The 144,179-nt window shown below is 32.2% G+C and overlaps 11 protein-coding genes across 29 annotated transcripts in view; 7 read left to right on the top strand and 4 right to left on the bottom strand.

The window, feature by feature from the left end:
- The window catches only part of LOC108459842 (kirola-like), a 1,829-nt gene extending 681 nt beyond the window's left edge, over positions 1-1,148 (top strand). Inside the window, exon 2 of the mRNA XM_017759235.2 lies at positions 777-1,148. Coding sequence (XP_017614724.1) covers positions 777-1,042 — 266 coding nt within the window. The 3' untranslated portion in view covers positions 1,043-1,148. The remainder of the gene's footprint in view (positions 1-776) is intronic.
- Positions 1,149-1,772: 624 nt separating this feature from the next.
- Positions 1,773-3,802, top strand: LOC108458663 (MLP-like protein 165). The gene is made up of 2 exons (XM_053026532.1): positions 1,773-2,158; positions 3,322-3,802. Exons 1-2 carry the CDS (start codon positions 1,966-1,968, stop codon positions 3,507-3,509), a joined length of 381 nt encoding a protein of 126 aa, XP_052882492.1. The 5' UTR covers positions 1,773-1,965; the 3' UTR covers positions 3,510-3,802.
- A 20,192-nt stretch (positions 3,803-23,994) lies between these two features.
- LOC108458056 (uncharacterized) lies at positions 23,995-26,711 on the top strand. Of its 2 annotated transcripts, none has more exons than XM_017757295.2 (4): positions 23,995-24,507; positions 25,757-25,840; positions 25,921-26,010; positions 26,370-26,711. In XM_017757295.2, exons 1-4 carry the CDS (start codon positions 24,115-24,117, stop codon positions 26,628-26,630), a joined length of 828 nt encoding a protein of 275 aa, XP_017612784.1. In that variant the 5' UTR covers positions 23,995-24,114; the 3' UTR covers positions 26,631-26,711. The 2 variants fall into 2 exon arrangements, with proteins under 2 accessions (XP_017612784.1, XP_052882493.1); XM_053026533.1 differs by having other exon boundaries at positions 24,172-24,412.
- A 16,735-nt stretch (positions 26,712-43,446) lies between these two features.
- Positions 43,447-45,822, top strand: LOC108458311 (FAD synthetase 2, chloroplastic). Of its 6 annotated transcripts, none has more exons than XR_008281284.1 (7): positions 43,447-43,840; positions 44,018-44,070; positions 44,164-44,299; positions 44,407-44,582; positions 44,694-45,502; positions 45,563-45,632; positions 45,729-45,822. XR_008281284.1 is itself a non-coding variant. In XM_017757661.2 (5 exons), the coding sequence occupies exons 1-5, from the start codon at positions 43,602-43,604 to the stop codon at positions 45,209-45,211; spliced, it is 1,122 nt and encodes a 373-aa protein (XP_017613150.1). In that variant the 5' UTR covers positions 43,447-43,601; the 3' UTR covers positions 45,212-45,822. The 6 variants fall into 6 exon arrangements, 1 of the variants encoding a protein (XP_017613150.1); XR_008281285.1 differs by having other exon boundaries at positions 45,574-45,632; XR_008281283.1 differs by having other exon boundaries at positions 44,694-45,632.
- Positions 45,823-48,569: 2,747 nt separating this feature from the next.
- LOC108458242 (uncharacterized) lies at positions 48,570-52,513 on the top strand. Of its 2 annotated transcripts, none has more exons than XM_053026534.1 (6): positions 48,570-48,790; positions 49,581-49,692; positions 49,881-50,766; positions 50,881-50,986; positions 51,589-51,794; positions 52,021-52,513. In XM_053026534.1, the coding sequence occupies exons 3-6, from the start codon at positions 50,030-50,032 to the stop codon at positions 52,286-52,288; spliced, it is 1,317 nt and encodes a 438-aa protein (XP_052882494.1). In that variant the 5' UTR covers positions 48,570-48,790; positions 49,581-49,692; positions 49,881-50,029; the 3' UTR covers positions 52,289-52,513. The 2 variants fall into 2 exon arrangements, with proteins under 2 accessions (XP_052882494.1, XP_052882495.1); XM_053026535.1 differs by having other exon boundaries at positions 48,755-48,790; positions 49,584-49,692.
- A 1,748-nt stretch (positions 52,514-54,261) lies between these two features.
- On the bottom strand, positions 54,262-58,425 carry LOC108457734 (transcription factor SRM1-like). 12 transcript variants are annotated; one of them, XM_053026536.1, is made up of 4 exons: positions 58,154-58,421; positions 57,089-57,195; positions 56,512-56,922; positions 54,262-55,120 (listed from the first exon to the last, which is right to left on the bottom strand). In XM_053026536.1, exons 3-4 carry the CDS (start codon positions 56,886-56,888, stop codon positions 54,634-54,636), a joined length of 864 nt encoding a protein of 287 aa, XP_052882496.1. In that variant the 5' UTR covers positions 56,889-56,922; positions 57,089-57,195; positions 58,154-58,421; the 3' UTR covers positions 54,262-54,633. The 12 variants fall into 12 exon arrangements, with proteins under 12 accessions (XP_052882496.1, XP_017612322.2, XP_017612326.2 ...); XM_017756833.2 differs by lacking the exon at positions 58,154-58,421 and adding an exon at positions 57,803-58,050; XM_017756837.2 differs by lacking the exon at positions 58,154-58,421 and adding an exon at positions 57,689-57,808.
- A 3,091-nt stretch (positions 58,426-61,516) lies between these two features.
- On the bottom strand, positions 61,517-66,237 carry LOC108458070 (mitochondrial import receptor subunit TOM40-1). Its single transcript, XM_017757311.2, has 11 exons — positions 65,902-66,237; positions 65,045-65,126; positions 64,833-64,932; positions 64,626-64,721; positions 64,463-64,513; positions 64,153-64,218; positions 63,696-63,797; positions 63,024-63,092; positions 62,863-62,946; positions 62,063-62,158; positions 61,517-61,869 (listed from the first exon to the last, which is right to left on the bottom strand). The coding sequence occupies exons 1-11, from the start codon at positions 66,041-66,043 to the stop codon at positions 61,816-61,818; spliced, it is 942 nt and encodes a 313-aa protein (XP_017612800.1). The 5' UTR covers positions 66,044-66,237; the 3' UTR covers positions 61,517-61,815.
- Positions 66,238-68,559: 2,322 nt separating this feature from the next.
- Positions 68,560-74,306, top strand: LOC108457816 (probable protein arginine N-methyltransferase 6). The gene is made up of 13 exons (XM_017756967.2): positions 68,560-69,036; positions 69,518-69,583; positions 69,861-69,929; positions 70,364-70,399; positions 70,698-70,763; positions 71,867-71,935; positions 72,085-72,162; positions 72,366-72,444; positions 72,595-72,689; positions 72,970-73,054; positions 73,275-73,480; positions 73,721-73,839; positions 73,933-74,306. The coding sequence occupies exons 1-13, from the start codon at positions 68,764-68,766 to the stop codon at positions 73,973-73,975; spliced, it is 1,284 nt and encodes a 427-aa protein (XP_017612456.1). The 5' UTR covers positions 68,560-68,763; the 3' UTR covers positions 73,976-74,306.
- Positions 74,307-78,410: 4,104 nt separating this feature from the next.
- On the top strand, positions 78,411-80,080 carry LOC108457815 (protein ASPARTIC PROTEASE IN GUARD CELL 2-like). The gene has a single exon (XM_017756966.2). The coding sequence runs from the start codon at positions 78,556-78,558 to the stop codon at positions 80,008-80,010; it is 1,455 nt and encodes a 484-aa protein (XP_017612455.1). The 5' UTR covers positions 78,411-78,555; the 3' UTR covers positions 80,011-80,080.
- Positions 80,081-83,702: 3,622 nt separating this feature from the next.
- On the bottom strand, positions 83,703-91,188 carry LOC108460682 (helicase-like transcription factor CHR28). Its single transcript, XM_017760271.2, is given in 12 exon segments — positions 83,703-84,092; positions 84,095-84,137; positions 84,424-84,633; positions 84,800-85,390; positions 85,823-86,080; positions 86,820-86,950; positions 87,292-88,192; positions 88,307-88,384; positions 88,514-88,585; positions 89,027-89,646; positions 89,743-89,951; positions 90,871-91,188. Coding segments are annotated over 11 exon segments (3,177 nt in total). The 5' UTR covers positions 89,882-89,951; positions 90,871-91,188; the 3' UTR covers positions 83,703-83,958.
- Positions 91,189-100,523: 9,335 nt separating this feature from the next.
- LOC108458308 (receptor kinase-like protein Xa21) lies at positions 100,524-102,834 on the bottom strand. Its single transcript, XM_017757657.2, has one exon. It carries the CDS (start codon positions 102,506-102,508, stop codon positions 100,739-100,741), a length of 1,770 nt encoding a protein of 589 aa, XP_017613146.1. The 5' UTR covers positions 102,509-102,834; the 3' UTR covers positions 100,524-100,738.
- Between the last annotated feature and the right edge of the window lie 41,345 nt (positions 102,835-144,179).

The raw sequence follows: 144,179 nt of genomic DNA on the forward strand, positions 1-144,179 counted from the left end.
GATTCGAGTTGGGTAAGACCATGAAATGAGGTGCAAAACTCTCTTAATGCGATTTTCCCTATCCACAATACTTGAACCTAAAACCTTATTTAAGAGGTGTTTGATTCCTTACCACTCAATCCAAACGAACTGGTTATGTTAGTTATATGGATTAATTAACATATTATATTAAAAAAAATACCATTAGTTGTTTAACGATTTTTTTTTTTTTTTTTGGAGCTGAATTGCAAAGGAAAGAAAATCAATTTTCATTTCATATTTTAAACAGCAAATATTAACTCTATTAAAATTTATACTTATTTGATTTTTTTAATAGTACACCTCTAAAATTGACCCATTTAATAGTAGAATAACCAACTTGAACCAACCATTATAATAGAGGGATCTGGAAAGTACTTTCACTTTTTTTTAAGGTAAGCTATAGTAGAAGTTACCCAACTATAAGCTTCTTCTTTTTTTTTCCTTTTTTGGTCACGCAACTATAAAATGTTACAAAATAGTTATACAATTATGGGGTTTTTTTCTTTTTTTGTCACGTAACTATGGAAAGTTACAAAATGATCATTCAACTGTTCAATTTTATTTTTTTTTATCACCAGCTAGATAACGTAAAGATGAAAATACCCAAAAATCCAAGATAATGGGTGATCAAGAAAGACAATTAAATACTCGAGTAACGTTTTTGTATCTTTCCATAATTGAGCGAAAAAAAAATCATAATTGACTGAGTATTAATGGATTTTTTTAATTAATGCTAATGTTAACCACTCTTACAGGTAAGCTTGAGACTTGTAAGGAAATGATGGAAAAGGTGGATGATAAAGATAGGACTGTCGTTTACAAATTGGTGGAAGGTGAAATCATGAAAGCTTTCAAAAGCTGGAACTCCATCCTCAACGTGATGCCGATGGGGGAGGGAAGTTTGTTGAAATGGACTATGGAATTTGAAAAGCAAAATGATGATGTCCCTGATCCTGTCAAGTATGGCGAGTTTTTAACTACCTGGGCTAAGAATGTCGATACTTACCTTCTCAATGTCTAATTAAATAATTAAGGAAACGACATATATCAATAATTTGATCATATATCTCGTTCTTAAATAAATTATATGAATTATCATAATAAAAATATATTTAAATATTTTATAATAGCTGATTAAGTATTAATTTAATTGGTATCGTTATGATTATAACAATAAAAAAAATGTAATTAAGCATATTTATAAAAGTACAAGCATGTATCTTATTGTCAATGTTTAGGATGAAAATTAATGTAATCTTTGCTTTATGTATGAAAGAACATGCTTCTCTTATGTTATATGATAATTTCGTGGTAGCCACAAAAATAAATAAATATGTGCTCTCTTTTTTTCTTGTTATAAAAATTATGTTTTGTTACTATTTTTTTTACAGAAATTATTATTAATGTTTCAATATTTTAAAATTTATATAACTTAATTGTAGATGTTAATGGTTGTTTTAAGGCTGCTTCTCATATATATTTTTAAGGAAAGTAATATTTTACTATTTAAGAAAAAAGAAAACAATCAAAAAATTTTAACGATCGTTAATTGATAGTACAATTATTAGCGTAATGCTTGACGAGAAAATATTTTTCAATTCGCTGCTCAACATAATCTGACATGACACATAAACATCTTTAATCCGAATAAAATTCCCATGGTTTTCCATCCTCCCATTCAAATTATAGTATACACTAGAATTAAAAGAAAACAAATATTGAAGTTCCTTCGGTAAAAGTTGAAAGGAATTATAAAAGGATATAAAGCTGAGGCTATTTTTCTCCGATGTTCATCGAGCCATCATCATCATGTCACTTGTTGATGCAGCAGCATCAAACCAGTCCTGTATATAAGGCAACCTCTCTAAGCACAACAATCACCACCACCAACCCCAAGTTTGATATAAGTTAGTGGGTTTCTTCTTAGTTTCCTAGAAGTTAAGCATGGACCAAATTAAGAGGATGGAGTGCCAAGTCGAGATCAAGTCCTCAGCTGATAAGTTCTTTGAAGCCTACCAGACCAAAGCCCAGCTTATGCCAAAAATGGCCAATCAAGTCGTTAGAGATGAAAAACTTGTTGAGGGTAGTGACTGGGATTCTGAGGGTTCGGTCAGACAATGGTTTTTTGTTGCCGGAGGTAAGCTTATCTACACAACTACGTAAAACCATGGTTATCAAGATCGGACTAGACCAATTATTCGATTGATTAGATTAAGAATTAACTGGCGTATTAATCTAGAGTAGGCTTTAGATCAATTGACTTGCAGTTCAATCGATTTTCAATATTTTTTTATTTTTATAAATTTTTAATAATTTATTTAATTGAATTATTTGGACCGGTGAATCAATTACGTTAGTTGTTCGACCACTATTCCGATTATAAAAACCTTGCATAAAACCCCTTTCCATCACATTATTAAATATTTATGTTAGTCTCTCTTCTCTTTTCGTTTCTTTCCTTTTTCTTTTTTCTTTTTTCTTTTTTCTTTTTTTTTTGAGATTTTTCAAAATGTGATAGTCATTTTGAACCCCGACTAAAATTTGCATTCAAGTTGGGTAAGACCTTTAAATGAGTTGGAAAAATTTCTTAATGTAGTTTTCCTTTCCACAAGATTTGAACCTGAAACCTTATTTAAGAGGCCTTTAGTTCCTTATACTCAACCCAACATTAGTTGGTTATGTTAATTATATGGATTGATTAACATATTATGTTCAAAAAATTCCATTAGTTGTTTAAACTAAATAGTTTTTAGTTCTATAAATGGATTTTTTTTTATTTGGAGTTGAATTCCAAAGGAAAGAGAATCAATTTTCATTTCATATTTTAAACCATACATATTAACTCTATTAAAATTTATATTTATTTGATTTTTTTACTAGTAAAACTCTAAAATTGACCCATTTAATAGTACTTTCACTTTTTTTAAGGTAAGTTAGAGTAGAAGTCACCAACTATAAACGGTTACAAAATAGTCATCCAACTATGGTTATATTTCTTTTTTGGTTCACCAACTATGAAAAGTTACAAAATGGTCATTCAATTATTCAATTTTATTTTTTGTCACCATCTAGATAACGTAAAGATGAAAACACCTAAAAATCCAAGATAATTGAGTGACAAAAAAAAACAAAATTAAATATTTGAATGACGATTTTATATCTTTTTATAATTGGACGACCAAAAAAATCATAATTGAGTAAATATTAATGTAATTTTTAAATTAATGCTAATGTTCATCACTCTTACATATAAAAAGGTGGATGATAAAGATTGGACTATTCTTTACAAATTGGTGGAAGGTGAAATCATGAAAGCTTTCAAAAGCTGGAAGTCCATCTTCAACGTGATGCTGACGGGGGAGGGAAGCTTGGTGAAATGGACTACGGAATTTGAAAAGCAAAATGACGATGTTCCTGATCCTGTCAGGTACGGTGAGTTTTTAACTACATGGACTAAAAACGTCGATACTTACCTTCTCAATAACTAATTAAATAATTAAGGAAACAACAGACATTAATAATTTGATCATATGTTTCGTTCTTAAATAAATTATATGAATAATCATAATAAAAAAGTATTTGAATATTTTATAATAATTAATTAAGTATTAACTTAATTAATATCGTTATATTTAAAACAATAAAAAGATGTAAATTCAAGCGTGTTTATAAAACGCATGCTTTATACATGTATATTATTGCCAATGTTTAGGATGAAAATTAATGTAACATTTGCCTTGTATATGAAAGCACATGCTTTCTTATGTTATATGATAGTTTCGTGGTAAACACATAGAAATTATTATTCTTATTAATGTTTTAATTTTTTTTTTAACAATCCCATTATAAGTTCTGATCATATATGCTTTTTTTTAATATAATGCCTAGAACTACTTATAGCCTCTCCCAACCCATAAATAGGAGGATAATACGCTTCAGCGTACTCAAACTCTTATCTTCTTACATTGACAACAATACATATATTAATTGAACAAAGGCTCAATCAACAATGTTTCAATGTTTTAAATTTTATATAACTAGATGTTAATGGTTGTTTTAAGGTTGCTTCTCACATTTATTTTAAGGAAAAATAATATTTTATTAAAAGTAAATCGTTCAAGAAAAAATAGAAGAAAAAACCGTACGAAACAAAAAAAAATAGCTAAATCCAAGTCAATAAGTTTATTCAATACATCATGTCTTAAGATAATTTCTCATATTTTATCACAAATTTTTCATTTTTTATATTATTTTTATTTTTATTTGTAAACTTTTAAGAGGAATTAATAGAATGATAAATTTTAACTTTAATTTATCAATACATTGATATCAATTGTCTTATTGAGGAAATATCGTTATAACGATTGGGTAACAATGATAATAAATTTTAAAATAATACGAAAAAAATTAAAATAATAACTATTTTTACTATTTATATTAAATTATCCTTGGAATAATTTTTTTAACTCTATATAAAACTTTTCTTAAAAATTTATATAAAATTAAAATACGAGAAACCCCTGATCCATTTTTTCCCTCAACTCATTTATTAGTAAAATTTAATTTCTCTATTTTTTAAAATTTTAAAATTCAAATTCAACTATTAATACTATTAAAATTATCTTATTAAATTCAGGTTTATTATAATATCATTTTTTTAGTTATATGAATACCAGCATTTTCTTATTTTAAAATATCATACCGAAAAATTAACAAAATAATAATAATATTAAAAATTGGACCTAAATTTTAAAATCTAAAATAAAGAGACAAATTCCTTAAAATAAAAGTACATCAACTAAATCCAAATTTGTGAAGCCTATAAGTATTTATTACATATTTTAGGCTAAATTAGCCATATATGCTAAAAAAAAATTATTGGCCAAATAGTTTGGGTTTTTTAAAATTTTAGGAAATAGATTGTTTTTTGATAGAGTGTGTGAAAGGGTGTCCATTTGAGCGTGCTTTATGGTAAGAAAGCACACCCAACTTGTTGTGATTTCTCTTCAAGTCACATTTTCTTTTTACTTTTTTAATATAATTAAGTTTTTTGTCAGATGGTTAAATGCTAGTAGTTTTATATTTGAATCTCAAGTTCGATTCCTCTCCTATTGACATTTGTATTTTTTATTTCATGTAATTATATGAATTATCATAATAAAAATGAACTTAAATATTTTATAATAGTCGATTAAGCTTTAACTTAGTTAGCATTTTTATAATCGCAATAATACAGAGAATGTAAGTTCAAATGTGTTTATGAAAACACATTTTATGCATGTCTGATTCTTAATGTTTAGAATGATAATTAATGTAAGAACATATGCTTTGTGTATGGAAGCACATGCTTGTCTTTTGTTATAAAAGACAAACAAATAAACAAAAATATTTATTAAATTTGAAAAGTGAGATGATTTTAAATATTGAAGTCAAAACTTGACTCGTATTTTAAATCAATCTAATTTTTTTGTCCAATTTTTTTAAAAAAAATTAATATTTTTATCAAACTCTCCTAAATATCAAATAAACCTTTAAGCTTTAACAAATGATCAAATTAGATCTTTATATCACCATATTGGAATAAGATTCCCTATGGTTTAGTCATCCACTCATTTCCTATTGTAGCGACGCAAAATTTTTTTAGCTTGGTCGCTAATTATGGCGATTTAGTGAAAACTTGAAAACTGAAGTTTGATTTTGAAATAAAAAGGGAGTCGCCATCGATCTTTTTTTTTAGGTAAGATCGGATACCTAATAAATCATCTTTTTGAAAAGAAAATTTATTCTCGAACAAAAATAAAGGCTAAATTTAGGTCTACGTGAAAATCAGAGTAAAGTAGGGTTCGGGAGTTGGTTACGCACGAGGAAGGTATTAGCACCCTCGCAACGCCCAAAATTGGTATCTTGTAAAACACGTGTTGTCTTAATTTTCAAAAATACGAGTTCGATATAGCATTTAGTCGTGATCCAATTGAAAAGACGAGAAATTTTAGTTTTTCGGTTTTTAGAAGGGTGTTCCGTCTTTAACACGAGCCGACAAATTTTGTAGCACCCCAAACCCGGCCCAGAAGTTATGGTCGGATCCGGCATGCCACATCAAAAACGTTAAAAAAAATTTCCATTCTAAGTCCAGAAAATCGTACTTGATGTTCAAAAGATTAATTCATTAAGGGTTAAAGTGAATGGAAGTCATGCACCGGTAGGAAACCGGAAAAGAGGTGGTGAGTCCATCGGATTGCTTAATACCAAGCTCCTTCGGATCCAATCCTAGACATGCATACCGCCATTGCCACACCTTAACGTCATGGATATTTCTAGAAACCGATTTGATTAAGTCATTTTTAGGAAAAGTGATTAATTTTGGAAAATACTTTCATTGCGGAAGCTTTGCTTGTTGTCGTGTTATTTTGAAATCAACTGTTGTTTTTGAAAACGTGCCTAAAGCTATCCAATTTCAATGATTAAAATAAGTATTACCTATCTTAGTAATACATATTAAAACCATCAAAAATAATTAAGCGGCCTTATTACATTTAAAACCCAAAACTTCAAACGTAAATAAAAGGATGTCCAGTTCACGGAAGAAAATCAAACTTTCGAGCGGGTGGCCACTCTAAATACCCTCACAGCTCCAAGCCCACTATGGTTGGGGATTTCCTGCGTGGATGAAAATAAAAGGGGTGAGTTTGGGGAAACTCAGTGTGTAAGGAAAACCCATTCAAAGCCCAAGTCAGCTCAAGCCTATTGGGCCTAAGCCCATTCAGTGTGCAGTGGTCTTGGGCGAGCCCTTTTCAGATTACAATAAACCGGGCCTTAGCCCCTTATTCAGATAACTGTATGGCCCATAGGCCCATTTCAAAATACATGCAACATCAATAACATATGCAAGCCCATTTGGGGAGACTACTCAACCCACCAACCACTACACTCCACCCGTACCAGCCATACACTCCATGTGGGGATAGCTCAACCCACCCAGCCCAACACTCCACGATTCTTGACCTTTAGCACTTTCGATTAACGATAAATTGAGGCAAGGCTCTCGAGACGTAGACAAGCCACTTTCAGTACTTCCTCCGTCAATATCCCGGTCCATGCATCAAATAATAACAACATGGCATGCGATAAATAACAACGATCAAACATGCATTTAGGTCAATTTAACCCTAGGGGTATTTTGGTAATTTATCTACTAGGGTAAAAGCGTAAATTTTCCACTTTTAAAGGTATTTCAGTAATTTATCTATTTTAGGGTTTTCATGCATATTCCTACCTTTCACGTACTAACAAAATCACGCATCGAGGGTTCTTACGAATTGGGCCGTTGGCCCATCATTCCAATTTTGGCCCATTAAGCCCAAAAATATCGAGGCACGAAATCATGCACTTTGCGGTCCAAACATTGCAGCTTACCAAAAACATTAATCGATTTACCTCACGAGCATTCGACACTCATAAATCTACAAAATACCGATTTTCGGTATTTGACTTTTCGACTTTTGCCGATCTAGACTAAGAAAGAGGGTGTTAGTTACACACACTTTTGCGACGATATCTTGTGAGATCCACACACGAACCGCCTACAATTGGATTACTAACACGTTAATCTAACTATTCAAATACAAACCACGTATTAACCCCTTACAATATTCGGCCAACCACACCTACAGATCATAGTAAGCTTATAAGAAATCAATAAGCAACTCTTTAACAAATTTTTGTCAATGTTTACCACATAATCATAATTTCACTGCAAGCTGTCTTCCTGAGCAACAGTCACTAAATCATTTATAACTGGAGATACAAAACTCCAAATCAAGTGCCGTTAATTTTCCCTGAAAATAGACTCATATATCTTCTATCCATAAAATTTTCAGAATTTTTGGTTTAGCCAATCAATACCAGATTTTTCTCAAAGTTTCCCATGTTTCACTGTTTGACTAATCTGACCACACTTCATTACGAATCAAATTTCTCATTGTACAGAATTCAAAATATGTTTTCATTTATTCCATTTGAAACTAGACTCATTAAGCTTTAATTACATAATTTATTCAGCTTCTAATTCATCTCCCACAATTTATGGTGATTTTCCAAAGTCACGTTACTGCTACTGTCCCAAGCAGATTTATTACCAAATCACTCTTTCACACATACCTTGCATGCATGTTATTTAAACATGTATATCACCAATCAATCATCACATATCTATGATTTTACTTAAGTATAATCTCCATTTCATCATTTTAAAGCACAACATATTAGCTGATTTTTCCCTTTAACATCTAAGGCACATGCATGCTCATTTGTTTGGCTCAACTTCACCTATCTTCCATTTTTCGTCAAAAGAACATGAAATAACAACCATTTCCTTCATTTTAATTCATGACTAAATGCTCACAACACAACTAAAAACCAAAATATGCTTCAAGAGTTAAGGTAGAATCAAGAAGAACTCATGAACCTCAAAATAGAAGCAAGGTACCAAGAACTTACCTTCAATTTTCCTCCTCCTAATGACCGAATACTCAAGAGCTTTCTCCTCTCCTTTCTCTTCTCTAACTTTCAGCTATGATGAACAAAGATGGACAAAACTTTGTTCTTTTCACCCCTTTTTCTTTTAATAAAACTTCATATTTCATCCATTTAATTCTTTAATACAAAAGACATGAAATTCTTATCATGAAACATTTACCTAACCCATTATCATGAAACATTTACCTAACCCATTATCATGGAACATTTACCTAACCTATTATCAATTTGTATCAATTTGTACCATAAATTATGGATATCAAGTGCACATTTTGTCTACAACAACATGATGGCTGGCCACTTCATGTAAAATGAGAGGTTTGTCATGCAAATCCTCCTATTTTGCACTCCTATTTATTTGGCCACTTCAATTTAGCCTATAGCATTTTCAAACATTTTCACATAGGTCCTATTTCATAATTTCACTCCCTTTTTCTTATGGAACAAAAATTAACTAAAATTATCGGGTTCTATCTTAAGCTTGGGCCTTCTAGAGGCCCACTAACATAATTAAACCTATGCCAACATTCACAGAATTCCCGAAATTTTGGGCGTTACAAATTTCATCCAACATAGCGATGAAATATATGGCTTAATATTAAATCGGTACATTGCCTTATTTATTAAAATTAATTAGAAAACAAGAATATGATTTTCGAAGTAATGCAAAGCAATATTGATAAAAATAGATAAATGAAAGAGCTAGAAATATATTGAAGCAAATAATAAATGTGACAATGATATTACAAACAATAAAAATGTATGCGATATTAAACGTAATACGAGAATTAAACATGAAAAGGAAAGCAGTGAATGTATATACGTAATAATGATATTAAGAATATGTACGTAATATATATATAAATAGCAATAGTATTAGAAATATACTATACATAATATTCACAATATATACATGATATATATAAAAGCGCTATTAAAAGGTGTATATATATACATAATATATAAAATGCATTATTTAAAGATACATATACACAATATATATAAAATGTTAAAATAATGCTAAAAGACAACTCTTAATATTACTACATAACTACATACCTATATGTTAAAGATATATACACAAAATAGAACACATACTAACATTGATAAGAACATATACAATATATATTAGGAATACTACTAACATAGGAAATATATTTATATACTAATAATAATAATAATAAAAGGATGTATGTACACCAAATAATATATAATATTAAAATAATATAATAAATGGCAATAGTGGAAATAAGTATAATAATGAATAATACGAAAATAATACTATATAAAATATATATATACGTATAATAAAATATATGTACTAAGAATAAAACTAAATATAAATAAAATAATGATATATACATAATATATATAGAAACATATACGTGTATATATATATATATATATTAGAAATGATAATAATAATAAATAAATAAAACTATTAACATACTACATAAATATATGTACATATATTAACATTGAGTGAATATCAATACTAGTACCAATAATGTGGATAATGAATATAATAATAGTAATAAATAATATATATATATATATACTTATAATAGTAAAAACGAAATATTTAAAAATATAACTAGATATACAATGATAATAATAATGATAATATTAAAAGTATGTACATAATAGTGTTAAGAATACCTACATGATATAGTTATTAAAATATATACATACTATAATAAAATATATGAATAATATGATAAAAATATGTAATATAGAGTATAATATATATATTAAAAGAATATATATGACATACGAATATATTAACAAAGACAATAATATCAAAACTATTAATAATACTATAATATATATAGGTATTAAGTAAAAAATAATAGCAATGAAATGCTATACATGAATATATATTCATATCGTGTATAATAAAATGTATACTACTACATATAATAATAATAATAATAATAATAATAATAATAATAATACGAGATTATAATTAATAATAATAGTAAATATCGAAAATAATAATGAGTAATTTGAGAGTAAAACAGCAAACTAACACGAAATTTAGGGGCGAATTCGAAATAAAAAGCAAGAAAAAGGCTTATTTGAACACGCGCGCAACAGTGGGGGGCCAAAAATGCAATTTTCCGAACTATTTTAAAACGCACAACAGCAAAGGGACTAAATCGAATCACACAGCAACTTTCAGGTCCAAATTAAAGTAAATTAAAACTTGATTGTAAATTAATAAAAAAAGCGGAAGGGCTAAATGCGCAATTAGCCCTTCCGTTAAAAACTGTGGACCCTAGGCGGATGGGTGGTCGGATCGGGTAGAGGCTTAAACGACGTCGTTTTGGGGCTTAAGTACAGCCTCCAAAAAGACGTCTGTAGCACCCCAAACCCAGCCCAGAAGTTATGGTCGGATCCGGCATGCCACATCAAAAACATAAAAAAAAAATTCCATTCTAAGTCCAGAAAATCGTACTTGATGTTCAAAAGATTAATTCATTAAAGGTTAAAGTGAATAGAAGTCATGCACCGGTAGGAAACCGGAAAAGAGGTGGTGAGTCCATCGATTTGCTTAAGTACCAAGCTCCTTCGGATCCAATCCTAGACATGCATAACGCCATTGCCACACCTTAACGTCATGGATATTTCTAGGAAACCGATTTGATTAAGTCATTTTTAGGAAAAGTGATTAATTTTGGAAAATACTTTCATTGCGGAAGCTTTGCTTGTTGTCGTGTTATTTTGAAATCAATTGTTTTTTTTTTTTTTTGAAAACGCGCCTTAAAGCTATCCAATTTCAACAGTTAAAATAGGTAATACCTATCTTAGTAATACATATTAAAACCATCAAAAATAATTAAGCGGCCTTATTACATTTAAAAACCCAAACCTCAACGTAAATAATAGGATGTCCAGTTCACCAGAAGAAAACCAAACTTTCAGAACGGGTGGCCACTCCGAATTCCCTCACAGCTCCAAGCCCACTATGGTTGGGGATTTCCTACGTGGATGAAAATAAAAGGGGTGAGTTTGGGGAAACTCAGTGTATAAGGAAAACCCATTCAAAGCCCAAGTCAGCTCAAGCCTATTGGGCCTAAGCCCATTCAGTAGCAGATGGTCTTGGACCGAGCCCTTTTCAGATTACAATAAATTGGGCCTTAGCCCTTATTCAGATAATGATATGGCCCATAGGCCCATTTCAAAATACATGCAACATCAATAACATATGCAAGCCCATTTGGGGAGACTACTCAACCCACCAATCACTATACTCCACCCGTACCAGCCCTACACTCCATGTGGGGAATAGCTCAACCCACCTAGCCCAACACTCCACGATTCTTGACTTTTTTGCTCGATTAACGATAAATTGAGGCAAAACCTCCGAAGACGTGGACAAGCCACTTTCGATACTTCCTCCGTCAATATTCCAATCCCATGCATCAGATAATAACAATATGGCATGCAGATAAATAACAACGATCAAACATGCATTTAAGTCAATTTAACCTAGGGGTATTTGGTAATTTATCTCCTAGGGGTAAAATGTAAATTTTCCACTTTTAAAGGTATTTCATAATTTATCTATTTTAGGGTTTTCATGCATATTCCTACCTTTCACGTACTACGAATCACGCATCGAGGGTTCTTACGAATTGGGCCGTTGGCCCATCATTCCAATTTTGGCCCATTAAGCTCAAAAATATCGAGGCACGAAATCATGCACTTTGCAGTCCATACATTGCAGCTTAACAAAAACATTAATCGATTTACCTCACAGTATTCTTTTCGTAAATCTACAAAATACCGGGTTTCGGCATTTGATTTTCAACTTTTGCCGATCTAGACTAAGAAAGAGGGTGTTAGTTACACTTGTTTTGCGACGATATCTTGTGAGATCCACACACGAACCGCCTACAATTGGATTACTAACACGTTAATCTAACTATTCAAATACAAACCACGTATTAACCCCTTACAATATTCGGCCAACCACACCTACAGATCATAGTAAGCTTATAAGAAAACAATAAGCAACTCATTAACAAATTTTTGTCAATGTTTACCACATAATCATAATTTCACTGCAAGTTGTCTTCCTGAGCAACAGTCACTAAATCATTTATAATTGGAGCTACGGAACTCCAAATCAAGTTCCGTTAATTTTCATTGAAAATAGACTCATATATCTTCTATCCATAAAATTTTCAGAATTTTTGGTTTAGCCAATCAATACCAGATTTTTCTCAAAGTTTCCCATGTTTCACTGTTTGACTAATCTGACCACTCTTCATTACGAATCAAATTTCTCATTGTACAGAATTCAAAATATGTTCTCGTTTATTCCATTTGAAACTAGACTCATTAAGCTTTAATTACATAATTTATTCAGCTTCTAACTCATCTTTCACAATTTATGGTGATTTTCCAAAATCATGTTACTGCTGCTGTCCCAAGCAGATTTATTACCAAATCACTCTTTCACACCTAACTTGCATGCTTGTTATTTAAACATGTATATCACCAATCAATCATCACATATCTATGATTTTACTTAAGTATAATCTTCATTTCATCATTTTAAAGCACAACATGTTAGCTGATTTTTCCCTTTAACATCTAAGGCACATGCATGCTCATTTGTTTGGGTCAACTTCACCTATCTTCCATTTTTCATCAAAAGAACATGAAACAACAACCATTTCCTTCATTTTAATTCATGACTAAATGCTCACAACACAACTAAAAACCAAAATATGCTTCAAGAGTTAAGGTAGAATCAAGAAGAACTCATGAGCATCAAGATAGAAGTAAACTACCATGAACTTACCTTCAATTTTCTTCCCCAAGTGACCGAACATTCAAGAGCTTTCTCCTCTCCTTTTCTCTTCTCTAACTTTAGGCTATGATGAACAAAGATGGACAAAACTTTGTTCTTTTCACCCCTTTTTCTTTTAATAAAATTTCATATTTCATCCATTTAATTCTTTAATACAAAAGACATGAAATGCCCATCATGGAACATTTACCTAAACCATTATCATGGAACATTTACCTAACCCATTATCAATTTGTACCATGAATTATGGATATCAAGTGCTCATATTGTCTACAACAACATGATGGCTAGCCACTTCATGTAAAATGGGAGGTTTGTCATGCAAATCCTCCTATTTTGCACTCCTATTTATTTGGCCATTTCAATTTAGCCTATAGCATTTTCAAACATTTTCACATAGGTCCTATTTCATAATTTCACTCACAAATGACAAAATTAAAGCATGAAATTTTGCCAACATTCACAGAATTCCTAAAAATTGGGGCGTTACAACTCTACCCTCCTTAAAGAAATTTCGTCCTCGAAATTTACCTGATCCAACTAGTTGAGGGTATTATTGACGCATAGTCTCTTCCTTCTCAAGTAGCTTCTTCCTTCCATGATTACGTAAAGTACTTTCACTAACGGAATGATTTCCTTCGAGAACCTTAACATCTCGAGCCAATATTTGCAGGCTCCTCCTCAAAGGTCAAATCGGTCTAAACTTCAATTTTTGCAACTGGCGGGACATGGCGAGGTCAAGACGATAATGCCTTAACATGGAGCGTGAAAACATCGTGAATCCTTTCAACTCTGGAGGCAATTCAAGCGATAAGCCACTTGGGCCTACTCGCGAAACCCGATAAGGCCCAATGAACCGCGGACTCAACTTGCCCTTCTTACGAACCTTAATATCTTCTTCCAAGGAGAAACCTTTAAGAAGACCATATCACCTATTGAGTACTCAATCTCCTTACGCTTCAAATCGCATACGACTTTTGCCTATCGATGCTTCTTTAACCGGTCCCTAATTATTCGAACTTATCCTCGATGATCGCTACCAACTCGGTCCAAGAATTTGTCGCTCTCCTAGTTCGGTCCAACAACTAGGTGTACGACACCTTCGTCCATCTGATGCTTTATACGGTGCCATTCGAATACTAAATGCAGTAGCTGTTATTGCATAAATTCTTCCAACGGCAAGTAATCTTCCCAACTACCCCAAAAGTCAATCACGTATCCCCTCAACATGTCCTCCAGAATCTGAATAACCCTCTCTGACTGACCATCAGATTGGGGATGGAAAGTCGTACTAAAATTCAATCGCGTCCCCAACGCCTATTGCAACCTTTGCCAAAACCTGAAATGTAAATCTGGGATCCCGATCAGAAATAATTGAAACTAGGACTCCGTGAAGTCGCACAATCTCTGCCACATACAACTTGGCTAACTTTTAAAGTGAAAAGTCATTACGAACAGGTATGAAATGGGCTGATTTGGTCAACCTATCCACAATCACCCACACCGAGTCTTTCTTTGATGGTGTCAAAGGCAGCCCACTTACAAAGTCCATGGTTACCCTCTCCCACTTCCAAAGTGGTATCTTCACTGACTGTAACAGTCCAGAGGGTAATTGATGCTCAGCTTTCACTTGCTAGCATGTCAGACATTTCCCTACAAACTCCGTTGCTTCTCGTTTAAGTCCAGGCCACCAGTACAATTCTCGTAAGTCGTGATACAACTTGTTCCCTCCAGGCTGCATGGCACAAAGTCCTCCATGAGCTTCCTTCAATATTATCGCCTCAAATCGAGTCCTTGAACACAAATTCTTCCTCGAAACACGAACTCCTTCGCCATTTAACCCAAACTCGAAGTTTCCCTTCCTTAACTTGTTGAAAACGAGCGACCAAAGACTCATCGTTCAACCGCTTTCCTTAATCTGATCCACCGGGTTGGTCTTACTTGCAATTCACCAACAAAGCGCCATCATCATGAGACTCAAAGCGAGCAAACATTGCCCAGTTAGATACGGTTCTACAACTTAAAGCATCGGCTACCACATTAGCCTTGCACAGGTGATACTCGATCGAGCAGTCATAATCCTTAAGCAACTCAATCCATCTCCTTTGCCTAAGGTTCAGCTCATACGAGTCAACAAATACTTAAGACTCTTGTGGTCCGTGTATATAATACACCTTTCTCCGTACAAGTAATGTCTCCAAATCTTAAGTGCAAATATCATTCTTTGCCAACTCTAAATCATGAGTCGATAGTTCCTTCGTGAGGTTTAAGCTATCGTGATGCATATGCAACCACCTTACCCTCCCTGCATTAACACGGCCCAAACCCACGTGTGATGCGTCCGCATACAGTAAAATCCTTCCCAGACTCATTTGAATCAACACAGTACTTGATCGAACTTTCTTCAACTTCTCAAAAGCTTCCTGCTGCTTCTCAGTCCATACAAACGGTACTCCTTTCCTTATGAGTTTTGTCAGAGGTGCTGCCATCATAGAAAAACCTTCCACAAAACTTCTGTAGTATCCTGCCAGTCCTAGGAAACTCCGTATTTCTGACACTGACCTAGGCGGCTTCCATTCCAAAATCGCTTCAATTTTTCGAGAGTCCACTTTAATCCCCTCAGCAGAGACCACATGTCCTAAGAAAGTTACCTCCCTCAACCAAAATTCACACTTGCTAAACTTCACAAAGAGTTCATTCTCCCTTAATACTTACAGCACTATACGGAGATGCTCATCATGTTTCGTTTTAGTTTCAGAATATACCAGGATATCGTCAATAAAGGCGACTATGAATTGATCTAAAATGGTTGGAACACATGATTCATCGGATCCATAAATCTTTGCAGAGGCGTTCGTTAGTCCAAATGGCATAACCAAAAACTCGTAATGACCATACCGAGTCACGAATGTCGTCTTTTGGATATCGCCTCCTTGAACCTTATCGATGATATCCGGATCGAAAGTCGATCTTGGAAAATACAGAAGCTCCTCTAAGCTGGTCGAATAGATCGTCAATCCTTGGCAGTGGATACTTATTCTTAATCGTTAGTTTGTTCAACTGGCGATAATCAATGCACATCCGCATCGTACCATCCTTCTTTTTCACGAATAGTACCAGTGCTCCCCATGGAGACACGCTTGGCCTAATGAAGTCCCTGTCCAACAACTTTTGAATTTGAGCCTTTAACTCCACTAACTCCTTCAGTGCCATACTATACGGTGCGATGGACACAGGCGCCATTCCAGGCAACAAGTCTATTCCAAACTCAACTTCTCGATTCGGAGGCAATCTTGGAAGCTCATCCGGAAAAATATCTTGGAACTCCTTTACGGTCCTAACCTTATCCACTGTCAGTCCCTCCTCTTCCGACTGACTTACAAATACCAATTAGGCCTCACAACCTTTCCGAATCCACTTTTCGGCTCTTAATGCCGACACCACATTGGACAAATAATTCCTTCTCTCACCTATCATCATAACCTCCTCATCCTTTGTAGTTCTTAACACCATTCGTTTAAAAGCACAATCCAGAGTCGCCTTATGCTTAACAAGCCAATCCATTCCCAGAATAAGGTCAAACTCTCCGAACGGTAACTCTATCAGATCTCCAGGAAAAACCTTGCCTTGAGTTTCTAAGGGTACATTCCTATACAGTTTGTCTACCCTAACCGAGTGACCCAAGAGACTTAGTACAGATACCCCACTCACAATCTCCTCAGAGCAGTCCAAGTCATCCATAATCCGTTCTGTGGCCTCCAACCAATATTCTGCCACATTCGGGGCTATACCAGACACGCCATTAAAGATCTCCGCTCCGTTAGCCCGAAGTCGTTCAAAAATAGATCCCCGAACTCCATTGTCCGTACTTGCCCCAGCAACCCTTTCCAGGACACGAAGCATTGCCTGTGATAGGGCATCATCCTCGGCACCGCGGTCATGAGACTCTACCTCTATTGCCAGTGGTACCGGTGCATCCACCGCCGGCATATGTCTCGAAGACGAAGATCTCGCTCAAGCACTTCCTCGGACCCGTCTACGGCCTCTTGTACTCATATCGTATTATCTTAATTACTAATTTTTATGCATCAATTAATATTCCAGTGTTTATTACAGATGTTTTATGAATCGACGATAGTTCGAGTTTGTTTTCGCAGAATCAAGTCTAGCTACGTTTCAATCTCTTATCAGATTTTCCTATGGTTTCAGTATCATCCTATCTAGTATGTCCTAGTAGGGTTTCAGTACAGACAGATAATTCAGGAAAATATTCAGAAAAATTTAGAATACTTACAGACTTGGTAGGAGATTGAATGCCACCTTCTAAAGATCTAAATTTTGAAAATCAAGTTTTTCGCATTCTTTATAAAATTTTCCCTTTCAAAAACCTTTGTTTTGTAAACCCATTCCACACCGAGTTGTTGTGGCGGGCTCGATACCACTAAATGTAGCACCCCAAACCGGCCCGAAGTTATGGCGGATCCAAGATGCCACATCAAAACGTAAAAAAATTCCATTCTAAGTCCGTAAAATCGTACTTGATGTTCAAAAGATTAATTCATTAAAGGTTAAAGTGAATAGAAGGCATGCACCGGTAGGAAACCGGAAAGAGGTGGTGAGTCCATCGGATCGCTTAAGTACCAAGCTCCTTCGGATCCAATCCTGACATGCATACCGCCATTACCACACCTTAACGTCATGGATATTTCTAGAAACCAATTTGATTAAGTCATTTTTAGGAAAAGTGATTAATTTTGGAAAATACTTTCATTGCGGAAGCTTTGCTTATTGTCGTGTTATTTTGAAATCAATTGTTTTTTTTTTTTTTTGAACACGCGCCCTAAAGCTATCCAATTTCAACAGTTAAAATAAGTATTACCTATCTTAGTAATACATATTAAAACCATCAAAAATAATTAAGCGGCCTTATTACATTTAAAAGCTCAAAAACTTCAAACGTAAATAAAAGGATATCCAGTTCACCAGAAGAAAATCAAACTTTCAGAACGGGTGGCCACTCCGAATTCCCTCACAACTCCAAGCCCACTATGGTTGGGGATTTCCTGCGTGGATGAAAATAAAAGGGATGAGTTTGGGGAAACTCAGTGTGTAAGGAAAACTCATCCAAAGCCCAAGTCAGCTCAAGCCTATTGGGCCTAAGCCTATTCAGTAGCAAAGTCTTGGACGAGCCCTTTCAGATTACAATAAAGCGGGCCTTAGCCCTTATTCAGATAATGATATGGCCCCTAGGCCTATTTCAAAATACATGCAACATCAATAACATATGCAAGCCCATTTGGGGAGATTACTCAACCCACCAACCACTACACTCCACCCGTACCAACCATGCACTCCATGTGGGATAGCTCAACCCACCCAAACCTAACACTCCACGATTCGACATTGCTTTGCTTCGATTATCGATAAATTGAGGCAAAGCCTCCAAGACGTGGACAAGCCACTTTCAGTACTTCCTCCGTCAATATCCCAATCCCATGCATCGAGATAATAACAACATGGCATGCGATAAATAACAACGATCAAACATGCATTTAAGTTAATTTAATCTTAGGGGTATTTGGTAATTTATCTCCTAGGGTAAAACTATAAATTTTCCACTTTTAAAGGTATTTCAGTAATTTATCTATTTTAGGGTTTTCATGCATATTCCTACCTTTCACGTACTACGAATCACGCATCGAGGGTCTTATCAATTGGGCCGTTGGCCCATCATTCAATTTTGGCCCATTAAGCCCAAAAATATCGACGCAAATCATGCACTTTGCGGTCCAAACATTACAACTTAACAAAACATTAATCGATTTACCTCACGAGCATTCGCACACTCGCAAATCTACAAAATACCGGTTTTCGGCATTTCGGATTTTCGACTTTTGCCAATCTAGACTAAGAAAGAGGGTGTTAGTTACACACTTGTTTGCGACGATATGCTGACGAGATCCACACACGAACCGCCTACAATTGGATTACTAACACGTTAATCTAACTATTCAAATACAGACTACCTATTAACCCCTTACAATATTCGGCCAACCACACCTACAGATCATAGTAAGCTTATAAGAAAACAATAAGCAACTCATTAACAAATTTTTGTCAATGTTTACCACATAATCATAATTTCACTGCAAGCTGTCTTCCTGAGCAACAGTCACTAAATCATTTATAACTGGAGCTACAAAACTCCAAATCAAGTTCCGTTAATTTTCCTTGAAAATAGACTCATATATCTTCTATCCATAACATTTTTAGAATTTTTGGTTTAGCCAATCAATACCAGATTTTTCTCAAAGTTTCCCATGTTTCACTGTTTGACTAATCTGACCACTCTTCATTACGAATCAAATTTCTCATTGTACAGAATTCAAAATATGTTCTCGTTTATTCCATTTGAAACTAGACTCATTAAGCTTTAATTACATAATTTATTCAGCTTCTAACTCATCTTTCACAATTTATGGTGATTTTCCAAAATCACGTTACTGCTGCTGTCCCAAGCAGATTTATTACCAAATCACTCTTTCACACCTAACTTGCATGCTTGTTATTTAAACATGTATATCACCAATCAATCATCACATATCTATGATTTTACTTAAGTATAATATCCATTTCATCATCTTAAAGCACAACATGCTAGCTGATTTTTCCCTTTAACATCTAAGGCACATGCATGCTCATTTGTTTGGCTCAACTTCACCTATCTTCCATTTTTCATCAAAAGAACATGAAACAACAACCATTTCCTTCATTTTAATTCATGACTAAATGCTCACAACACAACTAAAAACCAAAATATGCTTCAAGAGTTAAGGTAGAATCAAGAAGAACTCATGAACATCAAGATAGAAGCAAACTACCATGAACTTACCTTCAATTTTCTTCCCCAAGTGACCGAACATTCAAGAGCTTTCTCCTCTCCTTTTCTCTTCTCTAACTTTAGGCTATGATGAACAAAGATGGACAAAACTTTGTTCTTTTCACCCCTTTTTCTTTTAATAAAATTTCATATTTCATCCATTTAATTCTTTAATACAAAAGACATGAAATGCCCATCATAGAACATTTACCTAAACCATTATCATGGAACATTTACCTAACCCATTATCATGGAATATTTACCTAATCCATTATCATGGAACATTTACCTAACTCATTATCATGGAATATTTACCTAATCCATTATCATGGAACATTTACCTAACCCATTATCAATTTGTACCATGAATTATGGATATCAAGTGCTCATATTGTCTACAACAACATGATGGCTAGCCACTTCATGTAAAATGGGAGGTTTGTCATGCAAATCCTCCTATTTTTCACTCCTATTTATTTGGCCATTTCAATTTAGCCTATAGCATTTTCAAACATTTTCACATAGGTCCTATTTCATAATTTCACTCACAAATGACAAAATCAAAGCATGAAATTTTGCCAACATTTACAGAATTCCCGAAAATTGGGGCGTTACAACGTCGTTTCGGAGGGCTATAAATAGGTCTATTTTCAGAAAAAAAATCATTTGTGAGGGGAAAAAAGAAAAAAAAGAAAGAGAAGAAGAGAGAAAAAAAGAGAGGAGGGAGAAGGGAAGGATTCCGGCCAGCGGTCGGTCACCGTCCGGTCATCGGACCGTCGTTTAACCTGCTCACTCTAGTACAGTGGTAGGAAATGCAAAAGGTCGATTTTTTGTTTTTTTGTTATATTTTTTTGTATTATATCTTTGTATATTTGGTGTCTTTTTAATAAATGTGTATGCAAAAACGAACCTAAAACAGTAACTAAAATAATAGAATCACCTTAGACTTTTCTCACTTTTGAATCTTCAATCTTTGGTATTCGGTTTGCTTGGATGTTGTTCTTGTATTCAAATGCTGATTGGATTGCTTATTTTTGCTCTGGAATCGAATATTTTTCTTATTTCTTTTTGTTTTTTTTAAACTGCCGAACCCTTTTTACAATTTTTGATTCGGGTTTTATAACCCTTTTTTCTCTATTTTCCTATTGTTTCTGTCTTGTCTGCCTTACTGATTGCAGGGGATGGGCATGGGAGGTGACCGGTGGTGCAGGGAATGGTGCTGGTGTCAGAAGGCAGGTAGGCAAGTAGGGAGGCTAATTCGGCGCTGAATGCTAGGGTTAGGTATTTTCTGTTTTGGGTTTGAGGTTTCAAGTGGGTTTGGGTAGTTGGGCTGATGGTTCTAAATGTATTTGGGCTGAGGGTGGGTTAGATGGTTTAAGGGGTTTAATGTATTGGGTTTATTTGTTGGGTCAAAATTGGGTAAGTTAGTTGTAATGTATTTGGCTGATGGGTTATTTTGTTTTGGGTTTTATTGGTTTAATGTAAATGGGTAATGAGTAAAATTAGGCTATAACACCTATATTAGTGTCTCTTTCAAATTTGAAGCTTTTAATAGAAAGTTAACAAGTAATCGAGCTTCTAAAATTTATTTCCTTATTGTAGACGCAAAGACTCAAACATAGGACAAGAAGATATACAGAAGCTTAACTCACGTACCATTCTAGAGATAGGTTTTATACATTCTATTAATTTAGTCTTATTCTTAAAATTTAAAATTAAAAAACTTATTAAAAATAAAAATTATTTAAAATTTTATTTTTGATAATAACACATAAGATTTTATAAAATACATACAAATTTATAAATAAATGAATACCCAACTTTCTCTCTGTCTAACATGAAATTATCTATTGAAATAATAATTTGATAAATAAAATAATTTTTAAAACCCCACAAAACTTAAAAGTATATTCAAATTTCCTTTTTCAATTTTATTTTATAAATATTAATTTAGTTGTTATGCCTTTAGTCTTGTTCATTAGTACTCGCCAAATTTGTTGAGTGTTGGGAATCCCCTTTGCCAACAATCACTGACACCAATAATCCTTACGCTGGACCCATTTATTTTCACATCTTCCTTTGTTGCGCCATCTAATTAGGAATTAGTTGTGGAGTTGTCAACATAGCCTTCCACCTACTTGGCCTCTAAAACTTCATCCTCGCTTATATATCCCTAATTTTGCCGCATCCTCAAACTCAACATACTCTCTAGGCAACAAACTAAAGACTTCGATTCTTATCCTTTTCAACCTCATGCTATAGTTTTTGACCCAACATGAATATGTTGGTCATTAATGTTGAAAAAAGAAAAAGTTGCTTAAGTTTTCTTCATGGTTTATTTCCTTAATTTGTTTTATTTATAAAATTATTATTTTAATAAATAAATGTCATTTTAGAAAATGAGAAAATTAGTTATTTATTTATAAATATTTTATAACTTTATATGTATTTTATTAAAAAATTTAAATATAGTTTTGTTTTTAAAGTTTATTAAAAATTTAATTTCTAAAAATCAATATTAAATTGATAGGATGTGTAAAGTTCTTGGTTGCATTTATCAACTTTTTAATAATTAAGATTAAATTTATAAAATCTCTAAATATTGGAGGGATAATTTTATTATTATACCAATAAAAAAATCAAATCAACATTCCATTTGAGATTTAATGGAAATAAACTAATAGTTGAATCACTATTTATAAAATTTACCCACAGTTTTTCCAAAGATAAAACAGTTGTCGTTTAATTTTCAGTAACCCTAAAATCCCAAAGCTTCTCTTCTTCTAACACAGTGACATCACTAATTTAAACAACAGTAAACTACACCACCAGTCACCTATTTTTTTTTTCACTCAACTATCAACTTTTTTTATTTGTTCATCTAACTAATCGAGATTTCTGTTGGTCCCTTTCTATTAAGTGTCGTTGATGGGTGGGTGAATTGGCTGTTAAAAAATTGATATAATAACATATTTAACCCTTAATTTTTATATATTATATTAAATTAATCATAATTTTTAAAATAATCCTAAAAATTTAAAAATAATTTCAATTTGATCCTCAAAATTTACCTTTCTTTTTCGACTTGTCCCACCGCCACTATCATTGTTGCCTCCACCTCTAGTTTCACCTTTCTCCTGTTTGGTTTATACAGAGTTTGGTGGAGCCTCGCCCCATTTGGGGACAGAGTTGCATAAACAGTAAATTAATAACAATATTAATATCTCAGCAATTAGAAGATTGCAATTGATTGTTAATTTATTGCCCAGTTGTAAGAAACAACCTTTTTCCAATTTTCTTTATTTATTATAAAGCATGGTCATCTTCATAATCAGTTGCCCCACTTGGAGGAGGAGGTGGATGGTAGTGGTGTGGGGGAAGCGAAAGAGGAAGGTAAGTTTTGAGGATCAAATTGAGATTATTTATAAATTTTGAAGGTTAATTTTTTAAAATTATGACTAAATTGACATAAAATGTAAAAATTGAGGGATAAATTTATTCTTATATTAATTTTTCAATTGCCATGTTACTCTCCTGTCAATCGCACTTAACGGAAATGGACAAAAGAGAACAATCTCGATTAGTTGAGTGACCAAATTTAATAAATTGATAGTTAGGTGACCAAAAGAGAAAAGGGGTAATAGTTGGGTAACCAAATTAAAAAAATTGGTAATTGGGTGACCAAAAAGGAAAAGGACAATAGTTGGCTGACCTGTGTTGCAGTTTACCCTTTAAATCAAAATTTCCCACAAGCTAGGTCACTTTTTTATGAAACGAAACCCTAGATCACAACCGTAACACATGATCAAAATTTCCCAATTCGATTGAAAGCCCCGAAACCCTAACAGTTTTTGCAATGATTAGAAGAATACTCCCTTCAATATCCTCAGTTTCTTCTCATTTCCTCAAGACCAAACCCATCTGCAGCCCATCACCACTCCACCATTTCCATTCCCTGCAATCTCTCCAATGTTCCAACCCCATTAGCAAAAATGGGTCATTATGGTTTCAGGGTATTAGGTCTTATAGTCTTTTGAGCTTGAATGATCTGAAAGACAATGTTCCCAGAAAACAGAAGACGAGGAAAGGGAGAGGGATTGGGTCTGGTAAAGGAAAAACGGCTGGGAGAGGACATAAAGGACAGAAAGCTAGAGGTAATGGCAAGTTGGGATTTGAAGGAGGGCAGACCCCTATGCGGCGGCGTTTGCCTAAACGCGGCTTTAAGAACCCTTTCAGCCTCACTTTTCAAGTACCATTTTTCTTTATTTTTTCTTAGATATTTTGTAAATCTGAAGGGATACTTTTCTTTCTAGAAGTTTTCTTTCGTTGCCTTTATATGAATTATATGTTGAATTAATGTCTCCTTTCTCATGGCTTATGTATTATGTTTATTTGATACTGAAAATATGCAATTTCAAATATACATGTATATATGTAAATGTTGGAATTTCCTATATGGATGGTAACTAGTGAATTTGTAAGTGAAATGCAAGTTCTTGCCGTAGTCCATTTTTGTGGGGAGAAAGTATTAAGAGTAGAAAACATGCGCATTATTATGGTTGTTCCTTGCTACAGTGTTTCTCTTGACTTGTGTATTATGTTTATTTGAAGAAAGGGAATTGTATGTAAATGTTGAAGTTTGCTAATTGGTTGGTAACTAGTGCATTTGTGAGTGAAATGCTAGTTCTTGCTTTCTCCTTTGGGGGAATGAATTAAGAGTAGAAAACATGGCACATTATCATGGTTGTTCCTTGCTACACTTTTCTACTTGGCCAAAAGATGAAAATGAATCAGCTAGACCAGGATTTCTACACACTTTATCAATCCGCACCTCAATGCGATTGCATGTTGAGCTTATTTTACTCATAAGTTAGAAAGGAAGGAGAATCATTTTCTCATAGTTTTCACATTTTGAGGTTTGATCTATCATTGCTGCTGGATATTGGGATATGTATTTTGATTCTCCTATAACCATCTTACAAGCTGATGTTTCTTTGGGTTATTTGTCACTTTTAAAAAAGTTTTCTTTTCTTTTTTAATCCTTTGTGCAAACTCATATATAGAGGTCCAACATATTTGAAGTTCTAAAGGGAAATGTGCTATTGTACTGTTGCCAGTTGATATCTCCAATATGGTATCATGTGAGATGGAAATTTATGTATTGATTATCTTGAATGCTTGTAGTCAGCTTTTCCGTGGTGATGTTCATATTCCATTTCTTTTAGTCCATTGAGGTTTCTATCTTGTTTAGCTACTTTAACACTACTTTTTAAAGGAATAAATAAGTTAGAATTTCCGTTCTGTACTTTTTTGGCATTGAGAATTAATTCTTGTGTTGATGTTCATGACATCGAGAAAATTTGAGTACTAATTTTTTTTTTACTTCTTGTAAGGTTAGCATATTCGTTCAAATATTTTGGTTGTAGTTGTATTTCATTTTTTATTTGAGCTTTTTCTCTTCACTTGTTAAATTACTTGTACATTCGTTTTTCCGGCAGCCGGTAGGATTGGGAAAAATTGCCAAGCTTATAAATGCTGGGAAGATAGATTCTCATGAATTGATCACGATGAAGACACTCAAGGTAGAGTTAACTCTTGCTCTGATATTCGAAGTTAAATCACCTTTTAAGCGTAATTCACACTAATTATTGCTGTTACATAGGATGCTGGGGCCATCGGGAAACAGATAGAGGATGGAGTAAGGTTGATGGGTCGTGGTGCTGAACAGATCAAATGGCCAATTCATCTCGAGGTAAAAGATTTGACTTAAATCGTTCATGTTACACTGCTGACTTGTCATTTCTTCTTCTTAGCCCTTTTTGAATTAACTTATGTTGGTTTAGAATAATTAAAAGAACCACACATCATCTAATGTATTTATTAATTCTACTTGCACGATATCTTTTATAGGTTTTACTTTCAGATAGATCAATCACGCTTATAGACTTCTAATTTTTTACTAGTGTTTTCCGGGTGCTAGTTAAATATGTTCTGTGATGTTGAATTGAGTGAACCTTTAGATTCCGTGCGTCGATTCATTATGCATGTGTTTCCTTTTCTTAATTGATTGGAACCGGGAAAAGGAGTCGATCTGACTGTTGAAATTTACAGGTGTCAAGGGTGACTGTTAGAGCAAAGGAAGCAGTCGAAGCTGCGGGTGGATCTGTGAGGAGAGTTCATTATAACAAATTAGGGTTGAGAGCTTTGCTCAAACCTGAGTGGTTTGAAAAGAAGGGCAGGTTGTTGCCAAAACCAGCCAGGCCTCCTCCGAAATTGAAGGATAAAGTTGACAGCATTGGCCGCCTTCCTTCTCCAACAAAACCTATCCCGTTTTTCACTGAAGAGGAGGCATCTGCCTCTCCTGCTTTGTAGACAGATGCTTTGTTTGTTGGTTGAACAGCAAGATTGATATTCATAATGAGTTATTTTGCAATCAGATTTTGTTTTCTCGGACTCATAGTGTTGCGGATTTTCCGTGTTTTGGAGGAAACTAATCAATACATGCAATCCCTTTCCATGTCAAGAAAATAAGTAAAAAAAATTCTTTGCACTCGGTTTGATCCACATCAATCTTTGATTTGTGTTTCGCACTTGATTCAAAACCTGGAAAACACAAGTTCATCTCGATGATTCTTATCCATTTGAATCTGGCTGCCTGATCTCTCTTCTTGTGATCGAACTTGGTGGTTACATCCGGTGCAAGAGACGATGAACTTGTGAATGGAATTTCATCTGTGAGAAAAGGTAATGCCATTAACACTTATCTTTGTTCTGTGAAAAATTCTAATGTAGCTGAAATTACAAGGCGTATTGCAGCATCACAAGCAAAATTCACAACTTAAAGAACAGAATATGAAAATATAAAGAATAATCATGAATCTCGAAAAGATTAATATTTATAGATCATAAAATAGAGAATACATTGATCATACAAAATAATCTATATATATTTATATTATATGTATATACTTTCTAGTCTTACAATTATACTAACCGATTGGAGGATATTATACACTTACGAACATTTGCATCAATTATTACAACTACAATGATGTCGTAACAGGTTCAATCGATTCTACTATTATTTCAATTGGTAATAAAATCTGTAAATTATAGAAATTAAATTAAATATTTAAATTCTATACAATTGATTTTATATCGATTCAATCTTCTTTTAATTTTTTAATATCATTGTTGAGCCTAATTTCTGCCCGGGCCCAATCAAAACCAGCCCAAATTAAACCACCCATTAAACCGACCACTAACTCTATCACCCTACTAAACCATCTACTACCTCCATCACCCCCACACCCTACTAAACCATCCACTACCTCCATTACCCCCACTAACTCTATCACCCTATTTGTTATAAGTTGTAAAATTTGGCTATAAAAGCCATGGAAAAAATTATTGTAAGGAGGAGGAATTTTTTTTTAGAGAATACACATACGAAATCAAAGAGAATACAAATTAGATTTTTAAGATAACTTTTTATATTATTCAATTTTGTTTACTTTGGCGTTCACATTTTTTCTTTACACAAACGAAAGAAGGGAAAGAGAGGAGTTTACCTCGATTTTATTTCCTTTTCGATTTGGCCCCAAAGTTTTCATTTTAATTCAATTTAACCCTTTTTATTTTTATTATTTTACTGTTAAATTAGTTAATTTGAGCTTTATTCTCATTATTTTTATATTTGTTTTTATTATTTTCTATTAATTTAATTAATTTGAGTTATGTTTCATATTATTATATTATTTATTTATTTATTATATATTTATTATGTAAATATATATATTTTTTAAGCGAAGTTAATTATTTTAAATATAAATTTCTATTATACATAGACTTATTATATTATTTTTTTATACCATTGTTTATTATCGGTTACCTTTTTATATCAAATTATTATTATTTACTATTTCTCACTATTACTAATTTAACATTGTTATTCCAATTTTTTTACTATTATCCCCATATTTAATGTTATCGTCAACATATTTTTTGTTATTATCATCATGTTTTTAATATTATTATTAATACTATTAGCACAATGTTTATTACATTATTGTATTTATTATTCTTGTTGTTTTATTAATTATTTCTATTAATTACTATTATTATTATTTTTATTATTTATATATGGTTAGCATTATTCTCATATTATTATTTTCATGTTGTCTATTATCATCATTTTTTAAAAAATCTATGTCCTTAATTCATTTATCCATTGATCTTCTCTCAAAATTTTTCAAAATAAAGACAATGTTTGGTATTTAAAGAATTTGAAGAATCGTGCCCTAACGTACTGGGTTTCGCTTTCTTTTTTTGTCTTGAATATTTGAATATCCTCTTACCAGTTCACTCTCAAAATTTTTCAAAATAAAGGCAATGTTTGGTATTTAAAGAATTCGAAGAATCGTGCCCTAACGTACTGGGTTTCGCTTTCTTTATTTGTTTTGAATATTCGAATATCCTCTTAAGGCTAAAACGCACGTTTAAAGGCAAGCTCACAATTGAAGGTCAAAAATGTTGTGTCCTAACGTATTGGATGTAATGTTTTACCTTGAGGTGAGATGGTCTTTAATACACATTTGACTTACCTAAATGTTTTAAAAGTCAATAAAAGGAGGATCGCATTTTGAACTCTGTCCAAATCTTTAATTTTCAACATTAAGACACTAAATAATCAATCAAGTACCAATTTTGGGCGTGTCAAGGGTGCTGATCCTTCCTCGTACGTAACTGACTCCCGAACCGGTTTTCTTGTAATATCCTGATTTTGGGCCTAGTCGGAATGGTGGTTTCGAGACCATAAATACGAGATAGAAATAATTATTTTATAATTATTTTGAGGTCTATGATATGATTGCATGATTGTGTGAAAATTTAGTGAAGAAATTCTATGCATAAAGTGCTTAATTTGAAATTAGGGACTAAATTGAATAAATTGCAAAAGTTGTGTTCTATAAGCATTTTACATAAAATTGAATTAGATTATTAATTAGAGGTCCTTAAAGAGTAATTTGACCAATTTCTAAAAAAAATTTGGACAAAAATGGGCTTGGAAGGGTAAAAATTTAAAGAATAGTAAAAAGGGCATTTTGGTCATTTAGGGGTAAAATGAATTAAAAGACAAATTTTAAAACCCAAATGTGTCCATCTTCAACCCCATAGCAGAATATAGCAAGGAGAAACCATGGCTAGGGTTTTTCAAGCTTCCAAGCTCGATTGTAAGTCCGTTCTAGCCTCGTTTTTAATTTTTTTACATTTTTGGAGTCCCGGTAACTTGATTTAGCTTATGCTAGCAATAATTTAACCTAGGGTTTATATTTGGAAAAATACTCATAGGTGAAATTTGTGTATTTTGGTGTTTTATGATAGAATATGAGGTTTTAAATTATGTTCGACAACTTGTGCTACTCGGTTTTAAGTGAAAACGAGCAAAAGGGCTTAATCGATAAAAATACCTAATAGTCATAAGTACATGTTAGAGTGAGAATTTGATGTTGCCATAGAAGGGAAAAATGATCAGCATGTCATAAAACATAAGAAAATGGGCTGAAGTTTAATTTACGAGCTTTGGGGCAAAAGTGTAAATATGCAAAAGTTTATGGGCAAAACTGTAATTTTTCCAAAACATGATTTTGGCTCAATTTGAATAATGTGAGTCCTAATTAGACTATATTTTAAATAATAGAGCAAGGAAAACTGAAATTCGGGCTAAAATGGGAAAAATACCAAGTTGTGGACGAAATGGTAAAAGTAGCCATTTTCGCATACGAGGTAAGTTCATATGTAAATGTTGGAAACATAGTTATTATTTTAAATGTTTTAATATTATTTAAATGATATGATAATTATTATGAAATATTATACTTGTAATAATTGTTTGATAATATGTTAAATTATGTGATATACTTGGAAAATGTGAAATACTACCGAGTATCGGTATCGGCATTCCGTAGAAGATGGTTGAGGCACATGATTGGGAAAAAGGTCCCATTGAACTTTAGGAATGGATTAGGATACAAGTGACATGTCACTAGGATATTTGGGCATCCGAACTCGTTGAGTTGAGTCCGAGTTCACTTATGGATGCGAATGTCTGAACTCGTTGAGTTGAGTCCGAGTTCGAGAGATGTAACTAGGCATCAGAGCTCGTTGAGTTGAGTCTGAGTTCACTTATGGATGCGAACGCCCGAGCTCGTTGAGTTGAGTCTGAGTTCACTTATGGGCGGGTTACATGGTAGCTTGGCTACATATGTGGCACTTATGTGCAAACTTTCCATGTATCCGAACTATATTCCGATGTGTTCAACGGGTAAAATTCTACTCAAATGGAGGAATAATCGAGATGAAAGGGACGTATTGGTAAGTGTTGTGAAATGGATACTTTAAATAGGTATGTACTTAACCCTCGGGTTGAAAACTCGATATAACAACAATATGGTAAGATGATAAATGAAAATATGATATGAATGTCTTGGTGATGATTATGCAAATGATGTTTTATGTTTGCTTATATGGTTATGTTACTTGCTATTTACATGTGAACTTACTAAGCATTTATGCTTACTCCCTCCTTTTCATTCCTTGTAGTTTTGACAAGCCAGCTCGGAAATCGGGAACGGTCGGAGGCTCGCTCACACTATTCGTGTATCATCTTGGCATAATGGCTTGTATATTTTGAGCATGGCATGTATAGCATTATAATCATTTTGTGTATATGGTATTATGATATGGTTATTGAGTGGTATGGAAATGATTGGTAATGATTAGCCATTGGAATGGCTAATCATGATCATATTTGGTGTTATGTATGCTAAATTGCTAGCTAATCCATGGAAAACATGAAATAGGTAAAATTTACCATAAAATAGATTCAGACAATAGCAGTGACGTGAGTTTGACAAATCATTAAAAATAGTAGAGATATAATTAGATGATGAATAAAATATGGAATTGAAGAATTATGAGTCTATTTTCATATAGGTGGAACAAAACAGGTATATGAGTTATATTTTATGAGATGTTTAAATTTTTGTGAAACAGGGCCAGAAAGATTTCTAGATCCCCTATTCTGACTTTAAAAATTCATCATAAATTTTACAAAAATAATTAAAAGTAATGCTTTATATGTACAGATTCCTTATTAAGTCTAGTTTTATTAGAAATGAACGGCATAGTCATTGAAACTCTGTACAGGGAGATATCTGATTTGTAATACACAGAGGTCAGAGCAGTCGAACCCTGAAACAGGGGAGACTTTAACTAATAAACTGTACTAATTGGCTCGACCAAAAATTATAGAAAAAAATTAATAAATAGATATATGAGTCTAGTTTCAGAAAAAATTTATCGAATTGGATTTCAAGTTTCGGAACTCGAGATATGAATTTTTAAGCAACTGTGATGCAGATTGCTAGCTTGACTGGAAATTTTAAAAATAAATTGTTTGAGCCGTTTAAGTAATGAATTAAGTCTGTTAACACCTCGTTTTTGACTTCGGCGACGGTCTCGGGTACGGGGCGTTACATTGCTATTTTCGTAGACCAAAATCGTTGCTTTGAAAAATTTATTTATTTATTAAAAACGACCGTGTTTTGAGGTGATCCAATCACACCCTATTAAAAACGATTGGTGGCGACTCTCAACTTTTCGTTTTCAAAAGTCGATTTCCCGTTTTCAAAAAAATGGTTTCGACAGGTTGGCGACTCCACTGGGGACATCAGAGAGTCGAGCTGTAAATTGATTGTTTTCTGTCTTTTTGTCAAAAATTGGAAATTTGGTTTCTAAATCTACGATCCTCTTATTGCATTTTCTGTGTCTTTGTCGGTTTTTATCATGTGGGTTTTACTTTATTTGTCGAGTCTTTTGATATATTCTTGCATCATATTGCATGACCGTTGTGGTCACACCTTTTAAGTGGGAGTGAGGAACTATGCCTTCGTGAAGTTTTCACCTCCGCATGGGCTAGGGGATCGCTTCCGGGATACATCCGTTCCTATGTCTTCGTGAGGTTTTCACCTCCGCATGGCCATAGGGAAATGTATCCCCCTGAATCGACTTGGTCCATATGAGCCTATAATGGGTGAGGATTGAGGAATCTGCTGGTTCAGATACCCTTTTCTTTAGAACTGAACCACATATAGTAAACCCTAGGAGCGTACCCTAGTTAGGGCTACACCAAACCTTAGTGGTTACCCAGATAGGTGTTCTAGGTTGTTTATTTCTCCTGTACTAACGTGTTTCATTTTGTTTATGTTTGCATCATATTGCATAGCATTTTCATCATAAAAAGGAGGTGTCGATTCACGGTTCGGTTGCTAATAGAAAGTTTTGCCATGGAGAGCGAATTCCTTGATAAAGTTGAGGATAATATGGTTATCCGGAAATGGTCAGAGAGCACACAATCAGAAAAGGGCGGCCGAGTTGGAGAAGGCACTACACAAGCATTGTAGCCGCAACTCGGTAATGGAATTTAGCACCAAGCCGTATATGTAATCCACTTTATGTAAAAGATTTTATTTTCCAGTAAAGTTTTCTAAATGGAATTGAATCAGAGTCGACGTCTTCTTTTGTATTCATCCCATGCATTTGCATTACATCACATCATGTGCATTAATTCAAAAAAAAACCTATTAACTAGAGGTTATTTCTAGTTACCCTGGAACATCACTATTACACTCGAAGAAAGAAAAAAGCCATGGATCAGAGGTTGGAAAAATTAGAACAGATGCAAAAGGAAATGCAAGAGCAGTTGTATTTGCAGATGCAGGAACAATTGGCCAGGATCCAACAAGAGATAAGGGATCAGATGCTGGAATCCCAGAGAAACATGCTAGAATCCCAGAACAACATGATAAGCCAGTTGACACAGCTATTTAGGGGAGGATCTGACAAAGGAAAAGGCCCAATAGTTGATACTGGGAATGACAACAAAGACTCTGCTTGTCCTACAAGCTTTGACCCAATGAACATGCAAGTACAGCCACCAAGGGTGTCTGTTAACGTTAAACTCTTGTATCAAACTGGCAGTTCAGCACCGGTAAATTTCCCAATAGGTTCAGGTTCATACCCTGGAGACCATCCTGTAATCCTCTATGTCCCCGACTTCGACGATGCAGCAGAAGAGAAAAAAGCAAAAGCTGAACTCCCAAAACAGTTCGAAGATCGATGCAAATGGTTGGAGGAGAAGTTCAAAGCATTGGAAAACGCTGATTACCAATGCGGAGTGATGCTAGAGTTTGGTCCCAGATTTGGTACTCCCTCCAAAGTTCAAGATGCCAGAGTTCGAAAGATACAACGGGATTAGCTGCCCCGAGGCCCATATTACAATGTTCTGTCGAAGAATGACAGGATATGTCAACAACGACCAATTGTTGATTCACTATTTTCAAGATAGTTTGAGTGGGGCTGCAGCGAAATGGTACAATCAATTGAGTAGAACCCAATTCAAGTAGTTGAAGGACCTAGCTCAGGCCTTCATAAAGCAGTATGGCCATATAATGGATATAGCACCTGACCGGATCACACTCCAGAATATGGAGAAGAAGCCAAACGAAAGCTTCCGGCAGTATGCTCAGAGATGGAGAGAGGTCGCTACACAAGTCCAACCACCATTGCTAGAAAAAGAAACAACCATGCTCTTCATCAATACATTGAAGGCGCCTTTCATTACTCACATGTTAGGTAATGCAACCAAGAGTTTCGCGGACATAGTAATGTCTGGTGAAATGATAGAAAATGCCATAAGATCGGGTAAGATAGAAGTTGGGGAGAACACGAGAAGGTCATCCCTGAAGAAAAGAGAGAATGAAGTAAGTAATGTGAGCTCAGGCTACGCAAAACCTGCCATTGTTAATCAGTCAAGGGCGATAGTCACAGGCCAGCAGGCCTCACTAAGGCAGGAGCTTAACACGAGACAAAATACAGAGAAGTTTCAATTCACTCCCATACCAGTGACATATAGGGAGTTGTACAAAAGTCTGTTTGATGCACATGTAGTGGCTCATTTCCACTTAGAGCCGTTACAGCCCCCATACCCTAAGTGGTACGACACAAATGCTTAGTGCGAATACCACGCAGGGATTACGGGGTACTCGATAGAAAACTGTACCTCGTTCAAAAGGTGCGTAGAAAGGCTTATCAAAGTAGGTGTTGTAAAATTCGATGATACACCTGGTATGGGAAATCCGTTGCCCAGTCATACTAATAAAAGGGTAAACACGATAATTGAGAATATGGGGAGGAAAGTCAAGCTGAATATCGTGGAGGTGAGAACCCCATTGAAGCTAGTTTGGAAGGAAATACAGAAGAGAAGTTTAGCCCCGCAGGGGTTGGGGGATAAAATTCAAGATACACGGAACTACTGTGAGTTCCATCATGAGAAAGATCACGAGATCCAGAATTGTATTGAGTTCAGGGCCCTAGTACAGAGTCTAATGGATAATAAGGAATTGAAGTTCCTCGAGTCTGTCGAAGAGGGGGATGTATGCTCTCTAGGAGGGGAGTCAAGTGAAGAAGGCTGCAGAGCCAGCCGTCCAGTGATAATTATTTCGAAGCCCAAAATTAGTGAAGTAGAAGCAAGAGTTACACCAAGAGTTATAATTCGGAAGCCAACAGTTTCCCCTTATAAAGATAGCCATAGGGTACCTTAGAATTATAATTGTAGTATAGCAGTTTCAGAGAAGGAGGGTTCGATTAGCACGCAGGAGCCAAACCAGCAAAAGGGAAACCTGTCATCTCAAGCAAGGAGTAGAGAGATCATAACCACTGATTAATGAGCCAGTGATGGAAAATGAAGCCAAGGAGTTCTTGAAGTTCCTAAGACACAGCGAGTATAGTGTTGTGGAACAACTATACCAACAACCGGATCGCATATCGGTATTGGCTTTGCTGTTAAATTTGGAGGTCCACCGCAACGCATTGACGAAAGTGTTGAACGAAACCTATGTTGCGGATGACATTTCAGTTAACAAATTAGATCGTCTCGTTGGCAACATAAGCGCTGAGAATTTCATCTCCTTCAGCGATGATGAGATACCGCCAGGAGGTAGGGGGTCTACTAAGGCTCTGCATGTCACTACACGTTGCAAGGGGTATACGCTACCCGAAGTACTAGTTGATAATGGGTCCGCATTGAACGTATTACCTTGGGCTATGTTAAACCATTTACCTATAGACAGTTCCCATATGAAGACGTGTCAGAACATAGTAAGAGCATTTGATGGCACAGAAAGGAAAGTAATAGGAAGGATAGAGGTACCTTTTCATATTGGCCCAAACACGTACGAGGTAGATTTCCTCGTGATGGATATTAAGCCTTCCTATAACTGTCTATTAGGAAGACCTTGGATTCACTCAGCTGGGGCAGTGCCATCCTCGCTGCACTAGAAGCTAAACATGGTTACTGAGGGACGGCTAATAACAATAGATGCGGAGGAGGATATTATTGCGTCAGTTACCAGTGATACACCCTACGTAGAGAATGACAACGAAACAGTTGAATGTTTATTTCAATCGTTACAGTTTGTAAACACAACATTTATAGCTGAAGGAAACAGGATTCTGATACCTAAGATATCAGAGGCTACGAAAATGAGCCTGCAGCTGACAGTTGGGAAATGGGCGTTACCTGGCAGAGGACTCGGGAGGCACCTCCATGGACAAATTAGAGTGCCAATCTTGGTTGGCAAGTGGGATCGCTTCGGTTTGGGATTCAGGTCAGATGCAAGCCAACTGAAGAAGGAGTTTGAAAGGAAACAAGAACAGCAGAGAGCGAGATTGAGTGGGACAAAAGTCAGGTGGGAACCGATGAACTTCCCCCACATTTCTCAAACATTTGTATCTGGAGTGTTTATTCATTCCATACAGCATAAGGTGAAAGAAGGAATAGCTAAAGATGTGATGGGAATTTGGAGCATCAACGCCACATTTGAAGAGGAAGCAATGGAAAGGAATTTATCAGGCATTTGCCCGTATGAGCCTGGGAGTGTTTTGGATAACTGGACTGAGAAAGAAATTCCTGTAACCTTTAGAGCTAACACAGAGTAATATTCAAAACCCACCTGTTGTCTTCTAGTCTAGGGACAATAAGAATCTTTTGTGAAATAGGCTCATGTTCAAACATTATTATTTTTAATAAAAAAATGCATTTTCATATATCGGTTCGAGCAATTATTCTTTCTTCCTTTTTATTTCATACACAATCATACCATACAAAGGAATTATTTATTTTGTTTTCTTTGGATATTCTCTTATACTCATAATAGGCCCCCGGATGTCAACGTCATGAGTAATACTGATGCGAGCCCGGAATCTCCTTTGGAGCGAGACATGTGCTTTGAGGGATTTCAGGATTTTGAAGAGGACGAGGATTGTGGTTTATCTCCCGATTTGTTAAGGATGGTGGAGCGAGAAGAGGAATAAATCCTACCACACAAAGAAACTACTGAGATTGTGGCCCTGAAAGAGGGGAAGGAAGTTAAAATTGACACTTGCGTTAACGAGAAAACAAGACAGAACATCATTGAGCTGTTGTAAGAATTCAAGGATGTCTTTGTATGGTCATACCAGGATATACCTGGTCTAAGTACCGATATCGCAGTGCACCGTGTCCCTACCAAAAAGGAGTGCAAGCCAGTTCAGCAGAAGCTCCGAAGGATGAGACCCGATGTAGTAATGAAAATAAAGAAAGAAGTCAAGAAGCAGTTTAATGCTGGATTCCTACAGGTGGTTAATTATTTAGAGTGGGTGGCCAACGTCGTCCCTGTCCCTAAGAAAGATGGGAAAGTGCGGATGTGTGTAGATTATAGAGATTTAAACAAGGCTAACCCAAAAGATAACTTTTCATTGCCTCACATAGACACTCTAGTGGATAATACGACAGGTTATTCACTGTTCTCCTTCATGGATGGGTTCTCCGGGTATAATCAGATCAAGATGCATCCTGAGGACATGGAAAAAACCACATTCATAACTTTATGGGGAACGTTTTGCTACAAGGTGATGCCCTTCGGGTTGAAAAATGCAGGAGCCACATACCAAAGAGCCATGGTAACCTTGTTCCATGACATGATGCACAAGGAAATTAAGGTCTATGTTGATGACATGATTGCAAAAATCCCGAACTGAAGAGGAGTATGTGCGAGTGTTGAGAAAATTGTTCCTCAGGTTGAGAAAATTCCAATTAAAGCTCAATCCGTCAAAATGCACCTTCGGAGCTAGGTGCGGAAAGTTACTCGGCCGTAGTCGGTGAGAAGGAATAGAAGTCGACCCCGATAAAGTCAAGGCTATCAGAGGCGCCTTCGCCACGAACTCGTAAAGAAGTCCGAGGTTTCCTAGGGAGACTAAACTACATTGCACGGTTTATTTCGCAACTGACTGAGAAGTGTGACCCCATATTCCGTCTTTTTAAAAAGCACAATCCTGGGGTATGGGATGATGAATGCCAAAAAACATTTGTAAAGGCTAAACAATATTTGTCCAGTTCCCCAGTGATAACACAACCAAGCCCTGGTAGACCATTAATACTGTACTTAACAGTATTTGATAATTTGATGGGGTGTGTGCTCGGCCAACATGATGAGACTGGGAGAAAAGAAAAAGCGATATATTACCTCAGTAAAAAATTCATTGAGTGTGAAATGAGGTATCCACCAATTGAGAAGCTATGATATGCTTTGGTTTGTACAACACGAAGGTTGAGGCAATACATGTTGTACCATACAACTTGGCTAATTTCAAAGCTAGACCCTCTCAAATACATGATGGAGTCAACCGCTTTAAATGGAAGGATAGCCCGATGGCAGATTTTGCTTTCCGAATTTGACATAGTCTATATAAACCAAAAAGCTGTAAAGGGAGTGCAATAGCAGATTTCCTAGCCAGTAGAGCTTTGGAGGACTATGAACCTTTGAATTTCAATTTCCCCAATGAAGATCTAATATATGTAGCAATTGCTGAAGGAGACATGCCTGAAGATCATTCTTGGAAATTAAATTTTGACAGAGCATCAAATGCCGTTGGAAATGGAGTTGGGGTAGTAGTGATATCCCCAAATAGAGATCATTATCCATTCACTTGCAAGCTGGATTTTGACTGCACAAATAACATGGCAGAATACGAGGTATGTATCATGGGAATTCGGGCAGCTATAGACCGCGAAATCAAAGTATTAGAAGTGTATAGAGATTCTGCATTGGTAATTTATCAGCTTAAAGGTGAGTGGGAAATTAGAGATCCCAAATTGGTCAGTTACCGAAAGTTAATCCTGGAGTTAATTGAAGAGTTTGATGATATTACATTTCATTACCTCCTGCAAGACGAGAATCAGATGGCTGACGCCTTGGCTACACTAGCTTCCATGATTAAAGTAAATGAACAAGAGAATATGAAGCTAATTCAGATGAGTATTTGTGAGGCTCCAGCTCACTACTGTAATGTCGATGAAGAGGAAGAGAAAGATGATCATCCTTGGTATCATGATATCTTACAATATGTGAAGAGCCGTGTGTACCCAGATCAAGCAACCAAAAATGATAAAAGAACATTGAGGAGGTTAGCTAGTGGCTATGTCCTAGACGGTGAGGTCCTATATAAGAAGAGAAAGGATCAGGTGTTGTTAAGATGTGTTGACGTTGTTGAGGGAAAGAAAATTCTAGAGGAAGTCCATGATGGTGTCTGTGGGACACATGCCAATGGTTTCACAATGGCTCGACAAATCATGAGATTCGAATATTACTGGTCTACAATAGAAGGAGATTGCATCAATTACGCTAAGAAGTGCCATAAGTGTCAAATTTATAGAGACAAGATCCATGTGCCTCCTTCACCCCTCCATGTTATGACTTCCCCATGGCCATTCTCAATGTGGGGCATGGACGTCATTGGGCCAATTTTGCCAAAGGCTTTCAACGGACATCGATTCATTTTTGTGGTCATTGACTACTTTACCAAATGGGTAGAGGCTGCTTCATACGCCAATGTCACAAAGTCAACAATCAACAAGTTCCTGAAGAAGGAGACCGTATGTCGTTATGGTATGCTAGAAAGAATCGTATCTGACAACGCGTTGAATCTAAACAATAGTGCAATAGCAGAAGTCTGCAGTCGTTTCAACATTAAACATCACAACTCATCATCATACCGTCCGAAAATGAATGAGGCGGTTAAGGCAGCTAATAAGAATATCAAGATTGTGGGGAAGATGGCGGAGACTTACAAAGATTGGCATGAAAAGCTCTCATTTACCCTTTATGCTTATCGGACATCTGTCAGAACTTCTACCGGGGCAACACATTTCTCATTGGTTTATGGGATGGAAACAGTTTTACCTATTGAGGTCGAAATCCCTTCTCTCCGAGTTTTATCAGAGCTGAAGTTAGACAAAGCAGAATGGATCCAATCTCGTTACGATCAACTAAACTTGATTAAAGAGAAGAGGCTAAAGGCTATTCGTCATGGTCAAATGTACCAGAGGAGAATGATGCGAGCCTACAACAAAAAAGTTCGCCCCAGGGTGTTCCATGAGGGAGACTTAGCATTGAAAAAGATTCACCCTATGCAAAAAGGATTTCAGGGGGGAATGGATGCCAAATTGGGAAGGACCCTATGTGGTAAAAAAGGCTTTCTCTGGAGGGGCATTGATACTAGCAAAGATGGATGGCAAGAGCTTGCCTAACCCAATAAATTCGGATTCTGTCAAAAGATATTTTGCTTAAAGCAGTTGAGGTGAAAACCCGTAAAGGGTGCCAAAAAAAAAAGGAGAGGCCAAGGTGAAAACCTGTAAAAAGGCGCCTTGAGACCAAAGGGGTTTTGAATTGAAAACCCGCAAAGGGCAATTTAAATTTCGATCCAAACTGGGGCAAGCGGCAGTCTCACTACACTTGAATCTACAAAGAGGAGATAAGCTACATCTTGGGGCATCAACAAAATGCTATAGATCCCTTGAGCGCGTGCCAAGTTTAAAACAGTCCTTAAGGAGTTCGTGCAGAGAAGCTCAAACTGCGAAATCTGGGGCACCTATTCTGTTCCTTTTCATCCGTTTTTGTATCTCAAACAATGTTTGCTTTCTTTATTGATACATCTTTTGCAAATTTTGACTCGAATAAATTTCAGTTCTACCTATCACTATAATCTTTTTTGAGTATTTTTATTGAAATAATGATTAATGAACTAATAATGCTCTCAAAAGAAGGTTTTGTATATTACTCTGAAAGGTTTCTAAACAATACGAGAACCTGAAACAGGACAATTATTTAGAACTCACCGAGCTTAAAAGGGCTAGAAACGTGTGAGGAATAAGGGATTAACCGCATCTTCAAGTCCTTTTCTACCGAGCTGAACAAGAAGGCATATGTCAGGGATGTTACCTTAGTAAACAACGAGCGATGACAGCCCAAAAATTAAAATGGATCATTCTCATGACATTTTGCATGTTGTGCATTTAACATCCATAATACATGTAGTTAGGAGCATTTGACTCATATTAATCATAGCATCCTAATCATATAGCATAAGCATATCATTCTCCTACAGATGGATTCCCCAGTGGACAATGTAGCAGGATTACAGATATCATAAGCCTTATCTTCACTGAGCAGGAGTGGAGCAGGTTAAATACCAGATCTTATCTTCACTGAGCAAGAGTGAAACAGATCGAATTTTGACTCCACGTACCGGTGATGGAGCAGATTCCAATCATAAGCCTTATCTTCACTGAGCAGGAGTGGAGCAGGCTAAATACTAGATCTTATCTTAACTGAACATGAGTGAAGCAGATCGAATTTTGGAGAATCTTATCTCTACGTACCAGCGATGGAGCAGATTCCAATCATCAGATTTATCTTCACTGAGCAGGAGTGGAGCAGGCTAAATACTAGATCTTATCTTCGCTGAGCAGGAGCGGAGTAGATCAAATTTTGGTTATTCTTATCTCCATGTATCGGCAATAGAGCAGATTTCAGCCACTAGCCTTATCTTCACTGAACAGGAGTGGAGCAGGCTATATACTAGATCTTATCTTCGCTGAGCAGGAGCAAAGCAGATCAAATTTTGATGAATCTTATCTCCATGTATCGGCAATGGAGCAGATTCCAATCATCAGCCTTATCTTCACTGAGCAGGAGTGGAGCAGGCTAAACATACCAGATCTTATCTTTACTGAGTAAGAGTAAAGCAGATCAAGTTACAGGAGATCACATCTCTGTGAAGCAGCAACGAAGCGTTTTGAAGCAATAAGGTGCGGTGGGTTGCGGCAAAAAAGACAAGACTCAGCCAGCCTAGGCAAATTTGGCCCTTCTAAAATCTTTGCTCTATTCTCGTTACACGACAATGAGCAAAGAGGGGCAGCTGTTGAGCCCAATTTCTGCCCGGGCCCAATCAAACCAGCTCAAATTAAACACCCCATTAAACCGACCACTAACTCTATCACCCTACTAAACCATCCACTACCTCCATCACCCCCACACCCTACTAAACCATCCACTACCTCCATCACCCCCACTAACTCCATCACCCTACTTGTTATAAATTGTAAAATTTGGCTATAAAAGCCATGGAAAAACTATTGTAAAGAGGAGGAATTTTTTTTAGAGAATACACATACGAAATCAAAGAGAATACAAATCGATTTTTAAGGTAACTTTTATATTATTCAATTTTGTTTACTTTATGCTCACATTTTTCTTTACACAAACGAAAGAAGGGAAAGAGAGGAGTTTACCTCGATTTTATTTCCTTTCGATTTGGCCCCAAAGTTTTCATTTTTAATTCAATTTAACCCTTTTTTATTTTTGTTATTTTCTTTGTTAAATTAGTTAATTTGAGCTTTATTCTCATTATTTTTATATTTGTTTTTTATTATTTTCTATTAATTTAATTAATTTGAGTTATGTTTCATATTATTATATTATTTATTTATTATATATTTATTATGTAAATATATATATTTTTTAATGAAGTTAATTATTTTAAATATAAATTTCTATTATACATAGACTTATTATATTATTTTTTATACCATTGTTTATTATCGGTTACCATTTTATATCAAATTATTATTATTTACTATTTCTCACTATTACTAATTTAACATTGTTATTCCAATTTTTTTTACTATTATCCCCATATTTAATGTTATCGTCAACATATTTTTTGTTATTATCATCATGTTTTTAATATTATTATTAATACTATTAGCACAATGTTTATTACATTATTGTATTTATTATTACTGTTGTTTTATTAATTATTTCTATTAATTACTATTATTATTATTTTTATTATTTATATATGGTTAGCATTATTCTCATATTATTATTTTCATGTTGTCTATTATCATCATTTTTTAAAAAATTTATGTCCTTAATTCATTTATCCATTGATCTTCTCTCAAAATTTTTCAAAATAAAGACAATGTTTGGTATTTAAAGAATTTGAAGAATCGTGCCCTAACGTACTGGGTTTCGCTTTCTTTGTTTGTATTGAATATTCGAATATCCTCTTACCAGTTCACTCTCAAAAATTTTCAAAATAAAGGCAATGTTTGGTAGTTAAAGAATTCGAAGAATCGTACCCTAACGTACTGGGTTTCGCTTTCTTTTTTTTATTTTGAATATTCGAATATCCTCTTAAAGCTAAAACGCACGTTTAAAGGCAAGTTTACAATTGAGGGTCAAAAATGTTGTGTCCTAACGTACTGGATGTAATGTTTTACCTTGAGGTGAGATGGTCTTTAATACACATTTAACTTACCTAAATGTTTTAAAAGCCAATAAAAGGAGGATCGCATTTTGAACTCTGTCCAAATCTTTAATTTTCGACATTAAGACACTAAATAATCAATCAAGTACCAATTTTGGGCGTGTCGAGGTGCTAATCCTTCCTCAGACGTGAATCGACTCGAACCGATTTTCTATTTTCGCAGACCAAAATCGTGCTTTGAAAATTTTATTTATTTATTTTCGAGACCAAAATCGCTGCGTTTTAAGGTGATCTAATCACACTCTATTAAAAACAATTAGTGACGACTCTCAACTTTTCGTTTTCAAAAGTCGATTTTCCATTTTCAAAAAATGGTTTCGACAATCATAAATTTTGGATGATAGAAAAATTTAGAAATATTTTTCGTTGAAATTAATTAAATAAGACAAGTAGCAGAAAATAGCCTAAAATAAAATCACTAATGGTGTAAAGCGCAAAGCCGCAAAAGCCCTACCCGTTGCTACTTACTGTTACTTCATCTTCTTCAGTACGATGTAGTTTTGCAGCAAAACACATCCTACACTTCGTTTATTTATTTATTTTAACAAAATAACAATAAAAGTTCGACAAAAAATGTTGGCTTGTGGCGGCTCTCGCATCTCTCATCAAAATTTGGGTTCACGATTTTGCTCCACCGGAATCTTTCACCTTTCTTCTCTCTCGGTTAATCTTCCCTCCTCCGCCGCCGCCACCGTCGCCGCGATTGTAGATAATAATTCTCATAATCCTCGATTTCATCCTCGATTTGTTTCTTCCTCTAGTCTTCAATCCAAATCCCCCGGCGACATTCCTTTTCCCCCCGACTCCTTCAGGTTCCCTTATTTCTTTTACATAATTTTAGCAGTTTGCTTTAATTTCTTTTTTTTTTTCAATCAATTTAATTAAATGGGTGTTCAAATTTGACGTAGGGTTCCTTTTTTTATTTGAATTGGTTGTGTTAGTTTTTTTGTATTTCGAAGCATCTAAATAAATTTTATTTTTGTGTAAAGCCAACGAGAAGACGATCATGAGAAGCCCTCTGAAGCACTATCCTCAGTGGCAGGTTTCTTTTCATGTTTTTCTCCATTTCTATTTTACCGTAACTCATATTTTTGTGTTACTATATTTATGTCATTTGTTGATATTATTACACTAGGAGGGATAGTGGCATTGGGAAAATTTGATGCTCTTCACATTGGTCATAGAGAACTTGCAATTCAAGCATCAAAGGTTGGAACCCCATACCTTTTGTCATTTGTAGGAATGGCTGAAGTTCTTGGTTGGGACCCTAGGTAAAGTTAATATACACATATACATACATATAATATTTGTGTAATGCTGTAAAGCTTTTTGTCTATTTTCATTTCGTTACACTAAAGACTAGTATGGTTTTGGACAGGCCACCCGTAGTTGCACAATGTGATCGTGAGCGTGTTCTTTCCTCTTGGGCTCCATATTGTGGTAATGTGGCTCCCAAGGAATTCCAGGTACAGTTTATGAGCGTTAGGCATCTTAGTCCGAGGCAGTTTGTAGAGAAGTTAGCAAGGGAGCTCGGAGTTTGTGGAGTTGTGGCAGGTATACTAAAAGCTATATCAACTCTTAGGATTTTGTTTATCTCGATATTATCGAGTAAAAGCTTCATCCGGATAATTTGAAATAGGTCGTTTCAATGGCTAATTGTCACAGGTGAAAACTATCGCTTTGGCTATAAAGCTGCTGGTGATGCCTCAGAATTGGTGAGACTCTGTGATGAGTTTGGTATGGGTGCTTACATAATAAATTCTGTCATGGACAGGCACCAAGATGCAAGAAATATGAACCGTTTAGATTTAAAAGACAGGGGGCAAGTATCATCTACTCGTGTTCGGCAGGCTTTAGCTGAAGGTGACATGAAATATGTGTCAGAGCTTCTAGGCCGCCCGCATCGTTTATTATTGACGATTAAAGACTGGGAAAGCTTAACTAGTACTGCTAGTACACGAAGGATGTCAGCACCAAGATCTTCTTTGCTAAATCTACCACCAAAAGATGGTTTTTACGAGAACTGTTCTCTTTTATTTGGAGAACAAAATGCAGTAACATGTAGGGTGTCTATTGACACGTCGCATATCCATCTAGAGATGGATCGGGTAGATTTTTGTGATAATGACTATTCTCAAAAATCACAGGTCTTGTGTATTGAATTTGGTGAATTAAAGAGTTAATTTCGTTTAGTTCATTTCAGGAAAGTATTTGATGGGTGAGAACTCTCAGCCAGGTTTAAGAGCAGTTACCATATACATATATACCCCATATGAGAGGATCTGTATTCCTTTATCACTTAAATCATTGAATATAGGGTTCATATCCAATTCGTTAAGGTGGAAATGAATTATGTTTTCCTCTCGCAGGAACTGCTTTCATTCAATCATATTGATTAGTTAGCTGACTCGAAATTATTTCTGAATTTGTATTGGCTTTGAAGGATCTCATCTATCGGTACCTTCACAGTATAGGTGAGTGCGTGTGAATCTTTAAATTTATTGCTTGGTTTTTGTTTCTAATGAATCTTTCAGTATGCTTTCAGTCAATTGATGGTTTGAAGGAACGAAAAGCAAGTTCATGGATGACGTATAACTTTTACGGGTAAAGTTGGGAAACCATATATATCCTGTAGTTTATTTCTGGTCTGTAGAACTAGCCTTGTTTTCATTTGTTCTTGAGAACATGATTTATTTATAGGTTGGTAATCGGCTTCGAAAGTTCTTAGGCTTCATTGATTCACTTTAAGTATACAGTTTACTCGAGAATGGAGTGTTTGAAAGTTAATTTAGAATTTGTGTTGATTAGCTCTTGTGAACAATTCTGCTCTTTATGCTTGTTCAATATGCTTATGCATGCATTTATTTGTTCATGTTGCTGATAAAACAGCATGGAGTTTGTTACTTATAAGTCATCTTTTGCTCTTAAGAGTAAATGACATTGTTATTACTATCATTGAACCACAAGTGAAGTGACAAAGTACTTATATTCAAGTCTTTATTTGACATCAATTTTGGGTTTAATTTTTGAACCCCTTATCCTTACCCCCTTATAGCCCAAACTCAGTCAATAAATATTAGGGTAAATTACATTAGTAGTCACTCTTCTTTTTTGGTCATCCAACTATGAAAAGTTTTAAAATGGTCACTCAATTATGTTTTTATTTTCCTTTTTTGGTCACTAAACTATAAAAAGTTATAAAATAATCACTCAACTATATATTTTTTTTTCTTTTTTGATCATGAGTGTGCAAGTAAAAATGAAAACATCCAAAAATCCAAGATAATTGGGTGATTAAAGAAAAGATAAAACCTGAATAATTGGGTGATCATTTTGTAACTTTTCATAATCTGGTAATTGAAAAGAAAAAATAATACCGTATTATGACTACTAATCTAGGGTACCCTAGATACTATGATGTCAAACACATACATATTCAGTATTTAGCTGATTTGGAGCACCTTAACTTTTAAACATCCTTGGTTTTGGCCATTTGTGGCACATTTTTAATCATTCTCGAAGACAATACAACAATTATGACATAAATGGTACAGCGAATATAAGAATCATTCAAGTTTCATTTCTCTACATCTGCTATGTAGGAACGAAATGTCATAATTAAAAGAATTAAAATCAGAATTGGGAAAAAATTAATAATAAGTGACACGAAAGAAACAGTATGGCATCCACTGCTCTTACTTAAACCTAATAATGGCGGGGTTGTATTAATGTGAAATTTTAGGTTTGTTTTTTTAGGTTTAGGTTCGGTTTAATTTAGAAAATAGGTTTAAAATTTTACTCAAATTTGGTCTAAATAAAAAATTAAACATAAGCTTGACGCGCTTATTTGTATAAAAAATTTATATAGTCTAAAATTATAGCAAAATTAATAATAAAACAAGAATTATAAATATTCAAACAATACTAATAAAATAGTAATAATATAATAGTAAAATGATAGCAAAATAACATCAAAATGGCAACAAACAATAGCAGAATAATAGTAAATAGTAGTGAAAAATTAAGCAAATTCAGATCGGGTCTAAGCCAAAAAATCTTGTTCGAATCCTAGCCTCTCTAGAAAAAGAGTATTATTTTTTGTCCAAGCTAATTTTTCAGATCTATCTTTTTATTTAAATTCTTCCACCTTTTAAATTTAAACGAATAACCCAACCCATGATTAAATGTACAGTAGTTAATAAATCAGATCAAATGCATTGTAGTTTATAAATCAGGAACCTTATCCTTTTTTCCTTCTTTCTCGATAATTTCATGTATGAATATGTTGTAATACAGGAATATGAATATTAATCAAATATAAAGAAAATGGTATAAATTTCATTTACCAATAATTAGATACTTTTTCTTTTTTAATAAAGAAAACATCAAGACTATCACAGTCCTAATAATAAATTTAATTTATTACACCAAATTTTTTAATATTTTACAAGTAATTTTAAGTGAGTAGATTTTTTCAATCATGTGAATTTTCTTCAATTAAAATATAGGTAAAAGGACTTCTCCCATCCTTCTCAATTTTTATATTAATTAAGTTGGTCATTCTCAAAAAAGAAAAATTAAAAAATTTAATCTTTATCAATTGAAAGTGAACATCTAAGGACAATTAATCACAACATTAATGTCTTTTTGTCAATTGTGCATAATTTTGATTTGTATAATAATAAATTTAGCCCTTAAATTTACATATTCTAATAATTTTGTCTTGATGTAATAAGTTTAGCTTCCAATATTTGTGTAAACGTGTAAATATTGAAGTTAAATTTGTTCTTATATCAATCAAAATTATGTATAATTGACAATGTTGTGATTGATTATCCTTTAATTGCTCACTTTTAAAGCTGATAATGATTAATTATTCTGAAGTTCTAAGGGTTAAATTTTCTCAATTTTAAAATTGAAAAAGATTGAAAAGATATAAGAATATATTTTTAAGGGTAAACTATCAAAATAGTCACTTTTGTTCCCCTTAAGTTACATTTTAGTCACTTATGTTTAAAATGTTATGTTTCAATCACTTCTGTTAACATGTTATAATATTTTAGTCACTAAAATGTTAATTGCCGTTAACAGTGTAATGGTAAGATGACGTGACACATTAAATCATCATTTCAAATAAAAAATTTAAATTAAATCATACAATTGGTCCCCATATTTTTTTGTTTTAGAACACTTTTTTTTATGTTCTTTTAACTTTTCCTTTTTTTTTTTTAATTCGCTTTTACTTTCCTCCCTTCTCCATCTCTTTTAACGTAAAAGAAAAAAATAAATTTCTCAAAACAAAAAAAATATAGGGACCAATTGTATAATTTAACATAAAATTTTCATTTGATATGATAATTTAACATGCCATGTTAGTTCTTGTTACACCATTAACAACAATTAACGTTAAATGATTAAAATGTTATAATATGATAACGTAACATTTAAACATAAGTAATTAAAATGTAATCTAAAAAATAAAAGTGACTATTTTAATAATTTACCCTATTTTTAATATAATTTTTATTTGATATATTCCAAAATTTGCATCAATTATCTTTTTAATTGAGAGCGTAGAAATTATGGGGGAAAAAAAGGAAAAAGAAAAACAACAAATATTACAGAGAGAGGGGGCGCATTATTTCCGTCACGAAAATCGAAACCCAAACCGCAAAAATCTTCTCTTCATTTGATTCAAATAAGTTTAAATACCAAGCAATCTAAAATCGCCTGTACCATCTTCAACCCTTTAGGAGTTTCAGGTGACTTCTTTATCCTTCTCTCTCTCTCTCTCTCTTGTCTTCTTCTTGAAATCCTCATCTTAATCCAAATCTGTATAGTATTTTCCATGGCCTGCATTTCTTTTTTCATGATTTAGGGTTGCATTTAATTTCTCAATCATCGTAAACCTTTTCTCTCTTCGCGTTTCGATTTCCATCGTTTCATTTTTTTGTTTGTTTGTTTGTTTTTTGTGAATTCGTCTGGCAATTTGAAAAACCCTTTGGACTTTTCTTTTTTAAAATCATTGAATAATGAACGACTAATACGGTTATTCGTGTTCTTGGCGGTAACTGAGTTGTGGCCGAGTTGACTCGGTTGCCGTTTTTTCACTTTCACAGGTCTTCCCTTTTCTTATTTTTTGTTAGTTGTAATTTTGACCGCGTCACGTTACATCCAATGATCCAAGATTCTTTCCTTTAGGTCACTGCGTTTATTTAATTTGATTTTCCTATATTACCCCTAACCTAACTTTTCTATATTGAAATCTCTTTCCCTATCCTTTTAAGGGTCCAAAAAAAGGGGAACCAACAGGGCAAAAGGGTCATTCAATACATTATCAATCCCTGTCGTGCAGGGTTGAACAAAAGGCACGTGGCATTCAATTAGTGGAAATATTTTTGAGCAGGCTGATTCTGCAAAACACCCCAAGCACGCGCTGTTTTTTTTTTTTTTAAATTATATAACAATTAATTATTATAACGACTTTCATGTTTTGTGGCCTTCTTTTTTTTTTTTTTTTGGTTGAATGAAAAAAGTTTCCTTTTCTTGCAGTAGGAGACTACAAAGGAGGGTTCTTTGGTCGGTGTTTGATATTGTTCGGGCTGTCAATGTCCATTCTTTGACAGCCCGATTCTTTGTCAAACCCCTTTTTAATTTACACAAGGTAAGAATAGGAAAAGAATATACAGCAATAGCCATCGAATATGCCATTGCTTTGACAAGTGCCAACCTTGGCTTTTGCTTATTTGCTTCTTGACAACATTTTCTTGCTTTTTTTATTTTTCACGTTTCTTATTTATCTATTTGATTCAATTTCTTGGGGTCATAAATGGGTTCTCTTTATTTTCGCAGGTGAGCCTTGTTTTTGTTTTTTCTTTTGTGTTTTGGCTTTCTGGGTATTGATCATGTTGAGTTTTTTTATGAGTTTTGGATTGGGTTTTTAATGTTTGTTTGTGGGCTGGTTCATATTGGTATGGTAGTTTGTCTTTTGGGTTTTCAATATGGGTTCCTTGTCAGGAATCATTCAACGTCCTCTAGCAGCCGCTGCTGCGGTGGCCGTGGCTTCGGTCTCTGCCGATTTTAGTGTTAAGCTTCCATCGTGGGATACTTGTTCAACCTCTGAACAAATTCGAACTTCAATATCTAGTTCCTTACCGGAGCCCAAGTCCTCATTTGTGGATCATATATCAGCTTCTAAGCTTGCAAACTTCTCTTTTGTTACTAGAATCCGAGTGCCTATCCCTAGTGTTAAGTTTCCGGTTCCAAATTCAGGCCGGGATTTTGTTCCCAAAAGCTCTTCTATTGCTTCATCTCCGGTGCTGGTTAATTTATACAAGTCAGCTGAGTTATCTAAAGCATCAAAGCCTGTTGCATTTAAACACAACATCCCTACCTCATCCCCTGATGTTTTATACAGATGGCATTTGCCAGAGCCATCTGCCATTGATGTTTCTGGGAACTCTGATTGCTCGACAGCTAAGTCTCGCACAGCTGTAGTCTTATTAGGATGGTTGGGGTCTAAGCAGAAACATCTCAAGAAATATGCAGATTGGTATACCTCCAGAGGCTATCATGTCATTACCTTCACCTTTCCAATGATTGATATTATCAATTATCAAGATGGTGGGAAAGCTGAGAAGAACGTCGACATGCTTGTTAATCACTTGGCTGATTGGCTTGAAGACGAGTATGGGGAAAACCTGGTTTTTCACACTTTTAGCAATACTGGCTGGTTAACGTGAGTTTTCACTCAGATAACTACATTTTTTTTGCATGTATTCATTAGGAACAATTTGATTTCTGTTGTTTGTGCTAATTACCTGAACTGATTTTTGGGCTGGAATTGTTACAGATATGGAGTTATTCTTGAGAAGTTTCAGAAGCAGGATCCTTCCTTAATGGGAAGGATAAGAGGTTGCATTGTGGATTCAGCCCCTGTTGCAGCCCTTGACCCTCAGGTAAACGATGTTTGAAGGTGTTTTACATACATAATTGACTTGATTAACAAAACATTATCTTACCGATGTAAAGTAGATGCATGGTGGTAGCGTTTTATGTTATAACTTTCTCAATTCTAGTAATAATCAAGTCTATCAATAAAATGGTAGTTATAAGCTATTTGAGAATGGGAATTTATTTATATGAAAATGCAAAATAGGTTAGGATCATTGACCAGTCTGCGCTTAAATTTTGATAAGTTTCTAGTGTCCCTTTATCATGCTTTGCATTTAGGTGGATGTTCCCAAGCAAAAGCATATTGTATAATTGTTGGTGATCGTCTAGTACTGTGATACATTAGTTCTTCGTGATTCTGTTTTGTGCCATTATATCATTGGCAGTTCTCATAGAAACCAGAAACTAATTTATGCCTGCTTTGTCCTTACATTGTCAATGTTTTCTACAAGAAATTTGGACATTGGCATTGGCCGGAACATACTGTAGATTATATGTTTATTCATTCTTCTGGAGTTCTTTATTTCTTTTGCTTTTAAGTTTGGAGTTCATGTTTCTGATCAATACACTGGAAATGCTTATTGGCTTTTGTTTTTCGAATTTTTAGGTCTGGGCTTCAGGTTTCTCAGCCGCTTTTCTGAAGAAACATAGTGTTGCAACAAAAGGATTTCCAGGATCAGTTGAACCTGGTATGGGGACATTAATCGGCAAAAAAGAAGTCTCAGAACCGAAGCCTGCACTAACTGAAGCTGCTTTGCTGGTGGTCCTGGAGAAGTTCTTTGGGGTGGTTTTGAATTTTCCTGGTGTTAACAGGTAGTAATAATAATCTCCTCAAAAATTGGTCACGAAGGAATGAATGTTTCACTATTTCTAATTCCATACCTGATGTTTGATTCATTCAAAGAGCTTTTCATTAGGCCAGAATTATCAATTTTTTCATTCCGGGAAGAAGTATGCCCGATCCAAATATTTACGATCCTAGCCGGAATAACCTTTCCGCTTTATATCTAACATAACTCCATCTCATTTCATCTTGCAGGAGGCTTTCCAATGTAGTAGGCTTGCTGTCATCTGGACAACCTACCTGTCCACAGTTATATATCTATAGCTCTGCGGATCGAGTCATCCCTGCCAAACGGGTGGAATCGTTTATGGAGGAGCAGAAGAGATCCGGGCGTGAGGTTCGGGCATGCAACTTCGTGTCCACACCTCATGTTGATCATTTTAGAAATGACCCAAAACTGTATACAAGTCAGCTCAGCCGGTTTTTGGAGGACTGTGTGCATACTTGTTGCAAAGATTCTTAAGTAAGTATCGCCATCGAAGCACTGACTAATAACCCATATTCATAGACAAGGTGGCATTAGGGGAGGAATAATAAACCCATCAATTTTTATATGAAAATTCATTCATTCATAAAGGTCTCTCCTGGTCAAATACTACTCATACTCTTCTTCTTTTGCCTTGAAAGAATTTCAAGATAATTGTTTTTGTAAAGACAAGCTACTTTAATCATATTTGAATTTCCATAACATCTTTTTTTTTTTTTGGTATTAAATTTAAGTATCTTGAAAATACTTTAATATGCTAAATCTTTTATATTCTCAATCATAAGAATTTAACGCAGAAATGAATTAATAGCATGCAAAGTTAGGGTTCAAAAGTGAGAACCAATGAGGTAAGCAACTGACCCTCTTTCATACAAGATTTTTTCTCCTCAAACTCAACATAGTCTTGTCGGTTCAACATTATCATGTCGCATCAGTTCTAGAAAGCCATGTGGCTCTTGTCCAACTTTTTAGTTCTTTTAATATTATTTTGTAATGATTGGTTTAATATTTTGAGGTATATGACTCCAGATTCTACTTCAGTTTTCATATCATTTCAGTTAATAATATTTGGGTATTATTTTTATTCTTTATATTATTGGAATAAAAATCATATAATTACTTAATTGATTGATTTTAATTGAACTTATTTTAAATTTTTTATATTGTATTTTGGTTGAAACATGTGGATTGGAATTATGATGCAATTGATTAGTTAAATAACATCAGATGAATAATTAATTTAAATAAATTTATTGTTTTAGGTTATTGCTTAAGGATCGACTCTTTTGAGAGAAGTTTTCGAAGTGTTATCTGTCAGTCAATCAATGCGGAACGTATTGTCTTAGGTTTAGATTTTGTCTCTTTAACTTTGCGGAAAGCCCTGCTGGTCCACGAAGTTGGAACGCCTTGGTTGGTGGAGAAAGTATATACTTTAAGGATGTGCAGATAATTAATAGTGGAAGATGTACGCGCGGAGATCGAACCATCAAACAAGGCATAAGTAGCCTTTTCAAGGAGATATGATACCACGGTTAATATTCTACTCATGCTTCAAATATGTGTCTCTTCCACCAACTGAGGTCCTCCCACTTTGTAAACCAACAAGGCTCTCCACAAAGTCGAGAGACAAAGCCCAGACCCAAGACAATGCATTCAATTGCTGAGCACCGATACGATTGCCTGATTGATGACACTTTAAAAATTTCTCTCAAAGAATCTATCCCCTCAACAATTAGAATTTTGATATAAATAATCCTCATTGCCACCCATGTAAAGCTTCAATCGGAGCAAATGAAACTAGATCAATTTCTTTTTGGAGGATTCTAATTGAAATAAATTATCTGAATAATCCTTCCCTTACTCGTATCATTGAAGGCATCTCCCAGAAAATATTAAATTATACCTCTTAATATTATTAGAGACTGTAAAATTCGATGAATTTCAAATCAATTCATTTTGAATGGAGAATTTTTTACTAAAAAAGTGAATATAAGTATGAGTGAATATGGTAATTACTTACTCACTCCATCCCGTCCAACTATTTAATATACTATTTTACTCTTGTATATATATAGCTATTACAATAGTAAAGTTGTAAAAAGTTGTTAAAAAAAAATCATGTTTAAGTATTCACTTACTTTTAAAAAGATTGAAATATTGAAAATAACTAAAAGAATTAAAGTGGAGCGGGATGAGATAAAAGAGGAAGCAACATTCATATAGTGGTAAGGTAATGTTTAAAATTATACATACGAATGGTGGGGCAAAACATCTCAACTATAGAGTGATGATAGATTAACATCTTCTCCGATCCTGCACAATTATCATCCTATTAACAATTTTGTCCATGTAATAATTTTTTTTTTTAAATATATGGGACGTTTAAAACTTCATTAAAAAGGATTTTGAGATATACAAATACAATACAATCGTAAAAAAAAATAAGCATATTCGAATAACTTTCCTGATATAATAATGCATCGACCAAGTTTTTTTATACAACATTTTTTCCCATAAAATTCCTAAGCATCCACCTAGTCTAATGCTTATGGTTGCACTGAAAAAAAAAAAATAGGTGCCAAAATGGTGTCCTACCCATAAATCTGCCACATTTTACATTTTCATTTTTCATAGTTTCTTATAAAAAAAATACATGTAAATTCTCTCCCTATGGCTTATTTTAGATTAAATAAATGACAGACATAACTTGTGCTTGCAATTAAGCAACTTTTATTCAGGCTGAAATGGAAAACACAGTGACCTAATATCAGCACAAGCAAAAGTAGCCTTCTTTGTACATTTTGTAGCTAAACATCATTGTATTACCTATGAGCAGATGTATGCGGCATAGGGTATGTCACGGGTGCACCTGGAACCACTGCTCCTGGTAATGTTGCTCTGACTCCGTAAGCCATATGTGCCGGAGTAGGAAGGTTCACTGGCGTGCCAACTGCTGAGATGAGGGGACCTATTGGTTGCCCCATAGTTGGAACTCCATGCACACTGATACCGGGTGGTGCAACAGAATGTCCGGGCGGCTGTTTGGTTGATTTTGCTGCAGAACCCCCGGATGCGGTGCCATTTGATTGACCAGTGATCGGACCTTGGGGTGCTGAAACATCCCCATTGCCAACACTGGTAATGTCATGGATGCTAGATCGCCTTCGATCTTTGTTCATTGAGTTCAATCTAATGAAATATTTTTGCGCATGACTTGCTACTTGTGTTGGCGTTCTTGTGACCACAAAGTTCCGGGATATGCTTCGCCAGTCACCTTTCCCGTATTTATCCAGACCAAGAAGAAATAACCTGTTTTTCAAGATTTAAAATAAATAAATAAATACAGTGACTAAACACCATCAAAATCATAATATTACAAGCTTATTTGTCAAATTAATATCAAAAGACGTCTCACATTCAAGGATAAGTATAAACAGTATTGAAATGAAGATAGAATAAATCCCACAGCCGTTTACATTGGGGGAAACCTCAATTAGTTTTAAGCTGGATATGGATAGATGTTTGACACAGGTATGTTCAATTTTTTTTCTTATTTGAAGGGTCATACACGATACTCATGTCTGAATATGTGTCTGATACAAATTCTGATGACAACTTCAATGTTCAAAAGCCACACATGCAACCCATAGTTATCTCAAGCTGTTCAAAATTACAGCAGTATTTAGAAACCTAATCACTTAACACAAAATTTACTTAAGCATTAACTCAGCCAAAGTACAACTCAGGATTATTCAAGCCTAGACAACCCCAGAAAACTAGCATATCTATGAAAGCCTAATGTGTATTTAAATATTACCAATGTCTATATGATAAGAATTTGTCTCTTCAGATAGACTTTAATAGAGCCACTACAAGGAACATTTAACTCCAATCCCCCTACATACATTTTCACAACCTTCAAAAAGGCTAACTGTTACTGATAATAGATCGAAAAGGAGGGGGTACTTTAATTGCAGCATATTAAAGCATGGAACCTACCTTTCCTTCCTATCCGAATCTTCCAAATAATCTCTCAGCATATATCAGTTAAAACTTCAAGGGGATCCCCTAAATGTCTCTCCCAATCTCAAACTTTCCAAGGCCTCATAGAAACAACTCTTAAAGAAGATTATGCAAGTTAAGGGAGGGCCTCCGGGAAGTCGTTTTAACAGTGTTACAAAACCAGAGCCCGTGAGAGTTGCACTATCATGAGTGCCCATGTTAATTCGAAATCTACAACATTATGACAAGCTACTGACAACATCACCATACCATAGCAAGTAGTCCATAAGTTAAGATTTATGATCAGTTTGTCTTTGTTTGTTCCCTTTCTTTTAAAGCAAGATCTCTCTTCCATGTTCCCTTCGGTTATTTCACATCGTTTCCAGATTTATTATTCACAGATCCCAATGACTTCAAATGCATGTAGAGCTTCCTTAACAACAGTCATGAAATAGAATTTTTACTGGAAAAAATTAAATTTTGGGAACTTTCTAAAAAGAATCAAGGATTCTATATATGAAAAGGACGGGAGAATCCAAGACAACCAATACATGACAAGCACACCAAGTTAGTATAAACACCAAGTACTAAAGCTCTACAAGGAAAAGTAACTTAAACAAGATTCTTCTAAAGGCATATAATCAATCTAAAATGAAAACAGAAAAATAAAGAATTTTAAACCATTAAAAGTTATTCACCTGTGCTCATCCTCTGTCCAAGCAATCCCCTTCCGACGTTCTTGATCTGACCTTGAATTTTTACTCCCATGATTTGACTCACTGTTACAATTCCCTGAATGGCTGCTCCCCTTCTTACCAGCTCCTTCATCTCCTGCTGAACTCTCGGAAGAATTATATGGCGGCAGAGGCACACAACCAGATTCAATCCGGTTAACATCATCCTCTAGAAGCTCATAGTGTTCTTTAATCTCTTCCAAAGTTTTTCCAGGTACATCAGCTGCAATTTTCTCCCATCGATCTGAAGAGTCCTCAGGATAAGTTGCAAGAGCATTCTCAAATGCCTTATCTTGCTCCCTACTCCACTTGGAGCTGCTATCGGCTTCCTCCACGGTCATCTAAGCTTGTCAAATCAGCTATCCAGAATATCACCTGCAGGAAGAAAGAACTGAATTCACCAACAGTCGAAATCACTATAGTCTGTAATCCATCTCCAAAAGGTCTTCGAATACTTAAGTTAAAGGAAGCAGGGATGTCAAGTAAATGAGCTATGCAAGAACAGAGAAAAAAAACCCAGAAAAAGCCAAGGAAGCTTAACTGGAGCTCGAAGTCCAAGAAAATTCAGAAAGCCCCAGAAAAGTATGTGAAGAATTCAATAATGTTTTGCTCAACGATTCAAAAATTAGACTTTTGTGGATTGCTGACCTATTGATGAATGAAAAGGCAACAAAGTGTTAAAACAAAGAAAAATATCTCAAAACCATAAAATCTAAGATAGCATATGGCAATTCAAGACATTATTTAAAATAAAGGAAATTAATATGTGAATTCAACAATAACATGATTAGGGTTTTCGATTGCGAAATATATGAAAGGGACAATGGAAAAACCAAATTAAAAAAAAAAAAAAGAATCCAGAAAGTCTATGCATATAGACTGAGAATTTAAATTGCCATTTCTAAATTCAACAAAAATCTCTGCAAACTAAAACCTCGTTTGATAACAACAGCTTTAACAATACAAAACCACACAACAAAACTATCCTCTTTCACTTCAGTTCACTCATTCACTATTTTCCAATACTAATTAATCAATCAAAAGAATTACCATGAATCTAGTTCAAATCAAAACCAAGAATGAAAATCGAATAGAAAACTGAAAACCCAGAATTTCATCTAGTAAAATAAAATAACCCTACCACTACCATAAAGGTTTCTTCAGAAATATCTGGTAATTTAATTCTTATTCAAGATACCTACACAGTAACTTCAAGAATTTAACTCAAAAAAAGAAGAAAAAAAAAAAAACTTACCCCAGCTTTGTTGTCTCCTTATTTAAACCTAAAAAGTGTTCACAACAACAGTAGAAAACGCCATAAAAATGAAAGACCACCTACAACTCATGGAAATGGCACTATCAAGATACTGACACTTTAACCCAATATAAAATAAACTCTTTTTCTTTCATTCTAATTATATAGCAGCAGTAAAAAATTTAGGTAGAAGAAAACAAAAAATGGTTTAAAAGGGAAAAAAAAAAGAAGCTTTAAAAAAGGCATAATTATTGAGAAATTTACGAAGGGTAGACAAAGAAATTATACATGATGGTGATGGGTTCTTATGAAATATCCAGAAAGATGCAGAAATGGTAATTGGTCCATCACCTCCATGAGATTACTGGCATAGAAATTGCCTCACAATGGAATCTGCAATTCCCATTAATATCTGACAAAGAAAATTGGGTTTTTTTTCTTTTCTTTTCTCTGTCTTTTTTCTTCCCGTTTCTGAGACACCAAACAACCAAAAACAAATTTAGGTGTCAGCAATAACCATAAACAGTTGCAGAGCATCTATAATGATTTGACTATAAAATCATCACTTTTTCTATTGTGGTGTTCTTGCATAGTGACAAACTTTAAAAAAAAAAAAATCAAAGCAAAATTTGAATCTTTGCCAAAGTGTAAAAAAAGAGTAAAATTAGTCAAAATGCAATGAATGAGCAGTTGAGTAATTTGGACCTGTTTTGTTAATTACTTTTAAATAGTTTTATTAGAATATTTTTTAAAAAAATTACTGTAATAAAATTACTTTGACATGTTGAATTTAATTTTATGATTTTGAATATGTAATTCTCTCATTTTAGGAAAAGAATATTATTTGTTCATTTATTATGAAAAATGTTTTATTTATGATTTGACCCTAAATTATTTCTATTTTTAGTATTTAAACTATTATTTTCATTCCAATTTGTCTAAAAATTATCCGTGTCTAATAAAGAATGTGACACGTGTTATGTTCTTATTGGAAACTTTATTTTTGGGGGATAAACTAGAATGAAAATAATAATTCAAGATGTAAAATGGAAAAAAAAAAGTTTAAATACCAAAGTTAAAAGTGCGAGTATAGTTCAAAGGTCTTTTTTGACAAATGTTGAGGTCTTGAATCTTCAAGTATTCGAGTCCAAGTTATATTGTATGCAATTGTCATGGGAATGTATTATCCAATTATATTTCAATTCTTTGAACATGTATTTGTGATTGTATTATACCTGTGGTTGTATTATATTTGTACTTCTAAAATTTAAAAAATGGTAATTTTTGTCAATTTAACAATTTTTTTTAAGTTTCAAGTATAATTACAACTACAATATGATTGCATGTACAAATATCTGAATAGTTATTATCAAAATTAACCATTACAAAACATGATTGAATCGATGATTGTAATAATATTTAGACTTGAATTAAAATAAATTTTATCAAAATCTACACATGATATTTTAATATGGAGAGAATCGTAAGATTTTAAAAACTTAAAAGTCACAAACTTACCATCCTATTAAACTAAGACTTTTTACCTTCATTTTAATAATTTTTAAACTCCTCTTAATAAAAAATTTGATATTTTTAGAATTGTGCATTAAATCTATTTATTCAAATAAATCAATACAAAATCTATTTTTCCTTTAATTTTAAAAAATTTAAATTGAAAAAGAAACACACTTAAACGTAAACGCGTTTAAATTCACGTCTGTCACAATAATTTTAATGGTTCAATCAAAAAATTAAAAGGAAAATAAAAGAAAAGTAATGATGGGAACACCAATAACATGAAATGATTAAATTTTATCTTATTTAGATAATTTAAATTAATAAAAACAAGAAAATAAAATTTAATCATCTTTAATTAATTAAATGATGAAAAGGAAAAATTTTAATAGAAAGTAACATTGTTCATGAATCGAGTCATGGCTTAATTCTAAAAGAAATCAAACTCGGACATTCAATCAACTCTTTTTATTGTTCAAATATTAAAATATATTTTTAGTTTAATATTTATATTTAAAAATATTTTAATTATTCAAATCGAAATTGGATTGAGTTAATCTAAAGCATGGAAAATCTTTTTCAAGCTCGGCCTATAGATATATTTATCATATAGTACATTTTGATCCCTTTATTTTATTATCAACATAAAAATTCTCATTTGTTAAAATTTAAAAAACACACACAAAATGATAATTTCAATAACAATTGAAAAAAAACAATTGATTTTATGATACAGATTTAATTAAATGAAAACTTAATTTAATTTTCGATCTAAATTTGATAATTAAATTTATTTTAATACGTGAACTTAACAATTAAGTTGATTTTGTTCTTGAATTTTTTTTTAATTTGCTATAGGTTTAGGGAAAATGTCACTTGACTTAAAATTGTTATAGTATATTTTAATTTAATATCACATCTTTTAATTTAAGTCCATCCCCACAATGTTTTGAAATTTGAATTGGTGGCCAAATCGATCAAACCACCAATTCTTTGTTCAATCGTCGGTTTAACAATAATTAGATAAAAAAATTTAAAGAAGTAATAAAAAAATTATAAAATTAGTTCAATTGTCGATTCAATTGATTATTTTTTTGTCTCGGTTCAATTGGTTCCAAGTGGTTTCAAGCGGTTCCGCCAAAGATCAATCCACCTCCTTTTCCATACCAATATACTAACCAATTTTCAGTCTAACCGATTTGATCAACTAATTCGATTCCAACATGATTATATTCTCGTAAAATTAACTAAAATTTTCAACTATTACATTCCCATAAGATTTTGCTTTATTTTGCATTTGAACGATACTATAAAATTAAAAATTGATTGAATTAGTAAAAAGTTGATTAAAAAATGAATTTAAATATTTAATTTTGATAAATATAATTTAATACAATGGATGTCTATACTTATATAATTTACTTTTTCTTATTTCAATCACGTGTCTGATTAAAATTTTAATCATGCTCCCTTTACTATAAAAATGGAAAAATATCACTTTATCATAAGTAAACTGAAGTCATAATTAAAGCCAACGGATGGGTTGGAGGAGCAATTGGGTTATTATAACATTGAGGTTTTGTTTGGATGCTTAACTATAATTCTAACATCGTAAATTGATTTTCCATTTACCTTTTGGATAAAATCTAGACTTGTCATGAAAAAGAAATAACAAACCAGTCATATATCGCCACGTGGATAATAGTTCACGGGACTTCACCAAGCACGTGACGTGTGGCCCATGGTTTTAATAATTGCATTTTATTGTGTTTCCACTTCCCCCACTATCTTCTCACTCAATTTTGGGGTATTTCTTCACTTTTTGCAACCATAAAGTTTGATTATTTTTCTCAGTGATTAATCAAAGATTTGAATAATATTCAAATTTAAATATTATAATTATTATTGATTAAATTTTAGCTCGACTGACATCGATATTATTAATACAAGAGAGCGTGAGTTTAAACGTACTGAAAAACATTATCCTTCTACTTAAAAATTTTAAAAAATTATAGATAATTATAAGCATTATATTAAAAAAATAGATATGATAGAAAGCTATGATAAAATTGATGTTAGAAAAAAATATAATTATTAATTTTAGCAGATTCAAGCGGATATCAACTCTGAAATTCTCAATAATCTAATCCTAATCCAAATCCAATTTAATAATAATAAATAAATTCGAATTTAAAGCAATTTTGTAAATTGGAATATTTATACAAATGGTAAATATCCAACCAACCCCTCACCGTCAATCCACTTTGTATAAAGTAGTAAAACATGACAAACTGCATTATTAATTTAGCAAATGTTACAGCTCTAAAGGGTTAAACCTGCCAATACCAAACAATAGTTAAAATTGCCACAGCAGTTTCCTGCTGAACCGCTAACAAATAACAGTTCCAAACTACAGATTGAGTTCTTTAATATTCAACCATACTCTAAATGGTGATAAAGGAACATTCTTCGTTCGGGTTTTCTGTGTCGAAATCAAATCACCCGACAGTCAATCCGAACCCAAATTTATAGTCTTTCTTACTATGATCTATCTGCAAAAATGTAATTCCGGCATAAGATGCTAAGAAACACGATTCCGAGGGATTGAATCAACTAAGAGAAACCAAAGTGCAAAACAAAGGACTAATGGCATCATATCATATTCACAAGCAATAGACAAAAGGGAAAAACAAACTAGTGTCCAAGTGGATAATTGCTGATCTCTTTCTTAAGGAAGTTACTTACCTCCGCAGAGAGGATGAAATTTAGGCCCATATTTAACCGCTCTTCAAGGTAAGCAGTAGTGCATCCATTAGAATCAATCTTCCCCCTCAAGCGGCACTGAAAATGTGACATTGATTAACCGGAATGAATTACACAATCATCATTGGTCATCTCTCTCACCAACCACCCCCCCCCAAAAAAAAAAAAGAGGATAAACCACACCAAAAGTCACTGAACTGTTAGTAAGTTTACGTTTTAGTCGCTCAAGTTTAAAAAGTTTTTATCTAAGTCACTTAACTATTTGAAATTTTTTATTTAAATCACTGAGCGCATTAAGTTTTTTTTTAAAAAAGAATTCAGCTAATTAGCTGTAAGCAACAATTCAACAATCAGTAGATGGATCAGTACACATTAATGAGCAGAATAACATACTTTAGATCCAAGTGAATCTAACAATTAGTACCGGAGATCGAAGAAAAAAGTTGTTTAGATTTTGATTCTCTAACTGAATCGCAGAAAAGAAAAAAAAATGAGAGCTTTTAATTGATGTAGGCGATTTTAATAGCTCAATGACTTCAATGAAAACTTTCGAATAGATCAATGATCAGTTTGTAACTTCTCGAAATTGAGTGCCTAAAATGTAAACTTACTAATAGTTTAGTGACATTGGGTGTAGTTCACCCAAAAAAAACCCTTCTTTTTGGATGATATCCAGAAGATAATATAGCGACAGATGAAACAATACATATATATGCTGACATGTATAGACATGCAGGAAAATCGATGCACACTAATATTGGAAATTTAGCAACCAAAAATACCTGTCTAAGGATGTAATCATAGCCCACACTTGCCGTCACGTCTCTTGTCATGTAGTTATACATGAAATCTGACGCTAGAGAAACCTTGATAGAAATAGAACTGAATAAGAATGACTAGGAAACAAACTGCAATATTGTAAGGAGGAAAAACGAATTCTTACCTTCTCAGAAACTTTCTGAACATAGCTCAAAGCAACCATTCCGGTACTTGCGACTTGCCCTGCAGCTACCTGGATCCAGAGAGTGCTTTGGTTAGTCATTGCAATTGAATATTTCTAGCAATAATATTTCATTTCCATGTAAATAACAAGTTCCTCTTGGCAGGAGGAAGGCAAAAAATATGGTGGGGGAGAAGCAAGTTAACTATTTTCTTGATTAAAACTCGGCTCTGGAAGAAGATTGCCATCAAATATCTAAGGACCAGAGGGACAGTAAATCTGAAAATCTAGGAACTTCAGGAAGAGGAGGTAAAACCCTTAACTTAGATACTTTTCAGGCATCCATAACGCATATACCAAACATTAATCACTGTATTAACCAGTTCTGAATGCTCATTCAGCTTTACCTTCAGAAAGCATTAAACCATGTCCTTGATTCCAATGACTTGGTCCACCACTTCCTTATTTTGGAAATGTCATAAGTCATTGAAAAGAAAGGAGATCCTGGTTCTCACAACTTGGCAACCCTAATCAACACTTTGGTTAGGGATTTAAATAACATCCCTACTGCTGTAACAGATCTAGAAACATATTCAGAAGTAAAAAAATCTCCCACCAACTATTGCACAAAAAACATTGAAACTCGGTGATAAAGAAGAAACCAGGCTAAATTACCATCTTATCTGTTTCATATCGGGCAGCATATCCAAGGCCTGACTTCCGGTGCTGACCAGCCCAAAATACTTCACCAGCTAAGGATAAATGCGGTGTCACACTCTGCATAAATATGGCTTAGATTCAGTTCATTAATAACGATGGAATCATAATTGCAGAATTAGTGGATTCAGCTGAAGATTGACAATGCATGCAACTGCAAACAAAATGCCAAATGCAGAATACCTTCAGCAGAGAAAGTCTGGGTTGCTTCTACCATAATTAGTATATTATCTTATAGTATGTTGAATTTAAAAAAGGAAGATAAACCATAGCAGTGCATAGATCCATGTTATACTGAATCTAAGCATAAAAGTCAATTTTCTAGGTACTGAAAATCCAGTAACTTGTCCATTCTGCTAAGTTCTTCATCTGTCTACTCAATTCAACAAATATAATATGGCTTCATACAATTTACCTGGATATAACTAGCTCCAAATAAAGCACCATTTCCCATTTGAAACTGAGACCTGTAGTCTTTACCCTGTAAAAGGAAAACAAAGATGTCACAAGACAAAAACCAAGCTTGTATCCATGGCAGCAAACACCCTAAGTTTTCTTCGCCAGCACAAAAATAGCTCTCCATGGTCCAGATGATGAATAAACTCAAAATTAAATAATAAAATAAAAAAGAATATCATGCATCACACTCACAATGATGGGAAGCAAAAATGCATACACAGAACAAAGCCAATTAACCAAGATAATATATTTTACAAGTGACTAACCTTGTAATCAAAGTTGACCATGCCATGTGACATATGGGGCTCATTTGTGAGCTGCAAAGGAAACAGGAAAGTTATCAATTAGCACTAGCTTACACATGAAGATAACATATATTCTGCATGCAACAAAAAAGACAGAAGATCAAAGAATGAAAAATTAAATTGCCTGAGCATTAGCCTTCACAGAAAGATTGTCTGTCAAATCCCATTTCACTCTCGCATTGACTCTACCATCAGTCAGTACCCTCCCAATAAGCATCAACTGGGAAAACCACGATGGACCCCACTTTTAAACCAACTTGTTAAGCTAAAATAATTCAGGAGGATAAGAGAGTCAACTGGAAGAGTAGCGATAATGAGAGAAGCAACCTACATTTGGATCAATGAAGTTGGCACCAAATTCATAGTGAGCAGTAGGAATTTTAATGGTTTCAGCAGATTGAGAAGGAATTTCTGTTGGGCCCATAAACACACTGAGAGATGATTGTGGTTGAATAATTACCGTTATTTATTAAAATAGAAAAGAAAAGATACAATAAAAGCAAAAACTCAAGGACTCAAAGGAGTTGAAGGAGTTGAAGGTACCTGTGACTCAGTGAGAATTTCTGATTTAGCCCTTTGGTGAAATCAAAGCGCAATCCTTCAAAAGTTTCTGGCTTCAGAGACACTGCCAGACATAGTCAAGCTATAAACATTAAGTTTTGAAGAAAAAACCAACAGACTTCAACCACAACTTTAGGTCATTCTTCTTTCTCCACAATAACATTGCTAAAAACGCATTGCAATACCTTAGAATTCAAAGCATGTAGAGATAGATATATGATTAGACACATAATCAGGATATAGAAGAAACAAATTAAGTGCATATACCTCAACATTACACATGATCACAAGGTACATCAAATGTGCATAAGGTGCAAAAGAAAATAATACCCACAAGAGAAAGAAATTAAGTATACATTTCAAAGCACTCAAGGAGGAAAAAAAAACCTTTAATTGTATGTCAAGTACTTAACATCTTGCAAACAAATCATAGTAGTTTGTTAGTCTCAAAAGCTTTTATAAGTTTTGCCAATCACAAAAGCTTTCATAAATTTTGCAATTTGGATTTGATCAAAAAGAGAAAACTAAGTTTCGAGTTTAGCAACTCATGCAAAATTTATCAAAAAAAAAAACAATCATTTTCACTAATCAGGGTTAAACTAGGGTTTAAAGAAAAGGGCTTAACAAGCACACCAAAAGCAACACCAACAGTCCTTCCATTTCCACTAACTTCACCATTTCTGTTCAAAATGATAAACCATGAAAAGTTACATAAACCAACAGAGATCAAGAAACAACCAAATAAGTCATAATCTCAACACATGATCACAAATCATTGAAATAAGAGAAAATAGAAAAAAACCCCATTGATGAGAAAGTGGGAAAGGAAATAGACTAACTGAGAGCTTCGCGTTGGAGCTCTTCAAAAGGAATAGGACATGGGAGATTCATGTAATCGGTTTTCTCCTCAGCTTTGGTATGTGCCGTTTTGGATGCCTCGGCTGGAATTGCGGTAGTACCTGAAGGTAAAAGCCCCGCCATTTGTCTCTCCTTTTAAAGTAAGGGAAATTGCCACCAAATCAAACAGCCGCCGGCGCTGAGTGTAGTAAGATATAGGTGGGCGGCACAACCGCAGGAGTTGCAGGTTTGCGGCTGTCGGGGAAGGCTTGATATGGGTTTTGCCAGGGTTTTATCTACACTGGATTTTATTTTACAATAGGGTTTCTAAAAGTGTAAACTACAAACAAAGTCACTAAATTATTAATAAATTTACAAGTTACACAAATTTAAAAGCTTACAATAGGGTTATTTTTTCAGCTTAATGATAAAATTAGACATTAACATTTACATTTTTATCAAAATAGCTCTAACTGTATTTTTTAGTATTTTTTTGCCGTCAACCTTTATTCTTTTTTTCAATCTACTTTTTTAACAAATTTAATGAAAGCACCGTTAAAAAGTTAAGAGGATGATATGAAATTTCATACGTGGAATATTTTTAATAAGATATAATTTATTATTTAAATAACTCAATAAAATAATTATATGTAGAAAATAATAAATAAATAATGCATTAAATTAAAAACTCTTAATTTAAAAAATAAATATAATTATCTAAAAATAAACTCAATAAAAAACTTATCATTAAACAAACATATTAAAATTGAAACATTGAATTTATTCATTATATTTGTTAGAAAAAACAGATTGATTCATAACATCTATTGGAAAAAGCAAATTGAAAAAAGGAACAAAGGTTTATGGCAAAAAAATGTTCAAAAATACAATTACGGTCATTTTGACAAAACATATAAAATTTGTCATTAAGCCTTACTATTTTATCCATACAATTAAGTGGCACTTTTTAATAAGTATAATAACAAATTTAGTCCTCAATTTTTATACTTTGTCAATTTAACCTTAATTATATATATAATGATAAAAATTGTTTTGTTTTAATTAGAGAATTCTAATACTTAAAATAAAAAATCAAAGTAAATAAAATTTTTGAAAATAAATAGGGTGAGAAAAAATGAGGAAGATTGTTTTAAACCTTCTAAATTCTTTCTCTATATTATTAGTATAGAAATATCCAATACCTGTTCTTTAAAAATATAGGAAAAAAATAAAAACATTAAGCAAAGTCATTGGTTCTTTGTTTTTAATTCTTTCCTTTCTTGACATGGCTTTTTGTTATAATAGAATAAAAATTCATAATATAATTTGTTTTTGACTAATGATTTTGAAAATAATTTAAATGAATTGAAAATTTGAATTGAGTCTGAAAAATAAAATATTGTAATATATTTTGTTTTTTTTTTTTGTTAAAAAATGGTATCATAGTTGATTTCACAAGCCTCTATAACATTCAATTTTTCTCGTTTTATATCAGAGTATCCATTCACTCGAAACTGATCTGCCTCCATTTCTACTTTCCGTAAGTGGGCCCGGGCCTTTTCCAGCCGTTTAATAGCTCATCGCGTAGTTCTTAATTTCGAATAGTATTCAAGATCCTCTCTTTTCTATTATCTAATAGTTTAAGATGTTTTTCAAGGGCATAGAATTTTAATTGAAGATATTACTAATTTGGTTTCGAAAAACATTGAGAAAGTGTGTAATGAGATAACCGTTTTTTGTTCTTTTTAATTTATTATTGGATTACATTGAATGATAATTTTCTTTATTTCTTATACATATAAGTTCTTCAACGAAACAGTTTCAATATTTTATTTGTTTTTCTAAATTTTTAAATAGAATTAAAAAATTGATTTTTAATAAATTTTATATAGAATTAGGGTTAAATTGACAATAAAACAAATTTTGAGGATTAAAATGTTATTATACCAACTAAAAAAGTGCCACTTGATAAAAAACAATGGGTAAACTACATCCAAGGTCACTAAACTTTTAATAAATTTATATTTTGGTCACTTAACTTTAAAAAATTATAAAATAGTCATTGAAGTATTCGAAAACTTTCATTTAAGTCACCAAACTATTCAAAAAATTTTATGTAAGTCACCAAGTTGTTAATTTAAAAAAAAAACTGACTAATAAGCTCCAAGCAATAATTTAACAATCGGTACGGTGGAACAATATTTATCAACGAGTATAACATATTTTAGATCCAAATCAATCTGATGGTCAGTGTCAATGATTGGAGAAGAAAGCTATTTGAATATTGGTTTACAGATTTATGACGTTCAAAATTGTTTCATAAAAAGTTGAATTATAAAAAAGAAGAGGAACGAGAGCTTTTGATTAGTGTAAGCAGTATGAACAAAAAGGTCATACAAGAGTAATTTTAATAGTCTAGTGACTTAAACGTAAACTTTCAAATATTTTAGTGATCATTTTATAACTTTTTTAAGTTTAGAGACCAATATATAAACTTACTAACAGTTCAGTGACCATAGGTGTAGTTTACCAAAAACAATTTGGAAAAGTTAGTGACGAAATTATAACTTTTTTTTAGTTAATGACCAAAACGGAAAATTACCCATAGTTGAGTGACTAATGATGTAATTACCTTAATTTTCAATTCAAACATAATCCAGGTTAACTTTAATCCTAAACCCTTATTTCATTTGATTTGGTCTGTCAAATAAACAGTAAAAAAGCAATCTGCTGCTCTGTTTGGGTTTTTTTCGACAAAAAATCCCAACAAAACCGCTGCCGTTGTTCACCTTCTCCAAAGCATTGCCGGTGAATTGCTGATTATCTTACCCACCCCATAAAATAAAAGAAGGAAGAACAAAAAAATGTATGGAATCACAGGTTACAGTAATGGCTACCACCAAAATCAACAGCAGCACAGTTCGGAAGAGAAGCGAGGCGGAGGTCGACGGAGGAGGGGAGGCCGTAGATCACGCCACCCTCCCGGCTTTAGGGTTTTCGACCACCATCACCATCACTACAATAACGATGACGACGATGACAAGCAAGAGCAGAAAGCACCTCCGCCTTGCACGGACTTCGACATGGCCTACTTTCACTCTTATGCTCACGTTGGTATCCATGAAGAAATGATCAAGGTATTTTCCTCCTTTTTTTTGTTATTCCGCTTGCTACCATTTGTTCTTTACTGGGTTTACTTTGTTCTTCTCAATATTCGGGAACTTGGGTGAGTTTTCTTTTACTTTTAGCTCATTTGGTTTTTGTTTTTGTTTGGAGGTTTTAAGTGTATTTGAAGAAATTTTTATGGTTTGTCACAATGTGAGGTAGGGGTTGCCAAGGTGGTGACTCTGAGTGAGTGCTTTAACATAGGAATTCAAGTTTGCTTTCTTTATTTGGTGATTGAATATTTCTTGACTTGAGCTCTTTCAAATTTCGAGTTCTTTAAATTATGATTTGTTGCTTAAGGGTTTTATGTTTTTGAAGTGATGTATACTTTTGACAAAGTTGTGAGCCTGTTTTTGACTATCAGTTGCATATTAGGATCACCTTTTGCCTTTTTGTACATATAATAAAATATATGACAATTCGCTGATCATACCTTTTCTCTGAAACATACAGGATCGAGTTCGAACTGACACTTACAGGGCTGCAATCATGCAACACCAGAGTTTTATTGAAGGCAAAGTAATACCATTGTGGTTATTTCAGTTATAAAATTATTTATGATCTATAACATTAGGATACTTCTGTTATTGTGTGTGTTTTACCGTAATTGGTTACATTGTGATTCCCATTTCATCCAGTTACCCGGATGAAATGCATTTGTCTATTATAGGAACATTGATATGAAGTATTTGGATCTCAAAGGCCCTAGTCAGTTTAAGAACCGTGTTCAGAAGTCCAAAGAACGTTTAGCTAGTTCATTCTTCTTCCTCACTATTGCTTGTGATCATGCTTACAGGTTGTAATGGATGTTGGATGTGGCACAGGCATTCTTTCAATATTTTGTGCTCAAGCTGGTGCAAAACGGGTAATATGTCTTGGCATTATTTGTACACTTGATAATTTACATGCTTATAATAGTAGTATAGCTGAACATTTATTTGAAAATCTATTTTCTGCATATCATGTGGCACTGGTTTCAACCAATTTCTGAAGAGTGCTTTCTTTAATAAATGCAGGGGAATGCTAGAAGTTAACTCAGATTTAACTTTTTTTTATTTCCTCTAGTCCCTTAACTAGTTTTCCACGTGAACTTTATAATTTTATCTTTAAAAAAGACAATACACTTCTATTGAACAATTAAAAGAAGAGCAGTATGGATAGAACTTAATTTTGTTCTTTATTATACTATTTAGAAGTTAAAAATCTATTTCTACTTCCAAGTTTTGTTCTTGTTGTTAATGTTGATGGATTCATGTAAAACACATCTGTCTAGTATCTGATGTGATTATGTGTTCTCAGGTGTATGCAGTGGATGCAAGTGATATTGCGTTGCAGGTACTTCAGAAGTTCTTAACTGCTTCTTACCAATTCATTTTTATTTTTTGTCTTGACAGTGCAGATTGAGCACTTTGTCTTCTTTTCATCTCCATTATTATTTTCTCTCTGTTTTATTTACGACAATGAGATAATGAGATCTGGTTAACAGAGCGATTAGATTATGAAGGCTATTTATCTATCAACATTATGGAAATATATTGTTCTAAACTTCTCTCCTCCTTCCTTTGACTGGCTTCTAGTATTGGAAATAAAACTGGCTGTTGGGTATGTGTTAATCTTTGCTATCTGCAAGCAGGCAAATGAAGTTGTGAAAGCAAATAACTTAGCTGAAAAGATCATCGTTTTGCATGGACGAGTTGAGGTAGGCTTTTCTGCTCCGGCTTATTGATGTGTATGCTTCTTAAATGGTTCCTATGTTTTAACAGGCTTAATCTGTTTACATATTTGGGAAAACAACAAGCACCTATATATGTTAACGCTTGGCAACTTGGAGCTTAGTGTCCAAGTCTGGAGTTAAAATCCTAGCATCTGCAACCCTTGCCGCTATTCCTAGGCTTAGTTCTTCATTGTACCATATAGATATAAGGCTGAAGGTCCTGGATTTAACTCCCAGTTCCAGCCTCCTCAAGATTTTAATAATACACACACACACATGTAAAAGAAACTAACAACCAGTAGTCCAATCTAGTGTCAGATTTCTTTCTTTCTTTAGCTTCCAAAGTTGTTGAGAATTATATATCTTATTGAACTGCAAAGATTGGTTTTCAACATTTTTTGTGTCATTAGAGACAACTCATCTGCATTGTCTCCCAAGGTCAAGGGAACACTAACTGCAGTGTAAAATTAAGTTGGAATTATGTCTTGCTGCATGCAAAAAGAATGTGGACCAGTATGCAGTGCTTTGCTTTTGCAGACGTTTTAATATTTCACATTGGTGTTGGTGTTTAAATTTCATTATAGATAAGGAAACTTTTATATTCTCTCCAATTGTTGGATCTTGGATGAAGTGATTGTCATAGCACCTTCTGGGTGTTCTCATTGGTAGATAGCTGTGCAATTGTGGGTATATTCAATCAGTATGCACGTATATCATATGCTTGATGTGAGCTCCATTTATATCTATGGTGATCATAAGATAGTAACCGTGATGCTTGCCATATAGGACATGATAACTTGATAAGATATTTCTGCTGTTTATCTCTTTCTTTGGAGAAGAAGAGAAAATTGTGGCCATTGTAGACTATGTTAGGTTGGACATAAGAGGTAGGTTATTAAGATAATGAAGAGCCACAGATTATTTGTACATTTTTATGTTTGGAATCCATATCTGGAAATAAGCTTCCAGGGGGTAGGGGTCGGGGAAGCTAAATTCTTTGCAGTGTTCTAAGAAACATTTATTTCCCTTGAACCGATTTACTCCTTCCGAATGTCCGACAATTTATTTACTAGTTGTTATTTCCACAGGATGTTGAAATTGACGAGGAGGTTGATGTAATAATTTCAGAATGGATGGGCTACATGCTTCTGTATGAGGTGATTGTATTATCCTGAACCTTTTAGAGATTTCCAGTAACTCTTCAATGTTGAGATGAGAGCGTGATTTTATTCAGACAATTAATATTATATCCTTCTATTATTTTCCTTCCATTATCATTGTGATTATCCATGTTTCTATTTTCCAGAGTATGTTGGGAAGTGTTATTACTGCTAGAGATCGGTGGCTAAAACATGGAGGCCTTATTCTTCCTTCCAACGCAACGGTTTGTTTCACTTAATATTAGTCTAGTGTAACTTTGTTTCAATGCCCCAGCTTGACAGTGTAATTGAACGTCTTTGTTCTTTTTCCACTTTTTTAACTCTTGAATCTTGATTCATATGAAGTTTTGTTGTATCACAGAATCAGGTAGTTGTGTGATAAAAAACTATTTGTTTACCAATCATTTTCACTCTATAATCCTTGCAGTTATACATGGCACCCATCACACATCCTGACAGATACAATGACAGCATTGAATTTTGGCGCAACGTCTATGGAATTGATAGTGAGTATTAGATTTTTATTTTATTCCATGCATATATGTGAAATTAAATTCTACTACTCTGCTTGAAGATTGTAGCTCTCGTGCCTTTTACTTGTAGCTTGTTTATGTTTGGAATATTATTTGGCAATACAATGTCATTTTCTCTTGCAGTGTCTGCAATGTTGCAATTAGCAAAACAGTGTGCATTTGAAGAGCCATGCGTGGAGACAATAACGGGGGAGAATGTTTTGACATGGCCGCACGTGGTGAGTGTTCTAATTCTCTTGCTTTAGTCTGCCGTTGATTTCGTGAATTGATTTCTGAACTTGGAAGGACTGAAGTTTAGTTTCTGTAAACCATACCTTTTATGTCATGTTACCTAACCAACCGAAATCTTCTTGCAATTCTCTTGCATTTCTCACATAAAATCACATTCTCTTCACTAGCAGCATTTATTTGGGTTATAAGCCCAAATTACATGGTCTATTTTAACATATTTATAGAAATCCCTCGGCAAAAGGCATTGAGATTTATTAGCATTAACAGGTTAAGCACGTGGACTGCTATACTATCCAACACGATGAGCTAGAATCTGTGTCAACAAGATATAAGTTCCAATCAATGATGCGAGGTGAGTTCTCCCCTTGAATCTCCTCCTTCAATATGTGCCGTCTTCACATGCTGTGTCAATATTACCATAAATTTGAGATGTAAGAGACCTCTTTAAGGGCTTTCAGTTTACCCTTGTTTCATACCATGTTTGTATTACTGTTAGGCCTTTGTTTAGTTTTACTTCTCTCAATATGTCTATTCATTTTTAAGCATGGTATTCATTCTTCCTTGATTCCCAGCTCCACTACATGGATTTGCGTTTTGGTTTGATGTTGAGTTCAGTGGGCCAACAAATTCTCCTACAAATAATCACATCCCATCCTTACTTACTGGTGCATCTAACAATAATCATATCGATGGTATCCAGAAGAAGAAACGTGCCAATCCCAATGAAGCACTTGTTCTCTCAACGGCTCCCGAGGATCCTCCAACACATTGGCAACAGGTACCATACTAATTTTTAGTTTGCACATGTCAACATTGCATACAGAAACACATCTGTGCACAAAAGTTATTTGATTCTGTTAAGTATTATGCTATTGGTTTGAGCATAAAAAAGTCCTAAGCGGTCAACTTTACTTTTAACTATGATGAACTCTGGTCGTTTTTACATCTGACGACTTGCATGGAGCTAATGGTTGTATTCTATAATGGACCTTTAATGTTTAGGATGTAAATTTTGCAGACATTGATATACTTTTATGACCCGATAGAGGTGGAGCAAGATCAAATCATTGAAGGCTCTCTAACGCTATCTCAAAGCAAAGAAAACCGCCGATTTATGAATATTCATCTCGAGTACTCGTAAGTAACAGCATTACACATCACTAACCTAAATAGTAGCTTCTGTTGGATAAATGATAGGTCTCACCAACTTTGTGATCTTAACTCTTGCAGTTCGGGAGGTAGATCCTATGTAAAAGAGTCCGTAATGCGATGATCCCTTTGGGGTACGTACCGATTCCATTTCAAGCTTCACAACTGGTTATATGGCTCTAAGATTGTGCCGTAGTTACCATTTCAGGCCACACTAGAATTCACAGACAAGTCATTTGACTACTTTTACCATACCAAGCTGCTCAAAGGAGGAAGATATTTGTTTAACTAAGAACAAAACTAAATTTAGGTAAAAAGTTTTGATATTAGCTCTGCTGGTTGTGTAAGATTGCCGTTTCAAAATACAAAGTTATCTGCTATATTTTAGTTTATTATATATTATATATATGTATGTATGACTATGTGATAATATCAACTTATTCATTCCTTTGTTACATGGTTCCTTAGTTTATTAGCTGAGATTTGATCTGCAATTTATATTGACTGTGCAAAATAACATCAGTTCCCTTACACCACCTCTGCTACTTGAATTCTATCTTCATGAATTTTGACTTATCCATCCGTAAGGCACTCGTCTGGCCTGTTTAGAATCTGACCTGGATGATCATTCGTAATTCAGGTTGGCCTAGCTGGAATTACTTGCCAGCAATTAGAAACATTTTTATTATTTAGGGATAAAGTAACATTTAATCTCCGAACTTGACAAAATCTTCTAACTTAGTCCCTAAACTATTTTTTGGTCCACATTACTTTCGAAATTTGACAATTTTTCTCACATTTGTCTTGAAACTTGACAAGTTTTCCTATGATAGTCCATGCGATAATGTAAAACTATGATATTGTCCCATGTCAACACAAAAAATTATAATTTAAAAAAAAAATTAGGTAATAATGTGGTACAATGTCATATTGCGACATCATCACAAGGATTAATACAGAGCAAAAAAAAAATTCAGGGATTAAGTTGAAAAAAATTGTCAAATTCAGAGATTAAATCTTGACTAATATTCTTATTATTTAATAAATAATACAAAAATAATATTTTAATATTATTTCAAAAAGCGAAATGGGTTTTGGGTTGGCTGAACCTGATTAAGGTAAATGTAAAAAAAAATGCCATTGCTTGCTTGATCCATGTATAAGAAAATACAAATAAATTCATTAATGGATTCTATTTTTTTTTATCATCTAATTGATTTATGTGGGATTGATATGAGATTAGGATGTCTTTATTTTTATAATCTATATTTTTCGGATTCGAGTGAGGGTTAAATTGGACATGCATTATATGATAAGGCTTGTTGTCCCACTCCAACCAGTTGTTGTTGACTTCTTGTCCTTAAGAACTGCATATGTTTTGACTTTTTGGAATGCAAAGTTACCCTACTTGAATGCTGGAAATCATTAACAGAAGAACCCCATGTCTCTGCAATAATTAACCATCTATTCATCTATTTTTATTATTTTGTGTTGGTGTTTTTTTTTTTTCAAAATGTTAGTCATATAAATATTAAATAACAAATATATATTTAAACATGAAATTTTGTTATTAGTTCTGTACCAAATTGTGATTTATGAATTTTATCTTTGTATTTTAATTTAATCAATGTTAGGTCTTGTTTTTTTTAATAGATCAATTTTGATTTTTATATTTTTGAAGTTTGAAATTTCAGTTAAATTCATTTAGATAAATTTTGTTATTTGTTCTTGACTACGCATAAAATTATGAGTTTAGTTCATATTCTTTAATTGAATCATTTTTAGTTTTATATTTTTTAATTTCAAAAGTTCAATATTTGACTATTGATACAAACAATATTTATTAAATTCAAATGTAGCACCTCACACCCGATCCTATAGTTGAGTCTGAGTATGAGACACTTTATTTGTTAGCAAAGCTACTTGAACTAGTTTCATTTCAATAGTCATTAAGAACATCAAACATTAGCATATCATAACAACACTCTGGCAATGGTTAAAATCAATTTCAAGTCATTTAAAATGATTGAGAAACATTTTAAAACGAGTTCTAACTGTTTGGGGGTGATTGGGACTAAAATCGAGTCTTTAGGAGTTATAAAAAAGAAATTAAAAAACATTTTTCATCTATGAGTCTACTAAACTTTAGGAATATAAATTAGTGTAAATTTATAAATAAATTGTTGGTTGATAAGATAATGGTGTCGCTTAAAAACGTGAGGAGGTTAAAAACTAGATTTGATCATGGGTCGGGTTGATGTAGAAGTTTAAGTCCATTTCTAAGTTCGGATTCGATCCGGCCTAAAAAATGGGTCTACATTTTTGTCCAAGTTCAGCCTATTAAAAATGCTAAATCTGAAGCCTAATCTAATTTCATCGTAATAATTTTTTTTAGATTTTTTTATATAAATTTTTTTAAAAAATATAATACATCAAATTTATTAAAAATATTAAAATAAATACTTCCTAACAAATTAAAAATAAAAAAAAATAAGCATATGATTCGGGCCAGACTGAGCTTGGGTAAAAAAATTATGCCTAAGAACTAGCCCGTTTAGAAAACGGACCTTATTTTTTATTTAAGGCTATTTTTAGTGCCTATATTTTTCTCAAACCTTTTCACTTTTTGAGTGGATCCGTTAGATCTGAACGGATGACGCGATCCATGATCAAGTTTAATCCAAACGATTCTATTAAAATTCTAGAAAAAAATTAACTAATATTTTATCAATTCTTTGGCATTAGAAATATGAACAACAATTTGAGGACATTATTCACTTAAATGATTAAATTGAATAGGTAAAATAAAAAGGCCAAAAAAAAAGGGAGCAAATTGGGGCCACCTCAAAAACTTTTCCATCCCTTTTAGAGAGGTTACTTTAATAGTAATTAATAAGTTTATATATATATATTAGTATTCAAATGACATTGGCCTTGTGTAAAGATGATAGACAACCAGACATAACTCCTCCTTTTGCGGCCATTTACACACACAAACATAACCATTTACAGCAATGTTGCCGATGTTCTTCATTTTCTCCACACACATATCTACATTAAACATTAATCTCATATTCTTTGTCATGTCTGTTTTTTATATAATGATTAAAACTATTTATAATATCTTCCAATTCTCTCCTGCATTGATAATAATATCGATGTCAATCAAATTAAAACTCAATCAACTCTACATCCTTAAACGATATCGTTTTTCTTATTTAAGTGTCGATGAACTTCTTGGTGTTGTTCCTTTTAATCAAAATTGATTAGGGTGTTTTTAACACTTTTTCTTAAAAGATAATTTACAAAATCTATTTTTGTTTCCCAATGAAGCAATCCTATAACCCTCATACTAGAATCAAATTAAAATAAATAATTATTCATTTAATACTGAAATTTTTATAAATATTAAATCAACTTCTGAGAGAGAAACAAGTCTCAAAAGAAAATACTGCATATGAGATTTTTCTCAATCTTTTAACTCAACCAACACTTGTACAATGGAATGATAAATAATTTTATATTTTTTAAGTGAGATCTCAAAATCGTAATTTATAGATGAAAAATATTCTATCAAAAAATACAATTTGACTATAAAAGTAAAATTATTATGGAAGTTCCTCTACCACTACAATTGGCCATACTGGCTCTGCTACACCTAATTATAGTTAGTATTGATGTTATTGCCATAGAAGATCTGAGAGTAGTGGTACTATGTTAAACATTTTGATAAAGTACAGGGTTAAATATGTCATTATTCAAAGTAAATTCTATAACAATGATAATTTAGTAAAATATACTTTTAAATCTTATATTTCTTTATCGAAATAACAAAATCTCACATTCTATTCAAATGAATTAAATATGATAATCTAACCTACTCTTATTTAATTGAAATATAAAATTTTATTATTTAATTGGCTAAAGGTAAAATTACTTAAAAACATCTTAAATTTTATTTTTCTTTTATTACTCGTAAAAGTTAAAATATTTTAATTTACTGATGAATAAGTACATTCTAAAAATAAATAAATATTTTTTAACTAAACAATTTTAAATAATTTTATATTCTGAAAATTTTCTTATCGAAATTAATTTTACATCGATAAAATCTGTTTTTTTTATAAAAATAATATTAGAAAATTAATTAAATTAAAGAAGAAAAAAACCTCATAGGAAAACAAAAGGCCGAAAAGTTATTCCGAACACCAATCAATAGATTTTACAATTAATGCCTTGATGCATTTTCACTCCATTTAATTCCTAAAATATGATTTTTTTTTCTATTTAATTAAGAGGTGCCCTCTGGCACATTCGCGTCGCCAATTAAAAAATATTTTTTTTATTTTTTTCTTGTTAAATTTTAAAAAGAAAACACTATACCATCAATATGCCCAGAATTATTAATTAATTAATTAATTTTTCAATATTATTTTTATAAAAAAGCGGGTAAAATGCTATTACCGAAAATTTCAGGGTTAATCCAGATAATTAATGCAGTCCACTGAGTCAACATAACACACTCGTAAAAGCGAGTAAGGAAAGAAACAAGGCACGGTATATATCATATATGATATGAGATTTTCCCCACTCACCTTCATCAGTTCAATCTCCAATTATATCTCTAAACCCCACATGTCTTTTCCTTCTACGCATCCCTAAGCCAAAACCCCGCCTTCAACTCCTCTCACCCACCAAAATCCCATGTCACCTCCTCCGGCACTGCAGCTCGCTCTGGTGGCTCTACTACACCTAACTCTAACTAACGCCGCCACCTCCTTCCCCGACTTTCAACTCTTGAACGTGGAACAAGCTCTCGTTGGGGTGTTAGCACAGCCTAGTCCTCTCCAAACATCTGAATATAATCATCACGAACTTCTCAACGTTACTGAAAGTGAAGATCAATGGAAATGGAAGCTGAAACTCATCCATAGGGACTGGCTGTCCACCGAAAACGCCACCGTTTCACAAAACCACAGCCTTCGTTTCCATGCTCGTATTCAAAGGGACGTCAAAAGGGTGGCTAGCCTCCTCCTCCGCATCCCCGGCGGCGTAATCCACGACGGAGAGGCGGCTCATGGAGTGAACGATTTTGGGTCCGATGTGGTTTCGGGAATGGACCAAGGAAGCGGAGAGTACTTCGTACGAATAGGTGTCGGCAGCCCGCCGAGAAGTCAATATATGGTTATAGATTCGGGCAGTGATATTGTTTGGGTCCAATGTAAACCCTGTAACCAATGCTATAAACAATCCGACCCGGTTTTTGACCCGGCTGATTCCGCTTCATACGGAGGCGTCCCTTGTAGCTCTTCCGTTTGTGACCGGATCGAGAATTCGGGTTGCCATGCGGGTCGGTGTCGTTACGAAGTCATGTACGGTGATGGGTCTTACACAAAAGGGACCCTGGCTCTTGAAACACTCACTTTCGGTCCAACCGTGGTTCAAGACGTGGCTATTGGGTGCGGTCATGTGAATCAGGGCATGTTCGTGGGTGCAGCCGGGTTATTGGGTCTAGGAGGTGGATCCATGTCACTCGTGGGTCAATTAGGTGGTCAAACCGGTGGTGCATTTAGTTACTGTTTAGTAAGTCGGGGCACCAATTCATCCGGGTCATTAGTATTCGGGCGTGAAGCAATGCCCGTAGGTGCTGCATGGGTACCTTTACTACGTAACCCACAAGCACCCACTTTTTACTACATCGGGCTTTCAGGTTTAGGAATCGGAGGCATTCGGGTGCCCATATCCGAAGACATTTTTCAACTTACCGAATTAGGGTACGGTGGAGTCGTTATGGACACCGGCACGGCCGTCACAAGGTTCCCGACCATAGCTTATAACACTTTCCGTGACGCTTTTATAGAGCAAACGGCTAACCTCCCTCGAGTTTCCGGAGTATCCATATTCGATACGTGTTACAACTTATCGAGTTTTGTCACGGTTCGGATTCCGACAGTATCGTTTTATTTGTCGGCTGGGCCGATACTGACCCTACCCGCAAACAATTTTCTTATACCCGTTGATAGTGTGGGGACTTTTTGCTTTGCATTTGCTTCTTCGGGTTCGGGTCTTTCAATAATAGGAAATATCCAACAAGAAGGGATCCAAATTTCCTTTGATGGAGCCAATGGTTATGTGGGGTTTGGCCCCAATGTTTGCTGAGCTTGTATCTTGTGAATTTTGCTAGGTCAATTTATTAATTTTTTAATTATTAAATTATTATTGGAGTGTAGCATATGTGGTTTTTTTTTTTCAATATAAGCTTAAAAAATTAAACGAGCATCAATCCTAATAAAAATTATCCGAAAACTTAAGGGGAAAGGGAGCCACAATTGAAAGGAGAAGAAATGGTCAATTTTTGGCCTTTTATTCTCCCTAACAACGGGACTAGCATAACTCATACCCAAGTATTAACTTTATGATTAATATATGAGTTTAAGTAACTTGTACATGATCATACAATATTATCTCATTAAAAGTAAAATTATTTATATTTAATTTTTGAGAGACGGTTGGATTCATTTTGAAAGAAGATTGTGAAGTGTCATCCATTAGGAGTTGATGAATCTCTCAACAAGTTCGGTGTTGATTCTAGGGTGCCTATATTCAGTTTTGTTCTTAAGTTCTGTCTTATGATTTCGTCTAACAATTAAAGGGTTCACGGAGTAAAAGTGTCTTCATATATCTTTCTCATAAATGTCAAATAAAAACATGAGTTCAAATCCTACCAAGAATAAATGTTGACATTTCGTTAGTGGATAAAGGTGCTAACACTTTGTGAACTCCTCAACTTCAAGTCTCTTCTTGATAAAGTCAAAAGACAAAACTTGAGATAAAACCGAGCATAAATATCTTCGACTGAATGCTAGAACTATTGAGGGGTCCATTAACTTCTAGTGAACGAAACTTCTTAAACTTCACTGACAAAGAACTCCGGTCATCCCTCAACAACTTTTCAAATTCCTCCTTTTTTTGAGTACATGCTTTTAAAATTTCTTAATACAACGTCCTTTGATTTTTACAATGTATTCAATATAATGTAATTATTACATCAAATATATTTTTTAATTAAAATCTTACATTTTTGTGAAAGAACTAACTATAGTATATACATATAATGTGAATATGGTTAGAGTTCTTGCCAACTGGTAAAAAAAAACAAAAGTTAAAAAAGGGTGAGAGTCAAATTTGCAGACAGTCAAAAACAACGAATCATAAAGAAATCTTTTGCTGTGTGCCAGACCTCCCATTGTTTGAACATGATTACAGGATCCAAGATCACTGTTTTCTACTATACTCCATATATATAATAATTAAAAGTACTCAAACTTGAAAAAATCATGAATCGGCTTTGGGTTGGAACTGTAGAAGGAGATTATTGATTGAGCCTGCAACAATGCTGACTGCCATCCAGCTTTCACATAAGGAGATTCCTTGGGGGGATCTGTTTTTTTCTTTTCTCACGAGGGACAATAGGGTTGAAATCATGAAGGTGTGGGGGGGGGGGGGGGAGCCACCATTTAATTAGGGTTGGCATGTGAAGCCATCACTAGGCATTGTTTAAACCCTCACCTACGAATATATATTGTTCAACCATTGAACTTTCATAAAGGCATCTTCTACTTTTGCAAGCTTTTGCTTTCTAAATGGAGGTGAGATTTAAGATGGCATAAATATCACAGAGAAATTCTTAGTGGTGTGCGATTACTGTGTGTTTATATGTCTGCAATTTAAGGAGAGGCCCACAAATGTGACTTGCTGGGTGAAGTTGGTGAAAGATGTGGCATCAAACAAAAGAAAAAGTAAAAGGCCAAGCAAGCACAGTAAATCAGAATCCATTTTGGATATACTCCCAAAATTTGTATTCACAATTGGAAAGTATTATTGACATTGAATCCATCTATGCCTAGATCAACTTTCACGTATGGAGCTTTCTAATTTATAAAAAAGTTACTGTATACACTTAAAATCATACGCTTTAAACAAGATGTTTGTGTTCGAGTACTAAAAAAAAAAAAAAAACACCGAGAGAATTTTCCTCCCTTTTCGAGTCAACCCAAGACTCAGATAATTATTATAAAAATGTTTATAGACCAAGCCTAAATATAACATTAATACACTTCATATTTCTTCAAATCAAACCCGACCTAAAATATAAAACTTGAAATTTCCCGCTCATATTATTTAAAAATAGAAATATATTTACATTATATTATTTTAATATTTAATAATTTCATATATAATCATCTTAATATTTTTTAATATTTAAATTATTATATACTATAGATTTAATTTTTATGTATCATAAATTACGTAATAAATAAAAATAACATAATATAAAATATTATAAACTTAAAAAATAAGTCATGCCGAGTCAAACTCGAGCCTTAAATGTTCAAACTTGAACCCAATCCATATTTTAAACAGATCTAATTTTTTTACTAAACCTATTTTTCGAACTTAGTATTTTTATCCTCTTAATTTCAAACAAGCCTTTAAGCCTAATTAAATAGCCAAACTCATTTTCAGAATAGTCAAGGACTCAATGTTACTATTTGATACCAATAATCCTAGACTTAAAATGAAAAAATAAAAAAGAAGCAAAAGTGATGACTGTTCAGAGTTCCTTCTCACTCGTCAGAAATCCAGAACCAGCACTAATTTTCAGAATAGTCAAGGACTAAATGTTACTAGTTGATACCAATAATCCTAGACTTTAAAATGAAAAAAAAGAAAGAAGCAAAAGTGATGACTATTCAGAGTTCTTTCTCAATCGTCAGAAACCCAGAACCAGCTCAACAGGCTTGGAGACATTTTTGCAAAAATAGTCATCCCCAAAAAGCATTAATGCAAAGGGTTCATCATGATTTTGCTTTCTTTATTGGAATATTGCTTGTTTTCAACAGTTACCATAAGAAAACAACTACAAGAGAAGAGGGTAGATAATGAGTTGATTAAAACCACTTTTGAATGGGAATATATATTTTCTCGTGAACAGCAGGGAAAAAAAGACATGTAAAAACATCTATCAATTCTTCTCGATTCTTTTCTAGTGAGGCCTAGGGGTGTGAACCAAGTCAAGCTCAAGCTCAACTCAAAATTCGAAACTCAATACTCAACTCGAACTCAATCGAATGTTTATTTTTAAGCTCAAACTCGGTTAAGCTAGTTTACCAATTTTTGTACTTGAACTCGAACTCAACTCATTAATTAAGCTTAAGGTTAATACAATATATATTAAGGGAAATAACATAATATAATAAAATAAAAATATGAATATCTCGATAAAGTTCGTGAGCAGTTCAAGTCGAGTATGACTAAACTTGAATTTGGCTCAATTAATAGCTCGACGACTAAACTTGAATTTGGCTCAATTAATAGCTCGACCTTGACTCTATAATTACTGAATCGAGTTTGAATTTTTCATGTTGAACTCGAGTAGCTTGCAAGCTCCAATATCTCATTTACAACCCCCCTAGTGAGGCTAGTCATTATGGCATCCATATGATTGGAATCTGAATTTCAATATCTGCCATCCCTTTCTTTCCCATTCTACAACCTCCTTTTTATATATACAAAGACTCAAAGGGAGCCTGCATTCTGTCTTCCCTGTCCTCCCTACAAACTACAGGCATATCCTCTAATCAACAGACTTGAAAAAGTTATTAGTTGGAAATGTACCTTGATTGAGTCCAAACTGAAGTCTCATTACTTTCCATTGTCGGCCTTCTGCCAAAGCCTTGAGGCAACAGATATTTCCAATGAAATTAGGTCCACGATCCTTTATTTGGTAATGAGAGGGGGGTTTGAAGGTGAAACAAGGAAAGCTTAAGAGACAAACAAACACACAGTAATTTGGAAATAATATTTATGTATTACATTGAGCAAAAGAGGTTAACTACAATAACCAAAGGTTTAATGTAGATTGAAAACTAGTTAGAATTTACAGGCACCCTTGCTTTCCTATTTCTGCACCTGATGGACAAAAAAATGGCTCGGCTTTAATAAATCTCATATAAGTCAGCTTCTAAATTTGCAAAACATGAATGACAGCATTTAGCTGGCACCAGATGTGTGCAATTTCTGATTCTGAATGAAAATTTCAAAATATCAAACTTTCATGATGGGAACTTCAAGTATGAATATATAAGGCCAGAAGAAAGCAATGAAATAAGATTTGGCTAATTTCCCATAAACAGATATCTGAGATCTTCTACTGTTAATCGAGTTGCTGATCCCCCGCTTTGATCTTCACCGAAAGCAGAAGCAACCATTTTTCTTTTTTCATCCTACATAGAGGTTAAAGGAAAAGATAAATTTTAGACAACAAATCTTTTCACCAATCTGCTAATAAAGCAAAATTTTCATCTTCAATGGCTAAAACGGTATCTGATCTTGCAATTTCCAGAAAAGACTCGGTATGTCATACCCAACCACTATTATACAGCAATCCTTCGGTAATGATATTGAAATCAACAGCACCGGAAAGAATTAATAGTTCATCCCAAACCAATGTTGCTAAGTCAGTTGGCTTCCATGACTAAAAGTGGCAAATTCAGGTTATAGAGAAAATACCTGAAGAGATAATATTCGATCTTCCACTGTGTCTTTAATGGTGATCCGAGTTACAGTAACAGGACGAGTCTGTCCGATTCTATGTGCTCGATCAATAGCCTGGTCTTCAGTGGTTGGATTCCACCAGAGGTCCAGAAGGATAACATGGCAAGCAGCAACCATATTCAAACCAAGGTTTCCCGCTTTTAATGACATCAGCATCACAGTTACCTGCAAGAAAATCAATGGATGGGAGAAGTAAGAAAGAGCATTACTCAAGTTCTACATAATTTATTTATTCAAGTGTTTACAGAATAAATACACATGCATGCATGTTCACTGAATAATAACCAATGGCATTAGGGGATCTACTTAAATTCAAGGGATAGGAACAAACCTCTGGGTCAGTATTGAAATCTTTGACATTCCGGTCTCGTGCAGTTAAAGTCATTGTTCCATCAAGTCTCCTATAGCTTATACCATGATGGCGTAGCGAGTGCTCAACCAAGTTCAACATACCAGTCCATTGTGAGAAAATTATTGCTTTCATCGGTCCATCAGCTGGCAAGTTTGAATAAACTGTTGTGTGCTTTACAGCTCTACCGCCTGAATGACCAGTTTCTTTAAATGTCTGTTCAGAAGAAAAAGGAGCTTCACTGGATCCAATAGAACTCGGTGATTCAGGACTTGAATTCTTTAATAAGCATTTTGACTGAAGAATCTCAAGGACAGCCTGGATTTTTGATGAACTGTAATCGTCCTGTAAAATCACTGACTTTCCAAAGAACTGGGGATGCGAGGAACTACTATTAAGATCACCTGCAAGACAGCCCCTAAGAGTAGCTTTAGAAAAAACTATATCATCACCAAGTTGTTCTCTACATTCAGGTGCAGGGCACATATTATCATCGCCAGTCAGATGTTCTGACACACATTGATAGCAGAAAACATGACCGCACAAGGTAACAACAGGTTCATCAGGTGTATCCTGGAAAAAGAAAAGCACATTAAGCATTATACTAGTCATACAGATTCCTTCTAAATGATAAACTTTTTCAGCTCGCTAGCCAGATACTATGAGAATTGGAATTGAAAAATATTTCACATCTAATGCCTATACCAAAGAGGACTAAAATGAAAAAAGGTCATAAATGAGTAGCGAAAAAAATCTTCCAGAAAGCCACACTACTCATTTGACAATTTAGAAGTTGTGTTAACCTTTCAATGTTAAACACATTGAAATGCATTTGTCACCTTTGGCCTTAATATATTAAAAAATATCATGAGAGGGAGCTTTGCTTATATTCCTCAAAATACCATCATATGTAAAAATTAAAGCTAAGTCATTGCTACTGTAACAACATTCAGAAGTGCAATAGAGCCATATTCAGATAAAATATTATGTTCAAGAAAAACTCACTTGGCAGACAAGACAGATGGCAAAGGAAGTTTCCAAGGAGTTCAGTAGATTAATCAGCAATTCTCTAGGAAGTGTCTTGGCCATTTCTACAGAAACTTGTCCAACAGGGTTAGAGTTTTCAACAGAGTCAGAGTTTCGAATGGAATCATTGTTGAATCCTTTGACAAGAAGCGGGTGATCACAAGCCTGACGTAGGCGCAAAAGCATCAACAGAATATTTGCATAATTTTGGTTCAGTGTGCCTGCAGCTGCATATTCCTGTAGGAAATATGTATTAAAAGATGTGTAACTATCAGATGATAGAGAATTCCATAACTGAAGCATGAAGCCAGACTGACAAGAACATGAAATTAGAGTAAATGAATTATGACCAAGGTATCGTAAATGATATGTTCGCAAAACACCAACAGAATTTGCATGCTCGTAAATGACAGCAAAAACACAATTTTCACCAACATATATGAATTAAATCTTTAAATTACAAAATTAATCCTAGACTCTAGTAAAGTGTAATATTAAGCAATCACATTTCTACCAGCTGAAGAATCACTATGATTTTGTACAGCAAAAATATGTTGTGGAGCAATTTGCAGATTCTTCAAAATGAACTAGTAACCACAAAAATAAAAAAAGAATCATTTATGGGAGGTGGAGCTTCCTTGTTGAAGCTGAAAATAATTACTAGAATCATTCAATTATCATTTCCCAAACTATATTATTTTGTGCAGAAATAGAACATAATAATTTTTGAAGTATCGACATTCAAACTTCATAGTTTAGATATGGACCAAGCAGGCATTCAAAAGAAGGCTTTGACTTGAAAAAAGTAAAAGGTGGAATATGCTTCCAATTGCAAATAAAAACAGAATGATAAGTCCACTAGAAATAGCACACCGGTCATGCACGTTTCAAACAAGTGACTAGAAAGCGGGAACAAATAAGCAGAATAAAAGGGGAACTTATCGAAAACAATATATATGCAGAATGAAAGGGAAACCTTAAATAGAGAACGTGAATCAGCTTCTAGCTGGTTATAGAAAGCCCGCTCCTCAGCTGAAAACTCTACTTTGGACATGTGAATTGACTTTGGCGGCAACTTGATTATCGGCTCCCCGTCAATCAACGTTGCTAGATAGAAAATAATCAAATCAGCCAAAACAGCAGTAATGATACAAAGCTTAAATTCAACTAAAGCACACCTATATTAGATACTACAGTTACTGATGATTGTCATAACCAAAAGTTATAATACCATTTGTGTATAACAAGGATGGATCTACAAATTGAGGGGATGTAGGGACCTAAATTGCAATACCATGAGAATATATGGAGTATTCTTAGAGTTTGTTAGGTCAAACTGCAAATTACGAAATTTCTTCTAATACACCAAAATCCTGCCTCCTAAATATTGTTAGAAAAGATTTTTTAAAATTTTTCAAGGAAAAAAAAAACAAAGAGAAGGCAACCACCTTTTGTGCGACGCAACATTACTACCTTCAAAACAGCTTGCAGCTTCTTGTAACCTTTTACATAATCTCTAGCTATTGGAACTTTAATCCCATAGCAAAATGATTTATATACATCGTATGGTTCATGTCTCAGGAACCTGAAGTAGCTATATAAATCATCAACAGCATTTTGTATAGGTGTTCCAGATAAGCACCATCTTCGCTTGGCTCGAAGACCGCAGCACGCTCTAGCAACTTGTGTTCGATGATTTTTTATTGTTTGAGCTTCATCTAGTATCACCCTTAACCAATGTACTCTAGCAAGGGCACCAGCACTAGAATCAACAAGGGAGCCATCAATTCCTTTCCTACCCTTTTTCCCCTTATTACCAACATTAGCTGTTTTCTTCCTCTTAAAGTCAGAAGACAATCCATATTTCTCCCCAATTTTTTCATCAATTTCATCATCATCAACAATAGCTTGTTTAGGAACTTCATTAGTGACAAGCGAATATGTTGTAAGAACGACATCATACTTGGCAAGTTCTGAAGGATCCTTGGTCCTGCTACCCCCATGATATATGAGGACAGAAAGTTTAGATTTCTCTGAAACTTTGTCATCCAGCTCCCTGGCCCACTGTCGAAGAACACTCGCTGGACACACAACCAATGTCCCTGCTGGTAACCTCTGTCTGCTGAATGCACTGGTTGAAGTACTCACTTTTGAGATTGACTTGGTATCATCAGATTCTCTATTTTGGCTTACTTTGTCTGACCCACCAGTACCATTATCATCATCATCATCATCATCCAAATTCAGAGCTACAAATTCACGTTTTTTTGGATCTTCTGGTTTTGATTTGGACTCTAAAGACTTCTGCACTTGTATAAGAGCAATCATTGAGATTGTTTTACCGAGGCCCTGTAGGATCAAGCCATGATCAATCTTAGCAGAAAACTTAGCCTATAAAATACGCATTGAAGGCACACTGATCATATATAAATAAATAATAATAGTGAAATTTAAACAAGTAACCTGATCATCAGCCAATATTCCACCTGAACATAACCTAGTTCTTGTTTCTCTTTGAAGCATCCAATGTAATGCAATCTTCTGCAAAATTCAATGATTAAATAACCCTGCGACATGGCAGGGAAAAAAAGAAGAAGGAAATAACCATTGTAACCACATAAAACAGCTAATCATCCATAATATGTAAATATATGTGTATATAAATATGACCTGATGTCTGAAAAGAGAAACAGACAAAAGACCATCGGGAAGTTCAGCTTCAATTTTTGGTTGGCTGAGGTCCTGCACGAAACATAAGCCCTTCATATATAAACTCTCTAAGCACATCAAATATGAAACCATTTAGAAACTAGCAAAATAAAGAAGACAACAAAATATTACTGTTTACACAAATCAGTGAATCGCATTAAGAAAGAGACAAGGAAAAACAACAAGAAAAGAAACCCATCGACAAATTCATACTCCATAAGTTTAGCATAAGAAAGTTCATTAAATTCACAATAGAAAATTACCACAGTCCAGCAGGTTTGTTGTAAACTTAATAACCATAGAGTTTGTAATTTGCACACGCGCAAAAGAAAAAGACATTCATAATAAGGCCAAAGCTTCCTTTCGTCAAAATAACAGCACCCCAGTCTAAGATGCAAGAATTAATGTGCAGTGGACCATCAACAGTTAAATCATGATATGAATGAGGCAAGTCTCAGATCAAACAAGAAATACCTCCAGTGCTGCTTGATAAACCATTCTTTCATCATTTATAGGAACTCTTTCTTCACTTACTCCAGCTCGATATACAGGATTTTCAGGCCCAGAAAACTGAGAAAAATTAACAGATTTTCCTTGCATAAAAGATGGAGGAAGGACCCTACTAGTATTTCCATACATAGCTCCATCAGTATTGCCCCAGTTATAATGGTCTCTCATATAGCTCTGGCTATTGGAAGAACTAGGTCCAGCCAAATGGTTAGAGTTTCCATAAGCATCAAGAATCTGACTGTTGCTCACAATCTCCACTAAATTGTCTGATTTACTACTTTGTCCAGAGAGTTGAAGAGACGGAGGAAGAGTCCTCTTTAGAGCCTGCTGAGATGTCAGTTTCTCAAAGTCAGTACCTGAACCATTAGAAATTCGAGAATTAACAGTCCGAGGCTGACCAATATTCCCATTCATTGTAAAATTTTCAGAACCATTGCCTAGGGCAATATGTTGAGATGAGGCTTTAGCATTATCATCAGGGTCATGTGTCGGGACTTCTGTTCGTGAATGATTATTTACACCAGAAGAGTTTAAATTAGAAAACTGTGCTTGATTGGAAATCTTTTTAGACTCCCTAGCATCACCTGCATTTTATAAGTATGGTTATATGGGTTAGTGCGAGTCAAACATCAAGCTTTGGAACTTAGACCATATGGTAATTTTTCAAAATACAGACTAACCAGGACTCCTTGAATTAGTACCATTTGTAGCTGCCCATTGGGGAAGGATCCTTGAAGATAAGGCTTTTCTGTCTGCAACATCTTCAGTTTCAAGCTCACTATCAGAAGAACTAATGTCTATTGGATTCATAGCAGCCATTAGAGTAAAAAAAAGTTACTAGTATCCCCTCAATTGAAGCAGAAAGCAGATTCCTCAAAGGAAACCCAACCTGTAGCAAGAAATAGTTAGTGTAGCGAAAGTGCTTTTGGGACACTAACATTTACAGCCCAATCCCACCCCTCAACCCCCTTTCATTAAAAAAAAAACAAATATTTCTGCTAACCAGGATGAGCATAAATCAAAATTAAGCTGCAAATCCACCCATTTTCACTAACAATCTTAAGTTATTGAAATTATTCAAAAACTAGCCATTCAGGGTTGTTGCAGTGGCAAACAACAAGCTATTGGACCAGCACCAATATTTCAGGAAGAAAATTCAATTCTAGTCAGAGAAGCATACCAATGCCAACAGCACAATATGCGAATTCACGAGGAAGGGGGCTACTGCTTTTCACCAAATAAAAAAAACGTGCGTGTGTGTGTTCATCTTCAAATTTCCTTATGATAAACAGAAGGCCAATTCCTTGAACAATTACTATTTTGCACTTTGCAAGTTACAACCTATAGTTCCTAAATCATTTTTCCAGATTCCTCAACAAACTGCCCTCTACTAAAATGGGTATTCTTATCTGATTCTCTAAGCAAATCAAATACTTTAAATCAATCAAAAAACTCATAAAAAAAAGTTCCAATTTCTTTTCAAAATCACACAAGCACCACCACTGCTCCCCCGGCCCCACCAAAAACCAAGCAACAACAACAAATTCCTATCAACCTAAAATCAAACAAACAAAAAAACAAACAAAACATGCAAGTGCAAAAGCCCATAACAAAAGAAAAACTAAGCTAGTAAACAATTCAACTTCATTATTGATTCAAAATCTCAAAACTTAATAAAAACCCATGACACACATTCACATAAAAAACAGACTGACACCAAAAAAATAAATAAATGAAAGCAAATAAAGCAAGTAAATTAAGACTTGATCAAGTAAAATTTTTTTTAAGAAAAGAAAAGAAAACCCTACCTTGGGTTAGGATTCTTCATTATGCAAAAGCTACAGTTGGTGAGACTGCTTCCCACGATTGCGAAGTTTTTGCAAAGCGCGCAAACTGTAGAATCTTAAAGAGACAAAAAAGAAAAAAGAGAGCGCCAACGGCGGCGTTTCGAGGGCGGGGGTCAGTGACAGAGCGTCAAAGTTTAGGATTTTGGCAAATGTTAGCTTTAAAAGTGAATATTTATTGCGTAACCAATATTTTTGGTTTTTAATGGAGGTTACAAAATGGTTTTTGGGTATCTGCAAGAAATGAGATTCACGGTCCTTTTGGTTTTATTATCAATTTTGTATTAAATTAAAATCTGTCTTTTCCTGTATTTCGTTTTCTACACTTAAAATAGGAGAAAAAAACATATTTAATTATATTCTAATTTATGTATTTTTATCCATAGATTGAGCTATTTGTTTCGGTTCGAAAAGTAAAAGAGTTTAAATAAAAATATAAATAGAAAAGGAATTAGGTAAAAAAAAAAGACATATTTAAAAAATAGGTTGCGCCTCGAGTAAGGCTTTTTAGTTCAAACTCGGTGCGGCACAGATACATGTCTAAAGTATAGATACATCGTAGAAAGTATCGATACCCTCCCTAAGATGTCAATACCTTGTAGCAAGTATAGATACATTCTCTATTGTATCAACACTTTAGGTTTTAATATGGGTCGGATTGATCTAGGCTCAGGTTTAGTATTTATATTCTAGATCGAGCTTGGAAAAATGTAAGCCCATTTTTCGGTTCGAGTCAAGCCCAGACTTATCAATTGAGCCTACAAATTTGTTAGGATCTAGCCCGACTCGGCCCATGACACATCTATTAGGAATTGTGTCAATTTAATTAAGGCTTAATCGGCAATTGTTTATTCAATGTTATTCACGGACTTCGTAATTTTTATACGAAGATAAATCTTGAAATTATATATAAATTATAATTCAACGTGCAACTTGATGTAATAGTTTACATGAAAGTTTAATTATTGTTCAATGTATATATAAAAGGCTTAATTCATGATTTAGCATCTGAAGTATACCTATTTTTCACTTTGAAACTAAATTTTTTTTATCCCGATTTGGTACTTAAAGTATCAATTTTCTCTATTTTTGATCCATTTTGTAATGGTCATCAAAGAAAAAATATTATGCCACTTTAGCCAATGGAAAAGTGCCACGTGGCTTGTTTTGACCAGTGAAAAATATATCGTGGCAATTAGATTTATTTAAATAAAAATATATCAAATTTAAATTTAAATTGGAAAAGTATATTATTAAAATTTAAATATTGAAAAACACTTTTGACTTTGATCAACCATTGACCGAGCGTTGACTAGGCATTGATGTGCCACGTGGCGCTATTAGAATATGTCATATGTCCTTTTTATTTTTTTAATATTATATATTGATTAAAATTTTATTAATCAATATAATATATAAAAAATAATTTTTATAAAATTCAAAAATATATAATTATAAATTTTATAAAATTCAAAATAATATATAAAAATTGAAAATTATTATAAAAGTTAAAAATATTTAAATTTCAAGTAATTGAAAAAAAAACCTTGAAATTTAAATACTTTTTAGAATTTTATAAAATTGTTTTTAAACTTTTAAAATATTTTTACAACTTTTACATTTTTTGTATTAATATTATTAATTCCAACTAATTTCTTTTCTAATTATAAAATTTATTTTTACAATTCTTGTATGATTTGTATATTTTTCTAGATTATATTTTTATTTTTTATATATTTATTTCTATTTTATTATTTAAAATGTATATATACATAAAAAAATTACATTAAGCTATCCCATGATGCTTTGTGATGGCTATTGTTCTTTTTAGCTTCTATCAAAAATAGACTAAAAAATATAATAGAGGCATATTTTAGGTAACAAAATGGGATGTGATTGATACTTTAGGTACCAAATTGGAACAAAAAAGTTTAGTTGTATTATTTGTAAATTCAATATATGAACAAAAAATAATGCTATATCGATAATTGTGTTAATAATTTGTGAGAATTTGATCAAATCAAAATTTCATGTATAAAATTATACAAAATCAAAATTCTTATATAAAATTGTACATTAAACTAAAACTCATTTGTAATTTTGAGATTTATCTCTTTTTATGCTGAAAAAGTTCTAATGTAATCAATCAATTATACTTTTATAAAATGTTGATGATAAGCTATAAAAGTAGTATATTTTAATCATATTCTTAATGCGTTTTGGATGATTAATTATGCAAATTAGTCTATAAATACCAATTAGAAGAGGATCTAAATTGGCAATTAGAGAAGATAGAATAAAACACTCAAAGAACGTCATCGGAATCAAATTGGAAGCGGATCTCCCTCCATATCGAAGATATCCAATTAATTTCTTTCGAAGTTTATGAACTAAATTCCTTAGATACCTAGGGACGATGAAACCTATGATGAATCTTATTATTTAATTTATGTTTTTTACGCGATAAATACTTGATTATTGTTCTCAATTATATATGCTTATTTCGTGTTTTAATATTTTTGGGATATTAATTAATGTTTAATGTGCTTATTTAAGAGTAGATCTTGTAACGCCCCTAATCCAAATCCGTCACCGAATAGAGTTACGGAGCATTACCGGAGTTACCGATTCATTTATCAGATATTTCATTAATCCGATATCTTTTCATTTCCACTTTTAAGTCTCGTATTCAAGTCATCCGGATATTTATAAAGAAATTTGATCCTCGTTTTCATTTATTTCATGTTATAATACATTCAACTAATGCTCTAAACAAAATTATCATTTTACCCCTAAACTTTTAATTAATGACGATTTCATCCTTAGGTTAAAATAAAATAAAATTATTGCAATTTAATCCTTATTTCCAGCCGTTGTTCTCACACAAATTGATAACAAACTATGAATTCTATAAAATGTCAGAATTTTCCATAATTTCAACACTTTTCAATTTAATCCTTAAAACATGTTTTTCCCTGATCTTGAGCTAAATTAATAATTTCATTCAATTTTGTAATTTAAATAATAAAATAATCCATTTCATGCAAATTGGTCATTTCTAACATTTTTTAACAAAATTGCCCATAAAATTTTACTTTTATTCAACTTAGTCCATGAGCCTAAAACATACAAATTAGCCATGCTAGCTGAATATTCATACATATTTTCCTCCTCCACCTCTCCATTTCACATCCTTAATTTATATAACATGCAACAAGTAACATTATCAATAATTTCACTATTTACTTATGTATATTCAAAACTGTCCATTTGCGTCATAGTCACTAAATTATTTATATCTTAAGATACAGAACTCAAATTAAGATCCGCTAATTTTCCTGAAACTAGACTTACTTATCTTATTACCATAAAATTTTCAGAATTTTGGTTTAGCCAATAAGTACAGTTTATTCTTTAAAGTTGCCCTGTTCTGCTGTCGACAGTTCCGACCCTTCTTCACTAAGAATTAATTATCTCATCGCATTGAGATTTGGATGATGTTCCCGCTTATTTCTATTGAAAATAGACTATTTAAGGATTTTAAACATATAAATTTAATCCCTTAATTATTTTTCCCCAATTTTTTATGATTTTCCAAAGTCAGAACAGGGGAACCCGAAATCATTCTGACATTGTCTCACAAAACTTATTATATCTCATGATTTATAATTCCATTGCTTACACCGTTTCTTCTATAAGAAACTAGACTCAATAAGATTTAATTTCATATTTTATTCATTCTATAAATATATTTCTACAATTTTTGGAGATTTTTCAAAGTTAGACTATTGCTGCTGTCCAAAACTGTTTTAGTGCAAAATGTTGATTTTCATTTTGCCCCAAATTTCACAATTCATACAATTCAGTCCTTACTTAATTAACCCCTCAATTAAACTGATTTTATCAATTAATACTTTTCCTAGACATTATAAGTTGTTTCATAACTATTGAAATTCAGAATTTCCACATAAAACTCTAACTTCAAACTCTTTTACAATTTAGGTCCCAAACATTCACTTTCTATTCAATTCTTTCAATAAAATTAGCATATAAACAATTTAAAGCTCTAATTCTATGTCAAATCATCATATACTTCCAGCACATATTCATAGAAACTTTCAATTTCTTTCATAGAATCAAGAACTAATGAATTCAACAAATGGACCTAGTTGTAAAAGTCACAAAAACACAAAAATTTCAAGAAATAATCAAGAATTGAACTTACTTGCAGTAAAAATATGAAAAACCAGCTTAAGGGAACTCTTCCATGGTGTTTTTGCTGATGAGAATGCAGAAAAATAAAGAGAAATCTAGATAATTCCACTTTAGTCCTTTTTGTTCAATTAGCTATCAGTACTTTAAAATTTCTTGACGAAACTTTAATACTAACTTATTAACACTCCATAAATATTTATAAAAATATTTATGGCTCGATTTAAAATTCCAGAGGTCTCGATACCTCGTTTTCAATTCTAATTATTTTAATATATATATATATATTTTTTTGTACATTTCACTATTTCAAAATTTTTCCTAACTTCACATTTAACTTATACTCACTAAATTAATAATATTTCCTACTCATTTGTCGGATTTAGTGATCTCGAATCACTGTTCCGACACCACTGAAAATTAGGTTGTTACAGATCTAGCATAATTGAGTAGAATTGCATGCAATTCTAGAAATAGGACGACATAAATCTATCAGATTAAAGTCAAATCTAACAGGATAATTCATAAATCGAGTTAATGCGACGATAGGGGTTTTAATTAGAAAGAGATTTCAATTAATCAACCTAGAGTTAGTTGTTTTAATCAGAAAGATATTTCAATTAATCAACCTAGAGTTAATTGTTCTTACTCTCAAATGAGATATTAACATAATTTAGGGATTTTTATGGATTAAGGCACAAGTGAATAAATCGTTTAATTTAGATTCATAATAATAGGTGAAATCTAGGTGGATTCGTTCCTAGGTATTGTCTATCTCAGTTTCTGTTGCATTATTAGATAAATTAGTTTAGTAATTTTAGATTAAAGCACATCACCCCAAATTATCGACTAAATGATAAGAAGAAGGTAATTACTAATACTTTTAGTCCTCATGGATACGTTATTCTTTACTCACCGTAGCTATACTATTATTCGATAGGTGCGCTTATCTTTGTCGTATTTATAGTTAGTTGAATGACCATTAGTTGATTTTAGTTATAGTTATAGTTATTATATTGTATCTATACTATTGTTAAGCCCCTGAATGAATTTGTGTCACGAGTCAATTAAGCATCAACTTAATAAGAAATTTATTAAAATATATTTTTGTAATTAAATTAAGTTGTATTATTCGATGGTACTTTAGTCTTTTTATTTTCTAATGAAAACCGACAAAAACAACATATAATGAGATTTCAACCAATGTTGTTTAAATCAATAAAATATAATATTCTACTAAATCAAAGCTTTATTTTAATATAATGTTTACATTTTGTTATGCATACTTCATTACATTCATCAATTGTATATATTAATAATGTTGTTAATTGAATTAATGTCATAAGTCAACTTAGTATTAACTCAATATTGATGACAACACCTGTGGGTGGAGCCAAAGGGGCTGATAGGGGCCCCGACCCCTTTAAAATGAAAAAATTTTCATTTAGGCCACTTTATAATTTATATAATTTTAATTTGGTAATGGTAAAATTACACTTTGGCCCATCAAAATGATACAAATTTGATTCAACCCTTTAAAATTATAAATATTTAGGCTATTAAAATGATAAAATTACATTTTATTACCATAAAATATATAATTTAATTCCGCCTCTAAAAACATTTCTAGCTTCCCCTGAAAAATCATGTCTTGTTTTTTAATTTAATATTGTACATATTGCATGTGTTATTATTAATTAATTGCAATCTTACATTTTAATTGTTTATTATATGTTATATTCAAGTGCACACTTATATTCTAAATACATTGTGTCCACACATATGAGCACATCATAAGAATGCTAGTTAATTTTATTTAGAATTAAGTGGTAAAAATAATATTCAAGATGTGAGTACTTTATAATATATGTTTTTTATATATATTTAATGTGTTTAACTAAATGGGTCTCACAAGTCAACTTCGGTCAAGAACTTTATTTTTAAATAATACTATGATATATTCATCCTTTATTATTTTTATATGAATGTTTAAATAAAACAATTAAAATATTTAAAGTTTGAGCTCAATAAAATTTATTTGTAAATATTTTACTATTCTACCGATAACTCAATTATTAAATAATTTTTTATAAATTTAATTTTAGTATTAAGATTTTCTTTTAATCATGTGGTTGTAATAAAATAGTTTTTACTACGTATTTTATAATTCAAAATATAATATATATACATTTATAGTTGAGTGGATTTGGGGTATAAATGAGATACTGGTATTCACAAGCTATTCAAGTTCGAATTGAAAATAAATTCAAACCTGATTTGGTAATTAATTGAGTTGAGCTTGAGCAACTTGTACTATCGTTTGAGTCGAATTCAAGCTTAGTAATACTTGGCTCGAACAACTCCTGAGCCTTATCAAGCTTTTCATATTTTTATATTATTAAGTTATATTATTGCCTGTAATATATTTCATTAACCCTAAGCTTAATTAATGAGTCGAGCTCAAGCTCGATCTTAAACCTGAGCTTGAGTACAAAAACAGGTAAACGAGCTTAATCGAACTCAAGCTTGAGTGGCTTGATTATATCTCGAGCCGAGCTCAAGTATAAAAACAAATGTTCGATTGAGCTTGAGCAAAATATTGAGCTTTGAATTTCTAGTCGAGCTCAAGTAAAAAAACATTCCATGCAACAAACAAACAAACAAAAAAATTGAAAATAGAAAGAAAAAAACATGGAAAAAAGAAGAAGAGAAAATTAGCCATTTGACTAAGGTGGATTTCGAGAGGTTATAGGTAGTACTATGAAGATCCCAATAATGAGGAAATGGAGAAGGATGAAAGGAACAACATAATTCAAATTTAGGTTGATTCAAACTAATGATATATGAGATCAAAAGTTGAAAATTTTAAATATTTAACTTGAGATTTTGAAAATTTATGAGAGTTTTTTTAGAAATTTAAACTATTGAATCACTGGAAGAGGTTGAAAGCAGTCTGTAGGTGATTTTGAAAGGTGATCAATGTTGTGGTTCTAACGCCGTGTTTTTGAATTTTAAACTTGTGGATCTAGATCTCTTGAGAAAAAAAAATTTAAAAAAATTAAAGATAAAATAAAACAAATTATTGTTAATTCTTTAAGAAAGAAGAATTTTGTTATTTGGAAAGGTTTTTGGTGTGGGAAAGAAATTCATAAAAAAATAATTCTTTTAAAATATTTTACTTTTATCACTTTTTATATTTAATAAAAATAAACGAAATTTAAATAAACATGACATGTAATTACACATCAACATACACATGATGATAAGGAAATGATTGCATGACACAAAAACGTCACATCATCCTGTATCCTTTACCAATTATTAAATGTCATTTCAACATCTTTTTTCATGTCATTGACACATCATTTTAGTAATTTTTTAACTTGAGAATAAACCTTAAATCTTAAATCCTAAATCTTAGACCTTAAACATTGGATTCTTTACCCTAAAACCTTGGACCTTAAAACTTTAGACCTTAAACCTTGACCCTAAACCTTAGGTCTAATATTCAAGGTTCAATGTTTAGGGTTCAAGGTCAAACGTCCATGATTCAAGTTAAAAAAATTATCAAAATGATGTGTCATTGACATAAAAAAACATTGAAATGACATTAAATAATTATTAAGAAGAGATGCAGGATGATGTGGTGTCTTTGTTTGTACAATATTTTTTTAATGATGATTTTGTTAACTTTTAGGTTTAATGTTTCCACGTAGAGATACATCAAAATAAAATTTAAGTACTAAAATGTAACAAGCTACAAAGTTGGAGGGCTAAAAATTACATTAAACTAACTACGAGAGAAAAAACAAACCGTGAAAAAACGCGCGTTTTTAAAAGTGGCGCTAAAACACCCCCATATTAATTTATTTTAATTAAATTTGTTTCCCTTCAAAAGGTGCACTGTGCTTCGAACTCTGCCACTGCTACCGCCTCTCATGTCTGCGCCAAAGACGGCGGTCCTTTTCCCAAATGCTAATTTCATTATCTCTCAATTTAGACTTTTAAACTGATTCCCGATTGAATTATTTTCAGAACCTAAACCCTAAATCCAACCATCATTAATCTTTCAATAACCTTCATCACTTTTAAAAAAATTACTACTAGATCAATCGTTTTTGCCCCTTTAGTTTTGTTTAATTAATGGGCTGTTTAATCACGATGCTCAAGTTATTGAGAAGCCTGCTGAGGAGAAGAAAACAATCTTGCAGAATGGTAATTTTTACTTTCACAGATTTTCTTTTGCTTGCTTCCTTTTTGAAGCTTTCATCTAAATAGCCAAATTGAGATTTTTTATAGTAGTTATTAAGCATTTGAGATGAAATTTAGGTTGCAAAGGAAGGTGATGAGAAACGGAGTAGTCTATGTCAGAATTAAGTTCTACATATTCATTTGATTTAATTTTAGACATCAAACTACTGGTTTAGTATCAAAATGATTTGCAATGCTTGAGTTCCAAAGTTGGCATCAATGTGCCAAAAAAAAGTTTATTTATCTTATCTTATTATTAATAAGAATTAATTGATTAATGGTTTATAACAATGGGTTAGATCTAATTTTTGTTTAAATCAGGAAAATACGTCTTACATTGGTAAACTTGCTGAACACAGGGCAGAGAGCTATGTTACTTGCACTGAGATGCCAGTGTCCACTACATATATGTCTCCTACACGGTATAGTTAGATTTTTTATTTCTATATATTCAGTTCTTTGGAAGTTATATCCTCATATTCATGTGTCAGATGAGTGTTGGACATGGATGTTTCAGAAAGAATGAAGGATCCGAGCAGCATAGCTGGCGAAGTATGACTGTATGAGTAGGATTTAAAGGAGGCAAAGAATGCTGACAGAATGAAAATGAAAAGTAACACTTCATTCACCTTGTTCTTGAACGTTAAACATTTGATTGAGCTAGTGGTCCCTTGGTTTTTTCTCTTTGTCATTTGCTGAAAATGATTTAACTTGTTTCAAGGTTCACGGGAAAGAAACATTTGCTGCTGAAAAGCCAGCACAAGGTGCAAGCATCGTACACAAATATATATTCTACATTGGTATATTTAATTTAACTTTTTTCAAGTTTTTCATGTATTTTGAAGATCATATCCTTGTATCCATGGACGTGAATGCTTCAAGAAAAGTAAAGACTTGGGGTAACATAGGTCCCCCCCATCCTACCCTCAGGATTTTCTTGTCACTTTGTGGGGCTACAGTAAATTTTTGAATCTCCTTTTTGAGGTAATGGATTCTAGTAATTGTCTGGATATGTTGAGAATCATCTTGTTTTCTCATTAGAATCATCTTGACAATGATAATTAAAAAAATAATCTTTAAAGCCTTTGAGTTGGCCCCTTAAATTTTCTTGTGTCTGGATTTTTTGAAAAGTAAAGGTTCTTGCAAGCTTAGAGTAAATGCTAAAATGTGCATCAATGCTGCATATTGAAACAGTGTATGTTCCATAATGGTAATATTTAATGAAATTGAGCTAGTAAATTACTAATGGAGAAAAAAAAAAAAAAGAAGAAAAGAACTACCACTTTAAAACAAGGCTCTCTCTTTCTAGCATGTGAGGATGCTAATTAGGCCATGAATGTATCTACTTTTTGGCAAATTAGTCAGACACTCACTGGACCATCTCTTGTTTCTTTCCCTTGCAAGGTTGCAATGGTTTGCCACATAAACAGAGATTATAAGCATAGGTAGAGGCAGGGAAGATGTTATAAGGTCTCCCTTGTGGAATCTCCCCACATAGTCTGTTTGCTCTGAAGTTTGCATGTCTCAAAGAATGGATGCCCAATAAGCTAGTTGGGATTTTCCCAGTGAGCCTGTTGATAGACAGGTCAAGCCATTGAAGTTTCACCACTTGTCCTAAACTTGCTGGAATGGTGCCAGTTATCTGGTTCCTTGAAATATCTAGTCTTTCAAGTTCAATGAGATTTGAGATTGAACTGGGGATTTGGCCTGCAATCTTGTTGCTTCCTATATTCAGCACCTTCAAACTCAAGCCTTCAGTGAATTCTGGTATTGTGCCTGAAATGAGATTGTTCGACACATCTATAACCTCCAAGAAGCTGCTTGTTCTGTTGTTCAAAATGCTCGAGAGAGACCCGAATACTTGATTCGAATGTAGATCAATGGAGGAAATCCCATCTGGCACTTTGAGTTCAGAAAGATCAAACTTCAGTTGGTTATTTGAAAGCTTGAGCTTTTGCAGACTTGTCATATTTGTGAAGTGAGTGGAAATGGTCCCCGTAAGTAAGTTACTTGACAGGTCTATAGAGCTCAATGAATCTGGTCTGAACTTTGGGAAGGCTCCTCTCAGTTTACAACTAGCTAGATTCACATCTGAAAGTTGTCTGTCCATGATCCAGTTAGGAACTGTCCCTAAACTAAGGTTGTTGAAGGATAGGTCTATTGACAAAAGTGAAGGAACACCCTTACTAGAAATAGCTGGTAAAGGATTTGAGAACCCATTTCTAGATAAATTAAGGGACCAAAGTTTTTGTAACCTTGAAATAGATGCTGGAATAGGACCTATTAACTTGTTATGACTCAATGAAAGGCTAGTGAGAGATTTAAGGTTTCCAACCTGCTCAGGGATACTCCCTGTGAGCTGGTTATGACTCAATGACAGGTCTGACAGAGTGACCAACTTGAACAATGAAACAGGTAGGTGCCCTGATAATTGATTATTGGACAGGTCAATGAAAGTAATGTTATGAAACTGTCCTAAAATTTCAGGGACAAAACCAGACAACAAGTTGAAACTGAGATCAAAAGACTGTAAATGGACAAGGTTCTTGAAACTAGAAGGGATTGAACCTGTCAAAGAGTTCCTCCCTAAATTCAACATCACAAGGTTTCTCAAATTCCCTAAACTTAGAGGAACTACCCCATTGAAATGGTTACCAGCCAATGAAAGTGTTTGAAGAAAAGATAAACGACCTAAACCTGAAGGTATGTTCCCTTGAAGACTATTGTCTTCCAACACCAATTGCTTGAGCCGACTCAGATTGGACAAACTCTCAGGGATTGGACCTGTAATAAACTTCATACCACTGATGACCAACACTTCTAAGAACTGTAAGCTTCCTAAGGAAGAAGACAAAGTACCCTTCATGTAAAGGGTACTATCCCTTTCTGGTCTTTGAAGTGCTAATTTATTAACTCTCCCTGTTGGATTACATCCAACACCTTCCCAATCTCCTCCACAACAATCCTTTCCGACCCATGAAGAAAGACTATCCGTACTGTCTTTCAATATTTTGGCTTTGAAACCGAGAAGTGCAGCCCTATCAGCCTCTGAACAGATTGTTTGAGCTAATGGCAATGGAAACACTTGAAGCATTGAACAAACAAGAAGAAGGTTTAACACCCATTTCAAAAGCTGCATTTTGGGAAATGGGTATTGATTGGATCAGTGAGATTGGTTGAAAAATTTATAGGGTTTTTCCCTACTGGTGTTGGGATCTGATACGAAGGAAACCTTCGAATGGGAAAAAAAGGAATTATATACTATCATGAAAAAGAAAGAAAGAAGAAAGGTTTTAAGAAAGCAGAGGTAGCAGACACGGTTTTATTTCTTTCCTTCACGTAGAGAGGAAGGTATAATGATGAAAAACAAAGCATAAAAAGATTCAAAAAAAACTGAAATGTGAATTATTAACTTGCCTCGCCCTCTGCCAGTCTCTGGGACAGTGTCCCCCCTCATTTATACTAGTACTAACAAAAATAAGAAAATATTATATATATAAAGATTTTGTTGGAGGAGTTGAGTTTTAGTTTGATTAGTATGAGTATTTTTATTAATTAAAGAATAAATGAGTTTGAGTGTGTAATTGTTTACCACTCGAGCCAACAAATGTTGATAAAATTTATTTTATTTGTCAAAGTATATAGAAAAAGAAAATATAATTTATATTACAAATTTTATTACACGTGTGAGTTTATAAATAACATATAATAAAATAACATATATGTAATATTTACGAAATTAAAATGAAACAATAATGAGACTTTGATTGGATGACAAAGTTGTTTTTGTAATTAATTTTATATAAATATATGATAATATAGAAATACCTTATAATATTATATATTGATTGTATAAAATATAATTTTTATTAATTTTTTATTGAATTAATGTAGATAAATTGTAATATTAACTTAATCTTAAAACAATAATATAAATATTCATGTATTAATATTGTATTTAATTTTTCATCACGAGTGGGGTTTCAAATTATTTTACATTTTTGTTAAATGAATTTATTATCTTAATTTTGTGGCATGTAAGTCCACAATTCCATGCTGGAATAGTAATATCAATTTGTTGTTTTTCTTTTTGGAAAAAAATCTGCTGCCATTTTCTTCAATGTTTTTACACCATTAATTCTCGTGATAAGGGTACGCTCGTGTCTTCACTTTGTCTTGATTTACCACTAAATATTCAAACAATTAATTACAAGATTCAAATATAGAAGAGGATTATGTTTTAGCTCAATTAGTACGGGTATTTTTGTCAAAGTAAGAATATGTGAGTTCGAGTAGGTTGAAGCGCATTATCTCTTATTATGGTTTGGGGAGTAACTATGGGTAGTACTAAATATTGTGTAAAAAAAATATGTAAAAGGATTTTGCATTTTAAAATAAATATTGTATTTTAATTTTGAGATCTTGAGTCCTTATAAACATATTAAAAAAAATTGCCCCCTTCATCAAAATTTATTATTAACTTTTGTTGAAATATTTAAAGTTGTTACGTGTTAAGAGAAGTGTCCACTTCCTCAACCATTGTGTTGGAAGATTAGTATTTTATTGAATCACATCTTTACATCTTTGGGTTGAGCTGAGATCGTGGAATAAATCAAACCCATCAACGAAAAATCATTTCATTTGAAGAAACTTATTTAGAAGACTAGATTGGATTGGATCTTGTGTATCAAATCCCTTGGACAGAAGAAGTTGGATCATATTGAAACTTTGAAGACTCATCTACCGACAATCTATTTTACCTTGTTTGTTAATATTATATTATAGTTAACTATTTTAGCTATTGTTTAGAAGGGATTATGATTGATCTTCGTTATGTTAACAAGTCTTGAAATCCTTGTTTGTTTGAGAGACTTGTATAGGTTAATGTATTGATTATTGAAAGCACTTATCCGTTGAAGTAAGAAACATTATTCGTGATTGTAAAATTTTCAGGGGAAAATTTAGTAGAAAGTGTAACAACCCAATTTCAATGAAGTTAGAATAGTGGTTTCGTAACCACAAATTCGAGCCAGAAAGATAAAATATTTTAATATTAAGAAATGATTAGTAATGTGGTAGAAAGATTGCATGATAATTTTGATAATAAAATTTTATCAATTGGGTGCTTAATTGTAGAAAGGACTAAATTGAATAAAATGTCAAATTTGAATTCTAGTAGCTATAAGGATTAAATACCTATAGAATTTAAAATCTGAGGTCCTTAAATGGTAATTAGACCATTGATGAAAAATACGTAGATATTTTTGGTGAATCATCCATGGAAAAATTAGAAAAAGTTAAGGACTAAATTGGAAATAGAAAAGTTAATAAGATGATAATTAAATTAAAATGAAATATCATCATTTTATATCATCTTCTTCAACCTAAAATCCATGGAAACCCTAGGAGAGAGAAAACAAGTTTTCCAAGCATAAATTGATCCGGAAGTGCCAAACAAAGAGCTAGATTGAGGAAAAGAAAAGATTTCGGATTAGTAGTTTTAGTTACGAACAAATATCAAGGTAAGTTCGTATAGTTTAAATGAGCATAAAAGTGTGTTATTTTGAATGTTGTATTATATTGAATATGTGGTATGAAATTTGTATGTATGAAATGTATGAAAATTTTAATGGATGGAATGGTATATGATAGAATTTATTCATAAAGGGTAAAATTCCATATGAATATTGAATTTCGATGGATAAATGTGGTTTTCCTGATATAACTGCATGTGTTGCAGAATGGATTTAGTCCGGACGGGTAATTCGAAATGAGCCTTCGAGTATATGTTTCAATTAGTATTTAGCCTGGGCTGGTAATCCTAATTGACTGGATTTAGCCTGGACTGTTAATCTAGAATAAATTGTTTAGGGAATTCTTTGTCATATAAAGGATTTAGTCTGGACTGGTAATCCGACAAAGCCCTTAGAGTATATGTTACAGCTAGAATTTAGCCTGGACTGGTAATTCTGCTGTGTAATATGTGGCTCGAGAGTGTACCTATATGGTACTACTGGACATGAATTGACAAATAATGGAATTGTACATCTCGAGTGTACTACTTGAAATATCCATCGGACATTCAATGATTCAATGGACAAAATATGTATAACATGAGAATTATGAGATGGAATATGAATATGACATGATAAGCTCATCTATGCATATTGGTATATTATGACTAACATGTTGGTTGAGTATGTGTGAATAGGTAAATTACCAAATAAATGGAAAGCATGTTTTGTATGGTTAATATATTGAATATAATGAGAAATCTTAATTTATGTTATATGAGCTTACTAAGCATAATATGCTTATTAGGTTTTATTTTCCGTATTTTATAGTGCCCAAAGCTCGTGAAGGTTATAGGTCGGTCGGAGCAAATCATCACACTATCAATTTGTCCTCTTGGTATAAATGAAAATCTTATTTTATTAATAGCATGTATACGCTAAATAAATCTAATGATGGTATGTAAATGATGAATGAAATTTTAGCCATTGGAATGGCTAATATACTTATGTTTTGAAATATGTCATGGTTGAGTTAATATATTAACTAAAATGATAATTTTGAACATCTAATATTGCAAATTATATAAGTTACATAAAGGTAAGTCATTAAATACAAATATATGATGAAATGTATCTATTTGAAAGATAAAAATTAGCTTGAATTATACTTGTAATTGGATGGAATATACTTGTAAGTGTTCGTGTAGGAAAAATGGAAAATTTGGATGAGAAATGAGGTTAGGAAATGACCTTATTTTGTCTACACGGGTAGACACACGGGCGTGTGTCTAGACCGTGTGTGACACATGGCCTAGTACATGGGCATGTGGTCTGGCCGTGTGGCCCCTGTATTTCAAATTTGCAAAATAGAATGCTCAGAATTGAGCACACGGGCAGAGACACGGGTGTGTGTCTCAGTCGTGTAGACGACACGACCTTGAACATGGGCGTGCGATATGGCCTTGTGAAAACTGCACCTAATTTCAAATTGAATTAATTAACCACATGGCCTAGCACACGGGCGTGTGGCATGGTCGTGTGTGCAAGTCAGAGAGTTACACGGGGTCGAACATAGCCTGCAGCACAAGCGTGTCCCTTGGACCACACGGGCATGTGAACCTTGTGACTTGGAATTTTTTTTAAAATTTCGCGAAAAATTTTTAGAAGTTCCGATTAAGTCCCGACTTGTTTCTGAAGCTTGTATTGGGCCTTGAGGGTCCATTTAAGGGACATTTCGAATAATCTTGATGAATGAGTAGTAATTTGCATGATTTATTTGTATATGCTCCTGTATGTTCCGGTAATGCTCCGTAACCTTGTTCTGACGACGAATATGGGTTAGGGGTGTTACAGAGAGAGATTTAGTCTTTGAGATACAAGTGTGATGATTCTTTATGGGGGTGTGTTAGAGTTAAGATCACTGGCTGTATTTGATTGAAAGATAGTGAATTCTTCTCACTAAGCTAGGCTTCACAAATGTAGGATAACCAAATTATATAAACAAATTTTTTGTTCGTTGTTTATATTGTACTTGTTGCAGTTTTTGCAGAAGTGCCCATTTTCACAGTCACTTCTACTTATACTTTTTACTTCTTGTTTTTCACAATTTATAGACTTTTCTACTTTTCAGGTCAACAAAATTGTTGGCTTGAAAATTATAAAAAACTAGAACAATTTTTTAGAAGTCAATATTCAATTTTTTTAACAATTTGGTCCTTAGTTTTTAAAAAAAATTAAAAGTTTTAAAATTTTCATATTTTCAATAAAAAGACTTAAAATAGAAATTTTAATTTTTAAAAATAAAAATTATGAAAAAATTAAACTCTTTAACATTCAAAATATTAAATAATTTATCTTAAAATTTCAAAAAAAAGTAAAAAACCAAAGTTTAAAAAATGTATTATTTATTCTTTGAATGATAATAAAGTCCTCAAAACTTGAATTTGTTATATCCCTATTCGTATGGAGACACATGACAACCGAAAAGTCATTTAAGTGACAAACTAGCCGGTAACAAATTGGAAGGGGTCAACTGTCCTAATATGTAACACCCCTATACCATGTTCGACTCAAGGAACCTGATATAGGAATATTACATTTGGTGCCAAAGTAATTCTTGGCTAATTACTATTAAATTTAAACATAAAAACGGACAAATAATAAATTTAAATAATTTATATTTAAATCTATTACTACCACTTGGGACATACTTAATTTTTTCTAAGTAAATGCCATTCTATTCAAAATTTTAAAACGTACCCTCTTGTTGCTTGAAGATGTGATGAGATGATGACTCGTAATCTCAACTCTTCAAAATTTCTGTACCTAATCTACGCATGGAAACAAACTGTACGCTGAGTATACACCCAGTGGTATTACTATAATTCAAATACTTAAGGTAAAAACAATATATATACACATTAAGTCTTACCACTATTTTACCTTCAATAAATCATTTATGCATTTAAACTTTAAATTTATTCTAACAATATATATCTTAAATAGCTTTTCTTTATTTTAATTTATATATCTTCTTATTATATCAATATCCATTTTCATGCATTTCATCAATAACCATTTCATAAATTTCATTTCTATATCTCAATTCAATAACTTATTCTCAAGAAAATATTCATTTCTATTCATAATCAATCAATAACAATCAGTTGTTCAAGACTTTAATATAATCATTCAAGAATCATCGTTATTCAAGAACATTAGTGTTTCAATAATTATTTAAACCAACATTTATCAATAAAAATAATTATAATTAATTCATATGATTATATTCAATTAACTCATACACTATTTCATTATTTCTGTTCATCCTATTTTCACTTCTTATTTCGATATCTCAATTTCAATTCATAATTTCAATTTCTCATACTTTCAATAGTTCAACCGATCAAATTCATTCGATTTTCTCATTTCATTTATTTAACTGATTTCAATATCGATAATTCGATATTTAACAATTTCATGAACCTTAAGTTCATGCTTCAAATCTCATGTCTCAATTCAATTCACAATTCAACTCATAATTTCTTTCTCATACTTTTAATAGTACGATTAATCAATTTATTTAAATTTCTCATTTCAGTTATTCACCCTATTAACAAACTCGGACCTTGGCGGATACACGGATCCAACCAAACACACCAGAATGGCACCCAGTGCCTCATCAGATAGTTCGAAGCAAAGTTGACACCCAGTGTCTCATCGGCAGAGCCGAAGCAAAGTGGTACCTAGTACCTCATCGAATCTATCCGAAGTAAAATAGTGACACCCAGTGTCTCATCGACTCGAGGTCGAAGTATCCCTAAACTCTTCCAATCCTATGGCATGCCAACTATATCCGACTTAGCCCGACTAGTTAATAGGGTATTTAATTCACTTTCTCCGTTTCAATTAATATTCACATCAATTCCACTTAAATCACAATTTCACTTTCATTTCAAAAATCCACTTTCAAAATCAAATATAGTTTCCATTCACCAATCAAAATACAATTCAATACTAACACATATTTCTCATTCAATTCAACTTCACTTTAAATCCCAAATTCTCTTTCAATTCAACAATTCAATCATAATCCAATACTAAAATTTATTTAACAACCATTTCAATTATCATTCAATTCCATAACAACACTTACCTCATAATTTACTTACCAAATATATAATTTAATTTAACATTTAATTTCAATAGCCATAAACACTTTTAAATCAATTTCATTCAAATCAATATCATTATTTCAATTACTTTCCTAAATTTATCTACCATGCATTTTAATTAAAATATAACAATTAATAATAAATAGATTTGAATTATAGTGATACAAACCGTGATTTCTCGTTTTACTCCTCGTCTATTTTTTCTCTTCCTTTCTTCGCGAATGCCTCAGTGCAATATTGGATACGAAAAATTAAGATAAATTTCATAATCATTAATACAATATTAATTTTATCTAATAAATTGAATTTCTATTCAATTTTCTACTTTAATTTCAATTTAGTCTTAACTAAATTCACTTACTTTTCTATCTCAATTCATACTTTATTTCTACTCAATTTTCAACCAAATTTAGAGATAACTATCTAATTTCATCATAAAACCCTAATTTTGAAATTCTTGCAATTTAGTGCTTACTATGTAAAACTAATAGCTTCTTTTACAATTTAATTCTTTAATCAATTCTAACTAAAAATTCTATCAATTAAACCCCTAATTTATCATTTTGTTCAACATGAATTATGTTTAAAAACCTAAGAACTTCCAAAACTTCAACTTAATTTCAACAGAACTTTGTTCTAAAACTTATAAGACATCAAAATTAAAAGAAAAGGACTTAATTGACTTACCTATTTAAGTTCCAAACTTTAAAATCCCTATTTCTCCCTTTTCTTTTCTTTTCTTCTTTCCTTTCTCCCTATTTCGAAAGCTTCTGTTTCTTTTCTCCTTTTGTTTCTTTTTTTATTTTACTTTATTTCATATATATATATATTAGTTAATAATATTAATAATAATAATACATTATAATAATAATATAAAATAATAATATTTAATTCATAAATATCTTTTACTTAAATTATAAGAAATTATTTTATTTTATTACAAGTGTATTTATATATATTTTACACATTACCATTAACCATTATATAATTGTCTTCATTTTAATTTATTTTAATAATAATAATAATAATAATAATAATAATAATAATAATTTAATAATTTAATATAAAACTATAATAATAATTATAATAAATATCTATTTAATAACAAATACATATATCACAATTGTACATATAAATATTTTTACATTTGTATATTATCATGACCATCCATTTGTCTTTCTTTTATTTATTTATCATACAAAATATTATAATATAATTATTTAATTAATAAATATCTTTTAACTTAAATTTTAAGTAAATAAATAATTATAATACAAGTGTATATATATACATTATTACACTTGTATCATCTTATCACCATACACTTGTCTTAATTTATTTTATTTCATAATATAATAATATTAATAATAATATTTAAATAAAAACCATTGTCGTAACCATTTTTTTGTAAAACGGTAGTCGACTTGGATTTTAAAAATGAAAATGAAAAAAACTGGAGTCGCCACCAATCTTTTTAGGTGTGATCGGATCACCTTAAGTTAATCATTTTAATAAAAGTTAAGATTTACCTAAACGATAATTTTTGGCCTACGAAAATCGAAAATGGGTTCGAGTCGGTTACGCATACGAGGAAGGATTAGCACCTCGATCGCCCAAAATTGGTACCTAGTTGATTAATTAGTGTCTTAGTATCGAAAATTAAAAAAGTTTGAAAGAATTTTAAAATACGATCCTTCTTTATAAAAGCTCAAGTGTTAAAGACTCTCTCGTCTCAAAATATAAAATGTCACACCCAAGAAGTTAGGACACGACACCTTAAATTTTCGAGAGCGAGCTTGCCTTTTATGAAATCTGTGTATTTCATTAAAAGGGTATTCGATTATTTAGAATAACGAGAGAAGTCGAAACCCAGTAAGTTAGGGCACGTTTTCTCGAATTCTCAAACACCGAATATTGCCTTTATTTCTGAACAAAATTCTTATTTCGAGATGACAAAATATCATACCCGGTAAGTTAGGGCACAACACTTCACATTTTCGAGAATAAGCATTTTTAACTTGTATAATGATTTAAAAAGAATATATTCCGTTATTTAGGTTAAATGAGAAAAGTCGAAACCCAGTAAGTTAGGGCACGATTATCTCGAATTACAAAATACGGAATATCACTTTTATGAAAGGGTTATTTTAATATATATTGAGTAAAAACGTGATTTATAATGAAACATAAATGCTATGGTGTTAATATGTATAATGACACCATGATAGATGTGATAGCGTCAGAAAGCAATTAAAAAAATGAAACAATAGTGAAGCTTAGAAATATGTAAATGTAAACACATATGTGAGGGAAATAAAACAATCGAACACGAACGAATAAATAAATAAATGAATGTAAGAAAAATGGTAAAATAAAATGACAATGGTAATGATAATAATGATAAAAGGTATATACATATATGTATTTAGGTACATACATAATAATAGAAGTAATAAGAAATATATAAGGAAATATATACATACATAATAACAATAATATAATATTAAAGGATACGCATGCGTAGTATATAGAAATGTATACGTAATAAAATTATATAGTATATATATATATTTGTGTATAAAACATAATAAAGGTGAAAATAGGTATAACAAGAATATGGCGTTAAATATATATATACTATGATATTAAAAAATGTGTACATAATATATATATTAGGAATAATAGTAAAATAACCGTCAAGAATAAATAGGTATAGTAATGGTGTATACATATCAGAATAATAACAATGTGACAAAAAATGAACAATATTACGTAAATATATACGTATATTTTAAAAATGAATACTGATAATATTAAAAGTATGTACGTAAAATATATATAATATATAAAAGAAAAATATATGTATATAATGCTTAAAGAATAGGCACAATGCAATGTTAATATAGGTATATATAATGAGGAGTATAATATATAGATATATATATTTTAAAAGAATACATATGAGGTCATCAAATACATTAACCAAAATAATAATATTAAAACAAATTAATAATACTATATGATATATATGTATATAATACTAAGTAATAATAATAATAATAATAATACCATGCTAATAAATAAAATATAATAATGATAGCAATAATAAAATAGAATAGTATGAATAATATTAAGACTAAAATAAAATAATGAGAAAAAGTAAAAAATGGACAAAAGTGAATTAACAATGAAGTTAAGGGGGGAATTTAAAATAAAAAGGACCCAATTGAATGTGCGCACAACACAGAGGGACCGTGGAAGCAATTATTCCTTTTGATCAGAACGCAGCGCACCAGCAGAGACTAAATTGGAAAGTGAAATAAATTATAGGGCCAAATTAAAATACAAGAAAAACCTGATTGAAAATCATAGAAAAAGCGGAAGGACCCCGCGCGCAATTAATCCCTAAGAGCGAAAACACGCGGATCCTGAGTGGAGCGGGTCGAATCGGGTCGGTCGCTTCAAAACGACGCGCTTTTGGGTCTATTCAGGCACCAAAAGCAGTGCCGCTTTTGGTAGGCTATAAAAGCCTAAAAACTTCTAAAAAATTTCATTTTTAGCTGCTAAAGAAAAAAAAGAGGTGAGAGAGAGGGAGAGGGCGATTTCGGCCGGGGCGATCACGTACCGATCATCGGATGCCGTCTTGTTGTTCTACCATCGCATACGGTACGAAAATCGCCTCAGTATATTTTTACCTCTTTTTTGTATTTTTTATATGTCTATAATATATGTGTATTTTTGAGTAAAATAGGTTAAAAAGAAAGAAAATAACGATGATACTAAATGAAATCACCTTGGGCTATTAGATATTGACTCTCTGTTTGGACTGTTTTTTTTGCTTCCGATATTCTTGGATCATTCTTTGCTTTGTGTATTTTTCAAATCTAATGTTATTTCTTATTAAAAAAACGCCGATCCCTACAATGGTTTTGGATTCAGCCTCTTATAGGCATTTTTTACAACTTGCTTCTTTGTTGTCTCTCTCTTTTTCCTTTATTGATGCAGTAAACGGTGGTGGAGCAGAGGCCACTTGCAGGCGCGGTGGTGGAGCAGAGGGAGCACATCTCTGGCGGCTAGGGTTTCTATTTCTTTGGTTTTGGTATTTTTAGGTTACTGTTGGGCTTAGTGGGTTAGTAGATGAGTTTTGGGCTAGGGATTTAGTGGTTTTTGGGCTTAGTTAGGGGTTGGTTTGTAATTGGGGGTTTTGGGTATTGGGCCCAAAATTGGGCTTGTACAACCATAATAATAATTATAATAATAAATTGATAACAAAATCTGAAGATTTTTATACTCATTAAACGCCTCATTCTAAGCAGATAGTCTAATTGCTTATTTAGCCCCTTAAGTTTTTCTTTAATCTATAGTTAAACTTTTACCCTTTATTCAATTTAATCATTTTTCCTAATTTCTCCTAATTAAGTTAAATTCACCTAATTAAATCCTAATTAAACACACTACTAGACTCATAATTATTTCTATTAATTATTTACAAATTCAGTTTATTAAGACGGAGGCCCGATAATGCACTTTTTCGATGGCCGTGAATTTTGGGTCATTACATAACAAGCGCTGACCATCCGATGCCTAAACCCTCAGGCTTCCGTGAGAAACGTTATGTCGTTGGTGCAATTGCTCTATGCCATCAAGTTAGAATGAATGACTGGATCTATCCTATCACAAACATCCACCCCACAAGTTCCATAATGATGGCTTAATGACAAGATCAACATGTTAAGATCATCTTACACGAGACCCTCGCCTATAAATATCCCCAAAAATGATGAAGAAATGATAAACTTTCCTAAGATACCAATCTTACACTCTGCGAACTAACCTTCAGCATCTAGCCGTAATACTCTCTTTTCTTTCACTCTTTGTAACCTTCGACTCTTTGCCTTGACTGGGTGAACCGGTCTCTGTGACAACCAATACTATTTCCTTCATGTCTCTTCCTTCTTGTATAATTGTATTAATAGAGTTATTCATTCAACTCGTATTCACCCAAAATTTGGACAAACCTATTAGAAACAAACAATCTAAAATATTTGATTTCTAAAATAATTTAATTTCATCATGTAATCGTGCAAACCTATTAGAAACAAACAATCTAAAATATTTGCTTTCTAAAATAATTTAATTTCATCATGTAATCGTGCTAACTTAGTTTTAGCTCGGTTGGTATCGACATTGTTACCAATACAGGAGGATGTGGGTTCAACATTCAAACCTATTTTCGTAGTCACTTCTTCTCATATTTTGTTACTTGTTTTTCACAACTTGTAGACTTATAAACTATTTCAGGTCAACAACATTTTTGGCATGAAAATTATAAAAACTAAAATAAATTTTCATATTTTCAATAAAAAACTCCTTAAAATAGAAATTTTAATATTTAAAATTCAAAAACATGAAAAAATTTAAACTCTAAAATTTTAAAATATTAAATAATTATCTTAATTTTTTTTAAAAAATAAAAATAAAAACAAAAGGTTTCAAAATTTTGAAAAAAAAGTGTTTTTGGTGAAAAAGAAAATGAATAACATCAACCACATAAAACAACCATTGTCTTTATCTTCTTTTAAAAAGTCTATTATTTCCTTAGGAGCCTTATTAAGGACTTATAAGCTTGATTTCCAGCTCAAGCTAAGTTTAGCTAGACGATCCGCTACCAAGTTTCGATTTCTTGGAATGTGCTTAATCTTTCACATCCCTTCCGCCCTCATGATGCGCTGAGTCTTTCTAAGCACAGTAATCCGGGAATCTTCCAAATCCAAATCAGTCAAGATTTAGGCGACTTCAAGATTGTCAGTCAAGATAATGACCCCTCTGTAGCCCTTATTTAGCAGAATAAAAACTCTATCAAGGATGTTCTAGACTTCAGCCTTAAACGAAGAGCATACTCCTAAGAAACAAGTGAATCCCACTATCCAATTTCCATCATGATCCCTAACCACACCTCCTGTAGCAGCGTATCCGGAATCTTTAGCCACAGCTCCATTAGTGGATAAAAAAACCCATGTATCATCCAGGTTATTCGTTGAATTCGAGCTGGTATTATTTCTTTTGCAGCCACTAATATGTGATTCGTATTGTCGAGCCCAGTAGCTAGAGACCTTAACCACTTCAGTTGCTGCCTAGGAAATATTCTGAAAGATAAAAAGATTTCTATTCCTTTAGATACTCCAAGCGATCAATCCAAATAAACATGACCAAGTGAGCCAATTACCTTGCAATCTTTCATGAAAATAAAGGTTAAGTAAAAGCCAATCTGAAAATAAAACAGAGAAGAACCTTTGTTTAAGTTGTTCTGGAAGCATAAGCATCTACACATCCTTCACAAAAGGGCAGTCACGAAGAACATGTGCCAAATCCTCAAACTCATGCCCACACAAGGTGTACAAATTACTGTGACCGATTGCCCTTCTTACACGCTCCAAATTAGTAAGAAGTCTTTGCTTAAAAGCTAACCAAAGAAAGACTTTTACTCTCTGTGGTTCCGGATATTTCCAAATAGACTTCCAATACTTATCTCGAGAATTCTAAGTGGCCTCCTTTAAAGTTCAATAATAAGCACTACAAACAGAAAAGGCTTCTAAAGTTGATTGAGCCCAAATCACTCTATTTGAACCAGAATCTGAATGTGGGGAAGGATACTAGTAATCCTACAAATCACATCTTCAAGTAACCAGGCACGAAACAGGTTCAAATTCCAACTCCCACCTGATTTGACTAAACTCCCTAACACAACAGTCTAAATCAAGGTTAGAAAAAGATGGAATTTTTGAGATTAAAGAGCCCATACCTGGAATCCGAGGATCTTTCCAACAACGGGCAGTAGCACCATCTCCAATAAACCCAATTAAATTCTCAAGGAGTAAAGGCCATATCTTAAAAAAAAACCTCTATAAGTGGGAGTATTGGTTCCTGCTAATAGAGTCTAGAAGTTGTTCTTTCCATTCATACTTAGAGCAAAGGATACAAACCTAAAGCGCATTACTCTAGAAACAAGGCTAAAACCAATCTTCATAAGAAATGACTTATTTTGGTCATTCAAATGTCCAAAACCAAGGCCACTCCTAGCCCATGGCTGACATATAGAGTCTTACCCCACTAAAGACATTTTAGGGTGACCATTTGTACAACCCCAAATAAATTGTCTGACCAATTTCTCAATATCTGAGCACATACCTTTCGAAATCATCAAAGACTGCATAAAATAATTAGGAATAGAAAGAAGTACTGATTGCGCCAAGGTAATTCTCCCTGCCATAGATAACTTCCTCGCATCCCAATTCTGTAAAATCCGCCTTACCTTATCAACAACAAACTCAAAGTATTGCTGGTTATCCTTTCGTGAAAAAGAAGAACACTTAAATAAGTGCCAAGATTCTGAACTTCCTAAAATCTGAACATTTGAGTAATTTGATTATGGACATCAACTTCAGTAACCTTGGAAAAGAAGATATTACTCTTCCTCAAACTAATTCTGTGCCCCGAATTCTCACAAAATTGATTAAGAATGGATCTAACAACCATGCTTGATCCAGCTAGGCTTTGCAAAAGATCACCAATGCATCAACAAAAAATAAATGTGAGACTACAAGGTCAGTACGGGATAACCAAATTGGTTCCTATTTTCTGATATCCATTTCAGCCCAAATACTATGCCTCAACCATTCTATGCAAAGAACAAAGAGATAAGGCGATAAAGGACATCCCTGACGGATTCCTTTAACTGATTTAAACTTCTAAGTAGGCACGCCATTCCAAAGGATTTGCATAGAAGAGGAAGATATAACTGACATAATCACTCTTCGTAAAAACACAGAGATTCCAGCCGCATTCAAAGAAGTAGAAATAAAATCCCAACTAACTCTGTCATATGCTTTCTCCAAGTCCAACTTAACAGCCATTCAGTTTTTCTCTTTCAGCTTGCAGCGCATAGAATGAATGTATTCTTGCGCAAGAATGATGTTATCAGATATGTTTCGTCCAGCTATGAAACCAGCTTGTTCCTGAGAGATCAGTTTAGGAAAAATTATCTTAAACCGGTTTGCAATCACTTTCACCACTAACTTATAAAGAACAGAACACAAGTTAATGGGCCGAAATTGGATGAAATCTTTAAGAATCTCTTTTTTGGGTATTAGAATAATCAACGTGTTATTCAAATTTTGCTTAATCGGCCTTCCAGCAAAGGCATCTTTAACCCACTAAAACACATCATCACCAAGGGTATCCCACTAACTTTGGAAGAAATAAGCATGATAACTATCACTACTAGGCATTTTCAGAGGCATCATGTCGAATAACACCCTTTTGATTTCCTCATTTGTGATATTAGCTTCTAAAAAAAAAAGTAATCTCTGAAGAAGGAAGGCTAGAAAACCAAAACTAGGAATGCTTCTTAAGGTATGTAGAGCCTCATCATAAAGCCTTTCAAAGAATTCCACCACCTTAGACTGCAAGATATCTTGATCAGAGCACCATTCCCCATTATTGATATGTAAGGTTGTAATACGGTTGAATTTCCTTCTCTTGATCGTAGACTATAATAAAATTTAGTGTTTCTATCACCTAAGAAAAGCCAGTCACAGCGAGCCTTTTGTCTCCAAAGTAAATCTTCATAATCAAGAACATTTTCCAACTCATCTCGAACTTTCAACTCTTTCTAAGCTAAATGACTAGAGGGGAAGTGATCTAGGGCCTTTTGAATATTGTTCAGCGATCTCATAATGTCACTTACGGGTACCTAGAAAGCCATACACATTCCTGTTCCAAGCTTTAACAAAAGAAGTAAAATTAGTCAAGGAATCAACCATATTACCTGCAAAATTCCACTTCTCTTTGACAAAAGTGGGAAAAGTATAATGTTTCGTCCATCCGGCTAGAAATCTAAAAAGTTTTCCTTTAGGCATGCCAAGATCAGGTCTAGTAGACAGTAAGAGAATCCGATGGTCAGACTTAATATGAGTGAGATGTTGGACTAAACACTGTGGGAACGTTGACATCCATTCGTCATTAGCTAAAGCTCGAACTAATCTGACAAAAGTACCACCTCGTTGCCAAGTGTAAGAGGGTCTGCTATACCTAAATCCCGCAATTCACAAGAATCAATAAAATTACCAAATAATTCACAGCGCTTACTTATGGTAAAGGGACTTCTCTTATCTATAGGTGATAGAATGGCAATGAAATCTCCCATAATTAACCAAAGAAAAGAACGAGTTGGGGAAACAGATTTTAACCCCTCCCAAAGAAACTTTCGTTTTGACCTGTCTGGACTGCCATACACAAAAGAGATAAGAAAAGACTTATTAGGAATAAAATTATCAACATAAAGAAAAATAAATTGGGGATGACTTCTAATAATTTAAATTCGAACAGAATCCTTCCATCCCATCCAGATACCACCTGAAAAACCAACAACTTCAACCTGATGAGAATAATTAAAGCCTAGTTGCTCAATAATAAAATTAGTTTTTTTACCGCTTACTCTCTGTTTTATCGAGCAAACAATATCTGGTCTATATTCCACATATATACCCGAAAGGCTTGAATAAAATTCCTGCTAGCACATCCTTGACAGTTCCATGAAAAAATTTTAAGATTTGGTTCCATAAAAATAATTTAAGTGACAGTTAAGAAAAATAAAATATAACAAATCCCCAAAAAATAAAACTCATAAGGAGCAATACAAACTATAATATTTAGCTTTACTATCCAGAGAGATTAACCCCTTTCTGTTGTTCATCATTTCTGGTAAAATTCCCAAAACCAAAATTGACTTTAGAGAATGCCGATATACTTTCTATTAGTTGTTCCATGGATTTTTCTAGTGAAACACGTAGAGATTCAGAGTTTTTGAAGCGAATATTACTACCATGAAGAATTTTATTATGTTTATTAATAGTACTTCTGCCTCTAATTTTGTTCCCCTTTCCAGAAACGAAAAACCCCTTCGGAACTAAAACCAAAGAGTTATTTATAGAGAGAACACTGTTTTTGTTATTGACATTTTTGTTTCCAGGAAAGATAACTCTGCCAAACGTTTGCCGGAGTCGAGACTACCCACTTCCACCACCACTTTTTTTCTGTCACACCCATTTAATGTTAAGGCTGAACGATATGCTGAAGACTCACCTTCGACATGAAAGACCACCCCGTCGTTGGAATCGTTTGGCACTCCTACCGTCACTAGGGTTCGACTACAACTACCAGGAGCAATAGATTTTTTCTGTGCCACTTCTTCCTGAACATCCTGATCCATCAAATCCCAGGCCTGATTAGCCGAAATGTCCCTTAGGCCCAAACCCATAGTAAGTTCTTTTGAATTTTGTAAGTTCTCATTAGCACCATTTGGGACCAAACTGGAACCTACTTTTGGTCCAACAGTTTCTTTGATGACCGGGCCTAAACCAGTTTTAGAGCTCACCTCCTTAAGCTTGCCCTTATTATTATTTTTATTTAATTCTGTTTGACTGTTATGCTGGGGACCAAAATCTTTTCTGTGCTAATTTCCAATTATAATTTCTCTCCTTTTAGAACTTCTAATGTCAGACAAATCTCCATCATAAATTCCTTTGTTTAAATCCCTATTATTTAGGCCGCTAAAACGAGATCCTTCCTTTTCCCTCTCTTGATTTCCAGTGAATTTCTGAACATTATCTCTAAATTTTCGCCTTGCTTTTCTTTGATCCTTTCTACGATCATCCATGGCCCGTAATTCTCGTCCTTTTTCACCGATCCTTCCACGACCAAATTTTGATTTTCAGGTATCTTTTCAGGCAAGTCAATGTTTTTCTCAACCGTAGGGTCAGGATTTCTAAAGGTACAAAGGTTTTCCACATGATCATACCTCTCACAATGGAAGCATATTGTAGATAAATATTCATATTCTACCTTTTTTGATTGACCATTGATCAAGATTTGGGAAACTAATGGCTTTTCCAAATTAACATAAAACACCATTCTAGCAAAACGTCCCCTTGCCCTACTGTCGGTGTTCATATCTAACTTGACCACTTTTCCAACCAGTTCCCCAATTTCTGTAATAATTTTATGGCTGTACAAATAACTAAGTGAGCAGGAAATTTGATCCACGCCATTACAACACTTGGGTAAGCCTGTGTAGGGTCGAAAGCCAACGTCCAAGGTTGAATAGTCAAATATTGACCAAATATGGTCCACAACCCTTCAGAGAGAGCCTTTTCGCAATCCAGCTTGTTTTGAAATTTGACTAGGAAGTAGCCATTTGCAATATCCATCATGTAAAAAGGTGTTGAGGGTATCCACATGTTGTAAATTTTATTCTGCAAAACCAAAAATCCAATGTTACGACCTAGAAGTTTTAAAATCACAGTATTATCCATACTCTGAATGAGGATTTGGTGAATCATGTCTGAGAAGGTTATAGAAGGCACTATTCACAATAGTTTTCTGAATGTCCCCTTCTAAAGTATTAATAATTTCCTTTTCTTCCGAGCTGTTGAAGACATCCTTTGAAAAGTGGCCGACGAGCTTATCTCTCTAAGAGGTAAGTTGATCTAAGGACAAATTAATCATCATGCCGTTACTCGTCTCCTCCTCTTTATCTATGAATCTAACCTTTTTAGGAATCAACTCCTCCACAATGAATTTTTTAGAACCAGAATTTTCATAGAGAGAAATCATATTTTTGGGGATTTATTCTTTTAATTTAGATACAATATTAAAAATGTGTTATTTACTCCTTCAATGATAGTAAAGTCTTTAAAGTTTGAATTATTCATTCATTTCATATTAACCCAGATTTTGGATAAACCTAATTAGAAACAAATACTTTTAAAATATTTGCTTTCTAAAATAATTCAATTTCATCATGTAATGATGCTGGTTGAGTATTAACTCAGTTTGGATTGACATTGTTTTTAGTGTAGGAGGACGTGGGTTTGAGTATACTAAGGTGTGTTTATCTTCCTATTTAAGAATTGGAGTGGGATTATGGGTAGTTTTAAGCATCATATAAAAAAATCATCATGTAATTGTTATATTATTTATAAGTGTCGCTTGTGAAATAAAAAAAAGTACATAGCCGGTGTACCAAATACTAACCAATTTTTTTTAATATGTTACTATTTGCTCATAAAATACTTGTCAATAGACTTGTTCATGGGCTGGGCTACCCAAGATCAAAAGTTCTTCTAAAATTTGAAAGGGTTTGGACAAAAACATTAGGCTTAGAAAAGGGTTTGGGTAAAAAAGTAAGTCCGTTTAAAATATGGGTCGGGCTTGGCCTTGAACATTCAAGGCCCTAACTTGACCCAACCCGACCCGCTTTTAAGTTTGTAATGTTTTATACTATGTTATTATTATTTTTATATTATGTAACTTATAACACATAAAAATTAAATCTATAGTAATATATAATACTACTATAATATAAATGTTAAAAAATGTTAAGATAGCTAAATATATATTATTTTAATAAATAAAAATATATAAAATAATTAAATATTAATTAAAATAATATAAATATATACTTTAAATTTTTTTAAAAATAATATGAGTCAGTCTAAAATGGGCTTGGGTCTAAAATGGGCTTGGGTTAGCTATTTACAAATATGGGCGGGCTTGGGTAAAATTTTAGGCCCATATTTCAGATTAGACTAGGCTTGGGCAAACATAAAGTGTGTTAATATCATGCCTAGGCCCGACCCGACTTGGCCCACGAACACCTCTACTTGTCAACCCTTTGACCTTACTTGTGGAGTCTAAAATCCCACTGACAATGTACCAAATATTTTCGCATAAAAAATAAAAAATAAAGAAGCTTGATGTCTCAAAATTAAAGTGTAGTGATTAAATTTTAAATTTCAAAAAATTACATCAACTTCTAACATAGTTAAACCTTAATTACAAATATAAAAAAAAAAAAAAACTATTCAATGTGTAACACCCTGAAAATTTCTACAGTAAGATATTATCCTTAATACAGTAAAATAAGGAAATAAAGTGACAAGAAGAGGAAAATTGAATTATGTCACTGGGAAGTATATTATGACATACTGATTCAAGAAATGACTAAATTGTAAAAGTGAGAAAAGTTTTGTGGCCCAAGAGTAAATACTCAAAATTTGAGGGATTAAAGTGTAAATATGAAAAGTTGAAGGACTAATAGTGAAAATATTTTAAGGGTGGAATGATCTAGAAACCAAGAAAATTTGATGAATAAGGACCAAATTGAAAGAATTATGAGGGACTAAATTGTAATTTTACCAAATTAAGTGATGACTCAAGAATGGAATTTTAAAAGATCACAAAAGGCAAAATGGTCAATTGGAAGAGAGAGAAATCTAGAATGTAATGATGATGTTGGTGATATTTTATACTTATTTAATTAGATAATTATTATTTATTTAATATTTTAATAAGATATGTTATTATTTTATTTAGTTTATATATATGTGTGTGTGTGTGAAAAAAAAAACAACACACACACACACCATTCATTATCTTTCCCATGCAAACTAACGTGGGAAGAAGAGAGAAAGAAAGAAAGTTTTACTTTCTTTACAATTTGGTCCTTTCACCAAAAATCTACCATTTTCACCTAGAAATCAAAAGAATATCCATAGCCATCAAGAGAGAAAGATCATAAGAAGACTATGGGGAGCTAGAATATTAAGTTAGATTCAAGAAATAGAAGCTGGAGGAGAGAGAAAATCAAGTTAAATATTAAAATCAATGGAACAAGGTAAGAACATCAAGATTTCAATACATTTTTAAGATTAATATTATTGAAAAAGCATGAAATTGATGTTAATGTAGATTTTTCTTATATATGGTCTTATGTTCTTGATATTTTAGTGAAGTGAAAATAAGAGAAAGTAATGAGAAATAGTGCAGAGAAAGAAAATAAGGGTGTTATAAACATGGTAAATAAACATCTTGCACTAAAACAGTTTTGGATAGCAGCAGTAGGTTAATTTTGAAACATCACCATAAATTGTGGAAATCTAATTAGAGAATGAAAAAAATATGGAATTAAATCTTATTGAGTCTAGTTTCTTATAGAAGAAACGGTGTAAGTAATGGAATCGTGAATTGTGAGATATAATAAATTTAGTGAGACAAGGTCAGAATGATTTGGGTTCCCCTGTTCTGACTTTGAAAAATTATAAAAAATTGGATAAAAATAATTAGGTTCTTAAAGTTATATTTTTAAAATTCTGAATGAGTCTATTTTCAATAGAAACAAACGAGAACATCATCCGAATCTTGTACAATGAGATAATTAATTTTTAGTAAAGAAGGGTCGGAACTGTTAGACAGCAGGATAATGCTGAATTTAAAGAATAAACTGTACTTATTGGCTAAACCAAAAATTCTGAAAATTTTATGGTAAGAAGATACGTAAGTCTAGTTTCATATAAAATTAGCGGATATTAATTTCGAGTTCTTCAGCTTAAGATATAAATAATTTAGTGACTATGACGCAAATGGACAATTTTGAATATACATATAAGTAAATAGTGAAATTATTGATAATGTTACTTATAGCATGTTATATAAATACAGGATATGGAATGGAAAGGAGGAGGAGGAGGAAAATATGTATGAATATTCAGCTAGTATGGTTAATTTGCATGTTTTAGGCTCAGGGACTAAATTGAATAAAAGTAAAATTTTACGAGTAATTTTGTAAAAATATTAGAAATGACCAATTTGCATGAAATGGATTATTTTATTATTTGAAACTGCAAAATTGAATGAAATTATTAATTTAGTTCAAGATTGGGGAAAAACATGTTTTAAGGATTAAATTGAAAAGTGTTGAAATTATGGAAAATTCTGATATTTTATAGAATTCATGGGTTGTTATCAATTTGTATAAGAATAACGGCTGGAAATAAGGATTAAATTGCAAGAATTTTATTTTTTTGAGCCTAAGATGAAATCATCATTAATTAAAAGTTTAAGGATAAAATGGTAATTTTGTTTAGAGCATTAATTGAATGTATTAGAACATGAAATAAATGAAAACGACAATCAAATTTATTATAAAAATCCGGATGACTCGAATACGAGAATTGAACGTGGAAAAAAAAAGATACCGGATTAATGAAATTATAAACATGAACAAACAACGAGGTAAGTTAATGTAACTTGAATTGTATTTTTAAATGCATGAAATATCGATATAATGAATTACCTGATTTATGTTCATGAAGAAATGGCAAGAGAATGATATTTATCATGACATTTAAATATGTGATTATCTTTGATACGTTAATACAAGGAAATTAAGTATATTGAGACGAGTAGTAAATTCAAGTAAAATACGTCGAGAAAAAAATAAGTACGTTTAAGGGACAATATGTTTGATTTTAATTGGTTCCAAATATGAACGTTAAATGAAATAAAATATCTGATAAATAAATCGGTAACTCCAGTAATGCTCCTTAACTCTATTCCGGTGATGGATGGGGGTTAGGGGCGTTACACAATGTCCTTTGCTTTCCTAAAAATTTCAAACCTTCAAATCTATACCTATATTTTTAAAAGGGTATACCGTAAGGGTTATCCAAAAATCGAACTCGAAATTGATATTAATAAAAGACTTGAATATAAATCCTTCATCACTCCACCATGACTATTCAATATCCTTCGGTGAATACAAAATTTACAAATGAAGAAACTTGAACTTAAATCACAAATTTTCACGATCTACTTTTTATCATTACACTGATACCTCATACATCTTTTCTATAAATTAGAGGACAAAACCTTGGTTTCTCCAAAATAATAAAGTTACAATTCCATTCTTCTAGAAACAATAAAATTATAAAATAAAACAACTAGGGGCGTAACTAGGGGGCTGGCAGGGCCCTAGCCCCCTAAAATGATTTTTTTATTTAGGTTTTTTATTTTTTTTTAAATTTTAAATTAGTAAAGGTAAAATTCCACTTTGGCCCTTAAAAATGATAAAAATTTGATTTAACCTTTTAAAAATTATAAAGATATAAACTATTAAAATTGTGGAATTACATTTTTACTATCATAAAAATTACAATTTAATTTCTACCCCCTGAAAAGATTTTCTACCTTCGCCTCTAAATACAACAATAAAATTCATTTTAAACGTCCAAAAAATCTATAATCAAATTTGCCTTCGAAAAACTTTTTCTTCGAATTTTGTATTCATTTGTATAATCAAATCATATGTTAATCTAATTTATTTATATAATAAGTTTTAAAAGATTCTATGTGATAGATTTTGGGTCCGATTTTTTTTAACAATATCATTATAAGTTATGATTAAATTTACTCTTTTTGACACAATGCTTAAAACTACCCATAGCCCATCTCCAACCCATAAATAGGAGGATAATGTGCTTTAGCGTGTTTGAACTCACGTCTTCCTGCATTTGACAACAATACTTATACCAATCAAATTAAAACTCAATTGGCAATTTTGGATCCGATTTGAATTTCTATCTCTTGTGCATAACTATAAATTATTACTTCTTAGGCCTTGTTTAATATTGCTTCAAAAAACACTTTTGGAAGAAAAGCTGTGCTATACGAACTGCTTTTATCTAAAATTTTTCAAAATCACTTTTGAAAAGTACGTTTGAAAGGGAGAAGCTAAATTTAACTTTTCCTCTACCAAAAGCAATTTTGATGCTTAATTACTTTTTCACACCTCTAACAACATTGTATTTTCCTCTTCTTTTTTTTTTCTTTGTGCTTAATTACAAATGTGTTAAAATCATTAATTAAAAATAAAAAATATTTTTAAAATAATAAAATGTGTTAATATTTAATCTAATTACAAATATTTAATGGTTATATTTAATTATTTAAAATATAGTTTATATATTCTAATTAAATTTTATAAATAATTAATATTTATTACTTAAAGATATTTAAAATTTATATTTCATATATTAAAATATTAATAACAAGTTATAATAAATTATTTTTATGTTCTTAATAAAATATAATAATATTAATTAATTTGAACATTATTTAAATACATATTTATTACTTGATAATATCATGTCTAAAATGAATATTTTATTTCTAAAAACATTTTTGACAATAATGATAAATATTCAAATCTTAAATCAAACTTTTAAAAATATTTCTCAAAATTATTTTTTCAAACTATTTTAGAAAAATACTAAACTAACTTTAATATGAAAAATAAAAATAATCACTTTTTGGAGACAAAATATTCACAGCAGAAGCATGTGAAAGTCAGAAATGTTGAAATTCTCACACTAATTTGTCAACCAATCATTCCTCAATTTTTGAATATCTATTTCCTTCAAGTCACATCTTCACACACCACCCATTTTCTTTATATTTTTTTAACGGTTCAAAAAATTCGAGTCGAATCCACCGATTTAAACCGATATTCAATATGATAAGAAAAAAAAATCTCCTAAAAATTCAGCAAAATTTATTTGAAGTTGAAAAAAATTATAAAATTCAGGCTTCGACTTATTCTTAGATACAATGGAGGTCTGGGGCCATGGCCCCCAAAGATTTAAAATTTTTACAATTTAATCTTTTGTAAATATGTTATTATCCTCTCAAAAATATAAGTAGCCCTCTCAAAGTTCAAGATTTTGCAATTTCCCCCATTGCATGTATACTATAGTCCTCCAAAAAATATAAGTAGGTTCTTTTGTATGTTTAAATCGATTGTCATGTTGGAATACTATTTCTTTTGAATCGTTTGTTTATATATTTAAATCGATTGTTATGGTGGAATACTGTCTTTTCTTCTTTTGAATCGATTATTTATATGTTTAAATCAATTGTTATCTTGCAATATTGCTTCTTTTAAATCAATTGTTATGTAGCATGTCTAGTTTTAGCTTGCCCTCTAAGATTAACATTCTGGCTCCGCCACTGCTTAGATATTAAAAAAGAAAAGTAAATTTTGATATTTAATTTTAAAAATTAAACAAAATGTTTTAACTAACACCCAAATGTCTTACAAATTTGAGTTTTGGAATTTTTATTGACAAAATATTAAATTTAATTATTAACGTTACATATTTTTATCATTTTGATTTTTATTCATTTTTGTGCTAAAGTTGACTATTAATCTTTCAAAAAGAGTCAAATCGTTTTTTGTAACGTAAATGTTAACTAAAACATTAATTTTTTTAACGATGTTAGCATTGCAACCTGGTGTTAAAAATATATTAATTTAACTTTTTAAAACATTGATTGTCAAATTTAACTTAAAAGAATAAGAATTAAATTGACAAACTATATAAATATTAATGATTAATTTTACATTAAACCTTTTTTACAATTTTAAATTGTCAATGTATACCAACTTAAAGATAGTGCATGACCTTATTAATAGAAGACAATGGGATATGGATATTTGAATAAAGAACCATAGTTCACAATGGTAAGGGTGATAATGGTTCGTTCGATCAATTCTTTTAAATTTTTGATCGTCTATTATAATTAATTTAGTTCAATTTTAGTTTTTTATATTAATTTTTAGTTTTAGATTTTTAGATTTATTTTAATAAAATGAGTTTTGTTTATAACTATTTTAAAGTATTTTTCATAAATATTTCTAAAAAATTCAAGAACATTTAAATTATTTTCACTATTTTAAATATAAAATCTTTATTTTTACATCATAAAAATTAAAATTAATTATAAATTAAATAAAAATAAAATTCAATTCAATTTCCAGTAATTACGATTTTTAAACTTATATCCATAAACCATTCAAACATCTCGATTTGGATCACTTTTGATCTTTAATATTTATATTAACCCTTAAATAGGGATACACCCTTATCACAAAAGATCGTCATAGAACCCTCCTATGACCAAAACCTTTGGAAATCCATTTGGAAAACCTATGTCGAATTTGATTTTTAATATTTATATTATTTGTCAATTTGGTTTATTCTTTCTTTTAGCTAAATTTTACTATCAACATTTCAAAAAGAGTCGAATTGCTATATTTTTAATGAAAATATTGACTAAAATGTTAAAATTTTCAACAAGGTAGCCCACATGGCAATCCACGTGTATTTCATGTTAAATCTTTTTGAATTTTGAGTTGTTTTATTATATTTTTGAATATTTTTATAATATTAAATTATTTGTTGATGTCATATAAGACAAATCGTATCATGTTTAACATGAAGCATATGTGCAGGGGCGTAGCCAGGGGGGCTGGCATGGGCCCCGGCCCTCCCTAAAATGAAAAATTTTATTTTAGGCCCTTGAAATTTTTTAAAAATTTTAAATTAGTAAAGGTAAAATTGTACTTTGGCCCCCCTAAAATTATAAAAATTCAATTTAATCATTTACAAATTATAAAAATATAAACTATAAAAAATTAAAATTTCATCCGGCCCCCCTAAATAAATTTTCTGGCTTCGCCCCTACATATGTGGACTGTCATATAGATCGCCACGCCAATATGGTTAATGTTTTAATAAGCATTTTTGTTACAAAAAGTGATTTGACTACTTTTTGAAAGATTAACGACCAAATTTAACTAAAAAAAAAAGAATATGGACCAGATTCACAAAAGATATAAATGTTGAGGGTTAAGTTTATCATTATGCCTTATAGGAATGAAATGCAATTGATGAGAGGTTTTGCTCTAGGCTTGGAGAAAAAAAAAGGCATACCAAAATTTTTAATGCTATACCAATACCAAAATTTCTTACACTTTAATTAGATTTAGGAGGTTGGTAGGGGTCTCACTCCCCCTAAATTTTAAAAATATGCATTTTAGTCCCTTAAAATTTTTATTTTAATATTATACTTAATATCTAAAAATATGAAAAATTGTGTTTGGCCCTCCAAAGTTTTCTAAAGTTTCTTTTAGCTTGATTTCTTTTATATAGTTTATAAATTTTTGTATTAAATTTGGTAACATTTTTAATTGAATTTGATAAACTAATACAAAGTAGTATCTAAACATTAATTTGGTGACAAATATTTGGTAACATTTTAGTTTATTTTCGTAAGAAAATAATGTTAAATAATTGTAGTATCTAAATATAAAGTAGTATTTAATTATTAATTTGATAAAAATAAACTTAAATAATTTTAGTATCTAATACAAGTTGAGCATTTAACTTATTTTGCTTTTTTTTAATGTTAATTTAGGTGAACAATATTAGCTCAATTTAAAAATATCTTGTTCAAAGTAGGCACGACCCATAGAAAATGTCCACTTTATATAAATATCCCGACTCTCTTACCCCTAATAAATATTTTTGACTTTACCCTAACTTTAATTAGAATTGGTCATGTTTGATGGATTGGATGATATATATGTATTTCACCTGGTCTTTCTCCTTAATGTAATATATTATTTTATGGAGTAAAATCATTGTTTGGCCAAAATATAAACATATTAGGTTTAATATTTTTAAAATTTTCATTTTATTAAAAGAGAAAATATTTGGTACACTATCAATGGAACTTAAAAATTCCATAAATACGATTGGGTTAATAACAAGTATATATTGAGTATAGTACATTTTTAAAATATATATATATATATATATACAGAGGTGAAGCCAGAAAACTTATATACAGGGGCAAATCCAGAAATTTTTTCTTTGAGGGTCGAAATTAAATTGTATATTTTTACAAGAGTTACAATGCAATTCTCCATTTAACAGCCTATGTTTATAATTTTTGGATGATTAAATCAAAATTTTATCATTTTTGGGTGGCCAAAATGCAATTTTACCTATACTAACTTAAAATTTTATAGATTATAAAAGGCCAAAAGTCAAAATTTCTCATTTTAGGAGAGGGCGGGCCCCTGCCAGCCCCTTGGCATCACCCCTCAACATGTAAGGCATAATGACTTTTTTGGCCCTCTAACTTTACAAAAAAAAAAAATTTTAGCCCTTCATTTATTTTTCACCTCTTTTAGTCTTTGAACTTGCTTTTTTTGTCAAATCACCTAAAAATGAATGAAAAATTTAAGGTTTCTTAACTTTGCTAACATGGCATACACGTGAATTGCCACGTAAATAACACATCAACTTTTAATTAATTTTTATGTAAAAAAATAATTTACTACTCCATCTTTGGAAATTTACTTTTTTTATGTAAAAAAATATAAATTTACCGTTCGTATGATATTCAAATCCAATCTTAACTCAATCATATGGATAATTCTGACACATTGTTCAACAAATGTTTTTCTATTCGAAACAATTTATAAATTCCTATTTGAACTCAAATCTTTTAAAATATTTACAATAACAATAGTATCAATCATGATACGATTTAATAGAGGTAAAAGTAATTTGGAGGCCTCTGTATTAAGAGTTGGATTGCATTTTACCTTATTTACAATAACAATAGTATCAATCATGATACGATTTAATAGAGGTAAAAGTAATTTGAAGGCCTCTGTATTAAGAGTTGGATTGCATTTTACCTTCTCTATTAAAAAAATGGATAAATTAATCCTTATACATTAGACCAAAGAGTAAATTGGTCATTTCTGTTAAAAAATCTCATCAATTTGTACTGTTAAAAAGTAGAGATAATGACACATGGTGTGACACGTATATCTCATGCTGAAACACAAATACCGATTTTTAACAGTAGAAATTGATGAAATTTTTAACAGAAGATTCGTTTTACTCTTTAATCTAACATATAAAAATTAATTTATTTATTTTTTAATAGAAAAAATAAAATATAATCTAATTCCTAATATAGAAAGCTTTGTCTTGGTTTAGTAGACGAAAGTGATGATGTATGGTTAATTTTGCAAAGCTTGATGATCTGTCAGATTGTTTATGGTTTATCATCTTTTTATTGTCTTTCGTAGGTTAAAAGCTACGTTTGCAAGCATTTATGGTATCCTTTTACTTACGTAAATGGAAAACTCAATTTATTACTATTAGTTGTGAACATGGTAAAATTTATGATATCCATTTTATTAGTCCTGCAAATGGATAATTTTAACTTTAAAAAATTAAATTAATTAAAAATACAAACATGGCTAATTTTATAAAATAATTTAATTTCATAATTATTAGTTAAATATAAAAAGATTTAAGTGAAATTTTGCTATTAGTCCTCGTATTTGGTTTAGTTAATTTTAGTCATTGTACTTTTGAAATTTGAAATTTTAAACATGATTCAACTAGCAGCAACTTAATCTATTAAGTCAAATTCTGCTAATTTTTAGGTTGTGGATTAAGTCTTTATACGTTTTAAAATTTAAAATTTTAGTTTTGACTCAAACAATAATCGTTAAATTCATTAACTATAATAACATGGCTTTTTTTAAAGTACATATGCATAAGATTATGAAAATAACGGAATTTAACTCAACGAGTTTAATGGTTACTATATGAATCAAGATTAAAATTCCATAATTTGAAAAATAAGACACTAAAATAACCAATTTAAAATATATAAATTAAATCCAGTACCTATACAGTATTAAAGCATAATTAAAAGGTTGTTAGCATAATTATGAGCTAATGACAAGTTAAAAGATTGTAGAATCACGCTGTAATTAAAAGTAAAAATCTTCAAATGTGGAGACAATGAACTACTTGCTGGTGGTGGTGGTGGTGGTTTGCTGGTCGGCCGAGTGTCCCCATCCTGCCGTTTATGTCCAAGCTTTCAACCATGTATGGTGGATTAAGATAAGCCACAAATTTTACACGTGACTTCATTCTTTTATCATATCGAACAAATTTTAATGGGTTAAAAGTAAGGTAAGGAATTTCATATCAGTTTCGATTATATCGATTGGTTTATATTATTTCAATAATAAATCATACCGATGAAAATTTCAGCTTGTATCAGTAAAAACAATTGATTTCTCGAAGTCATCAAATCTAAAAATACATTGATAAGAAGTCTTTCACCTTAAGGGGAAGTAAAGAAGTGGATCTCTAGGCTTCGTTAGAAAACTGATTAGAAAATACAATTTAGTTTGGTGTAATAAATTAAATTTTTTTTAAATAAACCTTCGACATAATATCTGAAGTGTTGGAGATCGACTCGTATAAACAATAATATAGTAAAAGTAGAGAACAATGAACATAAATATTTTACGTGAAAAATCCTAAAAAGGGAAAAGCCACGAGCAAAGGATGTATCGACTTTTCACTAAATGAGTAAACAAACGAGAGTACAATATGAAAAAAATAAACCTAAAAGTATTAAACGTACAATCCCAAACCTTGAAAATAAAGTCTTAACTCGGAAACAAAATTCTTTCCATAGTTATAACGAAACTCTCATCTAAACTCATATGCAACTACATCTTGTCGCCCTCAAGAAAAGCCATTTTGGGTCATAGGAGGGTTCCAACCCTTTCGGGTCATGGTCCCTATACAACGATCTTCCGTGATAAGGGTGTATCCATATTTAACGGTTGAGTAAGAGAAATCAAAAAATTGAAAACCACCCGAATCGAGATGTTTGAACGGTTTATGGAATACAAGTTTAGAAATTACAATTACTCCAAATTGAATCAATTTTATTTTTATTTAATTTAAATGTTCTTGAAAAGTTTTTTAAAAATATTTATGAAAAATATTTTAAAATATTATCTAACAATATTCAAAAGTCATAAAATAAAGCTTATTTTGTCAAAATAAATCTAAAAATTTAAAGTCAAAAATAAAAATGAAAAAATAAAAAACTGAACCAAATCAATTATGATAGATAATCAAAAATCTAAATAAACTCAATCGAATCCAACCATTATCACCTCTTCCATTGCGAAGAGTTAGTACACATATCCATATTCCATTGTCTTCTATTGACAAGATCATGCACTATCATTAAGTTGGTATACATTAGACAATTTAGAATTGTACATATATATATTTTAAAAAATAATGTCAAATTTAGCGTTAATAATTTTTAAAAAAATAAATTTGATCATCAATCTTTTAAATAAAAGTTAAATTGATATTTTTTAACAGAAGTTGTAATGCTAACATCATTAAAAATTAATATTTTAGTCAACATTTACGTTACCAAAAATGATTTGATTCTTTTTCAAAGATCAATAGTCAACTTTAACTCAAAAAGTGAATAAAAAACAAAATGATAAAATATGTAAACTTTAAGAGGTGAATTTGATATTATGCCAATAAAAAAAATTGAAAAACTCAAATTAGTAAGACATTTTTGTTTAACTTTCCCTTTTTGTTCTTTATTTTACATTCACTTCTGCTCCTCTCTCTATTTTCTTCCCTTCTACATCTATTTTGATGTAAAAAAAAAAACCCAAAACGAAAAAAATATAGGGATCAATTGCATAGTTTAACCTAAAATTTTCGTTTGAAATGATGATTTAACGTGCCACGTCAGTTTACCATTACACCGTTAATGGCAATTAACGTTCAGTGACTAAAATATTACAACACGATAATGTAAGTGACTAAAACGTAACATTTCAAGCATAAGTGACTAAAATGTAACCCGAAGGAAACAAAAATGACTATTTTGGTAGTTTACCCTTTTTTTAATATAATGCTTAAAACTACCCATAATCCTCTCAGCCTTTAAAAGGAATGTTGTAGGCCAATTTTGGCTTGTTCAAAACCAAATGACCCATTTAAATTGCCCGGGCCCAAATACAAATACCCAAAACCCAATTACAACTAGACCCAACACCAGCCCAAAACAGTGAAGCCCGATAGGCCCAAGACTCTAAAAAATTTTGGAAAGCCAGAAACCCTAGGGTTTCTTGCTGCATGTTCTATGTCTTGCGACCACTCACATTTCTACGCGAGTGCCAAACCACTTCCTCCTCTGCTCAAAACTGCACTTTGCCCATACTGTTTGCACCCCATGCCTCTGTCACCTCTATCGTGCCCATCCCATGCAAAGAGACAAAAGCAGAAACAATAGGAAATTAGATGAAAAGGGTTATAAAAACCCGAATCAAAAAAGCGTAAAAGGGGGCAGATTTGGTACAAAAAAAATAGAGTAAAAGAGACTCAAACAACCAATAGAAGCATTCAGCCATAGCAAGAAATACTAAAACAGTGGAGTTAGATTCGGAATAAGGTGTCATATTCGATCCATTTTTATTTTATTTTTTACTTTTCGAAACTATTTACACATAGAAAGATCCATCTATTTTCTTTTACTGTTTATATATACGAATATAAAAAAAATACGAAAGAAGAGAGAAAAAAATATACCTTTTCAAATTCCGGCCATCGCGCGGCAACGGCGTGACGGCGACGGTGGCCTTCCAGGCCAGATTCTGGACTTGGTCCAGAGAAAATAAGCCTCTCTTTCTTTTTTTTTTTTTCCTTCAACATGCAGAAATGGTTTAACTTTCAAAATTTTTTAACTTTATAGGGGTCTGGAACGGCATCGTTTTAGGCCCTGCACTTAAGCACTGAAACAGCGTCGTTTCATCATGGATCGGGTCGACCCGACCCTACCCGCCAAGATTCGCGTGTTTTTATAGCAGAAGGGCTAATTGCGCTTTTGGCCCTTCCGCATTTTTATTATTCTTCAATCAAGTTTATTTTAATCTTTAATTCAACCTTGTAATTTGTTACACTTTTCAATTAAATCCCTCGTGATACTGCGCGTTTTGGAAGAGTGGGTAATTGACAGATCTGGTCCCTCTTGTTTGTTCGCGCGTGCAATTTAGTATTTTTTCCCTTTATTTCTTTTAAATTCACCACAGAACTTCATTTCTAATTCGATTTTATCCTTTTTTTTACCGTTTCTCATTATTTTGTTTTAATTTTATGAATACTATTATTACCATTATTATTATGTTTATTATATACTTAATGCTTAGATATATATTATACCTTATTTTTATTAATAGTTTTTGTTATTATTATTTCTTTTAAATTTTGTATCATGTATTTATTCTTTTAATATATTGGGTATATTTTATATTCTATATTACGTATGTAAATACATTTTATATTATATCATGTATATATTCTTAAATATTGTTAGTTATACTTTTATATTATCATATATATATATATATTAAATGTTATATCAAGTATGCATGTATTATATATGGTTTTTTCTTGAATATTATATTATAGGTATTTAAATACTAATACTATATATATCGTTTTCCATGTACATATATATGTTTACGTATATGTAGCATTATTAATCTTCTTTATTATTTTTATTATTTTTACCTGTATATTGTCGTTTATCGTTCTTTTTATGACTATTATTTCATTTATTTTTACTCCTATTATATTATTAATATTGGTACATATTTTTTATTATACGAGGATATATACTCTTTTGTATAATATTATTTTCATATATCATTATATTTATTATTATACCTATTATTGTCACTATTATCACTCATTATTTTATTTTAATATTATTATGTATATATTTTTCATATATGTTATGTACACGTTTTCAATATTTCTTGTTCATATATTATTATATATATACTTTAACATTGCCAGTTATATATATTTTACTACTTTGTGTATATATATCAAATATTATATATATAGTATATTTCTAACATTATTACTAATTGAATATCCTTCTCAAAAATCAAAAATTGAGAGTTCTAGTCTTTTAAATCGGATCACAATTAGAATTTAAATTGAACTCGTATTTTTGAAAATCAAGACAATACATGTTTAAAAGATACCAATTTTGGGTGTCGCGAGGATGCTAATAACTTCCTTGCGCGTAACCGATTCCCGAGCCCTAATTTTTCTCTGGATTTTAACGTAGACCTAAACTCGGCCTTTCTTTTAAAAAAAAAATAACAAATAAATCTAATAGGTGTCCGATCACACTTATAAAATGGATCGGTGGCGACTCCTCCTTATTTCAAAAATCAAATTCCCGTTTTCAAACCTTTTTCGATAAATCGCCACAATTAGCGACCCCAAACTAAGATTTTTACGTCACTACAAGGAGGATAATGCAATTTAGCGCACTCAAACTCACATTCTCTTACACCGACAACAATATTAATATCAATCGAGTTAAGACTCAATTGACAAAATAAAATCGAATTTTGAATGAAAGCTCAACTTTCTTACACTTCTTTTGAACTATAATATTAGTTGCACTTATTACACGCATATGGGCATACTTTATATTAAATGATCGTATACTTAAATATATGGATCCCTTTATATACATACATATATATTCATAAAAATGGGAAAACATAGAACATCACTCAACTTTAACGCAAATAAATGCAAATTCAGAGAATCCAAAATTCCTTTAGTGGAAGATGAACTGTACTACTACTGGTTTCTTTTTTGCAACTAAAAGATTGACAGGTCGTGTGAATGAATGGGCCATTCCTTTACTTATTTTTCAGTTTCACAACTCAAAAGATTGGATGAATTAGGTTTGCGTTGATTGCGCCTTGGATATAGAAAATTAAAACACCCCACCCCTTGAGCAATCCATATTATTGACTGGAGCTCTACTTCAGTCTTTTTTTTATAAAATATTCGGTTTTAAATAGTGTCATCTTATATCCATAAATTATGAGTCACTTTACGAGTTTATCTGGGAGCCTACGACCTTGTGAGCTCAAGTTTTCTCAAGCCATCAACCTTATGAGACCATGTCCTCACAAACACACATTGTGAGGACCACACTCTTGACATGGAAGAATACTTGCCACTTGTACATGACATTTATATATCAAATAAGAAACTAATGTCGGGGTCATTTGGGGGAAAGAACAAAGGAATTCCTTTAAGACTTTAAGATACAAAGAGACTAAGGAGCAATGAATCTATCTCTACACTCACACTCTCAATCATCTTTCTTCCACCTCTTGATCTCTAGGGCTCATAAGTAACTCAAGTTTTTATCATTCATGATTAGTTATGACTCTCTGTCCATCGGGTGAACGTTGTAAACCACTGTAACTCTAACCTTATATCAACAATATTCAATTAATATAACACAAGTCCGAATAACATATGCTCAAGTGGGGTTAAGTGTTAGGATGGCACCTTGTTTATTTAAAATTGATAAAATTATTGTATGATAAAATTATAAAATCATTAATACAATGATAAAATTATATTTTGTGGTTAAAAATTTAGGGTAAACTACCTAGTTGGTCACTCAACTTTGTTAATGCTTTCATTTTGGTCACCAATTGATTATCCCACTAATGGAGGCTGACCTAGCATGACAAATAATTTTTTTAATCAAATTTATTCCATGTAAGACTCCAAATAGTTGACATGGTAAAAAAATTGGTTGAGGATTTTAGACAAAACAACATTGTTTTGGTATTTTTAACCCAAAAGCAAATAAACAATTGCATTTGAAATTTTAATCAGAAAAAAAAAAATCTCAAAACAAGTAAATTTAGGTCACAAAAAATCCCAAAAACCAGAGTACCAATTAGGGTTTTTGAATGGAAAATTAATTTTAGGGTAACCGAATCTTGTGATTAGGGGTTAGTTGGTTAGTATTGTTGGTACCAATGATCCTTTGGTGTTTATGGTTTGCTTGTAACAGTTGTTGGATCGCAATGGATGGGAGGAGGAGCCAATCAAATTCTAAATCAAGTGCTACAATTGGTAATATAAATTATTTATTTAATTGGGTAACTCCATACTTGGGCATTGAAGCTTTAGCTTCGTTCCCTGTTCTTTTTCTCATAAGGCAAAGAACGAAACTTATGAAAAGAAACAATTTTGGGGTTAGGACTTTTACATACGGTAAAAATAGGACATAAAATGGATTTAAAATATTTTCATTATGAAAAACACCAGCCAACAAGAATTGTTTAAAAGTATAATAACGGATGAGTAACAAAAATAAAAATGCAGAAAATGTTAAATGATCAACTATGTAATTTATCTAAAAATTTATAATTAATTTCAGGCCCTCAAAAAAAATTTTCTACCTTCCACTCTTGAATACACTTTAATGAAGAGTGATAAATTCAGACTTTGGAGCCCTTAAGTTGGAATTTTAGGACATATATTTGGTCCCAATTACATAATTAATATTAGGGGTCCAACAACCATGCTGGACAACCTATGATCAATCATGATTTGCTGTTACATCTTGACCATATGATAATGTAAAAAAAGGTGTATGTTTAAAGATTGTCCTTTAACGGCACTTTTAAGTTAGTTTTCTTCATCTTCTTTAAAGAGAGTGTGAAGAAAGGCATTTCAAGATTGCTTGCCAAATTTACATCATCTAATAAAATTTTATCAGATTTAAACTTGAAACTTTCGAATTTTAATGATTGAAATGTAAAAGATTCCTTTAAAAATTATATTCAAAACCTATTTTTAAATCAATCCGTGTTTAAAATTATTTAAAAATTATAAAATCCCAATAATATATATATATATATATATATATATATATCTTTTTTATGCAAGAAAGGTGGTCAGGAGGAGAGGAATGTCAACTCACCCTTTCGGGCGGAGAGTTGTACAGTTTTTATTAGAGAAGTGGGGTTGAGAGGTAGGATGGGTTGGAGGAGGAAGAAGATACTCTTAGGGTTTTTAGAGTGACGAGTGTACATAACCTAGCTTTGGGGTTAAGAAGAGTATGGGCTAATCTTCTCTTGCCATGTGCCCTCTTTTAGACAGGTTGGCTGATCCCTTCAATGGTTCCTTGTTAGATCATAATGTGACAAAAGAAAATCAAACTGTAAGGTATGTGATTGATAAGTGATGATCTCTTATTGGTGTGGTCTGACCATCAAAAACATGTAACTCGCATCTTTCATAGGATCTAGGAAAGAGGCGATTGTGATGTTCTATTGAAGATGGCTTAGTGACATCCGGCAATGCTGACTCGGTGGTAAAACAATATACATAACAAAACTTATGAATTAATTTCTTGATATTGCCAAAAAAAGAAATTAAACGAGTTTACCAATTAAATAATATAGTCTGATCAATTAGAGTTAGAATCAACTCGATATAAAATACAACGAATTAAAAATTGAAATATATATATAAATTTAAACTAAATAAATCTTGACATTACCCATACATTATATCACATAGAATAATTTAGAAAAAGAACTCACAACATAATATTTGTGCATAATAAAACTTGAATTTCAACGTTGAAATACACAAAATCTCAGAAAATGGGTTAAAGTTTCAATAGCTTAATAATTCAAAACTTGATTTTAGCCTAATTGTCGTAATTAGTGGTAGAATTGGGGGGGTTGGCATTTGGCACAATCAAAATAATTGGGTGTTAACAGTAGTCTTGTCCAACTGATAGTTACAGTGGTAGTGTGATACAATGAATATATGGATGGTTCCAAATCAATTCAAGATATATTGTTGTTCAATTTTGAAAGTGAAATCCTTTGACTAATTTTATTTGTTACTGCTCACTCACGATATATATATAGACAAGCTGAAATTAAAGAATAATTATTCGAAAAAAATAATGTTTAAAATGTAAAAAAATGTGGATTGTGTTTTAATTTAATTAGTATAAGTATTATTGTCAATGTATGAACATTGATAGATTTTAATTATCAATAAAATCGTTCTTTATTTTGATTTAAGTATGAATATATTCTAATGGATTACCTATTCGAATTTATTATGATTTAAATTCTTATATTCTCTAAATTTATTTTAATCTAAATTTTAACAAATACCGTATCAATCCAATTAATATTAACAAATGAACACAAATCAGACAAATTTTATTATATTATCTTAAACATCCTTTCAACTGTAAATAAGTCATAAAGATATGATTGCAAGATAAGTGCAAGACAAAGATATAATCTAACCATTCATTACTATGAAATATTATTATAGTTGTGGATTAAATTTTAGCTTGATTAATATTGATATTATTATTAGTGTAAGAGATTGTATGTTTAAGTGTGCGAAGGGCATTATCCTCCTATTTAAGGGTTGAAGAGGAACTATGAGTGGTTCTAGACATTATATAAAAAAAATGATAAGAATTTATAATAAAATTAATGTTAAAAATATTATTATAATATATTGTTGTTATTATTATGTTATTATTAAATTTTACGTTATATTTTCGTATTAAAATCATTGAGTGGTGCCCCATATGCTTCTCATCTCAGCAATGTAATGTGTAATGAGTAAATGATGACTATACTGATTACCATGACGGTTGAGAGATGAAGCATTAGGGTTTTTTCATCTTCGATTAGTATTTTTAAATTTGTTGGTATATTTAAAAAAATTATGTCACAATTATGAGGTAAATAAAAGAAAATATATTTTTTAAAATTTATTGAATAATAATCAATGTATTAAATTTATTTATTATGTGCATAAAATATGAGTATTGTTTTTAATCTAAATTGAATGAATTAAATAGTTGATTGGATAGCTGAAATCATTAAATATCCTCATTTGATAAATAAAAATATTTTAAAATAAAAATAGAGTAAATTTAGATAATAAATATCTGAACTCGAATATATTAATTACAAAAATAAAATAAATTTAAATAATTTATATTTAAAATTAATCTTCATTTTTTATAAATCTATTATAATTAATATTTAAAATATATATAGATTAATATTTGAAACTGCAATATTCGAATAAATGCAAAACATCCAAATTTGCACTATTCGTCATTATTCCCATCTAAGCTTAATATAAAGTAAAGAATCTATATAATCTATAGCTATATATTAATGTAGTGTCAAAACCATGTGTCAGAAAGAAACAAACAGAACTCTTTTTGAGATTTTAAAATAATGGTATAATTTCAGTTTTAATCCTTAAAATATGTTAAAATTTTAAATATATCTATCTATATCCTTATGCTGACACGTGGCACGCCAACGATGCCTCTTTTCTTCTTTTTCCATTTATGAGAATGGTTAAATTTTTGGTTTTGGTCCTTTTGATATTCTTAAAATTGAGATTTAATCCTTATACTTTATTTTTTAACATAATTCAAGATTTATATTTTTATAATGTTATTGATTAATTCAAATAGTTAATATACCTAACTTTTCAATTAAAATGTTACATGGTTATATATAAACTGAAAGCGGATTTTTAAATCTAAAAAGTAGAGAAATTAAATTCTTAAAAATAAAAGTAAGAGGACTAAATTCCAAACGTACAAAGAATAGAGACTTAGAGTCATGGTTGTTTGAATCAGACTGGATTGGCTGGAATATCAGCCCAGAGAGAGGCATTAGATCAGTTGAGTCGTGAACTAGTACGAACCAATTGAATTAGGCTAAAAATGGATTGAGTCGGATTTTTTTAGTGATTTTTAATGGTTTATTTAATTGAATTATACAAACAAGTAGCATAACCAATTCAACCACCAGTTCGATTATGAAAACCTTGCTTAGAGTGTATTTTAATCTTCAAATTTTAACTCTATAATTTGACACAAATAAATGTGACACTAGGCTCTCTCACCAATTCTCTTTTTTGTTTTTTTTTTCATTTTACAAAAATGGTTAAATTTCATTTTTGGTCCCTCTAATACTCTTAAAGTCTATATTTAATCTATATACTTTAATTTTATCATAATTTGTTCCATGTATCTTTATAATATTATTAATTAGCCCAAATATTTAATATCTTTAACTTTTGGTTAAAATGTTACGTGGTTATATATAATTTGCATAACCTAATAGTCTTAGAGATGTACATATGACTTCCAATTTCTTTTAGGTTTATATAAGTGCTTACCTTTTTTGGTAGTTTTAGAAAAATAGTTAAATTATAATTTTAATCCTTCTATTATGCTTAAATTTTATATTTGACCACTACCCTTTAGATTTGCCTTGCTTTATATATATATTATAAAAAATGATCAAACTTCAGCTTTTAACCCTTATACTATGTTGAAACTTGGGATTTAATCTATACACCTTATTTTTGACATAATTTGATCTTTCTACTTTTATAATGTCCTTAGTTAGTCTAAATATTTAATATTATTAACTATTTCAATTAAAATGTAAATGTCAATTGATACATGCACATATGGTGTGAAATTTATTAAAGTCAATTGAATCAAACTATCAATTTTCAAGTTTAGAAGATCAATCAGTTTGCGACGATTTTTTGGATGAGATCTAGGCATTTTTGGGCTAAGATGTTTGCATAGCATTTGAAAAGTTATTCCTTAGCTTCAAAATACATTTTGAATCACTCGATTTTGAGTCTGGGAGCTCAAATTATGACCATTTTACTAAACACTACATGAGGAAAATTTTTTGACAGGATTATTACACGAAATTACAGTTTGGGCCTTTAATTTGAGTTTAACTCATATTGGGTTCTATTTTTAGGCTTGATTTTTGTGATAAATGAGCCCAATATTGTATTCATTAGGTTTTAAGATATTTTTGAGTATTTAAAGTTGTTTAGGAGTTTTATATTTCTTAGTTAACAAGAAAGTTTACTCTATTAAAACAATTTTTTTAGATTAATTAGAGTTTTATTATACTTGAGAGTTTATTTTGATGTAATTAGTTAGCCTATATCTCTTTGTGAGATTTCTCTTTTGTTTATTTTAGAAGTAGATTTTCTTCTTGTTTTTCTTTTTAAAGCCGTCGGAAAACTTTTCACGCTCCAATTTATTAGGATTTAACTTTAGGGGGTTAGTTAGAGTCATTTGTGAAATGGTTTCATAGGACATTGACTTTTTATGACCATCGATTGTTTTTATTGAAGCTTTGTTCTTCAAGGGGGACAATCTTTCCACCATCTATCTTATTTTTGTTTTCTTCCATTCAATATTTTTTCCATCTCACCTTAATATTTTTTTTGATGCTTTGTTTTTTCTCTTTATTCCATTATTTCTAATCCATTTTGTTTCTTTTTTCATGTCAAATTCAAATCTTTTTTCGAGTCAAATAACTTGAAAATTATTTTAAAATAAAAATTGATGCTTTTTTTTTAGTAAGGTTAAAGCACTGGGAGGTCCTAGTATTATAAGGACTAGATCAAATCAATTCCAATATTATTAAATGAATAAATTTAGTCTTTATATTATTAAAAAGAATTAAATAAGTCCAAATTGTAATAGAGTTAACATTTACCATATAAAAAATTTAAAATTATTATTTTTCAATTGCAATTCAATTTCAAACAAAATATTTCATTTACAAAATCATAAAAACTTTAAGAAAAATATTAACTTTGATAAACAACACATGATATCTTTTAAACAATATATATTAACTCTATTCCAAATTAACCTTTTTGATTCTTTTTAATAGTATAAGGACTAAATTTATATATTTAATAGTAGAGGGACTAATTTAATCAAATCCCTATAATAAAGGGACCTTTTAGATATATTCATCTCTGGGGCTGGTTCATGATGGGAACCGCCCCTACCTGGCCCCATGTGGGCTAAACCAAGTTGGCCGATTCACCTACTCCCACCCACGTCTTGACTTTTTTTTTCTTCCCACTCCCTCCTTTCATCAATTCTGTACTTGTTAATGCTCTCTCTCTCTCCCTTAACATCATATCTAAAAAGAAGATATCATATTTCAACTATAGTTTTTCTTTTTAATGTATTGCAATCGATTATAATTAAAATATAATATTATAAATACTAATAGTAAGAATATATGGACTTAAATTAAAATAATATAATGGATAGAAGAAACAATATATATTTAAAAACAGTCATGTAGTGCGATGTGTTTATCTCACTCTTTAATTATGAAGTTAGGGATTCAATTTTTATCCATGCAAATGAAGCATATTTTAAGATCAACTAACTACAAAGAAACAATCGATACCCTAATTTCGACTAAATAAAAAATATATATTTAAAAACAATCTACATATAACTTATGTAAGATAAGAGTCAAACTTAAGATATTGATTTAACAAAGCTTTACAGCCCTTCTCAACGGTACCCAAACCACGTTGACAACTTCCACCTATTATATATTTTTTTTGAATCCGCTATAGTTGATTTATATAATTATTTGTATGATACAACATTAAACATCTTGATATATATAGTTTCAGTAATCTTTGTGTATGTGTCATCAAATTTTTGATATTGTTGTTAAAAGTTGAGTCTTAAGACATTGATGTTGCAAGTTTGGGCCCCTTGGATGGACGTTTACTTCCAGTATGGT

Source organism: Gossypium arboreum, chromosome 4, assembly GCF_025698485.1.
Source record: "Gossypium arboreum isolate Shixiya-1 chromosome 4, ASM2569848v2, whole genome shotgun sequence".
Taxonomy (NCBI): Eukaryota; Viridiplantae; Streptophyta; class Magnoliopsida; order Malvales; family Malvaceae; genus Gossypium; species Gossypium arboreum.

What these genes read in the sequence shown, in the direction of transcription:
- LOC108458056 (XM_017757295.2), top strand. Translation starts at nt 24,115, where the DNA reads ATGATTAGAAGAATACTCCCTTCAATATCCTCAGTTTCTTCTCATTTC. An exon ending in CTTTCAGCCTCACTTTTCAA is followed by an intron (nt 24,508 to 25,756) that starts GTACCATTTTTC and finishes TTTTTCCGGCAG; the next exon opens with CCGGTAGGATTGGGAAAAAT. An exon ending in AATGGCCAATTCATCTCGAG is followed by an intron (nt 26,011 to 26,369) that starts GTAAAAGATTTG and finishes TGAAATTTACAG; the next exon opens with GTGTCAAGGGTGACTGTTAG.
- LOC108458311 (XM_017757661.2), top strand. Translation starts at nt 43,602, where the DNA reads ATGTTGGCTTGTGGCGGCTCTCGCATCTCTCATCAAAATTTGGGTTCA. An exon ending in AGCACTATCCTCAGTGGCAG is followed by an intron (nt 44,071 to 44,163) that starts GTTTCTTTTCAT and finishes TTATTACACTAG; the next exon opens with GAGGGATAGTGGCATTGGGA. An exon ending in GTTCTTGGTTGGGACCCTAG is followed by an intron (nt 44,300 to 44,406) that starts GTAAAGTTAATA and finishes GGTTTTGGACAG; the next exon opens with GCCACCCGTAGTTGCACAAT.
- LOC108457815 (XM_017756966.2), top strand. Translation starts at nt 78,556, where the DNA reads ATGTCACCTCCTCCGGCACTGCAGCTCGCTCTGGTGGCTCTACTACAC.
- LOC108458070 (XM_017757311.2), bottom strand. Translation starts at nt 66,043, where the DNA reads ATGGCGGGGCTTTTACCTTCAGGTACTACCGCAATTCCAGCCGAGGCA. An exon ending in AAATTCTCACTGAGTCACAG is followed by an intron (nt 64,933 to 65,044) that starts GTACCTTCAACT and finishes ATCATCTCTCAG; the next exon opens with TGTGTTTATGGGCCCAACAG. An exon ending in ATTTCATCCTCTCTGCGGAG is followed by an intron (nt 61,870 to 62,062) that starts GTAAGTAACTTC and finishes ACATTTTTGCAG; the next exon opens with ATAGATCATAGTAAGAAAGA.
- LOC108458308 (XM_017757657.2), bottom strand. Translation starts at nt 102,508, where the DNA reads ATGCAGCTTTTGAAATGGGTGTTAAACCTTCTTCTTGTTTGTTCAATG.
- LOC108458663 (XM_053026532.1), top strand. Translation starts at nt 1,966, where the DNA reads ATGGACCAAATTAAGAGGATGGAGTGCCAAGTCGAGATCAAGTCCTCA. An exon ending in ATGGTTTTTTGTTGCCGGAG is followed by an intron (nt 2,159 to 3,321) that starts GTAAGCTTATCT and finishes AATTGGTGGAAG; the next exon opens with GTGAAATCATGAAAGCTTTC.
- LOC108458242 (XM_053026534.1), top strand. Translation starts at nt 50,030, where the DNA reads ATGGGTTCCTTGTCAGGAATCATTCAACGTCCTCTAGCAGCCGCTGCT. An exon ending in AGCAATACTGGCTGGTTAAC is followed by an intron (nt 50,767 to 50,880) that starts GTGAGTTTTCAC and finishes GAATTGTTACAG; the next exon opens with ATATGGAGTTATTCTTGAGA. An exon ending in TTGCAGCCCTTGACCCTCAG is followed by an intron (nt 50,987 to 51,588) that starts GTAAACGATGTT and finishes TCGAATTTTTAG; the next exon opens with GTCTGGGCTTCAGGTTTCTC.
- LOC108457734 (XM_017756841.2), bottom strand. Translation starts at nt 56,888, where the DNA reads ATGACCGTGGAGGAAGCCGATAGCAGCTCCAAGTGGAGTAGGGAGCAA. An exon ending in TGGACAGAGGATGAGCACAG is followed by an intron (nt 55,121 to 56,511) that starts GTGAATAACTTT and finishes CTTGAAAAACAG; the next exon opens with GTTATTTCTTCTTGGTCTGG.
- LOC108457816 (XM_017756967.2), top strand. Translation starts at nt 68,764, where the DNA reads ATGTATGGAATCACAGGTTACAGTAATGGCTACCACCAAAATCAACAG. An exon ending in TCCATGAAGAAATGATCAAG is followed by an intron (nt 69,037 to 69,517) that starts GTATTTTCCTCC and finishes TGAAACATACAG; the next exon opens with GATCGAGTTCGAACTGACAC. An exon ending in CAACGTCTATGGAATTGATA is followed by an intron (nt 72,445 to 72,594) that starts GTGAGTATTAGA and finishes TTTCTCTTGCAG; the next exon opens with TGTCTGCAATGTTGCAATTA.